Source organism: Apodemus sylvaticus, chromosome X (genome assembly GCF_947179515.1).
Source record: "Apodemus sylvaticus chromosome X, mApoSyl1.1, whole genome shotgun sequence".
Taxonomy (NCBI): domain Eukaryota; kingdom Metazoa; phylum Chordata; class Mammalia; order Rodentia; family Muridae; genus Apodemus; species Apodemus sylvaticus.
Genome location: NC_067495.1, coordinates 75,424,822 through 75,569,000, shown reverse-complemented (window position 1 = coordinate 75,569,000; position 144,179 = coordinate 75,424,822).

Sequence of the window (144,179 nt, the reverse complement as noted above, 5' to 3'; positions counted from 1 at the left end):
GAAAGGAAGAAGGAACTGTGGGGTGGGGTATGTGTCTTTTATCCAGGCTGTAACGATGTGACACATAGGAAAAGGCATGTGTCACAGGTGTCATGGCAACAGAAAAAGGAGTGGCTGTTGCCTAGTGATTATGTGTCTCATGACTGGGTCGGGGAGCTGGCTATAAAGAGCTTCTGGCTGTCCATAGATGTACCTGATGATAACATTCCTCTTTTTCTAATCATAAAAAAGGGATAGGGGGTGTGATGGTGATTCAGGAATAGGGGCAGCAGATCTCTTAAACAGCTTCCTGCTGTTTAGGGGTGTTGTCAATTTGTGGGCATGACTGACCCTCACCATCAGGCTCATTTGAAAATCATTCATAACAGGCTCCTCACAACAGGGATTGGTAGAGGCTCTTTTCTGTGGATTACTCTAATTCAGGGAAAAGGAACACTATTGTGCAAACTGCTGACCAGCTGGCAGGTAGATGATGATATTGTTGGTTTCTGTGCAAAATGTCTTGTCTGCTCACTGCGTGCCACAGGGATGCGGTGGAGACGTGGGCCACAATGAGATATACCAAGCCAAACAGTTACATGTGGGACTTTATTTAAGATAGGTAAGGGGTAGCGGACGGGAAGGAAGGAGAGAAAGAAAAGAAAAGAAAAGAGGACGGGGGAGAAATGCTGCCTGGTTATATACAGGTGATGATGTAGTTACAGATAAAAGTGGGCTATGGAATTGTGGGAAAATGGCGGCTGTTGCCTTGGCAACAGACCTATACATTGTCTTAATTGTTGCTTGTATGATGTCACAAGCCACGCAGGTCTCGGTACCTACCGATATACCTGAGTGCCAAGTATTGACATGTTCTGAACTGAAGGGCACTGTGTCAGAGATAAGGTATCAAGGGTTATGGTTTTGTTGCAGTCTAGGGAGCTTAGCATTGAAATAGTGTTTAATTATTTCTGCCATTTTTCAAATTTCCAGAGGTTAGACAATTGGGACATAGGGGCATCCTTCAATTCAGGATTGTAGTTCATTCCAGATAAAGTCAAGTTGATTACCAAGAATAGCCATTGCAGATTAAAAGAGATCACTTAGGAGAGCCCAGAGTGTAAAAAGAGCTGGAGGTAGGAGTTTTACTCAATCAAGGTGAAGTTCTGTGGCAATTTGACAACAGTGTTTTTTTTTTTAGGGAGTGGTTAGTTCATTTTATCTTTTCTTATGACTGGGGCTGATAGAGATTCTGAAAATGCCAAGGGATATACAGAGCTTTAGATATAGTCTGAGAAACTTGGGAGGTGACTTTAGGACTATTGCCTGGCTAGACTCCAAATCAGGAAATAATCTCTTGAAGGAGGAGGTCAGAGACTAAGACATTTTTTTTTTTTTGGGGGGGGGCTGGTCGGGAATGCCTCTACCCGCCCCAATAAGGTGTCCACCAAGACTAAGACATTTTTGACAGTGGGCATATGGGTAATGTCAAGTTATCAGTTGGTTTCAGGAGGGGAACCTACAGACTGGTGGGTGGGAATGGGGTGCTGCAATACTTGGAGTTGGAGTCTGACATTTGTCATATTTTGCAAGAGGCAGTGACAGATTTTAGGAAATGTAGGTTTTCAGGAGTAGGCTATAGATGGGTTTTTAACAAAATAAGGCAATGCTCAGTTGTTAGGATGAAAAGGCTGGTGAAGTATGGACAGAGTTTGACCAGTGTCAGTGGTTGAGAGAGGGGATATGGGTGCTGTGGTGGAACAGACAAGTCTATGCGCTTAAGTGTCACAGCTCTACCCACCTCGTTGGCTTGGCTGTTTCTTTTGGCAATAATAGAGTCATCTGTCTGTTGGGACCTGTAGTGGACAATTTCAATATCTATGGGGAAACAGAACACCTTTAGGATGGCTATTATTTGATTTGCATTGGTCACTCTTCCTCCTTTTGTTTTAAGTAACTGGTGCTCCTTCCATATAGTAGTTGTGGGACTGGAGGATATGGAAAGCATATTTGGAGTCTTTATAGATGTTTAGGGATTGTCGCTGTGCTGTTGAATGAGTAAGAGTTATTAACTCAGGCTGTGGATTGGTAGTATAGGTAGGGAGGTCCTGTATCTCAACATCCTCTGTCTGACACTATAGCATAGCCAGATTTTCTAGGCCCTTCATGTAAAAAGGAACTTCCATCTGTAAACCAGGTATAGATGGCCTGGGGGGAGGGGTAATCTGTTCTCCTATATGTATTACAGGTGTGGTAATATTTCCTCTGAGGTTTTAGCATAGAAATATGATAGGGAGTTGTTGGTATTTGGTTGAGGAATAAGATTGGAAATATTAAGAGGTGGGCATGATTGGAAAGTAAGTGTAGAGTCTTCTATTAGTGCTACCTGAAGGGAAAGAATTTCTATATCTGGAGGGAGGTAAAAATTGTAAGCCTTTGTAAATTGGAGTTATGACAGGTTATGAGAGTTTGGTGATAGGAAACCTAAAGGTTAGTTTTTTGGACTCTCAAATAAGCAGTTCACCAGCTGCTAAAGCTGCTAAAGGGTGCCCATCCCTGTATAGTTAACTATAGTTTTTTTTTTTTTTTTTGACAAGTATGCTATGGGTGGAAAAGAGGGTCTCATTTGGTGGCCTAAGACTCTAAGGACAAATCCCTCTTTTTTGTGGTTACCTAAAGGAAAAAGGGACAGGTCAGGTAAGGGAAGTATAAGGATGGGTCTTGAAGGAGAGCCTATTGCAACCTTTGAAAATGCTTGGTAACAGGTTTGAGAAGATGTTCATGGGTGGGGCCTAAGGCTGCCTTGCATAAGGTGTGGAAAGGAGGGAAGAGGAACCTAGGAACATTAAAAAAAAAAAACTAGCTACTCCTATGAATGATAAATTCTCTTCCTTTGCAGAGGGAACTGTTAGAGACTGAATTAGATTCTTTCCATCTAAGGAACTAGCCTTCTGGATTTTGGTAATTGTTAGTCCTAAACAGGTGACATGAGGCATGGACAGTTGGATTTTAGAAGGTAAGACTATATAGAACTGACTAGACCAGAAATTTAGAAGAGCAGAGGTGTCATCTTGGCTAATTTCTATAGAAGGACTGTAGAGAAGATTATCATCTATGCAATGGACAATCTTAGATTTATGGGTAGACAGAGTAAGTAAGTTGGAAGACAGGACCTGGCCAAATAGGTGTGGGCTGTCCCAGATTCCCTGATGTAGAATAGTCCAGATGAGTTGGGTAGAAAATGGGTGTACTGGTCAGTCCAGATAAAGGCAAAGATATTCTGTGACTAGGCATCTAGAGGAGTAGAGAAGAGTGCATCTTTAAGATCTAGGACTAAATGAAATGAGAAGCTCCCCAGGAGACAGTCGAAAGAAGTGTGTAAAGATTAACCATACCATGGTGGAGAACTGAAGCAGAGTTAAGGAGCCTGAAATCTTGAACCAGGTGATAGGTTCCATTAGGTTTCTTAATTGTTAGTATAGGTGTGCTAAAATTGGAAGAGAGTGGACTGAGTAGTACTTTCCTTGGGGAGTTAGAGGTGATAGGGTTAAGTCTTCCGAGGCTATAGAGAGAAAGAGAGTATTGAACTTGAGTGATGTAGGAGTACTGAGCTGGAGGTGATATAGGTGATAAGGTCCTGTAATTGGATGACAATAGGAGAATGTTAGAGGTCTATGTAAGAGTTCTGACAAAGGAAACATGATAGAGTTAGTAAGCTGGGTGGCTAAGAGGAGGAGGAGAGAGGATGCTGGCAAGTTTGAGTTTGGGTGAATGAAGGGAGCAAAAGAAACAGAAGGTACCCACTTAGCTAGAAGATCACTTTCCAATGAGGGGACAGGACACATTGGCAATACCAAAAAGGAATAGGCAAAAGGAACAACCCTAAAATTTCAACTAAGTCTGGTGAGGTTGGCAAGACTGTTCCCCTACTCTGACAATAGGGAAAGGAAAAGGAGAGTTGGGTAGCCAAAACTTCATCAGGACTAAGTAGTACCAGTGTCCATGAGGAAGTAGATGGGCTGTCCAGTTACCATGATGACTATGTGAATGCTTCCTGATGGTGATGGAAATGGTGAGTCATGGGAACTCAGGCCCCTTCAGTGGTCCACATCCAAGCCTAGGAGACCAGTTAGAGGGTGATCTGGGAATGATGTCCCTCTGTCCTGAGTAGGATAGGGGCAATCAACAGCCCAATGTTGCTGCTGATGGCATTTTGGGCATGGACTTGTTTGCTTATGAGTTTAGGGCAAGCCTTTACCCAATGACCATGTTGACCACATCTGTATCATGGACCTGGTGGTTCCACAGCATTAGAGGGTCAGAAAGCCCAGGCAGTGGTTGGGACTGGTCACACAGATTTTGCCAGCATATGGTATGTTTGTCTGTGGGATTTTTCATTTCACTGATGCTATACTTTAAAGGCCAACTCCAAGACTTCTACCTGTGTAGTTACTGGATCCCTCTCTAAGCATATAGGTTTGGCCTTAATGTTAGAGTAGGGTTGTGACTCCTATGGACTGGGTCCCTTGGCTTCCTGTAGCTAAACACCCACCTGGCAGGGTTGGGCAGGAGTTTCCCGTGGCACCCTACAACTTACAACAAAAGGATGGCTGTGCCATCAATGTGAGGCAGACCCTCAGCTAGAACACACACACATACACACACACACACACACAGAGAGAGAGAGAGAGAGAGAGAGAGAGAGAGAGAGACTAACAATGGACAGTGAGTGATGTGACCTAGTTCAAAAACTAAGTCTTCCTCTGATCTCTCTGTCTCTCTGTTTTTCTCTCCCCCCCCCCCCCGTGTCCCTCCCCCTCCCTCCCCATATCTCTCTTCTCTTTCTCTCTCCTTCTCTCTCTTTCTCTCTCTCTCTCTCTCTCTCTCTCTCTCTCTCTCTCTCTCTCTCTCTCTCTCTCTCTCTCTCTCTCCCTCTCTCTCTCTCTCTCCCCCTATCTCTCACTCCTTCCCCATATGTTCCTCCTGGCCAGCTTCTTCCCCAGTTACTAGCTCATGCACAGGTTCCTACTGAGGCAGAAAAGTTTGCAGACTCTGCCACTAACCTTCCCCCTTCCTTTCTCTCCACTCTGCACTGATCCCTGAGAGCCATCCCTGCTTTTACGACAATGCTTGCTCTAAATTCTCTGCTTCATCAGTCTGTCAGCCAGCATGCAGTTCCCTGAGCTTTGGCTAGCTCCTTTCCAAGAAAATACAAAGGAGGGAAAAACTGCAACCTTGTGGCTGCTGGTCCTTCCCCCATCCACCGAAACCCATGAAAGCTGCACCCGAGTGCTTTTCAACCCAAATTTTTCTTGCTTATTTATTTAACTGCTTATTTTTCTTCCTAGCATTCATGATACATGTCCAAAATTTTCAACTTGTTTAAAATCTCTTTTAAGGTTCAAAAGCAATCTAATAGGCTTCCATAGGACAAATTAACTATGCTGATTAACAACCAGTTTCCTTTTACAGACAATCTGTTTTTGCCTGTCACAGATACACAATTAACATGATATGTTCTTCCTCAGCCATCCAAAGCAGAGTTAAAGATGCCTTCCAGGACTAAATCCCCCAAACACTCTTACTTTTCTAGGATCCTAACAATGATCCATGTTGTGCTGCTCTCCCAAGCAAAATATTACAGGTTGAACATTCACCATCCACCCTATGCAGACATCCCCCTGCTGGGGTTCTTTTCCTCTCTTGTCATTACTCTGCAGGTTTATCCCCCCCACTTTGCCAGCTGCCACAGATCCAGCAGAGATAGCACTACCTCCTGGGACCTGCATGAGACAAAAGAGCTGTCTTCCTCCAGAGGCCTCATCTGACTGAAGATACCTGAGAAACAGGGAGATCCAGGGACATGTGCTAAACCCCACAGAGGACAGACCTTGGGCCTTCCAGCTACAGATAAACTCTCTTGCCAAAGCCAAATGGATGCTAAACTTGGGGGAAGTTACATGATAATAAGAAAAACATGATGTCTATCTAGATTGATTAATAATAGTTTAAAACTGATGTTATTACCCCCAAACCCATTGATTCAATCACCCCTTGCCTTCCCAACCCTCACCCTTAAGCCCCCTCACCACTCTGGCTTAATTGTGTTATTCCTCTGGCCTTTATGATATTTCCTCTGATATTTCCACAACACCCAAAATTTTCACTACAAATGACACAGTCACTCCAGTGATCCCTATCTTTTAGAAAAAAATGTAAAGGGAGGAGATGTCAGACTGTGAAAGACAGACTGTGTTCTGGATGAGCTAGGTTTAAACCCCAGCAACCCAGTGTACTTAATCCACAAGGGATGGAAGCCTCTTTGTCCATCGTCTCAGACACTAGGATGACACCATGACTCAACTCCATAATTCTGTGGCCATCAGTCACATAGGGCTACACCCCAGGCCCCTAGTATTCTGGCTGGACTCCACCCCAAAAGTCACCTGACTCCAGCCAAGTTTGCCCCCACCCCACAGTTACCTAGCAACAGCCCAGCCCACTATAAAAGGGGGTGCTTGGCCTATTCTCTCTCTTACTCACTCTTACTTTCTTGCTCTCCTATTTCTGACTCTTGCCCCTGCTCTCCACCTCTCCCCATTTACTTTGCCTCCTCTCCATATTGCCACAGCCAGCCTCTACTTCTCTAACTTCCCTCTCTCACTCTATCTCTTTACAATAAAGCTTTAAAACAACAGATTGCCTCCCAGTGTTTCCAGCCACCAGAACAGACCACTACTGTGTAGGAACTCACCTGCAGGGGAACAAGCCCAGCAGGCTTCCCTCACTGTCCCCTTTTCCCTTTGGTCCCCGAGGCTGACCAAGCTCCCCCCTGCACTCCCTTCTCAGCTTTTCCACTATGCAGCTATACCCCTGTGATGCTTGAGAGCTAGAGAACCCTCAGAGACTGTTTCCTCCCCACACCCACAGACTGGGTCCTATGGCTTCCTGCAGCCAGAGAAGTACCTCAGGCATGGGATGAGCAGCAGTTTCCCACACCTTCCCTGCCAGAGCCAGTGAGCTCTGCCAAGACAACAGTATTTTTCCCCTTCCCCTTTTCCCCATGCCATGTACCCAACAAGCTTCCATGGTGCTGTACATGCTACATGGTTTTTTGTTTATAAGGATATTTGCTTCTCTGAAGTCTACCTTCTTGAGCTCTTTGTATATATTGGATATTAGCATATGTTGGATTTAGGATTGGTAAAGATATTTTCCCAATTTCTAGGTTGCAGTTTTGTTCTATTGACAGTGTCCTTTGTGTTACAGAAGCTTTTCAATTTTATGAGGTCCCATTTGTTGATTGTTAATCTTAGAGCATAAGCCATTGGTGTTCTGTTAAGGAAACTTTCCTCTGCATCCATGTGTTTGAGGTTCTTCCCCACTTTCTCTATTACTTTCAGTGCATCTGGTTTTATGTGGAAGTCCTTGATCCACTTGGACTTGAGCCTTGTACAAGGAGATAAGTTTGGATCGATTTGCATTCATCTACATGCCGACCCCCAGTTGAACCAGCACCATTTTTAAAAAATGTTTCTTTTTTTCATTGGATGCTTTTAGGTCCTTTGCCAAATATCAAGTGACCACATATGTGTGGGTTCATTTCTGGGTCTTCAATTCTATTCCATTGCTCTACCTGCCTATCTCTGTAACAATACCATGTGGTTTCTATTACTCTTGCTCAGTAATACAGCTTGAGGTCAGGGATGGTGATTAACCTGGAAATTCTTTTATTATTGAGAATAGTTAGTATGGGTTTTTGGTTAATCCAAATAAATTTGCAAATTTCCCATTCTAACTCTAGGGTGAATTGAGTAGGAATTTCAAGGGGGATTACATTTAATCTGTAGATTGCTTTAGGCAAGATGGCCATTTTTTTTAATTTATCAGTCACGTTTATATTAGCAAATTATTAACCCACAAAATGTCTGCACAATGAACCACAAACTCAATTGATATAAACACATTATACACAACTAGATGGGGCAAACACACCCCACTTATTATTTAATCATCTATCTAAGAAACCCCAATACTTATGATTCACAGAGCTGTTTGGTTCTGGCTTCTCTTCTCCTATAGGTTCCATCTTATCACTTCCTCTCCTTTCCTCCTTCCCCAAATGGCCATTTTTATTACATTAGCCATGCCAATTCATGAGCATGGTTGATTTTTCCATTTTCTGTGTATCTTTTTTTTTTTTTTTTTTTTTTTTTTTTTTTTTTAGATCTTCTTCAATTGTTTCCTTCAGAGACTTGGAGTTCTTTTTATACAGACTTGCTTGGTTAGAGTAAAACCAAGCTATTTTATACTGTTCGTGACTATTATCAAGGGTGTTGTTTCCCTAATTTCTTTCTCAGCCTGTTTATCTTTTGAGTAGAGGAAGTAGATGTATTTGAGTTAAAATTTTATATCCAGACATTTTGCTGAAGTTGTTTATCAGGTTTAGGAGTTCTCTGGTGGAAATATTGGGGTCACTGAAATATACTATCATATCTTCTGCAAATAGTGATATTCTGATTTCTTCCCAATTTGTATCCAAAGATTTCCAATCTTTGATCTCCTTTTGTTGACTAATCACACTAATTATGATTCCAGTACTATGATGAATAGGTAGGAAGAGACTGGGCAGTCTTGTCTAGTCTTTGATCCACGAACACATCTGTCTTAGTCTGGGTTTCTATTCCTGCACAAACATCATGACCAAGAAGCAAGTTGGGGAGGGAAGGGTTTATTCAGCTTACACTTCTGCATTGCTGTTCATCACAAAAGGAAGTCAGGACTGGAACTCAAGCAGGTCAGGAAGCAGGAGCTGATGCAGAGGCCATGGAGGGATGTTTCTTACTGGCTTGCTTCCCCTGGCTTGCTCAGCCTGCTCTCTTATAGAACCCAAGAATACCAGCCCAAAGGTGGTACCGCCCACAAGGGGCCCTCCCCACTTGATCACTAATTGAGAAAATGCCTTACAGCTGGATCTCATGGAGGCACTTCCCCAACTGAAACTCTTTTCTCTGTGATGATTCCAGCCTGTGTCAAGTTGACACACAAAACAAGCCAGTACAACATCAATACAATCATCCACCATGACCAAGTAGGCTTCATCCCAGGGATGCAGAGATGGTTCAATATACGGAAATCCATCAATTTAATCCACTATATAAATAAATTTAAAGAAAAATACCACGTGATCATCTTATTAGATGCTGAGAAAGCATTTGACAAAGTCCAGCACTCCTTCATATACCCTCTCAATCGGCCCATATTTCTAGCTGGTCCTCTCCAAATTTATATTCTTACTTCACAACTGACTAACATCCACATGCAAGCAAATAAACACCATATTTGTTTTCTTACATCAGAATTAACTGATTTTTAATGCTTTTACCAGAGAATTTTATTTCTGTTATGAACCAAGAAATTGTCCATTGTGTGAATATACCATATTTTTCTTTATTTGTTCATCCATTGATGAAGAAATCAAAGATTCCAAGAGGATTATTCCATTTCCTCATGAAACTTGTATGTTGCCTTAAAGTGACAAATAAAATTAATTATAATCACAATGAAAAATTCAAAATTGAGATTTTGCACATATAATATTTCTATAAATTATAACCAGTTAACATTTTTAAAATGAACATTTGGCAGTGATTAAGCTTAATATGTTGACATCAAAGAAAATTTTATATGGGGATAAAATATTTATAAGTAGAATTTCATTGCAAAGAATGGGAATTTGAAATATGGTTCAGCCATTAAAAAGGGTTGCTATTCTTATATAGGACCTGGGTTCAATTCCCAGAATCTATAACAGGTGTCACACAAACTTCTGGTGACTCTTTTACTTCTGGATGATATAATATTATTGGATTACTGTGGGTACCTGTATATTAGTGGTGCACATAAATTCATACAGACACACATAAATTGTAATTATTAGTACCTGTGGAAAAATGAAGATCTAGAAATAGTAGCAATTAGCACAAAATAAAAAGATAATAACACATACAACTTAAAAAATATATGAAACTTTCATTGAGCAATTTAAATGTTTATGGTATGTAAATGTGTAATTGTCCCATTTAATTGTATATCAAGCTAAGATTCTCATTTCCTATTTCAGCTATTTGCTTCGAAAGTATAATATATTTCATTAATATATTATTAAAACTTTTTGATAATCCATTTTTACTAACAGTATAGGATTGAAACAGTGTTAATATTTCCTTTGGGTACCTTGAATAAGATTAAGCAGGATAAATGTGGTAGCTTATGTTGTAAAAACAAAGCTTTTGTTGCAAAGTTACATAATACTTCCATGCTTTGTGTTCATTTGCAGTAAATTTAGAAACAGGCTTCTGTTTCAAGTTAAGCAGTGGACCTCTGAAAATAAAACAAAGGCTTAGAAACTGAAGACATGTCATGATGGTTAATTACCATCTTGTCAAATTTGGAAATTTTCATGTTAATTATAATGTTTATAAATTATTCCATGTATTCCCAAATCTAAGAATGAGCATAATGTTTCCTATATAAACTCTACAAATTTCATTGTTTAAAGTATGTTTAATTACTGATCTGTAAAGTAATATACATAAGAAAGGATAATTCACTGAATCTATAAAGCAGGACATGACACTTTCCTAGACAGTCACTCTACTCTTAATCACACATTATTCACTGTCAAATTGAAGTCCCATATCAACAATTAACAGAGACATAAATATGCTTTCTATGACTGATTACTATTTACCACACAGTATCTTAAAACAATCTGCCTAATTCTACAGTTTATGAGTTCTTGCATGATATGACTCTGTGTGTCTTCTGCTCAGGTTCTGCCAGGCTAAAAATGATGTTTCTAAGGGCAAAAGTACAAAGCTCCAGTTTCTAGGACAGTGGTGGTGGTCTCATTTCATTTGATTTTGGCTCTTTCTTCCTATTGCTTTCTCAGTTTCCTGAGACAAATATACTCACAATACTGTCTCCACTACCAGCTCTTTAAACATTGCCACTGATTTTTTTTTTTTCAAAGACAGAGCACAGAAGTATGGGTTTGTCTTTGTTTACCCCTTGTAACCCATTGGGGAGGGGAGCTTTATGTAATTTAAACTTAATTGGAAGAGTAATGGCGTGTTCTCTTTGATAATAGACACAGAGAGAAAAGAACAAATCACACTCACAGGCACATCCCACATGCATACCCAGGGAATTCCACTTGTTTTATCCCCAGTGAGTAGAAGTTTGGCGAACATTTTAAATGCTGCTAGTCACGTGTTGAAATTACTATAATTTCAATTAATTCAAATTTGATTCATTACTTACTACATAATTATAGTTAATATATTACTGTTATATAGTATTTCTCAATTTTCTAGGGTATATCTTTTTATATAAATAAATGTTCGCTATACATACAATTAAAATGTTTTAAGCAAAAACTTCTGTAAGATTTCTGAAAAATAACACATTTTCCAACAATGTCCTGTACTTTTAATTTATTTCAATTGATGAAATTAGACTTCTTGACCCAACCTCTAAGTATTTGAAGGTAAGATTATGTGCTTTAGAATCATAAACAAGTAAAGTAGATCTATGTCTTCAACACTTAATACCCTTCCATACAAACTCCTTCATTATTACTAAGATACTTACCTTAACAAAAACAGGAAAAATATTTAAATTTTGGGTGTATTATTAGAAAAAAAAAAGAAATGAAGAGAAAAGAGACTAAGAGAAATAAAAACTGATATGACAGCTTTGGGTAAAGACAGTTATTTACCATAATGTAGACATTTAGCAGTGTAGCTCTTAATATTTTAATGGCCACCAGCTAGTAGTAGTTGTTGTTGAATGTGTTAAAATTCTATAAAAATAATTACTTCTCACTTAATAACCTTTACATAATGATTACACATGTCTTGATAGGATTTTAGTCTATAGTACTAATAATGTTAATTCTCTACATGTTTTAATTTGATTCTATGACAATGTCTATTATAAAATTCCTTAATAACTTCAAGGAAAGTAGCTGCCACATGTATTACAAAAGAAAAGAGCAAGGCTGTCTTCCATGTCCAAGTAAAATAATTATGACTTTTCCTATAAATTTGTTGCTATTAGCCAGGAATATTTGAAATAATAAAACTGTTTCACAGTAGGTCACTAAGAAAAGAGAATATGCCAAGAAAATGAATGGTTCTTTGTTCTGAATTATGAAATACTTTTAATAATGTAAAAGAATAAAGATGTTATCAATTTAATTTAACTTTTTGTTATCTAAAAGTTAAAATCTCATTCTGCTTTATCATTATATTCTATTTAGTATTCTGATAATCCCATAAGTTAAATTATTATCACTTATTAAATATCATTTTCAATTTCATTTCTTTTATGCTACAAAACTTCATAAGACTCAATTTGAGTATTCTTTTAGTCTAATTTTAGTATTTTTATGTCAGAGTAAGAATCTTGTCTTTTCAGAAACTAATTAATTTTCTCTTCCATAGCCATGTTTACATAGTATATTCAATAAAGTAAGATGATTCATTAGGCCTGACTCCTAATGGTTTCTCTAGTGATTATATAGATGTTAACCATTTCTCTTGGTTTTATTTTGAATGAACAAGAATAGAGATGTATTTTAATTTTTGATTTTCTGTAGCATTTCATTACCGATTTTATCTATATATTTTTATTTGCTTCTTTAGACATTTGTGTTTTCTGTTCATTCTATGTGTAAATTTCACACTTGGCATTGACATATACAAGAGAAAGATTAAAATGTAAAAATCAAGTTTTACATCTTTTTAATATCCTGTCCAAAATATTTATCATGTACTTTTGATCTAAAAATGTTTAGGTATTTTCTGGTTGGACACAATATGGTATCTTCACACTGTTCCCTTTAATACAAAGAGATAACCACAGTGTGCATATTGTTATTTTATGTTTTTGAAATATCTTAATAAATGGTCATATATGTCTTTTAAACCCATCTCTTTCTCAAAAGTCCTTGCTGTATATTTATATGTTTTTGTTTTGAAACTCAAAGGTTTTAACCAGGGATATCCATATGAAAGTAGGTCTATAACAACCATAGGAGTGTATTGGAGTTATCAGCATTTTTGGATCACTGATGGTGATGACTCAGCATGTCCAAAAATCTATTAGTTGCCTACTTCAGGAAGAATTAAGTGCAGGGTTCTGTGACTCCTTCCCATTCAATGTTGGCTATTAAAAGTCTATTCTCCTAAATGCTCTGTTTAGGCAAATATAATTGAGTTCTTGAGTAGAACAGGTATATGGCATTTCAGAGATTATTCTATATTCCTGCTCTTATGAGTCTAACCATCATTTTATTTTACTTATTATCTCATTTTCCTTATATGTTACTCTCTCTGTCTCACGAAATAATCTTTCTTCTACAATGTTTCCAGACAATAGTGTTTTGTTTATGGCTAAGCATTCCATCTTCACCTATTTTTAGGAATTTGAGCAGTTATGTGTCCTATATTCACCACCTTGTGCTGTTAATCTTCTCTGATTAAGGATTGAAAATCCTTTGTCTTTGTTTATAAACATATATATTTAGACAACTTTTAAATGCAATGTACATTTACCCCCATAATTATTTATTGCAGGATAAGTGATCACATTATGAACCCTGAAATTGTGTTATTCACTGAAAAGCACTGTTTCTAGTTGTGATGTGGCTCAGCCCTTATCACATACTGTTAATCTTTCTGGCTGGAATACAGACATGCCATTAATACATAACTTTTATACGATAAAATGACGGTATTTTTCTCCAATTAGTTTGTAGAAAAAAGCACCCATGTTTAAAAGGGAACTCTAATTGATTTCAGACAATGTAATAATCATAGAAAGATTTGACAGAATAGGATTAAGATATGTCCAGCTCTCAGTGAAGAGAGAAGAAAGGAAAGTTACTTAAGGGGCATTGCAAAGGGAGGAGGAGGCAGTTGTCCTGTGAGAGTTTTACAGTGATAAATTGAAGAGTGAACAAGCTAAACAGTCAGGTAAATATATGACCAGTCTGAGAATGGGAAACCAGAAGATTAGAACAGATTGGTAGTTAGTAAAAGCCAAGCAGAGCAATTCAGGAGACCATAGAGGAGCCAGATTGAATCAGTTACTGTCCGGAAAAGTTTTGAGTCAGAACATCTGAGTTGAACCAGTCAGTGAGAATTCTGAAATGGCTAGAAATGGGGCACTTATTCAGCAGTAAGTCTTAGAGGTTGAAAACAGTATAGGACTTGATTAGATTGCATGGAGGTGAGAAATTTCTTTTTTAAAAAATATTATTATTTTCTTTTTTTAAATATTTGTATTTTCTATATTCTTTGTTTATATTCCAAATGATTTGCCATTTCCCAGATACCCCCTCCCCATATGTCCCATAAAACTTCTTCTCTCCATCCATTCTCCAATCACCTCCCTCCTTTTTCTCTGTCCTTATATTCCCCTCCAATGCTAGATCAATCCTTTGCAGGATCAGGACCCTCTCCATACTTCTTCATGGGAGTCATTTCTTTTTTTTTTTATTCGATATAATTTATTTACATTTCAAATGATTTCCCTTTTCTAGCCCCCCCCCACTCCCCGAAAGTCCCGTAAGCCCCTTCTCTTCCCCTGTCCTCCCACCCACCCCTTCCCACTTTCCCGTTCTGGTTTTGCTGAATACTGTTTCACTGAGTCTTTCCAGAACCAGGGGCCACTCCTCCTTTCTTCTTGTACCTCATTTGATGTGTGGATTATGTTTTGGGTATTCCAGTTTTCTAGGTTAATATCCACTTATTAGTGAGTGCATACCATGATTCACCTTTTGAGTCTGGGTTACCTCACTTAGTATGATATTCTCTAGCTCCATCCATTTGCCTAAGAATTTCATGAATTCATTGTTTCTAATGGCTGAATAGTACTCCATTGTGTAGATATACCACATTTTTTGCATCCACTCTTCTGTTGAGGGATACCTGGGTTCTTTCCAGCATCTGGCAATTATAAATAGGGCTGCTATGAACATAGTAGAACATGTATCCTTATTACATGGTGGGGAGTCTTCTGGGTGTATGCCCAGGAGTGGTATAGCAGGATCTTCTGGACGTGAGGTGCCCAGTTTTCGGAGGAACCGCCAGACTGATTTCCAGAGTGGTTGTACCAATTTGCAACCCCACCAGCAGTGGAGGAGTGTTCCTCTTCCTCCACACCCTCTCCAACACCTGCTGTCTACTGAATTTTTAATCTTAGCCATTCTGACTGGTGTAAGATGAAATCTCAGGGTTGTTTTGATTTGCATTTCCCTAATGACTAATGAAGTTGAGCATTTTTTAAGATGCTTCTCCGCCATCTGAAGTTCTTCAGGTGAGAATTCTTTGTTTAACTCTGTACCCCATTTTTTAATAGGGTTGTTTGGTTTTCTGGAGTCTAACTTCTTGAGTTCTTTATATATATTGGATATTAGCCCTCTATCTGATGTAGGATTGGTGAAGATCTTTTCCCAATTTGTTGGTTGCCGATTTGTCCTTGATGGTGTCCTTTGCCTTACAGAAACTTTGTAATTTTATGAGGTCCCATTTGTCAATTCTTGATCTTAGAGCATACGCTATTGGTGTTCTGTTCAGAAATTTTCTCCCTGTACCAATGTCCTCAAGGGTCTTCCCCAGTTTCTTTTCTATTAGGAGGACAACACCAATACAAGGAGGGAAACTTCACCCTGGAAAAAGCAAGATAGTAACCTTTCATCAAACCCAAAAGAAGTTAAGCATTCAAATTTAAAAAATAACGTCAAAATGATAGGAAGTAACAATCACTATTCCTTAATATCTCTTAACATCAATGGACTTAATGCCCCAATAAAAAGACACAGACTAACTGAATGGATACGTAAACAGGACCCTACATTTTGCTGCTTACAGGAAACACACCTCAGGGTCAAAGACAAACACTACCTTAGAGTAAAAGGCTGGAAGACAATTTTACAAGCAAATGGTCTCAGGAAACAAGCTGGAGTAGCCATTTTAATATCACATAAAATTGACTTTCAACCCAAAGTCATCAAAAGAGACCCTGAGGGACACTTCTTGCTGGTCAAAGGAAAAATACAAAAAGAAGAACTGTCAATCCTGAACATCTATGCCCCAAATGCAAGGGCACCCTCTTTCGTAAAAGAAACTTTATTAAAATTAAAACCACACATTGCACCTAACACAATAATTGTGGGTGACTTCAACACTGCACTTTCCTCAATGGATCGATCAGGAAAACAGAAACTAAACAGGGACACAATGAAACTAATTGAAGCTTTGGACCAATTAGATTTAACAGATATATATAGAACATTCTATCCTAAAACAAAAGAATATACCTTTTTTTCAGCACCTCATGGTACCTTCTCCAAAATCGACCATATAATTGGTCACAAGACAGACCTCAACAAATATAAGAAGATAGAACTAATCCCATGCCTCCTATCTGATCACTATGGAGTAAAAGTGGTCTTCAATAGCAACAGAAACAACACGGGAGTCATTTCTTAATGTGATTTGTGCCTTGGGTATTCACAGCTTCTGGGCTAATTAATATCCAATTATCAGAGATTGCATTCCATGTGTATTCTTTTGTGATTGGGTTACCTCATTTAGGATGATATTTTCCAGATCAAACCATTTGCCTAAAAAATTTTGTGAATTCATTGTTTCTAATTGCTGAGTAGTATTCCAATGTGTAAATATACCACATTTTCTGTATCCATTCCTCCTTTGAGGGACATCTGGGTTCTTTCCAGCTTCTGGCTATTATAAGTAAGACTGCTATGAACATAATGGAGCATGTGTCTTTATTGCATGCCAGGGAATCCTCTGGGTATATGCCCAGGAGTGGTATAGCAGGGTCCACTGGAAGTGTAATGTCCAGTTTTCTGAGGAACCACCAGACTGATTTCCAAAGTGGTTGTAACATCATACAGCCCCAGGAGCAGTGGAGGAGTGTTCCTCTTTTTCCACATCCTCACCAACACTGGCTATCTCCTGAGTATTTGATCTTAGCCATTCTGACTGGTGTAAGGTGAAATCTCAGGGTTGATTTGATTTGCATTTCCCTAATGACTAATGATGTTGAGCACTTCTTAAGGTGCCAACAGCATTCTCGGCCATCTGAATTTCTTCAGGTGAAAATTTTTGTTTAGATCTGTACCCCATTTTTTAATAGGGTTATTTGGTTCCCTGGGGTCTAACTTCTTGAGTTCTTTGTATATATTGGATATTAGCCCTCTATCAGATGTGGGGTTGGTGAATATCCTTTCCCAATTTGATGGTTGCCGTTTTGTCCTTTTAACAGTGTCCTTTGCCTTACAGAACCTTTGTATTTTTATGAGGTCCCATTTGTCAGTTCTTGATCTTAGAGCATAAGCTTTTGGTGTTCTGTTCAGTAACTTTTCCCCTGTGCCCATGTCCTCAAGGGTCTTCCCCAGTTTCTTTTCAATTAGCTTCAGTGTCTGGTTTTACATGGAGGTCCTTGATCCACTTGGAGTGAAGTTTAGTACATGGAGATAAGAATGGATCAATTCGCATTCTTATGCATGCCAACCTCCAATTGATCCAGCACCATTTGTTGAAAAGGCTATCTTTTTTCCACTGGATGTTTTTGGCTCCTTTGTTGAAGATCAAGTGACCATAGGTGTGTGGGTTCATTTCTGGATCTTCAATTCTATTCCATTGGTCCACTTGTCTGTCACTATGCTAATACCATGCAGTTTTTAACACTATTGCTCTGTAGTATTGCTTGAAGTCAGGGATACTGATTCCCCAAGAATTTCTTTTGTTCTTGAGAATAGTTTTATGCCTAGGTTAGCTGGCAAAGGCAGTATGATTCAGAGATGACAATTAGCAATAAAATTATAAATGATAATTTTATAAGCAGAAGTGAATTCTCCCCTTTGCAAAAAACCTTAGACATTTTCATTCTAAGGTTTTGTACCAAACTCACTGTACTTGGCATGGATTTGATTTTGTATAGAGGAGACAAATTTCAATCTGATTTGATATTCCTATGAGACTTGTGTCACTATTTACCCAATAAGGATATCTTCCCTTGGGATTTGTATTTTAGCTGAAAGACTTTGTGTCCAAATATGACTATTGATGTTTTCTTCTTGCAGCAGCCTGCATGGCAACATAGGGTGCTAAAAAACATGATGAGTAGAAAGGAAGCTTTCAGCTCAGTTCTATTTTGATTTCCTTATTTCTTGTATTTAAGGCTTGTAGTGCCTTCAGCAGTAAGATATTATAAATTACTTTATTCTTGTGGAAATAATTCATGTGGAATGGCAGGATTCTATTGTGGTTTCTCTGTAATCAACAGTTCCTAAAGAAGTACACCAAAACATCTGGTATGATAATTTTGTTTAGTGGCACATTATTTATAGGATGGACATTGTGTGTCCTTATGGGTTGTCTGCCTTCAAAATCTGCTATATGTTTTTTTTTTTAATTGTGATACCAGCTTGTAAGTTTCAATGTGGCTCTTTCATAGTCTCTTCATTTTGATTATACCTTATTGAACCTTGTTTTTCCCCAATTCTCACCTGCTGCTACCTATTTAAATGTGCCTACTGTAATCATTCCCCCTCACCACTCATTTTTTGCCTACATGTTACTCATCCCTTAGAGCAACCTCCTCTCCAACTATCTGTATTCTAGCTTCCTGCCTTTCAGAAGCACCACAAGTTAAATACACAAAATTAAAATGTCAGGAGTATGATAGTAGATGAGAAAGAAAGAATTCAGTGTCTGTCTTTCTGGATATTAGTTATGTCAGTTTGTGTGTGTTTGTGTGTGTGTGTGTGTGTGTGTGTGTGTATGTATGTATTACTTTAATCCATTTACCTGTGAATTTTATTTTATTTTGTATTTATTTCTGGTTCTTTTATATTTTAAATTTTATACAGCATTTTTGATCATGTTCTTTACTGTCTCTCAGCATAGATATTACCCTCTACCCACCCAAATTCATGTTCTTTCACTCTCAAAAGGAAGACAAACAAAGCACAAAATACATGTAGTTCAATTTGTACTGAGAAATAATCTCTGGGCATGAGGCCTGATCTGGAGCGTGGTTGATATAATATCCATGGTCAATCCATTATTTATATTATATTCTCTCTCAGGAGGAGTACAAAGAGATTTTTAGCAAATTGTATGACTTTGTGCTCACTGCACCTTTTCTTGCTGATATTATGTTGGATTTGAACTTGTACAAATCTTGTTAATCTTAGCATAGCTTCTCTGTGTGTGTGTGTGTGTGTATGTGCATGTGTGTGTGTGTGTGTGTGTGTGTGTGTGAATTCATAAGTGTACCAGCCCAGTTATGTCTAGAAAATACAGTTTTCTTAGTGTTGTCCATAATTTTGGCTCTTTCAATCCTTTTGTCTACTCCTATGTTTAGATTTCTGGGCCTTAGGGGTATGGTTGTATTATAGACATGCTATTTAGGACTGAAAGTTCGAAAGTATCTTACTCTCTTTATGTTTTCTAATTGTAGGGCTTTAGTGGTATCATCATCAACTTTAAGAAGCTATATCAGGATCCTGTCATCGAGCACTGCTTGGCATTCACAATATTATCTGGGTTTAGTAACCATATATGGGATTTATTCCCAGGTGAGGAAGTCTCTAGGTGGCCTTTCCTGCAGTTTCTGCTCCACACTTTGTCTCTGTATCTCCTGCCATGGGTATTTTGTTCTCCCTTTTAAGAAAAACTAAAGTATACAGACTTTGATCTTCTTTCTTCTTTAACTTCATTTGATCTGTAAATTATATCTTGGGTATTCCAAGCTTTTGGGCTAATATTCACTTATCAGTGAGTACATACCATGTGTGTTCTTTTGTGGTTGTGTTTCTGTTCTTTTTTGCTTTCTCAATTTCTCCAGTTATAATATGTATATATACATATGTGTTGTCTCTTTCCTATAGTTATTAATCCAGATTCTTTACATATTCCTATTTTTTTCATCTCACTTATTGCTTTATTTCTTTTGATTAGGGAATTACAACCATTAACATTCTAAGATATCATTGAAAACTTTGTATTGTTATTGCAGTGTTTGCTTTTCTCTTCTTTTTATTTTACTTTTTGTATTTTTTAAAAATTAATTGATTATTTTATCTAATTACACTCTGATTTCCATTACGGTCTAAACCTCTACCTAGCCAGATCTGCAGGTCTGGCCTTCTCAATACCACATAGGCTATAGGTATTCCAGAACAGGGCCAACACATATCCCAGGAGATCTGCTGAAACTCAGGAACAAATGAAGGAAGCTCCAGACAGACATGCAGGTCAGCTAACACCAGAGATGACCAGATGGAGAAAGGCAAGCAGAAATCACAACCAACAGAACCAATATACTTTGACACCATTAGAACTCAGCTATCCCAACATAGAAAATCTTGGATAACCCAACACACCTGAAAAGCATGGTACTCACCTAAAATACCAGTTCATTGAGATAATAGAGACATATAAGGAAGATATAAATAACTCACTTAAAGAAAAACAGAATCTCATAGTTAAACAGGTAGAAAGCCTTAAAGAGGAAACAAATAAATCACACAAAAATACAGGAAAACACAACCCGGTGAAGGAATTGAGCACAGCATTCCAAGACCTAATAATGGAAATAGAAAAAAAATAAAAGAATCACAAATACAGTCCACCCTGGAAATGGAAAATCTTGGAAAGAAGTCAGACACTACATATGCCAGTATCACCAACACAATATAAGAGATAGAAATAAAATCACAGGCATAAAAGATACCATGGAAGATATTTATTTGCACAATGTTCAAAGAAAATACAAAGCATGAAAATTTTCTTAGCCCAATGCATCCAGGAATTCCAAGATACAATGAAAAAACCAAATCTAAGAATAATAGGAATAGAGGAAAAAGAAGATTCTGAGCTCAAAGGAACCAATAACATCTTCAAGTAAATCATGAAATAAAACTTCCCCAACCTAAAGCAAGATATGGCCATAAAAGTACAAGAAGCCTACAGAACACCAAATTGATTAGACCAAAAAAGAACTTCTTCCTGTTACATAATCAAAACACTAAATGCAAAGAACAAATAAATAATATTAAAAGTTGCAATTGAAAAGTTCCAAGTAACATAAAGGAAGACCTATGAGAATTACATCAGAGATCTCAAGAAACTCTGTACAGCAGAAGATCCTCGACAAATGTCATACAGTCCCTAAGAGATCACAACTGGCTACTCTACCCAGTAAAACACTCAATCATCATAGATGGAGAAACCAAAATTTTCCATGACAAAACCAAATGTAAACAATATACATTTACTAATCCAGCTGAACTGAGGATTCTAGAAGGAAAACTAGAAAACAAAGAGAGTATCTATACCACAGGGAAAAACAAAGCAAGAAATTAATCATCTCACAACAAACCCAAAATGACAGAATCACACACACATAATGCCACCTCCAACAACAAACATAATAGGAACTAAAAATAATCTTTCTTTAATATCTTTCAAAATCGACAGACTCAATTCCCCAATAAAAGAACATAAGCTAACAGATTAGATATGCAAGCAGGATCCAATATTTAGCTGCATACAAGAAACAGACCTCAAGTAAAAAGAAAGACACCACCTCAGAGTAAAAGGCTTGGAAAACAATCTTCCAAGCAAATGTCTCCAAGAAACAAGCAGGAATTGCCATTCTAATATCTGATAAAATATACTATCAACCAAAATTTATGAAAGGGGATGGAGAAGGACACTTCACATTCATCAAAGGAACATCCAACAAGATGAAGTCTCAATTCTGAACATCTATATCCCAAATGCAAGGGCACTCACATTCACAAAATTAACTTTACTAAAGCTCAAAGAACACATTGAAACTCACACAATAATACTTGGAGACTTCAACAGCCCACTATCATTAATGGACAAGTCATTGAAACAGAGACTAAACAGAGATACAATGAAACTAACAGAAGTTAATGACCAAATGGATTTAACAGATTTATACAGAGCATTTTATCCTAAAACAAAAGAATATACCTTATTCTCAGCACCTCACAGATTGTTTTCCTAAATTGGCCATAAAATACTCACAAAACAGGCCTCAAAATATATGATAACATTGAAATATGCCTAGAAATGGTATATCTGGGTCCTCAGGTAGTGCTATGTCAAATTTTCTGAGAAACCCCCAAACTGATTTCAAGACTGGCTTTACCAGTTTGCGATCCCACCAGCAGTGGAGGAGTGTTCTTCTTTCTCTTCTGGCTCAAGCTACATATGTAGCAGAAGATGATTATTACAGGCATCAGAGAGAGGAGAAGACATTCTTGTGAAGGCTTGATTCCCCAGAATATGATAATGTAAGCCAGGAAATTTAGTGGGGTGTGAGCAGGGTGAGGGTATAGGGGTTTTATGAAGGGGTAACATGGAAAGCAGAAACAATTTGACATGTAAATAAAGCAAATATCTAATAAAATGAATTAAATAATAAAAGAAAAAAGATTGAAATAACCCAATGCATCCTATCAGATCATCATGGACTAAGTCTGTGATGGTTTGTATATGCTAGGCCAAGGGAGTGACCCTATTAGGAGGTGTAGCTCTGTTGGAGTAGGTGTGTCACTCTGAGAATGGGATTTAAGACCCTCATGCTAGCTGCCTGGAAGCCAGTATTCTGCTAGCAATCTTCAGATAAGCATTTAGGATTCTTAGTTCCTTCTATACCATGCTAGCCTGGGTGATGCCATGTTCCCACCTTGATGATAATGCCCTGAAACTCTGAACCTATAAGTCAGTCCAAAGTAAATGTTGTCCTCCAAAGAGTTGCCTTATTCAAGGTGTCTGCTCACAGCAGTAAAACCCTAATTAAGACAAAGGCTAAACATCAATAATGAACAAAAACAACAGAAAGCCTACATACCCATAGAAACATAGCAACTGTATAGTTACTTAATTATTACTTGGTCAGGGAAGAAATGAAGAAAGAAATTAAAGACTTTCTAAAATTCAACAGAAAGGAAAGCACAGCATATTCAAACTTAAGGGATACAATTTTTTTTTGTTTAAAATTTTTTTCATTCGATATATTTTTATTTACATTTCAAATGATTTCCCCTTTTCTAGCCCCCCAACTCCCTGAAAGTCCCGTAAGCCCCCTTCTCTCCCCCTGTCCTCCCACCCAACCCTTCCCACTTCCCCGTTCTGTTTTTGCTAAATACTGCTTCACTGAGTCTTTCCAGAACAAGGGGCCACTCTTCCTTTCTTCTTGTACCTCATTTGATGTGTAGATTATGTTTTGGGTATTCCAGTTTTCTAGGTTAATATCCACTTATTAGTGAGTGCATACCATGATTCACCTTTTGAGTCTGGGTTACCTCACTTAGTATGATGTTCTCTAGCTCCACCCATTTGCCTAAGAATTTCATGAATTCATTGTTTCTAATGGCTGAATAGTACTCCATTGTGTAGATATACCACATTTTTTGCATCCACTCTTCTGTTGAGGGATACCTGGGTTCTTTCCAGCATCTGGCAATTATAAATAGGGCTGCTATGAACATAGTAGAGCATGTATCCTTATTACATGGTGGGGAATCCTCTGGGTATATGCCCAGGAGTGGTATAGCAGGATCTTCTGGAAGTGAGGTGCCCAGTTTTCTGAGGAAACGCCAGACTGATTTCCAGAGTGGTTGTACCAATTTACAACCCCACCAGCAGTGGAGGAGTGTTCCTCTTTCTCCACACCCTCTCCAACACCTGCTGTCTCCTGAATTTTTAATCTTAGCCATTCTGACTGGTGTAAGATGAAATCTCAGGGTTGTTTTGATTTGCATTTCCCTAATGACTAATGAAGTTGAGCATTTTTTAAGATGCTTCTCTGCCATCCAAAGTTCTTCAGGTGAGAATTCTTTGTTTAACTCTGTATCCCATTTTTTAATAGGGTTGTTTGGTTTTTTGGAATCTAACTTCTTGAGTTCTTTATATATATTGGATATTAGCCCTCTATCTGATGTAGGATTGGTGAAGATCTTTTCCCAATTTGTAGGTTGCCGATTTGTCTTCTTGATGGTGTCCTTTGCCTTACAGAAACTCTGTAATTTTATGAGGTCCCATTTGTCAATTCTTACTCTTAGAGCATACGCTATTGGTGTTCTGTTCAGAAAATTTCTCCCTGTACCGATGTCCTCAAGGGTCTTCCCCAGTTTCTTTTCTATTAGCTTCAGAGTGTCTGGCTTTATCAATTATAGCAGTGCTAAGGGAAAAATTCATAGTACTAAGTATCTTTATAAAGAAACCTGAGAGATTCCACACTAGCAAGTAAACAGCATACATGAAAGACCTGGGAAAAAATGAAGCAAACATACCCAAGAGTATATGGCATGAAAATATTCATGGAAAAAAGCAACCAATAGAACACCAATAGCTTATGCTCTAAGATCAAAAATTGACAAATGGGACCTCATAAAACTACAAAGTTTTTGTAAGGCAAAGGACACCGTCAAAAGGACAAAACGTCAACGAACAGACTGGGAAAGGATCTTCACCAACCCTAAAACTGAAAGAGGGCTAATATCTAATATATACAAAGAACTCAAGAAAGTAGAACACAGAGAACCAAATAACCCCATTAAAAAGTGGGGTAAGTAGCTAAACAAAGAATTTTCACATGAAGAACTTCGGAGAGCTGAGAGACACCTTAAGAAATGTTCAGCATCATTAATCATTAGGGAAATGCAAATCAAAACAACCCTGAGATTTCACCTCACACCAGTCAGAATGGCTAAGGTCAAAAACTCAGGAGACAGCAGGTGTTGGTGAGGATGTGGAGAAAGAGGAACACTCCTCCACTGCTGGTGGGTTTGCAAGATGGTGCAACCACCTTGGAAATCAGTCTGGTGGTTCCTCAGAAAACTGGGCATGTCACTTCCTGAGGACCCTGTTATACCACTACTGGGACTGGGTATATATCCATATATATATATATATATATATATTCTTCAGCATGCAATAAGGACACATGCTCCACTATGTTCATAGCAGCCCTATTTGTAGTAGCAAGAAGCTGGAAAGAACCTAGATGTCCTTCAACAGAGGAATGGATACAAAAAATGTGGTATATTTACACAATGGAGTACTATTTAGCCATTAGAAACAATGAATTCATGAAATTCTTAGACAAATGGATAGAGCTGAAGAACATCATACTAAGTGAGGTAACCCAGTCTCAAAAGATCAATCATGGTATGTACTCACTGATAAGTGGATATTAGCCTAGAAACTTTGAATACCCAGGACATAATCCACAAATTAAATGATGTCCAAAAAGAATGGAGAAGCATCTTAAAAAATGCTCAACTTCATTAGTCATTAGGGAAATGCAAATCAAAACAACCCTGAGATTTCACCTTTCACCAGTCAGAATGGCTAAGATTAAAAATTCAGGAGACAGCAGGTGTTGGAGAGGGTGTGGAGAAAGAGGAACACTCCTCCACTGCTGGTGGGGTTGCAAATTGGTACAACCACTCTGGAAATCAGTCTGGCGGTTCCTCAGAAAACTGGGCACCTCACTTCCAAAAGATCCTGCTATACCACTCCTGGGCATATACCCAGAGGATTCCCCACCATGTAATAAGGATACATGCTCTACTATGTTCATAGCAGCCCTATTTATAATTCCCAGATGCTGGAAAGAACCCAGGTATCCCTCAACAGAAGAGTGGATGCAAAAAATGTGGTATATCTACACAATGGAGTACTATTCAGCCATTAGAAACAATGAATTCATGAAATTCTTAGGCAAATGGATGGAGCTAGAGAACATCATACTAAGTGAGGTAACCCAGACTCAAAAGGTGAATCATGGTATGCACTCACTAATAAGTGGATATTAACCTAGAAAACTGGAATACCCAAAACATGATCCACACATCAAATGAGATACAAGAAGAAAGGAGGAGTGGCCCCTGGTTCTGGAAAGACTCAGTGAAGCAGTATTCGACAAAACCAGAACGGGGAAGTGGGAAGGGGTGGGTGGGAGTACAGGGGAAGAGAAGGGGGCTTACGGGACTTTCGGGGAGTGGGGGGGCTAGAAAAGGGGAAATCATTTGAAATGTAAATAAATTATATCGAATAAAAAAAATTAAAAAAAAAAAAGTCTTGGAAAGAACAGGAATTCAAGGCCCATATCTAAACATAGTAAAAGCAATATAGAGCAAACCGGTAGACAACATCAAACTAAATGGAGAGAAACTTGAAGCAATCCCACTAAAATCAGGGACTAGACAGGGCTGCCCCCTTTCTTCTTATCTTTTCAATATTGTACTTGAGGTACTAGCTCGGGCAATTAGACAACATAAGGAGGTCGAAGAGATACAAATTGGAAAGGAAGAAGAAAAACTATCATTATTTGCAGATGATATCATAGTCTACATAAGTGACCCAAAAAAGTCCACTAGAGAATTCCTACAGCTGATAAACAACTTCAGCAAAGTGGCAGGTTATAAAATCGACTCAAGCAAATCAGTAGCCTTCCTATACTCAAAGGGTAAACAGGCTGAGAAAGAAATTAGGGAAATGACACCCTTCACAATAGCCACAAACAGTATAAAGTACCTTGGGGTGACTCTTATCAACCATGTGAAAGATCTATATGACAAGAACTTCAAAACTCTGAAGAAGGAAATAGAGGAAGACCTCAAAAAATGGAAAAACCTCCCATGCTCATGGATCAGCAGGATTAATATAGTTAAAATGGCCATTTTGCCAAAAGCAATATACAGATTCAATGCAATATCCATCAAAATCCCAACTCAATTCTTCATAGAGTTAGAATGAGCAATTCTCAAATTCATCTGGAATAACAAAAAAAACCCCGGATAACTAAAACTATTCTAAACAACAAAAGAAATTCTGGGGAAATCAGTATCCCTGACCTCAAGCAATATTACCGAGCAATTCTGTTAAAAACTGCATGGTATTGGTACAGTGACAGGCAGGCAGATCAATGGAACAGGATTGAAGATACAGAAATGAACCTACACACCTATGGCCACTTGATCCTGGACAAAGGGGCTGAAAACATCCAATGGAAAAAAGATAGCCTTTTCAACAAATGGTGCTGGTTCAACTGGAGGTCAGCATGCAGAAGAATGCAAATTGATCCATCCTTGTCTCCTTGTACTAAGCTCAACTCCAAATGGATAAAGGACCTCCGCATAAAGCCAGATACTCTGAAGCTAATAGAAAAGAAACTGGGGAAGACCCTTGAGGACATCGGTACAGGGGGAAAGTTCCTGAACAGAACACCAATAGCTTATGGTCTAAGCTCAAGAATTGACAAATGGGACCTCATAAAATTACAAAGTTTCTGTAAAGCAAAGGACACCATCAAAAGGTCAAATTGACAACCAACAAATTGGGAAAAGATCTTCACCAACCCTACCTCAGATAGAGGGCTAATATCCAATATATACAAAGAATTCAAGAAGTTAGACCCCAGAAAACCAAATAACCCTATTAAAATGGGGTACAGAGTTAAACAAAGAATTCTCACCTGAAGAACTTCTGATGGCGGAGAAACATCTTAAAAAATGTTCAACTTCACTAGTCATCAGGGAAATGCAAATCAAAACAACCCTGAGATTTCACCTTACACCAGTCAGAATGGCTAAGATTAAAAACTCAGGAGACAGCAGATGTTGGCGAGGATGTGGAGAAAGAGGAACACTCCTCCACTGCTGGTGGGGTTGCAAATTAGAACAACCACTCTGGAAATCAGTCTGGCAGTCCCTCAGAATACTGGGCATGTCACTTCCAAAAGATCCTGCTATACCACTCCTGGGCATATATCCAGAGGATTCCCCCGCATGTAATAAGGATACATGTTCCACTATGTTCATAGCAGCCCTATTTATATGAGCCAGAAGCTGGAAAGAACACAGGTATCCCTCAACAGAAGAGTGGATGCAAAAAAATGTGGTATATATACACAATGGAGTACTATTCAGCCATTAGAAACAATGAATTCATGAAATTCTTAAGCAAATGAATGGAGCTGGAGAACATCATACTAAGTGAGGTAACCCAGTCTCAAAAGATCAATCATGGTATGCACTCACTAATAAGTGGTTATTAGCTTGGAAAACGAATATATGCAAAACAAAATCCACACTTCAAATGAGGTACAAGAAGAACGGAGGAGTGGCCCCTAGTTCTGGAAAGACCCAGTGTAGTAGTATAAGACAAAACCAGAACAGGGAAGTGGGAAGGGATGGGTGGGAGAACAGATGGGGGGAAGGGGGCTTATGTGACTTTCGGGGAGTGGGGAACCAGAAAAGGGGAAATCATTTGAAATGTAAATAAAAAATATATCGAATAAAATTAAAAATACAATGAATTCATGAAATTCGTATATAAATGGATGGAACTGGAAAATGTCTTTATGAGTGAGGTACCTCATGGTCTGGATTCAATAATAACTGTATAATAACCAAAATGTACAGAATATCTAATATACAACCCAAAGAATTTAAGAAGTTTAAAACCATAAATGCAAAGTGAGGACATTTTAGTCCGATTTAGTAGGGGAAGAAAATAATGAACAGAGGCAGAGAGAGGGAGAGAATTGGGTGGAAGAGGGGAGGGGTAGGGGAAAAGAGAAAGGGATCAAATATGGGGCAGGGGCAGGGGCAGGGGCAGGGGCAGGAGAGAAACTCATTGGCCCAGCAGAATAATTGAAAATATGCAGCCTCAGAAGGTAGGAGGTGAGGAGATCGTCTAGAAAGTGCAAGAGACCTAGGGGGTGAGAATTCTTGGAAGAGTTATGGGAGTGACCTGAGATGAAATGTCCAACAGTGGGGAAGAGGGTACATGAAGATTCTATCTCCAGTAGATAGATAGGACCTCAAGAGGTTGGCTGATTTTATTAACCTACAGTTAAATTTCTGACCCAGAAGTATTCCTGTCTAAAAGAACTGCAGGAACAAAAATGGAGAAGAGACTGAAGGAAAGGTAGTCCAGTGACCAGCCCCATTGATATCCACCTCATAGGACTCAGCCCAAGGGGATGCTCCAAGGCTCGATACTATTACTGATGCAATGATGTGCTTCCAGACAGGAGCATTTCAGTGCCAAAGGCAGATACTTATACCCAACAAATGGACTGAAGTCAGGAAACCCTTAGGTTGGCAGAAGAGGAGGAGACCCCACAGGAAGACCAGCAGTATCAACTAACCTGAACCCCTGGGAGATCCCAGAAAATGAGCCACTAACCAGGCAGCATACAAGAGATGGTCAGTCATTGGACACATACATAGCAGAGGACTGCATGGTCTGGCCACAGTGGGAGAAGATATGCTAAATCCTTGAGAGACTTGAGGCCCCATGGAAGAGGAAGGCCTGGTTTTAGAGTGTATCTTCTTGGAGACAGAGAAGGAGCAATAGAATGAGGAACTGTGGGTGGAGGGACTTGGGGGGTGCAATGGCTGGATTGTAAGTAAGTGTGTGTGTGTGTGTGTGTGTGTGTGTGTGTGTGTGTGTGTGTGTGTGAGAGAGAGAGAGAGAGAGAGAGAGAGAGAGAGAGAGAGAGAGAGAGAGAGAGTTACCAAATGTTGTCCACCTCTTGGTCCCCCCTCCCAGAAATCTTCTACCATCCCCTCTCACTTGGGCCTCTGATAGGGTATCCCCCACTACATCCTGCTTTCCTGGGGCATCGATTCTCTACATCCTTAGACATATCCTCTTCCACTGATGCTAGAAAAGGCAGTTCTCTTCTACATGTGTGACAGGGGCCTCAGACCAGCCCAAGACCACTTTTTGTTGGTTTAGTCTCTGGCAAGCTCCCAGGTGTACAGGATAATTGACACTGTTGGTCTTCCTAAGGAATTGACATCCCCTTCAGTTCCTTCTGACCTTCCCCTTCACAGTTCCATAGGGGTCCCTGACCTCAGTCCAATGGTTTATTGTAAATACCTGTACCTGTCTTAGTCAGCTATAGGTGGAGCTTCTCAGAGAAGAGCAATGGTAGGCTTCTATCTGCAAGGACAGCATAGCATCGGCCATAATGTCATGGTTTAGTCCATGGGATGGATTCCAGTTTCAGCTGCTCACTGGTCAGTCTTTTTTTTTTTTTTTTCAGTCTCTGCTCCATTTTTGCCCCTACATTTTTTTTAGACAGAAAAACTTTTGGCTCAAAAATTTTGAAGGTGGATTAGTGTCTCCATACCACCACTGGGGTTCTTGACTAACTACTGGTAGTTGTTTGTTTAGGATTCATCACCCCACTCTTAGGTATTTTGTCTAAGGTCACCCACATTGAGTCCTCTTACCATCCACATCCCAAGTCTCTCAGATGCTCTCTATATGTTTCCCCCATTCCGAGTAGCTGCATATCTCCATTCATTCTCCTGGCCCTCTGGACTTCTCTCTGACATTTTTGTTCATACCACCCTTTTCCCATCTCCTTCTCCTCTCCCACCCATGGCCCTCTCTTCCAGTGCATCTCATGATTGTTTTCTTCCTCTTTCTAAGTGGAATTGAAGTATTCTACCCCTTTGCCGAGCCTGCTTTTCAACTGTAGGGGTTCTCTGGTAAAATTTTGGTGGTCGCATAAGATACCTTGACTTCTTCATTTCCAATTCATATCCCTTTGATCTCCTTTTGTCTTGTTCTTGCTCTAGGTAGAACTTTAAGTACTATATTAAATAGATAGGGAGAGAGTGTGCAACCTTGTCTTGTCCCTAATTTCAGTGTAATTGTTTCAAGTTTCTATCTATTTAATTTGATATTGGACGTTGGCTTGCTATACATTGTTTAACAGTGTTTTGGTATGTGCCATGATTTACTGATTTCTCCAGTGGTATTGGATTTTTTCAAAGCTTCTCCAACATCTCATAAGATGATCATGGGATCTTACTTTTGTTTATATGGTGTATTACATTCATGCATTTTTTGTACATTAAACCATGCCTGCATCCCAGGGATTAAGCCTATTTGATCATAGGGCATGATGTCTTTGATGAGGTTTTAGATTTGGTTTGCAAGTATTTCATAATTATCTATAAGTTTGCTATTTGCCAATCTTTACAAATCAGAAAGTATGATAGAATTAGACCTATAACTTCTTAAATTTTATTTTAGATTTCTTATATCCATGTAATCCAAAGATATGTTTTTCTCTTTAACTTCCTTGTTTAACCCGAGACTGGAACTTTGCATAATATAAAGTAAGTACTTCATAATGTATGTATTTCTCATAGTAAAACTGAAAATGTATTAAAGCTTTAAGAGTCTAATTAAGGTCATATATATATATAATTTTAAAAGGCTGATTTTTTTCAAATCAAGGTTTTTTTAAAGACATGATCTGTTCTTTTGTTTATATATTTAAAATGAATATTCAAAAGCTGATAATATAGTATAATATTTTTATAAGTTCATCCCATAAAAAGTCCATATTATTGTCAGCTGACTTTAGCAACCACATTGAAATTCTGTACTTGATTATCTATTTTCACATTTTTGCTTAACAAAAACCCAAAACATAATCCACACATTAAATGAGGCACAAGAAGAAAGGAGGAGTGGCCCCTTGTTCTGGAAAGACTCAGTGAAGCAGAATTTGGCAAAACCAGAACGGGGAAGTAGAAAGGGGTGGGTGGGAGGACAGGGACAGAGAAGGGGGCTTATGGGTCTTTCAGGGAGTGGGGGGGCTAGAAAAGGGGAAATCATTTGAGATGTAAATAAAAAATATATCGAATAAAAAAAAGTTAAAATAAAAAAAAATGTATGTGAGGGACAAGTACGAATAAACTCAGGCAGTTCTAGCAAAAAAAACAAAAACCAAAAAAACAAAAACAAAACAAAACAAAAAAAAAACCAATGAATTCATGAAATTCTTAGGTAAATGGGTGGAAATGGAAAATATCAGCCTAACTGAGGTAACCCAATCACAAAAGAACACACATGGTATGCACTCACTGATAAGTGGATATTAGCCTAGAAGCTCAGAATACCTAAGATACAATTCATATATCCGGTGATATCCAAGAAGAAGGAAGGAGTGGCCTCTGGTTCTGGCAAGGCTCAGTGCAGCAGTATAGGGGAATACCAGAACAGGGAAGTGGGAAGGGGTGGATGGGGGAATACGGGGAGGGAAGAGGGCTTATGGGACTTATGGGGAGACAGAGACCAGGGAAGGGGAAATCATTTGAAATGTAAATAAAGAATATATTTAGGTTTTTTTTTTAAAGATAGACAGACAGAGAGAGAGAGAGAGAGAGAGAGAGAGAGAGAGAGAGAGAGAGAGAGAAGCTAGAAAAGTATAGTGTTGGCTTTTGAAACCTCTGAGCTAACCCTCTGACACCTATTCTAGCAAGTCTAAACCTCCTCATCATACCCAAACCATTACACCAACACAGAATTAAGTATTAACATATATGAACCTATGGGGATTATTCTCATTTAAACTATAACACTTGCAGAACTGATTGCAATTGTTGACATGCTACAAACTTGGGGAGATTCAACACTTTTCACCAATAGAAAATGTATTTTTATATACTCTGACAATATATAATTGGTGATAAGAATTTATCTAAGCTATGCTAATACTAAACAGACGATATTTATTTATTTTCTAATTTTTCATTGAGACATAATGTAAATTATTTTAAGTAAAAAAATAAACTGTGTTAAAAATTCTGATTTGTGTGGGTGGCCCCATCCCTCATCTGGGGGTCATGGTTATCTTCCAGATCTGGTCTCTACAGGTTGAATATGCCCTTTGTTGGGTATTTTTTAAGAACTAGGGAAAGGACTAAAAGAGATGAAGGGGATTTCAACCCTATAAGAACAACAGTATCATCTCACTGGACCACTTAGAGCTCCCAGGGACTAAACCACCAACCAAAGAATATACATGGAGGGACCCATGGCTCCAGATACATATTAGCAAAGGATGGCATAATCTGAAAGCAATCAGAAAGTAGGGAAGCTTGATGCCCCCAATATAGGGGGATGCTAGAGTGGTGAGACTAGAGTGGGTGAGTGGATGGAGGTGCACCATCATAGAGATAAAGGTAAAGGGAGAGAAGAAGGATGGGATGTGTGGGGTTGAGGAAGGGTGACCAGGATGGGGTGTATCATTTGAAATGTAAACAAATAAAATGATTAATAAAGTTTGTGATCTTGCAAAAGAAAACTCAGTATTGTTCATTACCAGTCCACTTCTCATCTTGAATTATGGAGTTAGTAGAATACCAATGGAATTATTATAAAGCTATATTTTATATATTATAAAAGTTACTCTAAATTTTATATGGAAATGTACAAGATCTATAATAGATGAAGCAATTCAAAGAATGAAAAAAATCGGAGCACCAACACACTTTAAATTTAAGTCTTTCTAGTAAAATGAAATTAGAGCCAAGAGAAACTTTCAGAGTCAATGAGTATATATTGGCACACCTGTAGATGAACACAACTTTGACCTGAATATATTCAGTAAACATTTGTAGTCCTCAGTTTATTTGTTGAAACACAATGGAGTGATTTACTAAAATAGTTGAATGTTTATATTTTCTCATATGATCATCAACCAAAGACTTAACCAGCAGCTGTATTTCAGACCTAGAAATATTTTTCTTATGTAATAAACCATCTGTATATCTACTTTCTCTTGGAAAAAATAAATTCTGGTGATAAAATGATATTTCACAAATAGAGAATTTTTATTGTCTAAGTAAGACACAGTAATAATATTGTGCTATTGTTAATGCAAACAAGGAGAACACAGAGAGTCTGAACCTGTGCTGATACTCTTTGTAAAACTGTAGACAGGAAACTGATTTTCTTACATATCAGCATCATATTCTAGGTTTTATGTTTTTCAAGTTGTGTATAATTGATGTTATTGTTTGAGACATCATTTCACCATGGATCCCAGCCTGCCCACAAACACAGTATTTTCTCCTCGGCATCTTGAGTACTTGGATCATAAGCATGTACCACCACTCCCAGATAAATTGCATATGATTTGATGATATAGCTATAAGCATTTTCCATCTTATTGGACTATTACTTCTGAACATTGGTTGATTGATAGTTACCAAACAAGTATTAAAAACAATTTTTAGAAGGGTCATGTTTCACAGATTGCAGGTTTCAGGTTGCAATATGCAGATGCCAGGATGCCAGATATACCTTGAAAAGACACACACACACACACACACACACACACACACACACACACACACACACACACACATACACACACACATGAAAGGATGATGTTAGAAACAATGAAAGGATGATGGTTAGAAAATATCAGATTTGCTGTTTGATATGATGCTACTAGCTAAAATTTATTAAAGGAGACAGTTTATTGAGACAGGTAATGATTTAATGTATGTGTCCAGAAAGATTGTTTGATGGTGAACATACATTAGTTATTACAATGTAAATTAGTTATTACAAAGTATAATACATACAAAGTATTTATGCAAGACAAATCATTGTTTGAAAGGCCTAAAATAATGTATATTTTTAGGAATAAAGTTGTAAATACAAAATGTCTTATTCAGGTGAAAAAGAATCACTACATAGTAGGTGGAGAAAAAGGGAAGAAAGATTGCATTTCTTTCTAGTTCATATATATTGGTCTTTTTTCAATTTTTGGTACATGTTTATATTTTATTTCATAGGGTACTTAAAGACATGTATAATGCTCGCTTTTTAGTGAGGATGCCTCAGTCCTACTTGGGAGGGAGAATTAAGCAATCACAAATGGGGAGGGAGGGAAGGAGATGGGAGGGAAAGTGGACAGGGAGGGGAGTAGGGGGAGAGGGTAACATGATCTGGTATTGGTTGAGGGAAAGGGACTGAATCCCTGAGAGCCAGCAGGAAAAAATAGAAACAGGCAGTCTTGGGAGGTAGGAGATTGTAGGTACTGACCCTCCAAAATGAGACTTGCAGGTAAGAGACTCTCATGTCTCAAAGGGATGCACCTTAGATAAAATGCCAGACAGTAGGGAAAGGAAACTTACAGAGGCCACCTCCAATAGGAATACAAGACATCAATTGATTTGGGGGGACAACCCACAGTTACAATTCTTATCCATAATTTTTCCTGTCTGAAAAAATTACAGAGATGGAAATGGAGAGGAGCATGAGGGAAAGAAGGTCCAGCGACAGACCCAAAGTGGAATCCAGTTCATGGGGAGGTCCCAAGGCCTTACACTACTACTGAGGCTTTCAAAAAGGGACCTAGCATGACCACACTCTAGAAGACCCACCAAGAAGCTGAAAGAGTCAGATGCAGCTAATTGCACCCAACCAATGGACAGAAGCAGCTGCCCCTGTTTTTTAATTAGGGAAGTCTAAAAGAAGCTAAGAAGGCAACCCTGTAGGAGGACTGTCAGTATCAATTAATCTGGAACCCCAAGATATCTCAAACACTGGACTACCAAAGGGACAGCATATATCAGCTGATATGATGCCTATAACATACATAGAGACATAGAACAAAGGACCGCCAGGTCTGTGTTCATTCAGAAATGATGCACCTAACCCTCAAGAGACTGGAGGCCACAGGGAGTTTAGAGGATAGATGAGGTGGGAAGTGGGGACATCCTCATGGAGACAAGGGTGTGGGGAGGAGGTATGGGATGTCAGAGGGTAGACAGAGTGGGGCTGTTATAAATTCTGAAGTGTAAAATAAATAAATTTTCAAAAAGTAATTTATAATGCTATGTTTTATAGGTTTCTGTTTTGCTTTATTTTATTTATATTGATGTGTATGTATGTGACAATTGTCACCTATTTAAATATTATGAGTTGGGTAGGTAGTGAATGACTTCAATCTACATTCCTTATGCATTTACATGGAAATTTGTTTATGTATCCCTATACAATAGTAAATAAATAAAACATGACAAAAATCTTATACTTTTTGATTGTATGTCACAGTGGTGATTGATAATATTTATGATTATGTCAGTAAACTCATCTGGTAGACTCATCTCTAGTCTACTTTTGAGAATAATCTGAGAAGGAACATAAAATAAGTTTAAAATGTATTTCATGAGGTTTTTCTCTAAATTTATTAAATGTACCCAATATATAAGCTTTTCTACAATGCAGTGATTTCATTTTCTAGTAATCTTTTTTATTTCCAATAATATCAAGACATATCAGTATAAACCATATATATATGGTTTAAATGTGAATATCCATATGTATATTAATGAATATTTAAGTGGAAGTATTTATTCAAAACTCAGATATATAAACATGGAAAACCTTTATATTATATATGATATCTAAGGGAATATTTCTTGAATGAATAATTTTATTATCCTCATGTATAAAATAAGTTAAATGCTTTTATGTATAATGTCATATCTACAAGTTATAAACTGCAAGTGAATATATATGCCATTTGCAGTACAGAAATAATATTAGGTCAGAACTTGATGGATGATTTCAGATTGATACCTACTGGAGACCATTTATTTTTATATTGACACTTGACAGAAATATCACTGGTTCACCTAGAGAAAATTTCTTTCCAATGTAACATTTGACCTTTTTTCATTTTACACATATTCTGTTATTTGCAACATCAATTTGAACCAACGTATTGAGTTCATATTATTTCCTAGGTGAACCAGAGATTTTGTTACAAGTAATTCACAATCTTTTCTTGAGGCAAAAATTTCTGAAGACATCATTTTACTTGATTTAATTCCTTTCAATATAACATTTCAATTTCAAGCGTAATATTAAACTAGTAAAATACCTGAAAGTCATTATTTTTATATCATTTTATAAGCTTTTTAGGACTTATACACCATTTATAAATGTGATGATGTGCCACAGTAATCATCTGTCAAATGGATTATACTTAATAAAAGAGACATTTATTCAAAGTATTACTTTCTGTTTCCTTTAGACAAAATGACTTAGTTACTTCTTAGTTTCTGTTCTAAATTGCCATGAGAAAGCAATGTAAAGGAATGAGAATTTATTTTGGCTCACAGTTCTAGGCACATTGTATTATAGATAGGAACTTAAAGCAGATGTTCAAAGTATGTCTAAAGTCAGAAAAAAGAGAGTATTGTATGTTTTTACTTAGCATTCTTTCTCCATTTTTTTAGTACAAGACACTGGTCAACAGGAGTGGTTCTGCCCAAATTTATGAGTGTTTTTTCCTCAATTAACATAATGAAGATAATTCTTCATGGGTCTGTACAGAAATTAATTTATGCTATGTAATCCATGAAAATGACCTAGGTGAGTTCAAATGTTCTTCATTTATCAAAAACTAACCATTATATCTACAATTATTGAAATTAGACAAATTATGAAGTTAGTGGAGACTGGAACAAGTACAGCTGAAACTTAACTGTATACAATTTAAAATAATCCCCAGCCCTGATTTTGATTTTTTTCTTCCTTCTATCCTTCTTCACTGTATTTTATTCTTGTCTTTTTCAAGAACTTTTAGTTGTAATTTTAAATTGGGGCATAAGAACTATAATCATTTCTCTTTTTTTTCTTTTTTTATTCGATATATTCTTTATTTACATTTCAAATGATTTCCCCTTTTCTGGCTCCCCACTCCCCGAAAGTCCCATAAGCCCTCTTCCCTCTCCCTGTTCCCCCATCTACCCCTTTCCACTTCTCTGTTCTGGTATTCCCCTATACTGCTGCACTGAGTCTTACCAGAACCAGGGGCCACTCCTCTGTTCTTCTTGGACATCATTTAATATGTAGATATGTCTTGGGTATTCAAAGTTTCAAGGCTAATATCCATTTATCAGTGAGTACATACTATAATTGATCTTTTGAGACATCTTTTGAGATATCACTTAGTATGATGTTCACCAGCTCCATCCATTTGTCTAAGAATTTCATGAATTTGATGTCTTTAATGGCTGGATAGTACTCCATTGTGTAAATATATCACATTTTTTGTATCCATTCCTCTGTTGAGAGACACCTGGGTTCTTTCCAGGTTCTGGCTACTACAAATTAGACTGATATGAACATAGTGGAGCGTGTGTCCTTATTGCATGCCAGGTAATCCTCTGAGTATATGCCCAGGAGTGGTATAGCAGGGTCCTCTGGAAGTGTCATGCCCAGATTTCTGAAGAACAGCCAGACTGATTTCAAAAGTGGTTGCACCATCTTACAATCCCACCAGCAGTGGAGGAGTGTTCCTCTTTCTCCACATCCTTGCCAACACCTGCTGTCTCCTGATTTTTTTTACCTTAGTCATTCTGACTGTTGTGAGGTGAGATCTTAGGGTTGTTTTGATTTGCATTTCCCTAATGATTAATAATGATGAACATTTCTTAAGGTTCTTCTCAGCCATCTGAAGTTCTTCATGTGAAAAATTCTTTGTTTAGCTCTGTACCGACTTTTAAATAGGGTTATTTGTTTCTCTGTGTTCTACCTTCTTGAGTTCTTTGTATATATTAGATATTAGCCCTCTGTCAGATTTAGGGTTGGTGAAGATCCTTTCCCAATCTATCGGTTGATGTTTTGTCCTTTTGACAGTGTCCTTTGCCTTACAGAAACTTGGTAGTTTTATGAGGTCCCATTTGTCAATTTTTGATCTTAGAGTGTAAACTATTGGTGTTCTGTTCAGGAACTTTTGCCCTGTGCCCATGTCCTCAAGGATCTTCTCCAGTTTCTTTTCTATTAGTTTCAGTGTGTCAGGTTTTATGTGGAGGTCCTTGATCCATTTGGAGTTGAGCTTAGTACAAGGAGATAAGAATGGATCGATTTGCATTCTTCTGCATTCTGACCTCCAGTTGAGCCAGCACCATTTGTTGAAAAGGTTATCTATTTTTCACTGGATGCTTTTAGCTCCTTTGTAGAAGATCAAGTGACCATAGGTGTGTAGGTTCATTTCTGGATCTTCAGTCCCATTCCTTTGATCTGCTTGCCTGACATTGTACCAATACCATGCAGTTTGTATCACTTTTGCTCTGTAGTAAAGTTTGAGGTCTGGGATTCTGAATCCCCCTGAAGTTCTTCTACTGTTGAGAATAGTTTTAGCTATCCTGGGTTTTTTGTTATTCCAGTTGAATTTGAGAATTGCTCTTTCTAGCTCTATGAAGAACTGGGTTGGGATTTTTATGGGGATAGTATTGAATCTGTAGATTGCCTTTGGCAAGATGGCCATTTTAACTATATTAATCCTGCCAATCCACGATCATGGAAGATTTTTCCATTTTCTGAGATATTCTTCGATTTCCTTCTTCAGAGATCTGAAGTTCTTGTCATATAGGTCTTCCACTTGTTTAGTTAGAGTCACCCGAAGATACTTTATGCTGTTTGTGGTTATTGTGAAGGGAGTCATTTCCCAAATTTCTTTCTCAGTCTGCTTATCCTTTGAGTATAGAAAGGCTACTGATTTGCTTGAGTCGATTTTGTAACCAGCCACTTTGTTGAAGTTGTTTATCAGTTGTAGGAGTTCTCTGGTAGAGTTTTTTGGGTCACTTAAGTATACTATCATATCATCTGCAAATAGTGATAGTTTGACTTTTCTTTCTTTCCAATTTGTATACCTTTGACCTCCTTATGTTGTCTAATTGCTCTAGCTAGGACATCAAGAACTATATTGAAAAGATATGGGGGGGGGTAGCCTTGTCTAATCCTTGATTGTAGTGGGATTGCTTCAAGCTTCTCTCCATTTAGTTTGATGTTGGCTACCAGTTTGCTGTATATTGCTTTTACTATGTTTAGATATAGGCCTTGAATTCCTGTCCTTTCCAAGACTTTTAGCATGAAAGGATGCTGAATTTTCTCAAATGCTTTTTCAGCATCTAATGAAATGATCTTGTGGGTTTTTTCTTTGAGTTTTTAAATATAGTGGATAGCATTGATGGATTTCCATATATTGAACCATCCCTGCATCCCAGGGATGAAGCGTACTTGATCATGGTGGATGATAATTTTATGTGTTCTTGGATTCGGTGGGCAAGAATTTTATTGTGTATTTTTGCATGGATATTCATAAGGCAAATTGGCCTGAAATTCTCTTTCTTAGTTGGATCTTTGTGTGGTTTTGGTATCAGCATAATTGTGGCTTCATAGAAGTAGTTGGGTAGTGTTCCTTCTGTTTCTATTTGGTGGAATAGTTTGAAAAGTATTGGTGTTAAGTCTTCTTTGAAGTTCTGATAGAATTCTGCACTAAAACCATCTGTTCCTGTGCTTTTTTGGGTTGGAAGGCTTTCTATGAACCCTTCTATTTCTTTAGGGGTTATGGGTCTGTTTAGATGATCTATTTGATCCTGATTTAATTTTGGTATTTGGTATCTGTCTAAGTAATTGTCCATTTCCTCCAGATTCTCCAGTTGTGTTGAGTATTGGCTTTTGTGGCGGGATCTGATGATTTTTTGGATTTCCTCAGTTTCTGTTGTTATTTCTCCCTTTCATTTCTAATTTTGTTAATTTGGATACTGTCTCTGTGCCCTTTGGTTAGTTTGGCTAAGGGTTTATCTATCTTGTTGATTTTTTCAAAGAACCAGCTCCTGGTTTCGTTGATTCTTTGTATAGTTCTCTTAGTTTCTACTTGATTGATTTTAGCCCTGAGTTTGATGATTTCCTGTCTTCTCCTCCTCCTGGGTGAATTAACTGCTTTTTGTTCCAGGGCTTTCAGTAATTTCATTAAGCTTCTAGTGTATGCTCTCTTCAATATCTTTATGAAGGCACTCAAAGCTATGAGTTTTCCTCTTAGCACTGCTTTCATTGTGTCCCATAGATTTGTGCATGTTGTGCCTTCATTTTCGTTAAATTCTAAAAAATATTTGATTTCTTTCTTTATTTCTTCCTTGACCAAGGTATCATTGAGTACAGTTTTGTTCAGTTTCCATGTGTATGTGGGCTTTCTGTTGTTTTTATTGTTATTAAAGACCACTTTTACTCCATAGAGATCTGATAGGAGGCATGGAATTATTTTAATCTTCTTATATTTGTTGAGTTCTGTCTTGTGACCAACTATATGATCGATTTTGGAGAAGGTACCATGAGATGCTGAGAAAACGGTATATTTTTTTGCTTTGGGATGAAAAGTTATATATATATATATATATATATATATATATATATATATATATATATATATATATATATATATATATATAATCCAATTTGTCCAAAGCTTTAATTAGTTTCACTGTCTCCATGTTTATTTTCCATTTTTCCGATTGGTGCATTGAGGAGAGTGGACTGTTGAAGTCATCCACAGTTATTGTGTTAGGTGCAATGTGTACTTTGAGCTTTAGTGAAGTTTCTTTTATGAATGAGAGTGCCCTTGCATTTGGAGCATAGATATTCAGGATTGAGAGTTCTTCTTGTTGGATTTTTCCTTTGACCAGCAAGAAGTGCCCTTTCATGTCTCTTTTGATGACATTAGGTTGAAAGTCAATTTTATCTGATATTAGAATGGCAACTCCAGCTTGTTTCCTGAGACCATTTGCTTATAGAATTCTCTTCCAGCCTTTTACTCTAAGGTAGTTTTTGTCTTTGACACTAAGGTGTGTTTTCCTATATGCAGCAAAATATAGGGTCCTTTTTACATATCCAGTCTGTTAGTCTATGTCTTTTTATTGGGGAATTGAGTCCATTGATGTTAAGAGATATTAAGGACTAGTGGTTATTGCTTCCTATCATTTTTGATGTTAATTTTATACTTGTGGGATTATCTTCTTTTGGGTGTGATGAAAGAAGTTTAATATCCTATTTTTTCCAGGGTATAGTTTCCCTCGTTGTAATGGTGTTTTCCCCTTATTTTCCTTTGTAGGGCTGGGATTGTGGAAAAATAATTGTTTAAATTTGGTTTTGTCATGGAATATCTTGGTTTCTCCATCTATAGAGATTGAGAGTTTTGCTGGGTATAGTAATCTTGGCTGGCATTTGTGTTCTCTTAGAGTCTGCATAAGCTCCGCCCAGGATCTTCTAACTTTCATGGTCTCTGGTGAGAAGTCTGGTGTAATTCTGATAGGTATTCCTTTATATGTTAGTTGCCCTTTTTCTCTTACTGCACTAAGTATTCTTTCTTTGTTTAGTACATTTGGGGTTTTGATTATTATGTGAACGGAAGTATTTCTTTTCTGGTCCATTCTGTTTGGAGTTCTGTAGGCTTCTTGTATATTCATGGGCATCTCTCTCTCTTTAGGTTAGGGTAGTTTTCTTCCATAATTTTGTTGAAAATATTTGCTGGCCCTATAAGTTGTAAATCCTCACTCTCATCAATTTCTATAATCCTTAGGTTTAGCTTTCTCATTGTGTCCTGGATTTACTGGATCTTTTGGGTTACAAGCTTTTTGCATTTTGCATTTTCTTTGACTGTTGAGTCCATGGTTTCTATGGTATCTTCGGCATCTGAGATTCTTTCTTCTATCTCTTGTATTCTGTTGTTGATATTTGCATCTATGGCCCCTGGTTTCTTCCCAAGGTTTTCTATCTCCAAAGTTGTCTCCCTTTGTGATTTCTTAGTTGTTTCTACTTCTCTTTTTAGATCCTGGATATTTTTTCTCAGTTCCTTCACTTGATTATGTTTTCCTGTAATTCTTTGAGAGATTTTTGTGTTTCCTCTTTCATGACTTCTGCCTGTTGATCAAAGTTCTCCTCTATTTCTTTAAGTGATTTTTGCATTTCCTCCTTATTGGCTACTAACTTATGACCCATATTCTCCTGAATTTATTTAAGTGATTTTTGTGTTTCTCTTGTAAGGACTTCTAGCTTTTGGTCACTGTTCTCCTCAATTCCTTTAAGAGATTTATTTATGTCCTTCATGTGTTCCTCTAACAGCATCATGACCAGTGATTTTAAATCCAACTCTTGTTTTTCTGGTGTGCTGGCGTATCCAGGACTAGCTGTTGATGGAGAATTGGGTTCAGATGCTGCCATAATGCCTTGGTTTCTGTTAGTAATGTTCCTATGTTTGCCTTTAGCCATCTGGTTCTCACTGGTGTTAGATGGTCTTATTGTCACTGGCTGGTGCTTTAACCTCCTGTGGATCTTTAAGGTCATTTCAGTGACACTGTGTGACTGGGTTTCCCCTGGCACAGACTGCTGATATGCTGCCTTCCTCTTTTGTGCCTTTGGAGTCCTGCTGAGTCTTGCATCAAGCAATGTTATTCTTGGCTTGTCTCAGTGAACCAGGCATTCCCCTACTGCTCTGTCATGGAGAGAAGATGGTGATGGAGAGTCACTCACTCTGTTGATCCTTACATAGGACACAGGCCCCACGACCGGCTGGCTGGCTGGCAGAAGAACTGCTATGTGATCAGGTTCTGGGTGCAGTCAGACCCCTGGTGGTTTGCACCCCCAGAGATCTTAAGCTCAGGATTATATAGTCATAATTATTTCTCTATGTAGGTACTTAGTGCTATATAGCTTCCTCAGCACTGCTTTTATTTTGTCTCATAAATGTGAGTATGTTGTACCTTCATTTTCATTGTATTCTAGAAAGTCTTTAATTTATTTCTTTATTTTTTCCCTGACCTAGATATCATTGAGTAGAGTGTTGTTCAATTTCCATTAGTGTGTAAGCTTTCTGAAGTCTCTCTTTTCTTATACTTGGGAGGCAGAGGCAGATAGATTTCTGAGTTTGAGGCCAGCCTGGTCTACAGAGTGAGGTCCAGGACAGCCAGGGCTATGGAGAGAAACCCTGTCTCAAGAAAAAAAAAAAAAGAAAAAAAAAAAGAAACAGAACAAAAAGAAAGGAAGAATACCTTTGATTACCTGATTAGATACAATCTGTTATCTCAGCTCTCTTAAATCTGTTAAGGCTTGTTTTTATCCAAATGTAATGAACTCTACAAGTTAATTACAAGTTTAAAACAATAAATCTTAGGTCTTATGATAGCACAGATTTGTCAAAAGGCAAATCATCTACCTAGTGTCTTATTAGTTTTGAAATTTTGAATAGATAAATCCAGTCAATATTGTAACTTTTGTCCTTGAACCTAACATAAATTGTTCATTCCTAGTTTATAACCATTAGTTATCAGGTAATGGTTTCACATCTCCCCTAGAAGGAATGTTTTCCCTTATCATAAATATGTTTCATGCTTTATATCTTAGTACAATTAGCTTGTGACACATGAAGGTTTATAGAGCCCTAATTACAGCCATCATACCATAGAATGCCCAAATTACTTGTATATATTTAGGAATTCTGAGTAATCATTATTAGTAAATAAGAAATCATTTCTTTATCTATATAGCATTACTACTAGAGAGTAAATTTTCATTGATGTATAGAAAGTTCATCCAATACAGTGAACAAATGCCCAAGAATAATTATACTAATCTAATAATGTAAGGACATACATATAAGTAACAAGAATTAATCCTGAGCTGGGATTTCTGAAAGCCTTTCAATACAGAATTTACCCATCACATTCCAAACAAAATCAGCTGGCCATCTCCAGGAAAGTCATCTCGTAGCCTTATCTTCTTCTAGATGGCTCCTGACAGCAGCTTTATTCATAGTATCCAGAAACTGGAAAAAACCTAGATGTCCCTTAGCTCAATAATGGAGAAAGAAAATATTGTACATCTATACAATCGAATACTATTTAGACATTAAAAACAAAGATATCGTGCATTTTGCAGGCAAGTGGATAGAAAATGAGAATATTATCCTGAGTAAGATAACCCAGACTAAAAAGTAAATGCATGTTATGTACTCACTGATAAGCAGATATTAGCCATAAAGTGAAGGATGCTACACTCCACAGAGCCAAAAAAGCAAGGCCCAAGTAAGAATGCAAGGATGCTTGAATCTCACTTAGAAGTTGGAATAAAACACTTATAGGAAAAAAAAAACACTTATTGGAGGCAGAATGAGGAAGGGAACTTGGTGGGGGGAGGAAGGGGAGTGGGCAACTTTGGGATCAAATATGGGGATGGACAGGAGAGAGGGCAAGAGGTCTAGCAGAATGAATGGAAACCTGCAGCTTGTGAGGGTAGTGGGGGTTAGGAGATTAAGGGACATCTCAAGGACATGTCAGAGACCTGGGATTGGGGAGACTCCCAGGAATCCATGGGGGTAACTCATAGAAGTAGGGATATAGATTCTGATGAGGATACCTCATGTAGTCATGAAGCAAGCATTGGAGCAATAGGGGCACCAACCCACCCACAAAATTTTGACCCAAAATTTGTCATGTCTACAAGAAATGCAGGGATAGGGGATTGAGCAGAGTCTAAGGGACTGGCCATTCAGTAACCAGCATAACTTGAGATCCATCCCACAAGTAAACACAAATCTCTAATGCTATTATTGATATATTGATATATTGATATATGATATTGTTATAGTTGCAGATAGGAACCTAGCATAACTGTTCTCTGTGAGACTCCATCCACCAACTGACTGAAACTGATAAACAGACCCACAGCTAAACACTGGATAAAGCTCAACTTATAGAAAAGTTCGAAGAGGAACTTAAGGCCGCCAAAGGGACAGGAACTCCACAGAAAGACTGTCAACTAAACTGGATCTGTGGGGGCTCTCCCAGACTTAAACACCAACCAAGGATCATACATGAGCTCACTTAGCACCATCCCCGCCCCCCCCCCCCCCACAAGTATATAACAGATGGGCAGCTCAGCCTTTATGTGGATCCTCCAACAACTGGATTGGTGACAACCCCTAAACTGTTACCTGTTTGTGGGATATCCTCAGAAGAGAAGGGGAGGAGGCAGTGGAGAGACTGTGTGAAGGTATGATGTGGACGGGGACAGTGATCAGGAAGTAAATTAAATTAAATTTTTCAAATGCATAAACTAATTAATTAATTAATAAAATAAGCCCCAAATAGTCAGGTGGTAAGAGATTATTTTCTTATATACAACATAGACTGGTGATTTTCCATGATGAACATGATAATGTTTTTTGTATTTTATTTTGTCTCTTATTTTTGAATTACAAAATTTCATAGAACAAAGCTAAAATTTCCTAATCACAAGTATGTATGTACTATATTGTGAAATACTGTCTTCTTATATTAAGAGGAAAGAGAAATTTGTATTTCCTTAGTAACTAAAAATGTAATTTTAAGATTACAATATGATGATATATATATTGATTTCAATGTTGATATTGTACAATCATTTTTCATGTCATTTTTGTGAATAACAAGACAAATGCCTCTGAAAATTTATAATTTAACTTGATTTTAGATTTGAGCCCTATAGCATATCCTTATATTTATATAACATGACATTTTGAACAGGTACTTGTTATACAAATATCACATGGGTTGATAATTATTTAAAATATTCCCCATAAAATAACAAAACATATTAATGTTGCATTCCTTGCCAATAACTTATTGGGTTGTTTAATATATAAGGTAGGGAAAATGTATGCATATGTAATAAAACAAGGAGGGCAACGTTAAAGTATATTACATATTTAACTCAGTGAATAAACCCAATCTGCGAATTTTATGTTGAAAAATATTGGATGTTCACTGCAGAATTTTAGATTAATTTTCTGTAAAAAATAATATTTGTGGTACATAGTTATTTAAATTATAATTATTAAGTTCTTATTAATTATGCAAGAACCAGAAAGTAAAGTTGTATGAGTGTGTGTGTTTTGGATTTTGTGTATGGGTGCTACCTGTTTGTTAAGGACAGAGCTCCATGTCATTTCTCTCCCTCCACTCCTTAACCCCTCTCTCTGTCCTTCCTTCTTTTATGTTTTTGAGACACAGTATTACACTGAACTTGTAGATTGCCATTTTAGTTAGAATGATTGACTGGAAAGCTCTTGGGTTCATCTGTATCTACTCCTTTCCCCAAATTAGGGTCACTGAGGTGCCTTATAATGCCTGACACTCATGAGGGCACTGGGCATCCAAACTTGAGTTGTATTGTTCCAGCCACATATGTAGCCAAGGATGGCTTTGCTGGTCATCAGTGGGAGGAGAGGCCCTTGGACTTGTGAAGGCTAGATAGATGCCCCAATGTAGGGGAATGTGAGGACAAGATAGCAGGAGTGGGTAGGTTGGTGAGCAAGGGAACAGGGGATGTGATAGAGTGTTTTCAGAGGGTAAATGAGGAAAGGGAATAACATTTGAAATGTAAATAAAGAAAATATCTAATAAAAAAAAATAAAACAAAACAAAACACCACTCTGCCCTAAAGCAACCTGGAGAAGAAAGGATTTACTTGACTTAACCTTCTAGTCTATAGTCCATCACAAAGAGGTCAGAGAAAGAACTCAAATAGTATTCCTAAAGGAAGAGGTTGCCCTTTAATTGACACTGAGCTACTTTTTATTATACATCCCAGAACTGCTTCTTAAGACAGAACCACAAATAACAAGCTGAGCCATACCACTTCAATATTAAAAAAAACAAAATCTCATAGATAAGGTTTCAAGGTAGTCTCTTCTGGGAAATTTAGCTTCCCAATTGGGATTTCATCATGTGTCTCTGCTATGTCACATGCTAATAGACTAAATAGCCTAAATAGACTAAGTGTCCATGCTTATAAAGCGAACATTTTACTTGCTGAGCTTATTTCTCAGCCACAAAGATGTCTTTATTTATTAAACAGGCACATATTATGTTTACTAGTTAAATAAAGTTTAGTGATTCAAGCATCTTTAAACATTGTTCATTCTTTATTGTGAATTTTGAGAAGCTAATTCATGGAGTCCTGTTTTTGAACTGTAAATTTCAAGGCAACTTAGAATTTTTTTAATCTTTCTATTTAAAATATTTTAATTTTTCATGATTTTTACATTATTACTCATCTAGTTTTAATGCCATCCTTATAATAATTTCTTATATTTATCCAAAATATATTTACTAAAATTCTAATTTTGTTAAAATTCTGTTCAACCAAATGAATCCTTATTTTTCATTTGTTCAGTATCATCCTTAAAAATTAATAGAAAATTTAAAAAAATGTGTGGACTCTAGATCCAGAAAAAAATGCATGGGTGTGCAGAATAAATAGTTAAGAAAATATTTTGTATTCAAAAAAGAGTAAATAAAAATGAACAACGTAAAGAAAGTTGTGGGGATTTGAGGATTTACCAGCTAATTTTTTTTATTAAGTTTTTTATTTTCTCCATATGAGACACTTTTATTATATAGTCTCTATTACCATGCTTTACCTTGCTCAGTCACTTCCTCTTTCAAATTGGTCTTTTACTTTCATGTCTACAAAAACATTGTACATTTGACATGGCAAAATGTTGTATTTCCCCTTCTGAGTTTATCCAGTTTTGATTTTCTTGAGTTCTTTTTTTTTTACTTTAACAGATTAAATGTTTTCGGAGTCCATCATTCCACTTTGCATATTTTTATAAAGATAATTGAATCCTGGTCATCAACCTCACCAGCTGCCTGGGTGGTCAGGTATCATGTATAAATAGAAGAGTAGTATGTCCCAAATCACTTAAAATATTTGCCAAAGAGAATTTACCCACAGTGCTCAAATGAATGTAATTTACCAAGTGAATTGCATAGAAATATCCCTTCACAGCTAGAAAGTATTAAGATCACTTTGTCTCTAAATTAACATTACAGTCTCAGGAGTTCTTGAAGACATAATTTGAACCATTCCTGTTTCCTTTAAATTGTTTATTTTTTGTATAATAAATCTTCACATCTGATTTGGCTTTGTCCAAATGTGGGGGGGGGGGGGAAGTATTCCAGAGTACTCTTATGTCTTAAAATGATTCTGAAACATGCTTGTAGGAAATCTCACACTTTCACTGCTAAAATAGCTTTATGTAAGGTTCAATATCTTTCTCACAAGATGTGTTTCTGACCATAAAAGATAGTTGTTGTGTATAGCTCCATATCCAAAGCAAATAAAAAAATACCTTTTTTTCTTTTCATCACTAAACATTCCAATTACTTGTGTGTTAATATTGATATACAAATATACTACTATCTTACTTTAGTATATGACACCTATTTTACCTCTACTAAAATGTTTTGAAAGCCAACTTTCTTCTCCTTTTTTGCCTACAGAATGCATGCCAGTTTTGAAAATATCCCTTTCCTTAAAGCACCCATTTCTTCAATTTCCTGAACAAATGGATATGCAGATTTGTTCTCACACTGTTTTATTGTTCATTTTGGAGTGCTAACCTATATCCACATTAATATAAACAGACAGATAGAAAGACAGACAGACAGACACACACACACACACACACTCAAACACGAATGTTTATTATGAAACAGACACCCACAGAAAGCAAACCTAAATTTCTCTTTTCCAGGTTTATTTAGGTTTTTGTTGCTACTATCCCTGGTGGCAGAATATGATTATCATGCTCCTTTATATTCAGTTCAGAATTTCTAAATCTTTGTCTTTGAAGGTCACATATACCTGTACTTTATATATTTTTAATTACATGCTATTTTACTGGGCATCATACAACACTAGTCTTTATTCCCCAGTGTTACCACAATTGAAGAAACACATTAAAGTTTGTGACTTATGATCATGAACAAATTTAATGAGGGTTCATTACATTTACATTCATATTCCCAAATTTTGAAAGGACACTAGTGCTAAACGTTATATAGGCAGTAACTTGGCAACTCAACAATGATAACAGAACAGTAAAGTTTCTTCTTTGAAACCAAAATATATCTAATTGCCTTATTTCTTTTTCAGTTTATTCTGTTTTGCTCAAGGGTTTTCATATATTTGAAATGGAGGGTTATAGAGAACCTGTACTGCTTGATTGTAAATTTTGTAAGTTGCTCTGGGTTTGTATCTGAAAAATAAATTGAGTCCTTGGAACTTTATAGATGAAAGTACAAAATGTCAGTGGTTTAGGTATCTGATTTATCAGAGGTAGCTTTAACAAAGCAATAAGTATCACTATTTCAGAATTCTGAAAGATGGAGTGCCATGTAATCATCAGGAATATGCAAAATTATGGAGTACATACATAATGCACTTATAGGATATGACTCATGTATTATTTCTTCAGTAATGGTTTCTATCAAGGAAAACATGTTAAGGAAAATACTTAAAAGTTTCCTATTCTTTGTTTCAAAATACATGCAACAATAATTACTGTAACCACTTGAGTAATCTATTAATTAATCAAAATTCCCAAACTTGAAATGTTTTTTGTTACCTTGATTGAATTAAACAATATCTATCAAGGTTGTCCAATCTTATTATGATGCACCATGCAATTGTTATTTACAGTTAATTCAGGCCCCACTTACAATTATAAGATATTTGTGTCTTCTGGACCTAGTTAAAAGAAATAGATCATAAGGGATGGGTTCTGGAAAACTGTATCTTGCTAAGGTCTTTTCCTATATTTTTCCTCCATTTCTTGACTTCTGAGAAGTGAAAAGCCAACTCTGCCGTATGTTCATAGTGTCATAATCCATTGTTTAAATGTATGGCTCTGAGAAAGAATAGTTAAAACATCTGTAAGCTAAATTTTCTTCCCTTGATTGATTTAGTCATATATATTTGTTATAGCAATTAATACCAGTAATTAATCTCACTAATATATACAATTTTATATTGCAACATTTAAATTAATTTGAATAAAAGAGCTTCCAAGATTTAAAAGTTTTCTAAGTCACATATATCATACTTTACTCAGATACCTTAAATGTTTATAGTCGCATTTGTATATGACTAAATGATATTTTCTAGAACACATAGTATTAGTGAGTATTGAAGCAAATTAGTTCTCCAAACTGTAAAGCTAAACATCAGGTTCAAATATAAATACAGGAATATAGTCTTTTTAGAACTTTTATATGTTTTATCACACTGATATCCATACTTTGTTTTATAGCTCAAATAAATATTTTCTTTATAATTTAATTTTAAAATAGAGAAATCTTGATATGCGAACATTGAATTTTGAAATAATGGTACAAATATACTGATCTGTGTATACCTTTATGTTCAAGAAACTAAAAGTTCATTGTATAGGGAAAACAATCATTAAGGCTCAGTACAAATATATAGCTAAAGCTGTGACAAATATGTAGTGCTATAAAACATTGATTCCGTTCTAAGATTATTTTGAGACAGAATAAGTCTGTATAGCCTTAGATGACCTGGAAATCTCTATGTAGACTTGGCTGACCTTGAACTTATAGATAGCCACTTACATCTCAAGTGCTTTGTGTAAAGTTTCACACCAGCAATTCTGGCTTCATTTTAAGAATAACTTTAATAATATAATTCCAAAACACATAGCAACTGTCAAACATTGTTTTTTTATAGTTTTAAGGGAATATCTATATTATCTGGTATTAACATGTCTTTCCGTTACTTAGCATTGTGAATCCTATGTGCTTCTGTTAGTTTCTGTCTTGAAATTAAACCTAGTCTAAGTAACATGTATCATACTTTACCAAGCAACCTTAAATTTCCCTCACTTTTATATTTCATAATGATAATATCTTTGCACAACACACATTTTCTTTTTTGTAAGCACTTTTATTACCCTTGATAATTTGCCTTATTGAGTACCATTCTCATGTTCTGTTATTCAGTTATGAAAGGAAGAAAGTAGTGTACTTGACAAAGATATGTATTTATGTACTACTGATTATTATATTCCATTTTTCTCTTAAGTGTTAAGTACTACACTGTAACTCACATCTATACTCTATGTCCACAACTTCAACAAGAAATACTTTTAAATTTTCTAGAGATATATGGGAGTCTACTTGAATGCCTTGGAGATGCTACTATGTAGAACCAGGTTGAGTAGAGTACATAGAGGTAACAATGTAAAGAGGAGAATGTAAAACTTCTTAAAGATTTTATGAACCCTCATTATTTCTTACTGCACTGTGTATATACTTGTAATAGCATTTGAGTATCTGCATGTCTGTATCAGTCTTAACTACAGTAACATTGATAAAAGATATATTCTGCACAATAACATCTAATGAATAATTAAAAATTGATGTAACATTTAATCATTATCTATCCTAGTCTTTACATTTCCTAAAGAATCTTAAAGCAAAAACGTTCTCTGTGATTTTTGCTGTAAAACTTCAAAAGTGCATTTAAAGTGAAATTATTTGGGATTAGATAGCTCAGTATATAAGAACATTTCCTGTTCTTCCAGAGGACTAGAGTTCTGTTCTGAGCACTCATTTCAAAACTGATTATAATTCAAGGGGCTTTGATACCCCATTCTCAGTAACATGAACATAAGTGCATGTATGTCATATACATAGAAACATAAATGCACACAAATAAAAACAAAACTGTATTTAAAATGGTAATCCATACCTGAGAAATAAGAAGAGGTTTCTTTAATGACTTGAGCTTTGAACTCAAATATGAATAACAAATACAAAGATTTTTACATCAGGGTAAAGATATGTGCTGAAGTATAATTTATATATATATAACATTTTATACCACTTCTCCATGAGGATTTTCAATGATATGATTGTACCATTGAGCTAGCTAGAAATGTAAGCAGTGTTCATTCTTGAAGAGTAGACAATTCATGTGATCTGTGCTTTATGTGGTAGTGACTAAATCCAGGATATTATGCATGCAATTTAAATGTTCTACAATCTAGAAATATTTCCAATTTTCTTTCTTTTCTTTTTTCTTTTTTTTTTTTTTTTTTTTTTTTGTTTTATGTTTTTTGCTTTTTTTTTTTTTTTCAAGACAGGGTTTCTCTCTGTAGCCCTGGCTGTCCTGGAACTCACTTTGTAGACCAGGCTGGCCTCAAACTCAGAAATCCACCTGACTCTGCCTCCCAAGTGCTGGGATTACAGGCGTGTGCCACCACCGCTTGGCTATTTCTAATTTTCTAGTTTTATTTCTGTTATTGTGATAAACGTAATAGCCAAAAGCAACATGAGGAGGAAGGAATTTAGTCATGTTGCAGGTTACCCACCATAGTCTAGGGGAGGCAAGACAGGAATTAAAGCAAATACTTATACCAGAAGTCATTGAAGAAAGTTACTTACTGGCTTTAATCCTCTGGCTTGTTTACCTACCTTTCTTTTACAATCTGAGCCCAACTCCACAAAGATGGCACCACCACATTGACTGGGCATTCTCAAATAATTTGAAAAATTGAGAAGATGAACCACAAGCCAACCTGATGGAGGCATTTCCTTAGATTAGATTCCTTCTTTCAGATATATTAAGTAACAAGATGAAGCTAACTATGATACCTAGCAGTATAATAAAAACAAAATTTGACTACATAGCTTAAGCTAGACTTGAACTGCTTAGGCAACACCTGATAATCCTAGTGCTTCAGGGCACATAGATTATAGGCACATAGATTATAGATTATGACAGTATGTCTAGATATATGCATATTTAATATTTTAATTCTTGTGCTAGTTACTTGTCTGTTGTTGCAAACACACTGCAGTTTGATAATTTTATCCATATAGATGCACACATTAGCAAAACATTCTCAATTATATAAGAATAAAAAAACTTCCTAAAGCTTATTGAAGATGTATAGTTTCTTCAAATTTCTATAATGTATACATCAGATATAAAACCATAATTTATTATTATATAATATAATTTGAGGAACATGACATCTAAAATATTAAGAATAGAATTAAAAACAAAGTTATTCATTTTTAATTCATTAAGGATATGTTATTGATTCTTAGATAGTTTGGAGTTAATAACAACTAAACTAGATGAAAAATGTCTGGAATAAAAGAATATGCAGTTAGCATAAGCATATATCTTTTTTTCTGCCATGTTCTCTGTTCAAAAGCAGCTTCTTAGCTTGATGAGAGCTACCACAACTCACTAAGAGATTAGAGATGTCTTTTAAGCCCTCTTATTAAAGAAAAAAGAGTATTATCTTGGATTTATCAGGTTGGCAGGAAAAACCTTAATATTAAAAATAGCCAATGGCTAAGAATTAAATGTCAGTCCTCTTAATCCTCAAATAAAAAATTCAATATTGATAGTTACTTGCACAATAAGAAGAACTTTAAGTCATTCTAATTCAAGAATTTCTAATTTATTAATACATCAATAATAGTAGAACACTTGGAAAATATCTTTTCAAAATAGATGTATTAGTAAGGCTGAGTTATATGTTATATAGTTAATATATATAAATTTCATTATTATTTCTGTAAAAATATAATGAAAATATCAACCAATAAGAGGATACAAATATGGAGAGGTTTAGGTTTTGTGCCGGCATACGCAATTGTGTCTTAGTGTTTGTGAGAGAACAGATAATGTTATTACATATATTTTTTATATTTTGACCTTTCTACTATATTTATCTGTTTGCCTCCCATAAAAACACTGGAGAGAAAATGTATAGCATATCTTTGTATAGTTTTTATAGATCATTAAAGAGTGAATTACTCTTTGGGAAGGGAGTAGAGAACATGTCATAACTTAAAATTGAAAGAAGCAGTAATTTTCAAAAAATCAGTGATAATGTACCTTCAGTACATTGCCAATGTCATCGCAATAGAAACTATACTGAAAATAAAAATTAAATTAATGAAATTTTGAAAACTAATGTACAAACATTGTATGAATAGACTGAAAGTGTAGCCTGTTCTCCATTTGACTCTAGAAACCTAATTCACAACCTTTTCAGGGAAATAGTAAACTGGTATCCTTTGATACCTGCATTTAGATGGGGTTACTTCTACTGTTTAGAATGTAATTTTAATTTCCAAACAGAAAGTCAGCAAAGCAAGGAACTTTATAGTAGTTTATACAACTATTTTGGCTGTTGTATCTTATAGAAGCAATTATGGCTGAAATTTGTTTCATGATAGTATGTTGTTATCATCCATTAATGAATGATACAACCTAGGAATGTTTGTAGTAAACATTTACAAATATTCTCTTTTTTTTCTTAGCAGCTCTGGTGATAAACAAAGAAAACTATCAAATAGCACTGAAAGATAATTTATACAAACTGGAGTTAATACTTGTTTTATGCTTTATTTTTAATTTGGTGTTAATACTTCATAACACATGTAAAAGTCTTGACAACAAACCTATTCTTTGTTTGTAATTAATCTTATTTTCATCTTAATTTGAATTTTCTTCTAATTTTCCAAGTTTGCTGATTGCTTCCAGGCATCAGGACAGGCATTTCTTCCCTGCAGATGCCCCCCCTTCTCTGAGGAGAAGAAGAGAAGAGGATGTGGGGAGGGATGTAAAGGTAGAACTGGAAGGAGAGGAGGGAGGGGGACTGTGATCAAGCTATAAATTGAATAAACAAAAAAATTAATGGATAAAAATGATACTGTGCCATAAAAACAATAACAATGATCAGCGATATCTCTCCTTTCTGGAACAAACTCTCTCTCTCTCTCTCTCTCTCTCTCTCTCTCTCTCTCTCTCTCTCTCTCTCTCTCTCACACACACACACACACACACACACACACACACAGAAAATGTCCATATTTTTGTACCTAATCATGATGATTAGCAGCATCATGATAAGTAGTCTCAAAGACACTATTCCATTGAATGGTAATACTCCCATGATTCACATGAACAAAAGTGAGTTTTCTTAATGAATTGTGGAGTAAAAAAATCGTTAAATATACTTTGAGTTTTCTTAGTAGAATTTGGATTATTATGTATGTTATCTACTGCTTTTAAAAGAAAATTTTGGCCCAGTACCCTTTGCCTGCCCCTACCCCCACACCCTTGAGATATTGGAATGCTTACTGCCCTCCATGGACCCCACAGCTAACCTGTTTCCTTGAAGGTCTGCCCTAACCATGGATGCAAGGCTTCTCTATACAGGAACCCAGGATGCCTACTCTAATCAAAGATAGCACTGCCTGCCTCCAAGGAGGCCTGTTCTAACCTAGGTCACAAAGCTCTACCTGCCCCCAAGGAGGCCTGCTGTAATCCAAGACAACAAGGGGAGTTAACACCAGAGATAACCAGATGGCAAAATCAAGTTTAATAACATAGGAAACAGAAGCCATTATAATTGGGCAATGTAAGAACTCAATTCTTTTACGACAGCAAGCCGTGGATATCCCAACATACCTGAAGAGTAAGATTCTGTCCTAGAATCCCATCTCATGAAAATGATAGAGGCCATTAAAGAGAAAATAAATAATTCCATTAAAGAAGTATAGGAAAACAGGTAAAAACACTTAAATAGAAACAAAAATAAATTCCTTAAAGAGATACAGGAAAATAAAATCAAACAGGTGAAGAAATTGAACAAAACATTGCATGACCTAAAATTTGAAATGTCAATTTCAAATGAAGAAATCAATGAAGAAATAACAATTGGAGCCAACTCTGGAGATGGGAACTTTAGGAAAGAGATCAAGAGCTACAAATGCAAGTCTCACCAATAGAATAAAAGAGATTGAATAAAAAATCTGGGGCATAGAAAAATACCATAGAAGATATTGACATATTGGTCAAAGAAAATACAAAGTTTAAAAAGTTCCTATCCCAAATCATCCTGAAAATTTGGGACACAATGAAAAGACTAAATCTAGGAATAACAGGAATTGAAGAGGGTGACAATTCCCAGGTCAAAGGTCCAAAAAACATCTTAACAAAATCACAGAAGAAAACTTCCTTAACCTAAAGAAAGAGATGGCCATGAATAAACAAAAAGCATATAGAACAGACAAAATAGATCGAAACAGAATGATAACAGCCATATACCAATCAAACACTAAACGTACTGAAGGTAGAAATAATATTAAAAACTGTAAGGGAAAAATTCCAAGTAACATATAAACGCAGGCCTATCAGAAATACACCAGATTTCTCAACAGAAATGCTAAAGCCAGAAGATCTTGAACAGATGTCATGCAGACCTTAAGATTCCAGAAATGCCAACCTAGAGAGCTATACCCAGCAAAATTATCACCATAGGTGGAAAAAACAAGACATTCCATGACAAAACCAAATATAAACAATATCCTGCTACTAATCCAGCTTTACAGAGTGTACTAGAAGGAAAACTCCAATAAAAGGAGAGTAACTATACCCAAGAAAACACAAGAAATTAATCATGTTTATTTTGAGTTTTTGAGCTAACTTCTGCTATTTAGTGAGTGCATACTATGCGTGATCTTTTGTGACTGGGTTGCCTCACTCAGGATGACACTTTCTAGTTCCATCCATTTGCCTAAGAATTTCATAAATTCATTGTTTTTAATAGCTGAGTAGCACTCCATTGTGTATATATACCACAGTTTCAGCATCCATTCCTCTGTTGAGGAACATCTGGCTTCTTTCCAGCTTCTGGCTATTATAAATAAGGCAGCAATGAACATAGTGGAACATGTATCCTTATTACATGTAGGAACATCTTCTGGGTATATGCCCAGGAGTGGTACAGTTGGGTCAGCAGGTAGTACTATGTCTAATTTTCTGAGGAATCGCCAACCTGATTTCCAGAGTGGTTTTTCTAGCCTGCAATCCTACGAGCACAGGAAGCTCAAGAAGTAGGAGAACTTAAGTAAGGATGATTTGGTTCCTCTAAGAAAGGGAGCAAAATACTCACAGGTGCAATAAGGGAGACAATGTGTGGAGCAGGGGCTGAAGTAAAGTCTACCCAGAGACTGCCCTACCTGGGGATTCATCCTATAAATAGTCAGCAAACCCCAAGACTACTAAGGATGACAAGAAGTGTGTACCAAAAAGAGCATGCCATGGTTGTCTCCTGAGGGGCCCTGACAGAGCTTACAAATAGAGAGGCAGATGCTAGCAACCAACTATTGGACTGGGCATGGGGTCCCCAATGGAGGAGCTGGAGGGTGGTCTGGAGGAGCTAAAGGGGTTTACAGTCCCATAGGAAAACAACGATTTCAGCCACCCAGATGCCCCAAGACTCCCAGGGACTGAACCATCAACCAAGGGGCACACATGATTCCAGCCAAAAATGTGGCATAGGAAGGCCTTGTTGGGCATCAGTGGGAAGAGTAGTTGTTGATCAGGTAAAGGCTCAACAGAGGCCCCAACAAAGGGAAACTGATGTGGGGAGGTGGGAGTATGTCTGGTGGAGGGGCATATAAAGGGGGAAGGAGGAGGGGTTGGGGTCTTTATGGAGGGGGAAAATTGGGAAAGGTTTTACCATGGCAATATAAATGAAGATGATATTCAATTAAAATCAAATAAATAAATAAATAAATGATTGGTTGAGGACAAAAAACCACTCATGCATGCACGCACACACACACACACACACACACACACAATGACAAATAAAATAAATCTTACAAATAACCTTAGCTTCTTAACATAGAATGAATGGAACATTGTAAGCATTAATTTTATTGAAAAATAAGGCTCATCTACAGCTTCTACTTAACATATGCATGTAAAAACTCATGAAAATCAGCCTGTGAACTTAAGTGTAAGCAAGGATGTGTGCTTTAGAGAGTTGTGTAGAAAATATGGGAGAGAATAAAATAATATATTGACCCAATAATCTCAAACTTTAAAAAACTAAAAAAAATTAAAAAAAGCAAAACCAATTTTCAGTAAAAGGAAGTTTAAATATCAAAAAAGAAATTAATCATATTACAGCAAAGCAAAAGGAATAGAACCACATGCACATAAAAATACCAACTAAACAACAAGAACAATAGGAAATAACAATTATTGGTCTTTAATATGTCTCAACATCAATGAACTAAATTCCCCAATATAAAGACACAACTGCCCTACCTGCGGATTCATCCTATAAACAGTCAACAAACCCTGACACTACTATGGATGACAAGAAGTGTATACCATAAGGAGCCTGTCATGGTTGTCTCCAGAACATTCCTGCCAGAGTCTTACAAAAACAGAGGCAGATGCTAGCAACCAACTATTGGACTGGGCATGGGGTCCTCAATGGAGGAGCTGGAGGATGTCCAGAGGAGTTGAAGGAGTTTACAGCCCCATGGAAAGAACAATGACTTAGGCTACCCAGATGCTCCAAGACTCCCAGGGACTGAACCATTGACCAAGGGGCACACATGGTTCGAGCCAAAAATGTGGCAGAGGAAGGCCTTGTTGGGCATCAGTGGGAGGAATGGTCCTTGGTCAGGTAAAGGCTCAACAGTGGCCCCAACAAAGGAACACCGGGATGGGGGAGAAAAGAATGTGTTGGGTAGTGAGGCACATACATGGAGGAAGGGGGAAGGAGGAGTGGGACGGATTGGGGGTCTTAGGAGAGTGGGGATATGGGTAAAGGCTTTACCATTGGCAATGTAAATGAAGATGATATTCCATAAAAAGTTAAAAATAATAATAATAAAATCAAATCCCAGAAAAAAAGACACAAGCTAACAGACTGTATTTTTAAATAGGATGTAGCATTTTGCTGCATACAAGAAGCACACCTCAACAGCAAAGACAGAGACAGCTACAGAATAAATGGCAGGAAACCCAAATACATTGACGCTAACATGGAAGAAAGTGGGAAATAGGTTCAAATGCATGGGACAGGGGGAAAGTTCCTGAACAGAACACCAATGGCTATAGGTTCAACAATGGATAAATGGGACTTCATGAAACTACAAAGCTTCTGTAAGACAAAAGAAACCATCAATAGGACAAATGGAAACCAACATACAGATTGGGAAAAGTTCTTCACTAACCCTACATCTGACAGAGGGCTAATATCCAAAATATATAATGAACTCAAGAAGGTAGAAACCAAAGGGGAAAGGGGTGCAAAGTTAAGCAGAGAATTCTCAACAGTATGGCCAAGAAGCACTTAAAGAATTGTTTAACATCCTTAGTCATCAGGAAAATGCAATTCAAAATGACTCTGAGATTCTACCTTACACCAATGAGAATGGATAAAATAAATAATTCAAGTGACAACTTGAAGAATCAGCTATATTGCTACTGAGCATATACCCAAGGGATATACCACAGGGACACATGCCCAACCCTGTTTCTAGCAACCTTATTTGTAACAGCCTGAAACGAGACACAAACTAGAATGTTTCTCCACTGAAGAATGGATATAGAAATTGTGATTCATTTATAAAATGGAATACAATTCAGCAATTAAAAACAAGGTCATGATTTTTACAGGCAAATGGTTATAACTATAAAATATTCTGCTTGAGGTAATTCATATCCAAAAGGACATGCCTGTTATGAATTCAATTATACTTGGATATCATCCCCAAAATATAGAATATCTACCTATGTTCCAACCCTTAGATCCTAAAACGTTTAATAAGAAGGAAGGCCCAAGTGAGGATGCTTCCATCCCACTTAGAATAGGGAAGAAAATAATCATGGGAGACAGAGGGAAGGAGGGACCTGGGTGAGAGAGGAGAGTGGAAGTGGTAAAATAGGGCAGAATCAGGTATGGATGTAGACAGGAGAGAAACTCAGAATGCCAGGAGAATGAATGGAAATATGCAGCTGCTTGGGGTAGATGGAGGTGGATGGGGGAACCTCTAGAATATCCCAAGCACCTGGGATATGAGAAACTGACAGAACTTAGCATAAATGCCAAACAGTGGGGAGATGGAACCTGAAGAGACCACCTCCAGGTGTTAGACAGGTCCTCCACTAGAGGTATGGAGATACAAACTCAGTTTCAAAAGCTTTGACCCAGAAGTTTTCTGATCTAGAAGAAAATGCACCCAAATACAGGCAAAAGGGAGGGAGTGAGGGCAGATATGGGATGAGGGGTTAGTGGAGATGTAACCAGGATGTGGGATATCATGGGATTGGGGTAACTGTCAAGGGGGTCAATTTGGAAGGGGGCTATAACTTAAGATGTAAACAAATGGAATGATTAATAATAACAAAAGGAAAAAAGAAATGAATTGACAAAAATGGAGCAGAAACTGAAGGAAAGGCATACACACATATATCATATATATTTAAAACAATTTAAGCTTTTATCAATCAGTCACATTGTTGGTAGCTTAGATCTCACATATTTTAATTCTTCTGTTTATAAAAGAGACAAAAAGAGCATAATAACTATAATTATAACAAAACCAGAAATTTGTATGGCTTAAGATATTATTTAAGGGATCATATATACTGACTCTGGAATTTCTTTAAATATTTCAGGTTCATTTACTTTTTCTGTATTTGATATATTTTTTATTTACATTTCAAATGATTTACCCTTTTCTAGACCTCCACTCCCCGAAAGTCCCATCAGCCCTCTTCCCTCCCCCTGTTTTCCCATCCAACCCTTCCCACTTTCCTGTTCTGGTTTTGCCCTATATTGCTTCACTGAGTCTTTCCAGAAACAGGGGCCACTCCTCCTTTCTTCTTGTACCTCATTTGATGTGTGGATTATGTTTTGGGTATTCCAGTTTTTGAGGTTAATGTCCACCTATTAGTGAGTGCATACCACGATTGATCTTTTGAGACTGGGTTACCTCACTTAGTATGATGTTCTCTAGCTCCATCCATTTGCCTAAGAATTTCATGAATTCATTGTTTCTAATGGCTGAATAGTACTCCATTGTGTATATATACAACATTTTTGGCATCCACTCTTCTGTTGAGGGATACCTGGGTTCTTTCCAGCTTCTGGCAATTATAAATAGGGTTGCTATGAACATAGTGGAACATGTATCCTTATTACAGGCTGGGGAAACTTCTGGGTATATGCCCAGGAGTGGTATAGCAGGATCTTCTGGAAGTGAGGTGCCCAGTTTTTGGAGGAACCACCAGACTGATTTCCAGAGTGGTTGTACCAATTTGCAACCCCCACCAGCAGTGGAGGAGTGTTCCTCTTTCTCCACATCCTTGCCAAGACCTGCTGTTTCCTGAGTTTTTAATCTTAGCCATTCTGACTGGTGTAAGGTGAAATCTCAGGGTTGTTTTGATTTGCATTTCCCTAATGACTAATGAAGTTTTAAAGATGCTTCTCCGCCATTGGAAGTTCTTAAGGTGAAAAATCTTTAACTCTGTACCCCATTTTTAATAGGGTTATTTGGTTTTCTGGAGTCTAACTTCTTGAGTTCTTTATATATATTGGATATTAGCCCTCTATCTGATGTAGGGTTGGTGAAGATCTTTTCCCAATTTGTTGGTAAAGACATGGTTGTGGTAAAATATGGTTTGAAAATCACCACATTAAAAAAGTAAAGTGTTCCTGATGGAGGACTTGGAAAAGGGACTGACTGAACTGAGGGGATTAGCAGCCCCATGGGGGGAGCAACAGTGTCAACAGGCCAGATCCCCTGGATTTACCTGGGACTGGACCATCAACCAAAAAGTACGCATGGAGGGATCCATGGCTCCATCCATGTATGTGGCAGAGGATGGCCTTATTGGACATAAATGGGAGGAGCAGCCCTTAGGCCTGTGAGTATTTGATGCCCCAGTGTAGGGGAATGCCAGGGCAAGAAGGCAGGAGTGGGTAGGTGGTAAATGAGCACACTCATAGAGGCAGGGGAAGGGGAAGTGGAATAGGGGGTTTCTACAGGGGAGACCTGGAAACATTTGAAATGTAAATAAAGAAAATATCCAATAAAAATGTAAAGAGCTTTTTATGTTTTTTTAAATTACACAAAAATATTGCTTTGATAAAGCAGCTAAAATCATACAATGGAAAAGAAAAAGCAACTTCAAGAAATGTTGCTGTTCTAACTAGATTACACATGTAGAAGAGTGCAAATAGATGGATATTTATCACCCTGCACAAAAACTCAGGTCCTAGTGGATCAAGAGCCTCAACATAATACCGGATACACTAAAGCTCATGGAAGAGAAAGTGGGAAAGAACCACAAATTCACTGTTACAAGGGGAACTTTTCTGAAAAGAATACCAGTGCCTCAGGCTCTAAGATCAACAATTGACAAATGGGACTTCATGAAACTGAAAAGCTTCTGCAAGGAAAAGGACACTGTCAATAGGACAACATGGCAGCCTACAGATTAGGAAATGATCTTTATTACCCCTACATCTGGCAGAGGGCTAATATTCAAAATTTACAATCAGCTCAAGAACTTAAAGACCAACAACCTCCCTCCCCCCAAAAAACAATTAAAAATGTGGCATAGAGCTAAACAGAGAATACTCAACAGAGGAATCTTAGGTGGTCAAGAAGCATTTGAAGAAATGTTCAAAGTCCTTAGTCATCAGGGAAATGCAAAACAAAACAACTCTGAGATTCAATTGTACATCAGTCAGTACCAGCTAAGATAAAAAATTTCAAGTGAGTGCACTTGCTGGCTAGGGAAACATTCTTCCACTGCTGGTGGGAGTGCAAATTTGTACAACTACTTTGGAAATCAATTTGGCAATTTTTCAGAAAATGGAGAATACCTCTACATCAAGACCTAGCTATACCACTCCTGGGCATATACTGAAAAGGTGCTTCACTATTCCATGAAGACACTTGCTCAACTGTGTTCATAACAGCATTATGGTTCATATACACAATAGAATACTATTCAGCTATTTAAAAGAAGACATCATGAATTTTGCATGCAAGTGGATAGATCTTAACACTATTATCCTGAGTGAGGTAACCTAGTTCCAAAAGGACATACTTGGCATGTACTCACTTTTAAGTGAATATTAGCCATAAATACAGGATACCCATGCTAAAACCCAAAGATTCAAAGATGGTAAACAAGAAAGAAGGCACAATTGAGGATGTTGGAGTCTCACTTAGAAGGGGGAATACAATAGTCATAAGAGACAGAGGGTCTCTTATGTAACTGGGTAGGAGATGGGGAGGAAAGTGGAGCAGTGGTGGTTCAGGATCAGGTGTTGGGAGGGACAGGAGGGATGACCACATAGTCATGAGAATGAATAGAATTCTGTAACTAATGGAGGTGAGTGGTTATTTCCTGGATGAGGCAGAGTCCTGGGATAAAAGAGGCACCTGAGAGTCAATGGAGGTATCCTTAGCAGTTACTCAGAGCATTGGAAAAATGGTAGTCAGGCATGAACTGAAATGGAGGGATAAGGACACCAATCCACCGAACAATCTTTTGACCCAAGTTCAGAGATGGAGGATGGAACAGAGACTGAGGGAATGTCCAGTCAATAACAGTCCCGTCATATGGGCAATCACCAATCCCTGATACTATTAATGATACTATATTATTTTTATAGACAGGAGTCTAACATGGCTGCTCTCTGAGAGTCTATACCCAGCAGTTTCCTCAGGCAGATGCAGACACCCACAGCCAAAGAGTAGATGGAGCTTGGGGAATCATATAGAAAAACTAGAAGAAAGATTTTAGCCTCAAAAGAGATGTGAAGTCCACAGGAAGATCAATAGAGTCAACTAACCTAGACCCTTGGGGCTACAAGAGCCTGAGCCACCAATCGAAAGACATATATGGGCAGGCACTAGGCCTCCTCATACACATAGCAAAAGTGAAGCTTGGCCTTCATGAGGGTCCAGAACTACTGTAAAGTGGTCTATCCCCAAATCTTTTGTCTGTCTGTGGGATATGTTCTTCGAGCTTGGCTGCTTATTTCTGGCCTCAGTGGAAAAGGATGCTTCTAGCCTCACAGAGACTTGATGTACCAGAGTTAAGGGATTAATTTATATGTAAAATAATTACAAATAAGTTACACACAGGACTGTTACATTCAATCAAGGAAATAATGGGAGAATTATGAACTGAAAGTCAGAAAACATTACTGAAATATATCAAGTAAGTCAAAAACTAATGGCAAAACACTGGGGGTATTAATTGTGGAATATGGTATGTCCCTTATACATACATACATACATACATACATACATACACACACACACACACACACACACACACACACACACACACACATATATATATAATGGGTAAGAGAACTTGCTGCTTGTCTTAGCTAACATTTCTATTTCTGTGATGAACACAATGACAAAAAGCCAGTTGGAAAGGAAATTATTTGCTTGTCTTACACTCTACATTGGTTACTTCTACATTGGTGTTCATCACTGAAGGAAGACAGGACAGGAACTCAAACAGGGAAGGATCATGGAGGCAAGAGCTAATATAGAGGCCATGGAGGGGTGCTGCTTGCTGTCATGCTTTGGTTGTCTTGGTCATTCTGATTTCTTATAGAATCTAGAAACACCAGAACAAGGATGGTACCACTCATAAAGAACTGGACCCCCACAATGATCACTAATTGAGAAAATGCCTTATAGCTAGATCTCATGGAGGTATTTCCTCAATCAAGGTTCCTTCTTTTCTGATATTGGCAGTTTGGCTCAAATTGACACAAAACCAGACAGTTCAATTGATCCTTTTTCAACTTGACACACAAAAACCATTGTTCTTTATCCACAACTCTTCCTTTCTTATTCATTCATAGGTTCTAACATTAAATTCATGAGAATCTTTAGTCTTTACAGATTCAAGCACATTCAAATTTCAGTCACTTTAAGATATCCAATCTCTCTTAAAATCCAAAATTACTTTTAAAAGTTCAAATTCTTTTAGCTGTCTGCTCCTGTAAAAATCAAAATTAAATTTAATACCTTATTCAAGAGGAAAGAATCAGGGCACAGTTAGAATATGAATAAAGTAAAACCAAACTTTAACAGGATAAGTATAATAACAAGTATATTAAATAAATTTATAAATATATTAAAAATATAATACATAAATGTAAATATCAATATCCAATTATATGGGATCAATTCATAATACTCTAAAGAATTTCAAAGGGCTTGTGTTACTTCTCTGACTCTTCTATCTGCAGCACATATACAATTTATCTTCTAGGCTCTGGAAGTTTTCGCTTTTCCTCTGCTGCTGCTGCCCTTGATGGTCATTCCATGGTAGTGGCATCTCCAAAATTCTACGATTTTCTGCTAAAACTCGGCTACACTTTCACCAACAGCCTATCATAGGCTCTCTTCCTGGTGCAAGCCTCAAATTCATTGACCCCTTTCAGTCCTGGGACTTCCAGCAGAAGTGAAAGAAACATTTGGCCTAGCGTGAGCATTGGAGACCTCAAAGCCCACCCTCTAAGAGACACACATCCTCAAAAAAAGTCCACATCTATAACAAGGCTATCCTTTCTAATCATGTCACTCCTGATGGGCCAAGCATTCAAACACATGGGTCTATGGAGACCATTCCTATTGAACCAACGACATTCCACTCCCTGGCCTGCACAGGCTTGTAGTCATAGCATAATGCAGAGACACATTCAGCCCTACTTCCAAAGTGGCCACAATCTATAACAGTCTCAACTGTGTTTAAATGTACAAAGGTCAAAATCTTTTCTGAGATTTATGTCATATCATTAGTGTAATCCCTTTAAATTATAATGAAAAAGCATATCAAATACTTCTAATATACAATGACCCAGTAAATACAATAACATTCAAAAAGTTAGGGAAAGGAGCATAGTGAGGAAAAAGTAGACCAAATCACAGCTGAAAATGAGCTGGGCAATCTACAAACCCATTACCCATCTCCATTACCCATGAGTACTGTCAAAGTCTTCAGATCTACTCCTTTCAGCTTTATTGACTCCTGCATACTTCTTTCTCTTAGGCTGGTTCTATACTCTGTTAGCAGCTTTCCTCAGCAAGTATCCCATTACTCTGCCATATCCAATATTTTGCGGACCCCAAGACTAGAGAGAATTCACCTTCATGGCTTTACACAATGGCCTGTCTGGACTTCCATGCAGAGATATCCATTACACATGCCTGGCCTCAGTAGCTTTCTTTAGAAGCAGAAGGAGATTACATAACTCCCCCCTTTTATATCCTTGACTCTAAAGCTAGAACCATGTGGCCGAAGCTGCCAAGTTCTGCTGCAGGCTTGGCCTGGAACATAGCCTCTTCATTCATTTGCATCTTCACTAACATTCTGTTTTCAATGGTTTTCTTTACTGCCTGATTTTGGCTGTCCTGGAACTTGCTCTGTAGTTGAGGATGGTCTCAAACTTAAAGATTTCTCCCTGTCTCCTAACTGTTGGGATTGAAGGAGCCATTTCCTCAGTTAAGGATTACTCTCTAATGACTCTAGCTTGCAAAAAATGGGCAGAAAACGAGCCAATATCCCACCCTTACAGTGAACAGCAGTTTAACTTCCAGCACCCATACCAGACAGTTCAAAACATGTGTAATGGTAAGTCTATGTGATTTGCTACTCCTCTCTTGCCTCCAAGGGCACTATTTTCATGTGCACATATCCACCCACAGCTACATATTCATACACATAATTTGAAAGGATTCTAAATTTGAAAAATGCTAAATGTTTGAACAGACTTATCTCTGAAGAGATACAAAAGACTAACCAACTGTTGAAAAGTTATAATTGCTAGCCATTTAGGAAATATAAGTCAATGCAATAATTAGAACCACACTTCTTCCTGTGAGTTTCAGAAGAAATTGGTTTTTCTCCTTTAATCCATGACACCTGGCTTTTATAATTATTCCTCTCACGTTATTTTCTGATCTGTAGGGTAGAGGATAAGATTGAGAAGTCCCATTTTTGGCTGAGCACTCCACAGACACTTGTTCTCTCCTATTACTGTCCACAGAAGAAATAAATTTTAATGATGAGATCTGAGATATGAACTAATTTACAGACAAGTATGGAGATACAAATTTAGAGGGAATAGTTTTATTCATTTTCTACTTAGGAAATTAAACCACAACATCTGTTATTGCCTGCACAAGACTTGTATAGGATTAAGACAATCAGCATTCTAAAATGGATTGGTGTGGTTCAAAACTTCAAATCATTGGCTGAGGAACTGTTGGCAGATGCTGGCATTGGGTCAAGGAAGGTCAGTTTTTTTTTTTTTTAATGTTATGGTCATTGATGGGTCATCTATGTTCCAGCAGATAACTCTAAATCCATGAATAGTAAACACAAATTAGACTAGGTGGGTTCCAGTTTCTACATACAGAGTACCTAAAGTTGGGAGTTGGATCTATGTAGAATCAGAAAGACAAATGGAAGGAGAAAATGGTCACTGCACATTTTATTCATGTATAGGCTTCTCAAAGAATTAACTAAAATATGTCTGATGATAATAATATTCCTCCACACATATTTGTGTGTCATTATTATCTAAACCTAGTAGATATCAGTGAGCACTGAGATTAACTGCAATTCTTGTGCATTTTTGGTGGCATGGTATAATATGATAGCTTGTACATGTAGTGATAAGCCTAGAATCAGAGCCATAGGTCCACATTATAAAGATGAATCCAGGCAGCAGTGTTGTTCTCAACTGTGTAAGAACAGGCAGCACAATACTTGCCATTCTCAAAATAGAATAAGATTCTTGCAATGAGCATCTATCTGAAATTTCCCAGATCCTTTTGTCAGTCATATTGATGTTTTTCTTACACCTTGAAATCTCAGAGATATGTCATTCATATACATTTGTGTAGTTCTCAACGTGGTTGGATAAATTACAAGATCTCTGACAAAAGCCTAAGATACAGGAAAAGTATAAAATATCTAATAAAGATGCCCATTGGCCCAATGATATAGATCTCTGCTCATTGAATGGAGCAACCACACAATTTTTATTTAATAACAGCTAGTGTTGTAGTGTAGCTGTAGTATTCTAGGGAGTGCCATATTTTTCACTAAGAAGAGCCATTAACAACTTAAAGCCAGGCCATTTGGGGGAGCCTCAATAAGCCAAGCTGCCATTAAAGCATCCACTTTTTTATTTTATTTTTCTTCCTTTTTATTAGCCATCTATTCTTTCTAATACAATATAATTGAAGTAGAGTTCCCCCTTCCCTATGCTTCCCCTAAGTCCTTCCCACTGCCTCTCCCATCTGGCCCTTTATGTCTATTACTGGAAAATAATAGGCTTCTGAAAGATAAGCAAATTAAACAAAATAAAAGATAAAATGTAAACCATAATACTGAATTTGCACAAAATAAGGCAGTAGAAAAATAGAATAGTCCCAAAAGAAGGCACAAGAATCAGAAACATTGATTTACATAGTTTATATAAAAATACAATCTAAAAACTGTCCTTTATATTTAGAGGGACTGGTGCAAACTCATGTAGGTCCGATAATTGCTGCTTCATTTTTTGGAAGTTCAAATAGCTTTGCTTAGTTGTTTTAAAGGGCCTTGTGCTCCTGGTGTCCTCTGTTTATCCCACTTCTTCTGCCTCTGATTTTGTGGGGTTCTTTGAATTCTTCTGTGAAGAAGTTAATGTAGACATAGCATTTAGTGCTCTGTGATCCAAAGGCTGTCTCTCTGTATAATATATCTCTGTGGATCTCTGCTGCAAGAGGAATCCTTTGTGATGTTGGCTGAATAAGACCTTGATCTATGAGTATAGCAGATTATCACTAAGAGTTCTGTTATTGTTTCTGTTTTTTAAGACTATTAGTATTTACCTGTATCCTAGCTCTCTGAGTTACCCAGGCTGTGTTTCAGGGTGATTCAAGCAGAATCAGGTATGGGTTTCATCGCATAGAGTTGAACTTAAGTCAAACCAGAAATTTTTTGGCTATGTCCACAAGGATTGTGCCCCTATTGCCCTAGTAGTTTTTTTCCCCAGGCAGAACAGAGAGTATATCAAAGGTTTTGTAGTTGTGTTGGAATTTTGTATATTGTTTTAGTAACCTGCAGATTACCTTTCCAATTCAAAGGCACTAAAACATGGTGGTGAAGGTTCTATCTAGGCACCAGTTCAACTTCTTCATTATCAGTGTGTGGCTGTTGTCTGCAGCAACAAATCCTTGCTGTCTGTCATTTTTTTTAAGAGATAGTTATTGTCTTGGCTACATCCTGAGTTGCTTGGTGATTTCCAGGGCACCCTTTTGATCATCAAGTCAATTGGATGAAATCCAGTTCTGCACTGGAGTTTTGTTTGGTTACAAGTGATGATTGGAAGGGTTTCTGCTTCCCTAATTATTTGGAGACTTCATTAAGATTGCCTTCATATATAGTAGTAAATTTCCACTGCATTTAGTGTCCATACTGACCCTCAAATACTTTTCAATTCCAACTATCTCTCCCCTCATTCCTTCCCTTAATTTTATCTCCCCTCTGCCTTCTATCCTGATATTTCCATTTTTTTCTCATCTACTCATCTCTACCCCACATGCAGTACAACCTCCCAAAATCTAATTTCTCAACTATTACTCTATTCTTAAGAATGCTTTTAATTTTCTTAACAAGTAATATCATTTTGATCCCACACATAAAATTCTCCTGCTGGAAGCTACTATAAATTTTACTTAATCTACAGTATGTTCTTTTGTTTGTTTTCTTAAAAGCTAACAAAATTATTTTAAAGCTTCTTATGAGTCTATTTCTAAATTATGTTACTGTTGAGTATTAAAAATCAAGAAAGGAATCTGTTTCCTCAGTAACATCACTACCATGCACAACTAAATACTGTATAATTTAAAAGCAAGATACATATTTAATTAACTGATAACTCATCAAATATATTGTAAAATATCTGGGTTGCTATATATGTGAACAGAATCTTACGTCAAAGTATCAGCACACATAATTTCCTTGGCTTGAAAGTACTCAACTGAGATATCCAATTACTGTCTTTCTCCTGTACTCACTCTCTGAGCAAAGACATCTTTCTCCAAGGCATCTTCCATAAGAGATTCTTTCTACAAACTGTCCAAAGGGAATGCTGTGTCATCTTTTCTTTTGGCTATTTATAATTACCTGATATTTTAATTTTGTAGCTCTACTTGTAATTATTATTGATTTCTTTAGCATTCATGCTTCATATATGCGCAAACACCTTTGTCAATTGTATTCTTAGTATCAGTAATACTATGACAAAGAGTGCTCCATATGTATTTGTGATATAAATGAAGTATTAGCATTCATGCAGAATTAATGATCACAGTGGTGCCTGAAGAACTACCACCAATTATGACTGTATAATAAGATTAGAAGCAAAGATTATTTGCAATTTATAAATTAAATTCCCAAGAAGGATATTAAAACAAATATGTCTAGTGTTTATATTAGCATCAATGAGCCTGAAATTGAATTGAATTATCCTTTAACAGTGAGGACTATATTTACATTTCAGGCAGTAATTTAGTTTCATCAAAGGCAGATGGATATGCACTATTAAAGTAATTTACACATTTAAATCACATAAATTATACTGTTTTGTCTCTATTTAGTTTGTGAATTATTTATCAATTTGTTATGTAAATATTTTAAACATAAATCTCTATTCCTTTTATTTTTTATTCTTAAATGACTACATATTAAAAACATTTCCAAACTAAATAGAGAGAAAAAAGAAAATATAAGTAAGTTCTATGGAGTGTAAAGAGTTATTATAAACATTTGGGTCACAGTGCAATAAATGTAGAAATTAATAGAGCCTGGACTCAAATAATTTTTAAAAATCTATGAAAAACATTTAGGACAAAAATGCAACATATTGTAAAAGATTGTTTAAATAGTGATAGTAGAATTGTAGGGTAGGAGAAGTGGCATCAGAATCCCAAAGATTGAAGGAAGAAAAGATAAAAAGGATCCATTAACTTAGAAGATGTCTAATCACAGGCAGGAGCTTAAGTTTTAAATAGTAAAAGAGGTGAGGCATGCAGTGAGAGGTGTGCATAATTAAGCCGGCTTCTTCAAAGTGAAGTGTGGTCTGGTTGATCATTACATTTGTACAAATTCTGCAAATTCTCTTAAAGATGTCTTTATTGCCTTAAGGGAGATATAACAAGATCTTATTTTACAGGGAAATTATTGATCATTCAATCAGTAGATTGTGACAAATCTAATTATGTCAGATCAAGAAACATGTTGAGAGGTCATGAGACTTCACTTTGATAAGGAATATTCATTTTTGGCCTAATGTTCTTTGCTGGTGTCATGTAAGGGCAGAAGAAAGTTATATGCATGAAGAACTGGCAATTCTTTCCTTATTGATTATATTCCAAAACCTTGACCTCTTGAACTATGGGTTGATGTTAATGCTGTTGATGTTGCTGCTGCTGCTGCTCCTTCTCTTCCTTTTTTCTTTTTCTTTCTCCTCTTCTACCTACTATTTTACTTCCCTTTTTCTTTCTCATTAATTTTATTGCTCTCCTAATTGAATACAATATTGCATGTTTTACTGCCTCAAGAAGAAACTTCTCTGATGATGGCTGAGTAAACCATTGATGTATAAGTATAATTGAACATCACTGGGAGTCCTTTTATTGTTATATTATTTGCATAGAACAATGGTATTTTGTTTTCTCCAAGTTCTCCGGCCTATCTAGTCTTGTGTTCTTTCTTATCCAAGCAGTTCCAGGTATGTGCCACCAATGCACTATAATATCTTCTAGAATGAACAATATTATAGATTTAAGGTTTGTACCTGGATTGGTGTTTATGTTTTTCCTTTGGTAACTTGCCGAATAACTTCTGGTAAAAAGAAAACTATGTCATAGAGCTGGTTTTCTAGGTCGGTATCAGGTTGACTTCTCTGTATTTGGTGAGTTGGGTATAGCTGTTTTCTTCAGCAATATGATCTTGCTATCAGGTTGTAGTGAGCAACCTATAAGTTTGGCAACATCCTGGGTTATTTGGGGATTCCTGTTTGGTTCCTTTGGCCAACAACTCAAATATATGTAATGCATTTGAGGTACTGGAAGGAGTAATTTTTTTTTTTAATCTTTACAGAGTTCCTAGAAAGTTCTAAGAAAACCTCGTATTATATATGCCTTCCTAAGGAGTCAAAAACTGGGGACATATCTCAGCAATTGCACTGGTACTTGCAGTGTTCTAGGAGAATTTGCTTTGGGTGGGTAGCCATAGCAAGATCATACAAGAACAAAGTCATAAAATCTTAAATAAAAATCTGAAGGAATTTCTATTAATTTGTCATTTACTAACTTTGGGTCCCTAAATGTTTAATGTATACTTTCTCAGCTCATGTACTGTCCATTTTTACGGGTAATCAGAGAGTAAAATGTGAATAAATAAAGTAGTAGAATTAGAATAATTCATAATGATCATAATGGACTGTTTCATTTTATAAGGAATTTGATGTGAAATGTCCTTCCAGAAATTGTATTAACCCCAAATTATTTTTCTGTCAAAAAACTCAAGTTCATGGGTTGACAACAAAAGACATGTGTGTGAGTTACTTGTGGAAAAACATAAGAAGCGTTCAGTGGATGAAACCCTATCCCATTATCATCTTTGTTCAAAATTATACAAAGTATACTAAGTGCTAAAAAGTACACAAATTCTACATGTATACAATTCATACAAATTGTGCACAATTACAAATTATAAAAATTATACAAATCATATGAAATTCAGAAAACTTCACAATGCACCAGTGTGTTGCACATTAGACATTTTTAGCCTGTTTGGTTTTCCACCTCTTCTAATTGCAAATGAGAGCATATATCCACAAAGAGGTATAACAACTTTCAAGGCCCATCAGCACTTAGGGATAGTTACCTACATCAAAGTTAAACATAGCAGAGTGGTGAAGGCTATAAATACAATAACTGAACACTGATGATCCAGAAATAGTTAATGATGATAAATTTGATGTCATTTTTTGACATCATCATGTCAAAATAATTGTGATTCCTACATTTTGGTTTAGAAGGATCCTGATCAATAAGGACTGTGCTGTTGCTGTTTCAGAATGAACAAACCTATCATATCCCTTGTTTTATACATATGTACATATATAGATATAGATATAGATATAGATATAGATATAGGTATAGGTATAGGTATAGATATAGGTATAGATATAGATATATAGATAGATATAGATACAGATACAGAAACAGAGACAGAGATAGAGATAGATAGAGATAGAGATAGATAGATATAGATATACTGTGAGTATGTATATATAATACAATTATTAGTCATGATCATAAAGTGATATTTTGAAATATAAAATATACAAAATGCTTTAGTTCTATCATTCATACATATTAAGTAGTTATAATTACATATTAAGTATAACTATTTTAAGGATGCTAGGTTGGTTCTGGCTCCCATTGTGACTTTCCTTTCTCTCTTCCATGATAGACTGCTTGATTAACATAATTACTGAAGTACTGTATCATGGGAAAGGCATTCTATGACATATATTTAGGGAAAATATATATAATGTAAAAATTTCTTTATTTATAATTATATACTTATTTTTTAATATTCTTTTTATTTATTTATTTATTTATATTTATTTTCTATATTCTTTGTTTACATTCTAAAAGCTTTCCCCTTTCCCAGTCCCCCATATATAATAATGAATAACTACATTTATTTATTTATTTATTTAATTTATTATTTTTCTTCAATTTATTATTTCCATACTTCATATCTAAATTTCATGCCTTCCCTCATCTCCTAGTCACCCTCTCACACTGCCCCTTTCCACATACTCTGTTCTTATATGTAATGTATAAATATTTGGAGAAATAAAATTGTGCTATATATTTAGGAATATATGTATTGTAAGAATATATAGTAAAATATAAATGGATATTTACTTATGGGAATAATGTATAATTATTTGTATGCAATATATAATTATTTAGAGCAGTATAGTTGTATATATATTTAGGAATATATGTATTATATGATTATATTCATAGTAATATAAATATATATTTTAGAAATATAAAGAATACTTGTTCCAATATTGTATATAAATATTTATGAAAATATAATTGTTATATATTAAGGAATATTTTTCTATAACTAAATATATATAAGAGTAATATATATTATAATTATAGTATACATGAATATTTATGGGAATATATACATGTATATATACATATAGTGTGTATATATATATATATATATATATATATATATATATATATATATATATATATATATATATAAAGTGTATGAGTTTGGTAAACAAAATAATGCATTTCTGCATAAGCAGATCCCACATAGAACTCTAATTTTTTGAGGGAAATGTGTGTTAGGCAATCACTGAAATAAAAGCAAATATTTATTAAAATGTGATAGAAACAATAATGCTGTTTATATATACATTGTTTATATGTTGGTTATATATTCTTTGCATATACTGTAAAATATATATAGAGTGAGATTAAAAGAAAATGAGGTCATGAATTTTGTGGAGAACTATGGTATGTATAGAAGGCTCTGGAGGGAGAAAAGGGAAGGAGGCAAATGATGTAATTATAGTATAGCCTCAAAAATTAAAAGAAAGTCAATATTTAAAAGGGAGCAATAATTTTTATACACTAGTGTTCTGTGATTAGGCAAGTTTACAAGAAAACTGTCAAAGTGATGTTCTGGAAAAACCATATTGCATCACTTAAGTAACTAGCTTGGAAATTTCCATTCAGAATATACTTTTATATGTTTTTTTATTGGATATTTTCTTTATTTACATTTCAAATGTTATCCCCTTTCCCAGTTTCTGCCCCTCCTGTAAATCCCCTATCCCATCCTCCCTCCCCCTGCTTCTATGAGGGTGTTCCTCTCCCCAGCCCACTCCAACCTCCCCTCTGTCAATTCCGTTACATTGGGGGAATAGAGCCATTATAGTACCAAGAACCTGTCCTCCCATTGACAGCTGATGAGGCAATCCTCTGCTACATATGAAGCTTGAGCCATGTGCATCTCTTGGTTTGTGGCTTAGTCCCTGGTAGCTCTGGGAGGTCTGGTTGATTCATATTGTTGTTTATCCAATGAGGTTGCATACCACTTCAGCTCCTTCAGTTCTTTCTCTAACTCTTCCATTGGGGACCACTTGCTTAGTCCAATGGTTGTCTATTAGCATCCACCTCTCTACTTGTAAGACTCTGGCAGGACATCTCAGGAGACAGCCTTTTTAGGCTCCTTTCAGCATGCATTTTTGGGCATCCACAATAGTGTCTTGGTTTGGTGAATGTATACGGGATGAATTCCCAGGTGGGACAATCTCACTATGGCCTTTCCTTCAGTCTCTGCTCTATACTTTATCTTCATATTTGCTCCTGTGTGCATTTTATTCCCCTTCTAAGAAGAACCGAAGCATCCATACTTTGGTTTTTGTTCTTCTTGAGCTTCATGTGGTCTGTGAATTTTATCTTGGGTATTCCAATCTTGTACACTAATATCCACTTATAAGTGAGTATATACCATGTGTGTTCTTTTGTGTCCTCATTCAGGACAATATTTTCTAGTTCCATCCATTTGCCTAAGAATTTCATGAATTCATGGTTTTTAATAGCTGAGTAAAGCTACACTGTGTAAATATACCATATTTTCTGTATCACTCATCTGTTGAAGGATATCTGGTTCTTTCCAGCTTCTGGCTATTATAAATAAGGCTGCTAAGAATGTAATGGAGCAAGTGTCTTTATTACATGTTGGAACATCTTATGGGTGTGTGTGCAGAAAGGATATAGCTGGATCTTAAGGTATGTCCAATTTTCTGAAGAGCCTCCAAACTGATTTCCAGAGTGGTTGTACCAGCTTGCAATCCCACCAGCAATGGAGAAGTGTTCCTCTTTCTCCACATCCTAACCAGCATCTGTTATCACCTGAGTTTTTGATTTTAGCCATTCTGACTGGTGTGAGGTGAAATCCCAGCATTATTTTGATTTACATATCCCTGATGATTAAGGATGGTGAACATTTCTTTGGGTGCTTCTTGGACATCACATATTCCTCAGTTCAAAATTCTTTGTTTAGCACTATGTACCATTTTTAATACAGTTATTTGATTCTCCAGAGTTTATCTTCTTGAGCTCCTTGTATATATTGAATATAAGCCCTCTATTGGATGTAGGAATGATGAAGGTCTATTCCCAATCTGTTGGATGCCATTTTGTCCTATTGGCACTGTCCTTTTCCTTATAGAAGTATTGCAGTTTTATGAGGTCCCATTTGAAGATTTTTGGTCTTAGAGCATAAGCCATTGGTGTTATGTTTGGGAAACTTCCCCTGTGACCATGTGCTCATGTCTCTTCCCTACTTTCTCCTATATAAATTTCAGTGCATCTGGTTTTATGTCGAAGTCTCTCATCCACTTGGACTTCACCTTTGCACAAGGAGATAAGAATGGATCAATTTGCATTTTTCTTCATTCTGACCTCCAGTTGAGCCAGTGCCATTTGGTAAAATGCTGTCTTTTTGCCACTGGATGGTTTTGGTTTCTTTGTGAAATATAAAGGGACCATAGGTTTGTGGGTTCATTTCTGGCTCTTCAATTCTATTCCAGCCTGTGTCTGTACCAGCACCATACAATTTTTTTTCACTATTGCTCTTTAATACAGCTTGAGGTCAGGGATAAGTGATTCCCCCAGAAGTTCTTTTATACTTGAGAACAGTTTTTGCTATCCTGGAATTTTTTTTTTTTTGTTATTCCAAATAAATTTGCAAATTGCTCTTCTAACTCTATGAAGAATTGATTTGGAATTTTGATAGAAATTAAATTGAATCAATATATTTCTATTGGCAAGATGGCAATTTTTACTGTATTAATCCTCTCAAAACATGAGCATAGGAAATCTTTCCATCTTCTGAGATCTTTGTTTTCCTTCTTCAGAGACTTGAAGTTCCTGTCATACAGATCTTTAACTTCCTTGGTTAGAGTCACACCAAAGTATTTTATATGTGACTATTGTGAAAGATATTGTTTCCCTCATTTCTTTCTCAACCTGTTTATCCTTTGAGTACTGGAAGGCTACTGATTTGTTTGAGTTAATTATATATTCAGAAACTTTGCTGATATTGTTTATTAGCTTGAGGAGTTGTCTGGTAGAATCTTGGGGTCACTTAAGTATATGATCATATCATCTGCACATAATGATATTTTGACTTCTTCTTTTCTAATTGTATTCCTTTGACATCCATTTGTACTCTAATTTCTCATGCTAGAACTTGCAGTTCTATATTGAATAGATAGTACAAGAGTGGGCAGCCTTGTCTAGCCCCTGTTTTAAGTTGGATTACTTCAAGTTTCTATGCATTAAGCTTGATGTTGGCTACTGGTTTGTTGCTTATTGCTTTTACCATTTTTAGGTATGGAGTTTAAATTCCTGATCTTTCCAGGACTTTTAACATGAAGGGATGCTGAATTTTGTCAAATGCTTTTTCAGCATCTAATGAAAGGATCATGTGTTTTTTTTTCTTTTGAGTTTGTTTATTTAGTGGTTTACATTGCAGTTTTTCTGTATATTGAACTGTCTCTGCATCCCTGGGATGAAGCCTACTTGATTGTGGTGGATGATTGTTTTGGTGTGTTCTTGGATTCACTTAGTAAGAATTTTATTGAGTATATTTGCATCAATGTTCATAAGGGAAATTAGTCTGAAGTTCTCATTCTTTGTTTGGTCTTTGTGTGATTCATGTATCAGAGTAATTATGGCTTTATAAAACAAATTGGTGTTTCTTCTCTTTCCATTTTGTTGAATAATTTGTAGAGTATTGGTATTAGCTCTCCTTTGAAGGTCTGTTAGAATTCTCCACTAAACACATCTGGGCATTTTTGGCCCTGGGGATAATTTGGTTGGAAGGCTATTAATGATGGCTTCAATTTCTTTAGTGGTTGTAGGATCATTTAGATGGTTTATCTGAACCTGTTTTAACTTTGACACCTAGTATGTATCTAGAAAACCACATGGTCATTTCATTGGATGCTGAAAAAGCATTTGACAAAATTCAGCATCCTTTCGTGCTTATTAAAGTCTTGGAAAGGACAGGAATTCAAGGCCCATACCTAAACATCGTTAAAGCAATATACAGCAAACCAGTCGCCAGCATCAAACTAAATGGAGAGAAACTTGAAGCAATCCCACTAAAATCAGGGACTAGACGGGGCTGCCCCCTTTCTCCTTATCTTTTCTTTTCTTTCTTTCTTTTTTTTTTTTTTGTGGCCTAGCCTGATCTTGAACTTCTGATCCTCCTGCTTATGTTTCCATGGGTGCACTTGGCATCTAACATTTGGTGTTGGGGTCACATGGATTATTCCAAGGGAGTATTTCTTTAGCCCAGGCTGGACCCGAGTCACTTCCTAGTAGACTTGGAATTGAGAATGGTAGAGAAAGGTCAGGTTCTTGTTGCAGAATAAGACCCCCTTGTGTGTGGTAAAAATTTCTTCTCTGTCATTATTGTGATTTGAATGGGACGTCCCCCAAACACCTGTTCATTCGAATATTTGAATACCCCCCCACCCTCCCAACCCCCCATCCTCCCACCCCCCACCTTCCCACCCACCCATTAGTGACTAGAGAAACCATGTCACTGGGGGAAAGGGGAGGTTGAGGTTTCAAAGACTCCTGGCATTCCCAGTATGCTCTTTGATTCCTGTTAGAGCTTTGAGATGTGAACGCTCAGATCTCTGGCTCCAATCAACATGCTTGCTGCCCTGCTTCCCACTGCCCCAAGATTATGAGCTCTTAGCTCTGTGTACTGTATGCCTTTAGTAAACCCTTCCTTTTTTTTATTATTCTTTTTTTTATTCGATATAATTTATTTACATTTCAAATGATTTCCCCTTTTCTAGCCCCCCCACTCCCCGAAAGTCCCATAAGCCCCCTTCTCTTCCCCTGTCCTCCCATCCACCCCTTCCCACTTCCCAGTTCTGGTTTTGCTGAATACCGTTTCATTGAGTCTTTCCAGAACCAGGGGCCACTCCTCCTTTCTTCTTGTACCTCATTCGATGTGTGGATTATGTTTTGGGTATTCCAGTTTTCTAGGTTAATATCCACTTATTAGTGAGTGCATACCATGATTTACCTTTTGAGTCTGGGTTACCTCACTTAGTATGATATTCTCTAGCTCCATCCATTTGCCTAAGAATTTCATGAATTCATTGTTTCTAATTGCTGAATAGTACTCCATTGTGTAGATATACCACATTTTTTGCATCCACTCTTCTGTTGAGGGATACCTGGGTTCTTTCCAGCATCTGGCAATTATAAATAGGGCTGCTATGAACAGAGTAGAACATGTATCCTTATTACATGGTGGGGAGTCTTCTGGGTATATGCCCAGGAGTGGTATAGCAGGATCTTCTGGAAGTGAGGTGCCCAGTTTTCGGAGGAACCACCAGACTGATTTCCAGAGTGGTTGTACCAATTTGCAACCCCACAAGCAGTGGAGGAGTGTTCCTCTTTCTCCACACCCTCTCCAACACCTGCTGTCTCCTGAATTTTTAATCTTAGCCATTCTGACTGGTGTAAGATGAAATCTTAGGGTTGTTTTGATTTGCATTTCCCTAATGACTCCCTCCCAACCCCCCATCCTCCCACCCCCCCACCTCCCTTATCTTTTCAATATTGTACTTGAGGTACTAGCTCGGGCAATTAGACAACATAAGGAGGTCAAAGGGATACAAATTGGAAAGGAAGAAGTCAAACTATCATTATTTGCAGATGACATGATAGTCTACCTAAGTGACCCAAAAAAACTCCACTAGAGAACTCCTACAGCTGATAAACAACTTCAGCAAAGTAGCAGGTTATAAAATCAACTCAAGCAAATCAGTGGCCTTCCTATACTCAAAGGATAAGCAGGCTGAGAAAGAAATTAGGGAAATGACGCCCTTCACAATAGCCACAAACAGTATAAAGTACCTTGGGGTGACTCTTACCAAACATGTGAAAGATCTGTATGACAAAAACTTCAAGACTCTGAAGAAGGAACTGGAAGAAGACCTCAAAAAATGGGAAAACCTCCCATGCTCTTGGATCGGCAGGATCAATATAGTTAAAATGGCCATTTTGCCAAAAGCAATATACAGATTCAATGCAATACCCATCAAAATCCCAACTCAATTTTTCACAGAGTTAGAAAGAGCAAATCTCAAATTCATCTGGAATAACAAAAAACCCAGGATAGCTAAAACTATTCTCAGCAACAAAAGAAATTCTGGGGGAATCAGTATCCCTGACCTCAAGCAATACTACAGAGCAATAGTGTTAAAAACTGCATGGTATTGGTACAGTGACCGGCAGGCAGATCAATGGAACAGGATTGAAGATCCAGAAATGAACCCACACACCTATGGCCACTTGATCCTCGACAAAGGGGCTGAAAACATCCAATGGAAAAAAGATAGCCTTTTCAACAAATGGTGCTGGTTCAACTGGAGGTCAGCATGCAGAAGAATGCGAATTGATCCATCCTTGTCTCCTTGTACTAAGCTCAACTCCAAATGGATCAAGGATCTCCACATAAAGCCAGACACACTCTGAAGCTAATAGAAAAGAACCTGGGGAAGACCCTTGAGGACATCTGTACAGGGAGAAAGTTTCTGAACAGAACACCAATAGCATATGCTCTAAGATCAAGAATTGACAAATGGGACCTCATAAAATTACAAAGTTTCTGTATGGCAACGGACACCATCAAGAGGACAAATTGGCAACCAACAAATTGGAAAAAGATCTTCACCAATCCTACATCAGATAGAGGGCTAATATCAAATATATATAAAGAACTCAAGAAGTTAGACTCCAGAAAACCAAACAACCCTATTAAAAAATGGGGTACAGAGTTAAACAAAGAATTCTCACCTGAAGAACTTCGGATGGCAGAGAAACACCTTAAAAAAATGCTCAACTTCATTAGTCATTAGGGAAATGCAAATCAAAAAAACCCTGAGATTTCACCTTACATCAGTCAGAATGGCTAAGATTAAAAATTCAGGAGACAGCAGGTGTTGGCGAGGATGTGGAGAAAGAGGAACACTCCTCTACTGCTGGTGGGATTACAAATTGGTACAACCACTCTGGAAATTAGTCTGGCAGTTCCTCAGAAAACCGGGCACCTCACTTCCAGAAGATCCTGCTATACCACTCCTGGGCATATACCCAAAAGATTCCCCAGCATGTAATAAGGATACATGTTCCACTATGTTCATAGCAGCCCTATTTATAATTTCCAGAAGTTGGAAAGAACCCAGATGTCCCTCAACAGAAGAGTGGATGCAAAAAATGTGGTATATATACACAATGGAGTACTATTCAGCCATGAGAAACAATGAATTCATGAAATTCTTAGGCAAATGGATGGAGCTGGAGAATATCATACTAAGTGAGGTAACCCAGACTCAAAAGATGAATCATGGTATGCAGTCACTAATAAGTGGATATTAACCTACAAAACTGGAATACCCAAAACATAATCCACACATCAAATGAGGTACAAGAACGGAGGAGTGGCCCCTTGTTCTGAAAAGACTCAGTGAAGCAGTATAGAGCAAAATCAGAACAGGGAAGTGGGAAGGGTTGGGTGGGAAAACAGGGGGAAGGAAGGGGACTGATGGGACTTTCGGGGAGTGGCGGTCCAGAAAAGGGGAAATCATTTGAAATGTAAATAAATATATCAATAAATTAAAAAAAAAAGACTAGTCTTATTCCATGGTAATCTGACAGGGTGCATGGGATTATTTCAATCTTGTGTCTGTTGAGGCCTAATTTGTGACCAATTATGTGGTCAGTTTTGGAGAAGGTACCATGAGGTGCTGAGAAGGTATATTCTTTTGCTTTAGGATGAAATGTTCAATAAATATCTGTTAGATCCATTTGGTTCGTAACTTCTATTAGTCTTACTGTGTCTCTGTTAAGTTTCTGTTTCCATGATCTGACCATTGCTGAGAGTGGAGGGTTGAAGTCTCCCACTATTTATTATGTGTGGTGTCATGTGTGCTTTGAGCCTATGTGAAGTTTCTTTTATGAATATGAGTGCCCTTGCATTTTGAACATAGATGTTCAGAATTGAGAATTTATCTTGATAGATTTTTCCTTTGACGAGTATGAAGTGTACCTCCTTACCTGTTTTGATATCTTTAGGTTGAAAGTTGACTTTTTTTCAATATTTGAATGGCTACTCCAGCATGTTTCTTGGGACCATTTACTTTGAAAATTTTTTCCAATCTTTTACTCCAAGGTAGGTTTTTTTTTTTTTTTTTTTTTTTTTTTTTTTTTTTTTTTTGGTGTCACTGAGGTCCATTTCCTTTATGCAGCAAAATCCTGGGTCTTGTTTATGTGTCCAGTCTGTTGCTCTATGTCTTTTTCTTGGGAAATTGAGTCCATTGATCTTAAGAGATATTAAAGAATAGTGATTGTTGCTTCCTTTTATTTTTGTTGTTAGACGTGGAATTATGTTTATGTGACTATCATCTTTTGGGTTTATTTAAATATTACCTTCTTGCTTTTCCTAGGGTGTAGTTTCCCCTCCTTGTGTTGGCATTTTCCATTTATTATCCTTTGTAGAACTAGATTTATGGAAAGATATTGTGTAAATTTGGTTTTCTCATGGGATATCTTGTCTTCTCCGTCTATGGTAATTGAAAGTTTTGTTGGGTATAGTAGTCTAGGGTGGTAATTATATTCTCTTAGGGTCTGTATGACATCTGTCCAGGATCTTCTAGCTTTCATAGTTTCTGGTGAGAAATCTGGTGTAATTCTGATAGTTCTGCCTGTATATATTACTTGACCTTTTCCCCTTACTGCTTTTAATATTCCTTCTTTGTTTAGTGCATTTGGCATTTTGATTACAGAACAGAAGGACTTTCTGTTCTGGGACAGTCTACTTGTAGTTCTGTAGACTTCTTGTATGTCCATGGGCATCTCTTTTTTCAGGTTAGGGATGTTTTCTTCTATAATTTTGTTGAAAATATTTACTTGCCCTTTAAGTTGGGAATCTTCACTCTCTTCTATATCTATTATCTGTAGGCTTGGTCTTCTCATCGTGCCCTGTATTTCTGGATGTTTTGGGTTAGGAGCTTTTTGCATTTTTCATTTTCTAGGACAACTGTGTTACTGTTTTCTGTGGTATCTCCTGCACCTGAGATTTTCTCTTCTATCCCTTGTATTCTGTTGGTGATGCTTGCATCTATTACTCCTGATCTCTTTCCTAGGTTTTCTAACTCCAGGGTTGTCTCCCTTTGTGATTTCTTCATTGTTTCTATTTCCATTTTTAGATCTTGGATGGTTTTGTTCATTTTTATTCACCCGTTTATTTGTGATTTCCTCTAATTTTTGCTGTGGTTGGAGAATTGATTTCTGATGATGCCAAGTTCCCATGTTTTCTGTTGCTTATGTTCTTATTCTTGCCTCCCACCATCTAACTATCTCTATGGCTACTTGCCCTTGCTATATCTGACTGGAACCTGTTCTTCCTGTGATCCTGGTTGTGTCAGGACGCCTCAGGTTCCAACTGTCTCTGTGGTTTTGGCATTCTCTGATCCTCTGATCCTGAGATTCTGGGTGTGTCAGAGCTTCTGGGAGTGAAGCTGTCTTTGGAGCCCTGAGGTTCAGGTGTGACCAACCTACTGGGATCCCGGGTGTGTTAGAGCGCCTATGTGCGGAGCTTTCTCTGGGTGTTATAGGACTGGCAGCAGAGTTCAAGCCCAAGGTAAACCAGCCCATATCGGAAGGTACCAGTGCCACTGGTTGGACTATGTTATTGTGTTCCTGGACCCTGCTGTTTCCAGTTATGACCGGTGGTATTGGGACAGATGTTATGTACTCCTTACCTCTGATCCTATGATCCTGGGCATCTTAGAGCACGTGGAAGTTGAGCTTCCTCTGGGTGTTTCGGGAACTGGCTACAGAGTTTTATTCCAAGGTAAAGCAGACCAGGCTGGCTAGAATATACTTTATGGTATAAACTTATATTCTAGTAGTAATATATTACAGTTGTTTAAATAAAAACAGAAATTAACCCTTTCACTCTGTCTCTTAATGAGGCTCAAACATTTCAGTACAATATGCTTTATGTATGAACCTGTTTTTTCTCCTGAATTCCTTTAGGGAACATACTGTGGAAATTTCAGATATTTTACTCTACATTTTAAATAAATATTAATACACATTTTAAACAATTTTTCATGAGAATCTTTGTGTATTATTATTTGAAATTATAATTTCACCATTCCCCTGAGATTTTGTCCTTTTTATTTTAGTTTCCCCTCATCAGTGACAAAACTCACAAAGTTTGTACAAACTTCATCGTAATCTCAACTACCCATTTGTATAGTAATCAAGAGCCCCGGGGAATTGAATCTATGTTGTAGACAGAATTAAAATGAGAATCTAGGTAACTGAGGATTCCCAGTTCACAACTACAGGCACCACCATCCCATACAATAATTTCTATAAAAACGCATGAGAGTAATACACAGTGTCATGGATCTTAGAATTTAGATTTTATTAACCGTGTGCTCAGCTCCCTTCTAAAAAGACCTGCTGAGCTATATAAACTTTCTGGAAAGGATGCAAAGAGGTGCATGTGTGTTTCTCAGGGGCAGCTCAGTGCAATGTTTGATAATGACATCCATGGTAAGTTATGAAGCCTCCTAATGGAGATCTCTTGTGTCTTATTTACCTCATGATGAAGATAAGAAACCCATACTGACTAATAATGAAATATGTAAAAATTTGGCAAATGGTAGAGGCATTGAATGCGAGTTTTCAATTTACTTGGTTTCTTTTTAACTTAGTGTTTCATTAAAATCCATTAGAGATACTACATAACTGCAATGATTTCATTTGGTTATTTTTTTCTCCCTTAAGTGTTATTCACAATACCTGCTCTCCTTAAGGATATCCTTTAGGTAATTAAAGACACAATACATATTCACAAGTCTTCCTTAGTACTTGTATTATTTCCTTTTGTGTGTGTGTGTTGCTCTGACATAATATTCTTGCAGATAGAACACGGGTGTGATGGTTCGTATATGATTGGCCCAGGGAGTGAACCTATAAGGAGGTTTGGCCTTGTTGGAGTAGGTGTGTCACTGTGGGTATGGGCTTAAGACCCTCACTCTAGTTGCCTGGAAGTTAGTCTTCTACTAGCAGCCTTCAGACAAAGATGTAAAACTCTCAGATGCTGCTATGTTTCTGCCTTGATTATAATGGACTGAACCTCTGAGCCTGTAAGTCAACCCCAATTAAATGTTGTCTTTTATAAAACTTGCATTGGTCATGGTGTCTGTTCATAGCACTAAAACCCTAACTAAGACAATGGGCAAGAAAGCAAACTTTTGCTCACAAATTTGGTATGCTTCCCATCACACAGGGAAATCATGATTCCATGTTTTTGTTGTTGTTTTGTTTTGTTTTGAGTCAACTTGACACAAGATATCATCATCTGGCAAGAGGGAACTGAGACAATGCATCTATCAGATTGGTCTGTGGTCAGGGTTTCAGTACATATTCTTAGTTAATGGTTGATGATCATTGAAAACACTTGCATACCCTGTCATTAGTGGGTGTTGCTATTCCTGGGCAAAAGGTCAAGAGTGTTGTATAAAAGCAGGCTGAAGATAATTGAGCAAGTGTCCTTGTGCTATAGTGGAGCATCTTTGGGGTATATTATCAGGAGTGGTATAACAGGGTCTTGAGGTATAACTGTTCTTAATTTTGTGAGAAACCACCAAATTTATTTCCAGAGTAGTTGTACAAGTTTGCATTCCTATGATCAATGGAGGAGTGTTCCCTTGCTATACATCTTCACTATCATGCACTGGCTGTCACTTAAGCTTTTGATCTTGGCCATTCTGATGGGTATAAGACAGAATCCCAGTGTTGTTTTGGTTTGCATTTCCCTGACGACTAAGGAGCTTGAACATTTCTCAAAGTGCTTCCCTGTCAAAACAAGGACCAAGTATAGATGGGGTCCACAGTGATTTCAGACCCAGGAGATCAGCATCTGTGTGCCAATCTAACAATGATTGTTTAGTACAAAACTTATATACAACTTTTCAGTCAATAAAGATGTAGTTATGTAATTAAGGATTAAAGTAGGAGAGGGGCTTATGCTCTCGGTCCTGATGAATCTAATTAGCTTAACTTTGACACTGTAGGGGAGGGGGTCAATCGCCCAGGTGGATTTTCATGAAGATAGAGGAAGTAGCCATCTCCCTGGACTCTGGTCCTTTGTTCTGTCACATCAGTTTTCTTATAGCCACTTCAGATCTTGGGTTGTGTACAGTCCAACCACAATTCCTCCAGCATATGCAGGAGATCATGTTTCCAGTTCTTTATCCCATTTCTTTCTCTGCTAAGTTCACGCTCATATCTGCCCCCCCCCCAACACATACACATATACTTTAGAGCCATTTCAGATTCCTCAGGTGAATCCTCTCTTTAACTCTGTACCCCATATTTTAATTGGGTCATTTGCTTTGTGTCTAACTTTTTGAGTTCTTTATATATTTTGGATATTAGGTCTCAATCTGATATAGGGTTAATGAAGATCTGTTCCCAATCTGTAGGCTGCTGTTTTGTCCTATTGATCGCATTCTTCACCTTATAGATGCTTTTAAATTTTATGAGTCCCCATTTATGAATTGTGGGTCTGAGTGTCTGAGTCATTAGTGTTCTGTTCAGGAAGTTGACTCCTGTACAAATGAGTTCAAGGGTATTCTCCAATTTATCTTCTATTAGAGTTAATGTATTTGGTTTAACTTTAAGGTATTTGATCAAGTTGGACTTGAGTTTTGTGCAGGGTGATAAATAAGGGTCTATTTCCATTCTTCTACATGCAGACATCTAGTAAGACCACCACCATTTGTTGAAGATGCTTTATTTTTTCCATTATAGGGTTCTGGTAACATTATTCATAATAACCTGAAACTGAAAACAATCATCATGTCCCTCAACTGAACAATAGATAAAGAATATGTGGTATATCCACATAATGGGATATTATTCAGCTATTAAAAACCAAGGAATCATGAAATTTGCAGGCAAATGGATAGTACTTGAGAATATCATCCTGAGTGAAATAAAGCAAATCCAGAGAGACACAAATGGTATGTTCTCAATCATAATAGGAAATTACCATAAAGAGAAAGGTAACCATACTACCATCTACAGAACCAAAGAATCATAATTAGGTATCAAGGAGGAACTAAGTTGGATATGTGAATTTCATTCAAAAGGGAAAACAAAATAGTCATTAGAAGTAAATATATCCATTGTTTATTGGACTTGAAACATAAATTTAATAAGACCCATTTATTAAATTTTACAAAGTAACTGGGAATGAACATGTAGCTCTACCATCTTGGTTCTATAAAGGTTGGGAAATATGAGTTGTCAGTGTTGCTGTGTTTGAGACATTTAATGCTAGCTGTGCTCTCTCATGAATATAGTATCCATAAACCAGCTTGTCATGACCACTACTTAATCTCATTCATTGGTCTCCTTCACATTCTTTCAAGATTGTGAGTAATTCAGGCACAATATGCTCCACTGAAATCTAATTCAATTTGTTAAAATAAAACAATACTAGACACTTTCAAATACTTTCATGCAGTCAGATTATCTGGAAATAGAAACAAACCAAGCCAAATCAAAACAAAAAGTACTAGAAATAAACAAACAAACAAAACATGACAAGTGACACCAACAGCATCAGTGACGGTGGGCTTATTACATGACAAGCAGACTGACAGAAGCTTTGTGTGCATCTTCAGTCTATCATTTCACTGACTCTTCTCTCTTGCTTGAGGAGAAAGAGAAGATTCTTGAAGATGAAGGTCATTCTGTTAGCTACTAACTTGTTTGGTCTGCTTAATGACACAATACCTTCCATTTGCAAGAATGAGCTTTGAAAAGCTCATTCTTTAGAGGGAAAGTGGTGGTGGTAAGTTCATCACTTTTTGACATGTAATATAGTATGTCTCTTAAGATATTTGTTTTGTTTTTAAGAGTATGATATATTTATTTACTTTATTTGAACTATCCATATTGCCTAATTGCATTTTTCTTGTGTAAAAGGGGTGAAAAATAACTTGTTTTGAATGCACTGATTTTTTTTCTTAATTTATTTTACAATTTAGTATAATTCATTTTGTTTCCACAGTAGAAACTTAATGCACAGTTGTATAGACTATTTTATTGTCTTACAAGTATCAGGAATGCATTTTAATAAATATAACAGAAAGTTAGTGTCAACGTAATGTTTGTATGACAAACATTTTGTGTCATGTATTTTTAGTATGGATCACACAATGTTTATAGACATCCTATTTTAATCAATGCCTGAGATAATATTGATGTGAATTATAATCTAATCATGTCTCCAATCCAATAAGGAGACATGGCAATTTTTTTGATGTTTGCATATGTGTGTTTGTGTGCCAGGAGCCAAACTGACCTTACTTTATGTTTAGAGTTAATTTTAAAGATAGACTTGGGTTTTGACTTCTCCTCAGCTTCAGACCTTGGAGAGATCAGGTGGTCAATGGTCACTGTGTCCTCCCAGAAGAAGAAAACATCTTAAAGCTACCAGAGATTTACCTTGGCAGAATGCCGGGGCTACATGGAAAATCCCACTTGCCTTACTCCTTCCCTTGCCTGTATAAATTCCCCGAGAAAATACAGTTTTGGGAGCCTTGAACAAAGTTGGTCTTGGCCTTGTTTTTTGCATGCCCTGTCTCTATTTCTCTGTCTTTCTCTCCCAGGGTCCCCTGTCAAAACCCCTGCAGGCTGAGGCGTGTGTGTGTGTGTGTGTGTGTGTGTGTGTGTGTGTGTGTGTGTGCACACTAGGGTGTATAAGTGTGTGGGTGTGTATGTGTGCATCTGAGTTCATGACCACTGGTTCATAAACATTCAATCAAAAATGTAGAAATCAAAGAAAAGCCAGCTGCCCAACAGGTACAATTTAAAGTTTTTCTCTCTCCTACCAGAATGATTTCTCTGGAGGTAATCATTCTGTAGGCTGCATTGCCAGGGTCAGAAGAGTGATAATCTATGTGAGGCAAGAAGGAAATCTGGTTCAACATGGCTCAGCAGAAGATTTTGTTTCAATATTCTAGACCCTAGAATCAAGGGTCTGACCCAGGAAGTTGATTTTAAGCATACTTAAGTACAGTAAAATTTTGAAAAAATTTCCTGGTATAATGCAATCCACTGTGCTCAAGGAGGCATGTTTCATTAAAACACTTTAAATGTACATGTCACTTCTTCCATGAAGATGGGTTATAGAGATAGGATTTATGTATTGTCTTAGGAACCTATGTGTTGTGTGTGGTCTTGGACATGTATACAGCTCAGGGGTCATTTGGACTATTAACTACCACTAGCTAGTCTTGGTTGCTGGAGCATTGGAGAGCTTGGCTTTACAGATAATGCATAGGTCACCTAAACTATTAACCAACTCTATTTCCAGATTTCACTACCAGAAAACAGGTTATATATCTTTTCCTTTGAAAAGAAAACTCAGAGTGTTTAGCACTCATTTCCCTTATCTTTGCTTATAGTGTGTATTCATCTGTGAATGCAAGGACCTTTGTCTTCCCAACATCCAATCTAATACTTTGGCATACAAAGATGTTCTACTATCAAAAAAATATTTAATCTGCTTTATATTTACTTTTAATGTATTAAAAACATGATTTTAATAAATGATTTATATGTGTTGATGCTATTTCATAATAGCAACCTAACATATATACATTTTCATTTTTGTCAATTATATTATGCATGATACAAAACTATTATTATTTATTAAATAAATGTATATATGCTTTCAAATATGATGTCAGGCAATTTTAATGTATAAACAAGCATAATAATGTTGTCATCACTTTATATAGTGATATGGAAATTCTATTGTTTGGTAAAAAACTATATATTTTTTTACTTTTTCTAACTATTTTTTATTTTATTTTTTACTACTTTTATTTTGTTTTGTTATCTTACATGTGGGTGTTTTGCCCACATGTATATAAATATATTATATACATGGAGTACCCTCAAAGGCCATACAAATAAATCATACCACCAGAATTGGAGTTATAGGAGAATGAATCAATAGGTGGGTGCTGGGACAAAAACCTAGCTCTTATGACTAGTGGACCTAACTCATATTATATTTTGGTTTTAGGAAATTATAGCACCAGCTACTTTGCATATATTCATATGAATAAAATTATACAATTGTGAGTAAATATCCGTATTTTCTTCTTCCCTATCCTTTTCCCTCATCTTACCTCATTCCTTCCACTACCAACCCCACACATTCCCAGTCCTCGTTTGAAATCTATTCTATTTCTCCTTCCCACATACATTCGTATATGCATTGTCAATTTCTCCTTGTTATTTAGCCTTTCTGGGTCTCATAGTTGTCTTTTATTTACAGATAATATCTACTTATAAGTACATACATACCATGTTTGTCTTTCTGGGTCTGGGTTACCTCAGTCAGGATGATTTTTTTTCTAGTTCATCCATTTGCCTGCAAATTTCATGATGTCTTTGTTTTAATAGCCTAGTAGTATTTTATTGTGTAAATGTACCACATTATTTTATTTTATCCATTATTTGATTAAGGGAGATCTAGGTTGTTCACACTTTCTGTTTATACTGGGAAAATTGACTAAAACTAGGAAAATATTGTGGGGGCAAAGTGGAAACCCACTAAGTAGTGGATTGTTCTTGTGGGATTCCTTGAGCAGTAGAAGCTAAGCTGTCCCTATTTTGTCTAGATGTGGAACCCTCTCTCTTTTATTGGTTACCTTGTCCAGCTTTGATGTATTAATATGTGCCTAGTCTTATTATAGCTTTTTATGCCTTGTTTGGTTGATGTCCCTGTATGGTCTGCTCCATTTTGAAGAGAAATGGAGGGGAGGTGGATCTGGGAGAGACAGAAATTAGAAGGAAGTATTCCGGGGGAATGAGGGATGGGAAATTGCTACCTGGCTATAATATGAGAGAAGAATTAAAAAGTGTATATATATATATATATATATATATATATATATATATATATATATATATATATATATATATATATATGAATAAATAAAAGATAGACGTAAGTAACAATGTATGGACAAAATGAATTTTATTTATGAAGAAATATACCTTTTTATAAATTATTATTGTATTTATAATAATAATTTTATAATATATAAGTGTTTACATAATATATACAATACAATGTATATATAATATAGACATACTTATGTATAGTATATAGTATTGTTTATAAATTATTTTAAATTATATAAATGATATTGTACATAATACTAATCTTTATGTATATAATTCAATGAATAATGCAATTAATATAAGCTTGTAATGATAATTAGTGACAAAAGGCTATAAATGTGAAGGGGGTATGAAGGGGTATACAGGAGGATTTGTATGGAGAAAAGAGAAGTAGGGAAAGGATGTAACTATATTGAAATCTCAAAAAGAAAACAATAAAAAATAAATAGCAGATACTCTCTAATTAAGGAAAATTTATTTCTTTCCAGAGACAAGTATATTTTATGTTTTACTAGAATTGCTTTCCAATACTACCATGCTATTTGGAGGCCACATTCTGAATGCTTTGAAGAAAGCACAGAGACTGACAGTAACAGCATTTACATTAATCCTCCTTTTTTTTCTATTTGTTAAATTGAAACTTAGCTGTGCCTGTGAATTTCAGTGCTAAAATGCACTGCTGCAGAAAAAAACAAGTTCTCTTGCATGGTTTTAAACTTAGTGATGACTCGGTGAAAATCTAGAAGAATTGTACAGGATAATAATTTTAATCTTAAATAACACAATTTTTTTATTATTTATTTTCTTATATATATTTTTGTTGAAAAGGGAAGTAAAAACACTATGATAATATTAAAGATGGACATGGAAAATATTACAGATAAACACGTTAAAATTGACAATTTCATGGAAAATTAAAGAGTAAAAGTGGTAAACATGTAAAACATTGCTAAATTAATTGAAATATGGAATAGAAACACTTTATGATAGAATTGAAGATTTACATGGAAAATATTTCTGATAAAATTGTAGAAAATGTAGATAAACATGTTAGAATTGAAGATTTTCATGGAAAATTTTATATAGATATAATAATGGTAGGCTGAATAGTACTCCATTGTGTAGATATACCACATTTTTGGCATCCACTCTTCTGTTGAGGGATATCTGGGTTCTAGAACCATACAAAAAAATCAACAAAACCAGGAGCTGGTTCTTTGAGAAAATGAACAAGATAGATAAAGCCTTAATCAGACTGACTAAAGGGCACAGAGAAAGTATCCAAATTAACAAACTTAGAAATGAAAAGGGGGATATAACAACAGAAACTGATGAAATCCAAAAAACCTTCAGATCCTACTACAAGAGCCTATACTCAACACAACTAAAGAATCTGGAGGAAATGGACAATTTACTTGACAGATACCAAATACCAAAATTAAATCAGGACCAAATGGATCATCTAAACAGTCCCATAACCCCTAAATAAATAGAAGGTGTCATATAAAGTCTTCCAACCAAAAAATGCACAGGACCAGATGGTTTCAGTGCAGAATTCAATCAGACCTTCAAAGAAGACCTAACACCAATACTCTTCAAACTATTCCACAAAATAGAAACAGAAGGAACATTACGCAATTCCTTCTACGAAGCCAAAATTAAGCTGACACCAAAACCACACAAAGATCCAACAAAGAAAGAGAACTTCAGACCAATTTCCCTTATGAACATCGATGCAAAAACACTCAATAAAATTCTTGCCAACCGAATCCAAGAACACATCAAAATGATCATCCACCATGATCAAGTAGGCTTTATCCCAGGGATGCAGGGTTGGTTCAATATACAGAAATCCATCAATGCAATCCACTACATAAACAAACTCAAAGAAAAAAACCACATGGTCATTTCATTGGATGCTGAAAAAGCATTTGACAAAATTCAGTATCCTTTCATGCTTAAAGTCTTGGAAAGAACAGGAATTCAAGGCCCATACTTAAACATAGTATAAGCAATATACAGCAAACCAGTAGCCAGCATCAAACTAAATGGAGAGAAACTTGAAGAAATCCCACTAAAATCAGGGACTAGACAGGGCTGCTCCCTTTCTCCTATCATTATTTGCAGATGACATAATAGTCTACCTAAGTGACCCACAAAACTCCACTGGAGAACTCCTACAGCTGATAAACAACTTCAGCAAAGTGGCAGGTTATAAAATCAACTCAAGCAAATCAGTGGCCTTCCTATACTCAAAGGATAAGCAGGCTGAGAAAGAAATTAGGGAAATGACCCCCTTCACAATAGCCACAAACAGAATAAAGTATCTTGGGGTGACTCTTACCAAACATGTGAAAGATCTGTATGACAAGAACTTCAAGACTCTGAGGAAGAAAATGGAAGAAGATCTCAAAAAATCGGAAAACCTCCCATGCTCATGGATCAGCAAGATCAATATAGTTAAAATGGCCATTTTGCCAAAAGCAATATACAGATTCAATGCAATACCCACCAAAAACCCAACTCAATTCTTCACAGAGTTAGAAAGAGCAAATCTCAAATTTATCTGGAATAACAAAAAAACCCAGAATAGCTAAAACTATTCTCAGCAACAAAAGAAATTCTGGGGGAATCAGTATCCCTGACCTCAAGCAAGACTACCGAGTAATAGTGTTAAAAACTGCATGGTATTGGTTCAGTGACAGGCAGGCAGATCAATGGAACAGGATTGAAGATCCAGAAATGAACCCACACACCTATGGCCACTTGATCCTCGACAAAGAGGCTGAAAACATCCAATGGAAAAAAGATAGCCTTTTCAACAAATGGTGCTGGTTCAACTGGAGGTCAGCATGCAGAAGAATACGAAGTGATCCATCCTTGTCTCCTTGTACTCCAGATGTATCAAGGACCTACACATAAAGCCAGACACTCTGAAGCTAATAGAAAAGAAACTGGGGAAGACCGTTGAGGACATCTGTACAGGGAGAAAGTTTCTGAACAGAACACCAATAGCCTATGCTCTAAGATCAAGAAATGACAAATGGGACCTCATAAAATTACAAAGTTTCTGTAAGGCAAAGGACACCATCAAAAGGACAAATCGGCAACCAACAAATTGGGAAAAGATCTTCACGAATCCTACATCAGATAGAGGGCTAATATCCAATATATTTAAAGAACTCAAGAAGTTAGACTCCAGAAAACCAAACAACCTTATTAAAAATGGGGTACAGAGTTAAACAAAGAATTCTCACGTGAAGAACTTCGGATGGCTCAACTTCATTAGTCATTAGGGAAATGCAAATCAAAACAACCCTGAGATTTCACCTTACATCAGTCAGAATGTCTAAGATTAAAAATTCAGGAGACAGCGGGTGTTGGAGAGGGTGTGGAGAAAGAGGAACACTCCTCCACTGTTGGTGGGGTTGCAAATTGGTACAACCACTCTGGAAATCAATCTGGCAGTTCCTCTGAAAACTGGGCACCTCACTTCCAGAAGATCCTGCTATACCACTCCTGGGCATATACCCAGAAGATTCCCCAGCATGTAATAAGGATACATGCTCCACTATGTTCATAGCAGCCCTATTTATAATTGCCAGAAGCTGGAAAGAACCCAGGTATCCCTCAACAGAAGAGTGGATGCAAAAAATCTGGTATATATACATAATGGAGTACTATTCAGCCATTAGAAACAATGAATTCATGAAATTCTTAGGCAAATGGATGGAGCTGAAGAACATCATACTAAGTGAGGTAACACAGATTCAAAAGATGAATCATGGTATGCACTCACTAATAAGTGGATAATAACCTAGAAACCTGGAATAACCAAAACATAATCCACACATCAAATGAGGTACAAGAAGAACGAAGGAGTGGCCCCTTGTTCTGGAAAGACTCAGTGAAGTAGTATAGGGCAAAACCAGAACGGCGAAGTGGGAAGGGGTGGGTGGGAGGACAGGGGGAGAGAAGGGGGCTTATGGGACTTTCGGGAAGTGGGGGGCTAGAAAAGGGGAAATCATTTGAAATGTAAATAAAAAAATATATCGAATAAAAAAAATAAGAAATGTGTGAAAAATTCATGAAGGTGATGTATGTACCATTACAAAATCTCTACTGAAAATATTGAAAATGTCTACAAAGCAGAAAAATTGACCTAAAATTTGAGCAAATCATGATTCTTGGTTTTTCTCCCAGCAATGAAAAACCCATATAAAAGTTATAAATGCAGCCCAATTATATTTGAAATTTTTGTCCTTAATTGTTGTACCTCACAGATATATACCCTAAGTGGGAGTCTTGATTCATGAGCAGAAACTTGCTATTAATCACTGTTCTTAAGTCACTGAAAATAATTATTGAGGTCAGTCAAATCACACAAAATATTCCCAATTGTTACTTGGGATTTTATGTACAACTTCCTGTTATTAAAAATCATTAATAGCTTTATATATTATTGAATTCATTGATTTCCTATTTTGCACAACTGTTTTGTATAAAGTACCTGATATGCATTATGCTGTAGATTCTGTCAGGAGCTAAAACTGTGGCCACCTTCCTCACCCTGACACAAATGGGAATAATTCGTGACTTTCAAAACTTAGCATCTGGAATTGTATACAGCTCCTAAGTAAATCAGGAAAAGAGATGTGCTGTTGTTCATGGTATTTCAATCTCTCTCTCTCTCTCTCTCTCTCTCTCTCTCTCTCTCTCTCTCTCTGTGTGTGTGTGTGTGTGTGTATGTGTGTGTGTGTGTGTGTGTGTGTGTAAGAGAGAGAGAGAGAGAGGGAGAGAGAGTTGAAAGCAGAATCTTCTCCTTGTTGGAATTTCCATGCCTCCTGCTCAAAAGCCCAGACTAGAAAAAATCTGTCAGGAGGCTGCATTGTTTACATAACTGTGTTCTGTTTGGCACTGCAGATTCTGGTTGCCATGGTGATGTTTGCTAAGGAGACTAGTGTGACATGGCTGGAGTCGAAGTTTACTGAGGCAGGAACAAAAGTAACTTTTTCTTAAGAACACAGCCATTGCTATAGGTTGCTCATGGCCAGGTGGTTGAGACCCCACACATGGATACATATAGGAAACACTAATTGGATTTAGTGGGTGAGAAAAATAAAAACAATGAAGTTGAGAGTTCGATGGAAGATATTTGAGGGAGATACATGTGAAGCTGGAGGAAGAGGAGAAAGGGAGATATGACCAAGATACACTATATAGCTGTATAAAAATTTTAAAATATATATAATCCCTCCTCCATAAAATAGACATTACTGAGTAGAAATTTGAAAATTCATCATAGACTTTAATTTATTCTGATGAGATTTTCAAATTGGTTCTTAGTTATCTTTTTGATGTCCACAGGCTGTCTGTCACTATTCTATCTCTGTGAGATGACAGCATGACCAAGGCAACTATTATAAGAGCATGTGTTTAATTAATAATTTTCTTATAGTTTCAGATGTTTAGTCCCTCATCATGGTGCGGAGCAGGGCAGCAGGCACGGCACTAAAGCAATTGCTGAGAGGTACATCCTAATCCACAGTCAGAGAGAGTGTGTGGAATGCTGGAAGAGATGGAAAGAGAAAAGGAGGAAAAGAGGGATAGAAGGAAGGAAAGAAAAAAGGCAAATATAACCTGTGCAATATCCTACATCAACCCAGGACAGTCCCTGGTTTGCTAGAACATGCTGAGTTTAGCACGTGATTATTTACTGGTAAGATGAGTATTAAATTATGGTGATAATACTCCTCCCAACCAGTCATAGATTAAGAAAAATTTTACTGCCAAACATGAGGCACTCTAAGATTTTGTTCAGAGGAACCATATATACACTTTTAAACAATGTAGACTATTGATGAATTGATGCTGTGATTGGTTGTCTCCCTAAAATTAAAAGTCATGCTCCTGTTAAAAGTACTGTGTATACAAGACTTGGAGGCACAGAGATGGAACTGATCTAGAACATCTTACTCTAAGGACCAAATCCCTTAGCATCTTATGAAAGTAGTGTGAAAGCATTCAAGGGAGGAAAAACAGTAAATAGTCCTACCCAGCTGTTAAGCCAGTAAGTCACCACAATGGCCAGAATGACAAGATGTTCCGAAAGATGAAATAGTGCCACTTATATTGTAGGGAAACCAATAGCTTTTTAACTAGATTTAGGATCAACTTAATAGGAATTTCATGTTATTAGTGTATTTACATGATTCTGACCCCTGCCTTCATTCCAAATCCTCCTTTGTCTCTCCACTCCCTATGAAAATCATTGCCTCTTTTTAAATTGTTATTCTCTCTCTCTTCCCTCTCCATCTCCTTCCCCTTTCCTCTTTCCTCTCCCCTCCCTTTCTACCCCCCCCCCCCCCCACACACACACACTTCCCGTAGCTGTCTTTCCCTATATAATCTTACCTTTGGTTATGCCAGTCCTTTTTTCTCTACCTTTCCTTTTCTTTCTTTGTTTTCTCTTTGCTTTCCTTTTCTTCTCTTTGCTTTTTTTACTTTTTGCTTTCTTACTTTTTTTCTTTCCTTCCGATTTCTTGGCCACCTGGCCTCTTGGTCTCCTATCCTTCCTTCCTTCCTCACATGGCCTGTTCCAATTTGGCCAGCATATCCACTTTGGACTCTCCCAGATGTTCCCCTGTCTGTCCTTTCTGTGCTCTGACTCATATCTACAATAAACCTTCCTCGCCATCATACCTAGAAGTAGTTATGCCATCCTTATTTCTTTTTTTTTTATATTAACTGGCATGTGCCCATTCTGTATCATCTCAATTGTTTCAGTGAGTACGATTTTTTTTTTACTGTGAAATTTCATTGAAAAACAATAGGTAAGAACTTTCAGAGTTGTTTTAAATTTTAATTCAATTAAATTTTAATTTAGTTTTCAGTTTTTATTTGTGCCAGATGTTCATATGAGACATGAATATATATAAACTGTTCTCTGAAAGATGAAGGTAGGTTTCTATTCATGCATTCCAAAGAAATTCACCTGATAGTCATTTAAAAGAATGTTAAATGTGGCAAAGATAGCCTAACACAATTTGACTATTTTGATGTTCAACACATCATTTGCAATCATCTGTTGCAGAATATTTAGTATAGGTGCTGCATATTTCTGTGAAATTTAGTTAACAAATCTCAGTTCAACATTGGTAGCTACTGTATTTTATCTTATACATCTTTGTGTGGGGCAGGTACATCACGATCTTTCTGCCAGCATCTGTGTCCTCTACCCCTCTGGTAAACTTCAATTCCACAAAGGTAGGCTTAAAAACAGAGAAATATTTCTGATGGGATAGGCAGAAAGTATTCTGATCTGCTCTGAAGATAATGAACATTGCATACTGTGGTTTCCTTGTTTAGGAGCAAATCAACTGGAATATTTGTAGTGATGGACAAGTTATGAAATTTCAAAGGCTACAGTCATTGCTTTACTTCTTCCAAAAATGCATTTCTATTTCAGATAAGGTTTATATGTGATATAATTTTGATTGGCATTTCCAAGGAAGTCCTGGCATTGAGCTTCATCCATCTCCAGACAGCAACACCTACTAGGAAACAAATGGCCGAATATCGGAGTTTGTAGAAACATTTATGCCATCACATTTCCTGGATATTAAAAGAGGAGCTACAAATGCTCTGTTGTTCAGCTGTCATTCATTATTATTATGGTAAGCAGCTATACACAAGACAGAGAATAATATTTGTCAACTGCTGTGAATAAAATAATTTAGAATGCAGTTTGGTGCTCTGTCAATCTACATGAAATACTGCATTTCCCTTTGGGACCTACAATTTTCTCACCCATGGAATGTTCCATGTGTTTATGAAATCACACCTAAATTACTATTGTGGAGTAGACCTCAGTATCTACCAGAGAATATTTGGTTGACCCCATAATACTTGTTCCTTTATTGTACCAATGTGCACATCTCAACAGGAAATTTGGTATTGTATTTTATAGATATTTTAGGAAAGGTAATATCCTTTATGTCCTTTGCTGAAGCCCATATTGTTTTGGGTATTTTGTGAAATCTGCCCCACAGAGAAGATTCCGCATGTGAATGTCCAGAATTTTTCAGTTTGGTTATACTTTGCACCATTGCCAGTGACTCCATCTTCTTTGTTCTTTCTCCTTTCTATATAAGGGAGGTCAGTTCAAGAAACCAATCAGAGCTTTGTGAGACTTCCCTCACCCTTGCTGTTGTGCCAACTGATGCCAATGTAAAATCTTGATTAGGCAACTACATTGTTGAAATTTTGTGGCTACAACTTCTTGTTGTAGATAGAGGACACTATTCCTATAAGTCACATATTGATAAGATTCTTTTTTCCCCTTTTAGGTATTACTTGTCATGAAAATAATTAAGCCATTGTATACTATAAGACCACAATTGAACATTCTCCACATAGCCTGTTTAATGTCAACTGCTGAAATTGAAATTGCAATATTTACAGCTGAGATCAGTTTGAAGAGAAACGAAGCTGAAGACTGACCTTTTCTAGTTAATACAAATATCAAACTTCAAAGGTTTGTCTCAGGAATATTTGGTTACACTTTGGCTCCATTAGTGGAATGGAGAGTAACGATCACAATGATATCTGCAATACTTCTAAGATCCTGATTCTGTTTATAGGTACTTGCTTCCTGCAATGAGATACACTACAGTCCTCATTTAGTATATAGTTAGTGAATGCTCAGAATAATCTTGTTTCTCTTAATCTATGAACACTTTCAGAGTAGATATATCTTAGTTAAAGTATGTACCTAGAATTTAGGTGGCTCTGAAAATTGACATATTCTGGAGTAAAAATTCACAAACACAGCCTGGAAATGTTATGCAATATTCTGTTTGTAATTCATGACCACAGAAGAGCAGAAAGGTTTGAAGTACCACCCTTTCACTTCAAGTCTCTGCAAGTCTAGGCTAATCCTCTCCCACTGAGGCCAAACAAGGAAGCCCATGCTAGAAGAACATATCCCATGGGCAGGCAACAGCTTTTTGATTATCTCCTGTTCCAGTTGTTTGGTACCCACATGAAGACCAATCTGCATACTGAATATGTGCAGGGAAGCCAAGGTCCAGCTCCTGTATGTCCTTTGGTTGATGGATCAGTCTCAGAGAGCCCCAATGGTCCAGGTTAGTTGACTCTGTTGGTCTTCTTGTGGGGTTCCAGCCTGCTCTGGGGCCTGCTATCTTTCCTCTTATTCCTCCATAAGACTCTCCAAGCTCCATGCACTGTTTGGCTATATGTTTCTGCATCTGCCTGATTCAGCTGCTTTGTGGAGACTTTCAAAGGAAAGCCATGTTAGACTGCTATCTGTAAGCATAACAGAATATCATGTGGTGCTTGCACATGGCATGGGTCTCAGGTTGGGCCAGTTATTGGTTGGCCATTCTCTCAGTGTCTGCTCCATCAATCCCCTATTCCTGCATTCCTTATAAATAGGATACATTTTGGGTAGAAACATTTGTGAGTGTGTTGATATCCCTAATGCTCCATTGGGGTTCCTGCATGGATACAGGAGGTGGCTTCTTCAGTTTCCAAAGCCCCAAATCAGAATCACAGCTATAGATACCCCCATTGATTCTTGGACACCTCCCTTATCCCTCTGATAAGTGGGTCTCTGTCTAGTCCTGGTTCCCATTCCGCCTCTCCTTTGCATCTGAGAGTGCCCCCTACATGCATACCCTGCCAGGGGCATCAAATCTCTTCAATATTACGCTCATTGTCTCCGACTGAAGTCAGACAAGGCAATCCTCTTCTATGTTCCAGGGGCATCAGACAAACCTGTGTATGTTCTTTTGTTGGTGATTCAGTTTCTGGAAGCTTCCAGATTACTTGGCACTGCTATTCTTCCTATGTGTTTTGCTATCCCCTTCAATTCCTTCAATATGTTCCTTAACTCTTACATAAGGGGTCCCTGACCTCAGTCCAATGCTTGTCTGTGAATATCTGCATCTGTCTCAGTCAGCTGCTGCTACAACCTCTCCAGGACAGCCAGGCTATGCTCCGTTCTGAAACCAGTATTAGCAGGACTAGGAGAGACCTAGGGTAACCATAATAGATGCAGTGAAGGAGGGAAAACATAACCTACCTGTGTTCCAGACAACTGAGGCTGTGGGATATCTGGCAGGAAGCCACGAAGATTTATTTTTATCACTATTTGTGGACTTCTCTGGCTGGCATTCAAACTTGAGGGTTTTAATGATTTGATTAATCTTGCCTTTGATGGTAAGAACTCATGTATTGCTTCATCATTTTAGTATCTTCTCATTCTGACATTTGACAGTAGATTTTCAGCTGCCTTTAATTGTAATCTACCAAATAGTGTAGCTGGAGTTTTGGAAAACATTCAACTTCTCAGAACTTTCTTTATATTTGTCTTATGACTTTATGTTATTATTAGTATTGATGTTCTTACATAATAAATATATGCTAACATGTCCACCATCTCTTAGGTTCTTCTCTCCATAGTATGTCCTAATTATTGTAAGGCATTACTTTTTTGCTTCCAAATTTCAAGGAAATATGCAAAGAGTATTTATGAATAACTTCAGTGCATTTACAAGGAAATTTAAGCTTGATTCATAGACATCTGTAATGTTAAAACAAATGCATTAATACTTTTTAACTTTGCCTAGTACTTTGAATGAAAGTACTTGGAGAGAAGCCCTGGCTTTTCTCTGAATCATCTGCAGGGCTGATTAACTGATTTGAACTTCAAAGATTGTGGAAAGTATATAATATTTTAGGTCTAGGGCCTAATTAAAATTTATCATAAGCTATCTTTAGCACTCTTATTATTCATTCCTTTGCTGTCTCTGTATCTGATTTAATATCCATTTGACTATCAGGAGAAACTTTTTGAAGTGTATTAACTTAGCAAAGCCTAGTTTCTACTAACCAACAAGCTAAGAGAGCTATCATGTAGCACCTGAGGCTTATCTCTAATAGTTCCCAGCTTTGCTCTAACTCACTACCTAATGTACTTACCAATGTATTTGAAAACTGGCTGTATTTGTGACTTTCTTACTCTGATACAATAGAAATGTCATCAAATTTTTACAGTGTTTTAACATGGAACTGAGGAAAGCCAAAGTCTCAGAACACAGATACATATTTTTTCTCCAAAATGAACTATCTCTCATATCCTCAGGATCAGAGGATATCAGAGGGTATGAGAGATAGATATGAGATGAGATTATACAATCTTCCATTTTGTAATTTTAACTGATCTTTAAAAAAACATTTTTAATTTTATAAATTTTATTTATTTATTTATTTATTTATTTATTTATTTATTTATTTTAGTTTTTTGGATTTTTTTTTTTTGAGACAGGGTTTCTGTGTAAAGCCCTGGCTGTCCTGGAGCTCACTCTGTAGACCAGGCTGGCCTCAAACTCAGATATCCACCTGCCTCTGCCCTAGAGGGCTGGGATTACAGGCATGTACCACAGCCACCTGGCATTTTTTTATTTTTATTATGAAGAAATATAATAATTTGTTCATTGAATGTTTAAATTTTAATACATTTTTATCTTGTCATTTTATCTTCTTACTTAAGAACACAGGAGACTGAACTTGAATAGGAAGTGAAGGGACTGCAAAGTATCCCTTCTGAGATTGCCCTTGATGGAAACTAGGAATATTACTAAAGAGTCAACTTCATGCTGTTTCTGATAATTGAGAACCTCTGTTTTGAAGTTACATCTGAGAGTGTGATTAAAAACTAAACAAAACTCCAGTACAAACACTAATCCATTTTGGATAACAAAGTTGTCTTTTGACATCTGTATTTTGGTGGTCAACATATGGTGTATCTAAGCCCAAATTATGATTCATCTCCTAAAATGATTCAATGAACCCCTGACTGAGTAAATGTGCAATAGAAAACTAGACGTAACTAAGTATTTCTTTTTTGAATTCTCGTTATGAACTATTGTACAAGGCAATGGAATAATGTATACATTGCTTTGTGTTTAAGTGAGAATATTATTAAGACAAGGAGATATCATTCCTTGTCAGCTTCTCAGATGAGTCTATTGTTTTCAAGACTTACATTCATTTTAATTCTAATCACTTAGCTGATAATCTAATGAGAATACTTTGGAATATTCAGATACTTTCATTTGTTTATGATCATAAGGGATACATTGCTTTAATAGTGCTTGGGTGTGTTACTCTTGTATCAACCCCAATCAGTAAGATATTGGGGGTGATAGTGATTCCTAGATATATTCCTAGATACATATATATCCCTAGATGTTGGGGTCCATAGCTGCCTGCAACTATTACGAAGTGAGTTTCTGGAACAGAAGCTGAGGGATGGATAGGGAAGGGGTGAAAAGAAAAATGGCCAGGACAATGTTTCACTGATCGAGGCTGGGAACTTTAATGGCACCAGACCTTTTAACGGTTTGGGCACACCCTTCCCCCCCAGACTCCGGGCTATGTTCTGGTGGAAGTTGTCTAGCTTCTCTTGGAGGTCCTCGTCTTGACTTCTCCAGCAGCTGGGTGGGTCACATGCTTAATTCAGTAATTCCTAGACCTGGAGGAACAATGAACTTAACCTTCACTGAGCTTCTCCACCCTAGGATAAAAATTCATGCTTTAACCTACTTCCCTATTACGTCCTAACAATAGATTCCTGCCTGAAGCCAGGGATTGTCCTTGACCAAAGTCAAACTCAAACCTTGTGCATGACTGCCCCAATATGGCTCTGTACACCTAGATTCCCTAGAATATTCCTTAGAGATAGACATAGAGATGTGGCTCCAGGTAATTTTAATCCAACTGAGGTTATAATGAAGATTAACAATAACATAGTTCCATCCAATTGCCTGAAAATATCATTTTCTTACTTTATTCTTTATTGTTTTATACATTGATTTTGAGGTTTTTATCTTATTTTTTAATATATTCATTAACACCTAGGTTGGTTATAATTACTGGTTATTGTGAACTGTATAGCAATAAACATGTTTGTAGAAATATTTCTGTAGTGTGCCCACCTAGAGTTCTTTGGCTATACAGAGATGTATACATCAATTTTATACTTCCATCTTTGCTTTTATGAGGTATCACCATACTAAGTTTGCTAGTGGTTATATCAAATTTGTATAGGATTTTTCTTGTACAGTGTTTTTTTTTTGTATTATTTATTTTTAATGATAGCATTTATGATTAAGATGTGGTGAAAGCTCAAGGTAATTTTAATTTTCATTTCTCTGGTGACTAAAGGTATTGAAAATGTTTTCAAATACTTTTAACATTTAAACATTTTTAGGTGTGTATTATTTAGTTCTATGACCCATTGAGTAGATGGCTTTTGACTTTCTGGTATTTAGTTTTTGCAATTATTTACACATTCTACATATTAATCCCTTATGGTTCTTTCATTCTCTGTTCTATTAACTATCTCTTCTTTGTAATTATTGGATTCATTTGCTATTCAGAAGCTCTTTAATTCTATTAAAATTGTCAGTTTTGGTATAATTTTCCATTCAGTTCCAAAACTTGTTCAAAATTCTTTGCTTGTGTCTACATTTGAAAGCATTTTATGTATGATTTCTTCTAGCTGTTTCAAATTTTCAAACATAAATTTTAAATATTTGATTAGTTTTGAATTGACCATTGTGTGTGTTTAAAAATGTGGATCTAGTTTCATTGATCTTGAAGTAGATATTCAGTTCTACCAACATGACAACTTTTCTACAAAGCTCTTCTTTAGATGAAGAGCTATAGACAATTGCTGGTTGCTTACAAAGGGAGAAATATTCTTCTCAGGGTATATTCAATACCAAGTTGTCAGTCCTAAATATATAACACGCAACAATACAAAGTGTAAAATATTAATAGAAGGAGTTACTATGTATATCTTCCTTAAGAGTACAAGAGTACATCATTCCTATGACATCTTATAGTCTTTTCTTTACATTTTTTCTTTTCTTTACATTTTCTTTCTCTTCTTTTCTTTTCCTCTCTCTCTTTTTCTTCCTTCCTTCCTTCCTTTCTCTCTTTAATTTTTTTTTCTTCTTACTTATTCAATTTATATCGAACTCACTCACTTCCCGGTCACCCCTTCCCACAATTCTTTACCCATACTTCCTCCCTAACTTTTCTGAGTGAATGTGGGCCCCTGTGGGTATCCCCTACCATGGCACTTTAAGTCTCTGCAAAGCTAGGCTCTTCCTCTCCTGCTATGGCCAGAAAAGGTAGACAAGGTAGAACATACTGCACATACAGGTAACCTCTTTTTTAAATATCACCCATTCTAGTTGTTAGGGACCCACATGAAGACCAAGCTGCACATCTACTCACGGCATATGTTCTGTGAGGTGTAGGTCTGGCATATGTATGTTCTTTGGTTGGTGCTTCAGTCTCTGAGAACCCCAATGGTTCAGGTTAGTTGACACTATGTATATTTTTGTGGAATTCCTATCTACTACTGGGCTGGCAATACTACCTCCTGTTCTTCCATAAGACTCACCAAACTCCCCCCCCACACACACTATTTGCCTGTGTCTGCATCACTCTGAGTCAACTTCTGGGTGGAGCCTCTCAAAGGACAGCTTTGCTAGTGTCCTGTCTACAAACATTGAGTATCATTAACAGTGTCAGAGATTGGTTCTTGGGCATTGAAGTGATGCATATTCTTGATTGCTATGTTTTTTATTAAGCCATGATTAAGGTATAGGTTTCAATAGATAAAAGAAAAATAGGTATACTGATACCCTATATTTGGTTAGTTCAAACAAACTCCTTCACAAACATATTTAATAGCATAAATCAAATTAATGATGAAGGTCTTAGTTAATTATTCTGCCAATAAAGTAATCCATTCTTGCCCTGTGCCAATGCTATGAACCACTAATAACAGCTGCCAGGTGGTGGTGGTACATGCCTTTAATCCCAGCACTTGGGAGGCAGAGGCAGGTGGATGTCTGAGTTCTAGGCTGGCCTGGTCTACAGAGTTAGTTCCAAGACAGTCAGAGCTACACAGAGAAACCCTGTATCGAAACACACATACACACACACACACACACACACACACACACACACAACTAAGTGGCTGCTAGAATTTTAATTTTATTAGAACACACACAGTTCCCTCCTGTTTTGAAGGATGAGCAGATATTCTAGCAGAGATATATCAATGCTTCCTCATGTCAAAGATTCCATTTTTTAGCAACAATCTCATTTAAACTTTTGAAAGGCAATTCTTGTTTACATTAAGGTTTGTTTGCTGTGATGAAATAGTATAATCATGAGTAATTTTGGAAGGAAAAGGATTATTTCACTTATAATTGAACATCACAGTGAATCCTCAAAGAAAATCAGGGAAGGATCTTGGAGGTAGGACTGATGCATAGGCAATGGAGGAACACTACTTACTTGTTAGCTTTCCACAGATTGTTCTTCTGCTTTATAATTTGTCCCAGGGTTGGCACCACACCAAGGCCAGGAACCTACCAAAGTAATCACTAATTAGTAAAAATACCCAATAGACTTGCCTGCAGAACAAGCTTATGGATGTGTTTTTTTAATTGTGGATCATTCTTAATTAGATAACTTGTGTCAAGTGAACAAGAAGAAATTTCTGTGTCAGGGGTTAATAGGTAATCAATTGGACATTCAGTAATATCAAAAGGTAAAGGGAGTTCATGACATTTGCTCTGTTGATACCTTTCACCACTACCACGACCAGCACCAGCACCACCAGCACTGCCAGTACCACAAAATGGTATTTATTATTATAGACATTTAATAGATAGCTGACTTCTGTTCAACAATCATCCTATACACTTGGTTGTGCAGTCTGTCCTTTACACCTGATGCTTTCTTTCAAGAAATGATATCTCTGCCCACACTGTGAGCTCTTCTATCGATCCATAGGTATCATATTTGCTCTCTCATATTTCTTTATCTTAAGTGACCCAAAAAACTCCACCAGAGAACTCCTACAGCTGATAAAAAACTTCAGCAAAGTGGCAGGTTATAAAATCAACTCAAGTAAATCAGTATCCTTCCTATACTGAAAGGATAAGCAGGCTGAGAAAGAAATTAAGGAAATAACACCCTTCACAATAGACACAAATATTATAAAGTACCTTGGTGACTCTGACCAAACAAATTAAAGATCTCTATGACAAGAACTTAAAGTCTCTGAAGAAGGAAATGGAAGAAGACTTCAGAAAATGGAAAAATCTTCCATGCTCATGGGATGGTAGGATTAATATAGTTAAAATGACCATCTTGCCAATAGCAAAATACAGATTCAATGCAATGCCCATCAAAATTTCAACTCAGTTTTTCATAGACTTAGAAAGAGTAATTCTCAAATTCAGCTGGAATAACAAAAAAACCAGGATAGCTAAAACTATTCTCAATAACAAAAGAAATTCTGGGGGAAAACAGTATCCCTAACTTCAAGCAATACTACAGAACAATAGTGTTAAAAACTTCATGGTATTGGTACAGTAACAGACAGGCAGAAAAATGGAATAGGATTGAAGATCCAGAAATGAACCCACACACCTATGGCTACTTGATCTTCAACAAAGGAGCTGAAAACATCCAGTGGAAAAAAAGATTGCATTTTCAACAAGTGGTGCTGGTTCAACTGAAGATCAGCATGCAGAAGAATGCGAATTGATCCATCCTTGTCTCCTTGTACTAAGCTCAACTCCAAATGGATCAAGGACCTCCACATAAAACCAGACACACTGAAACTAATAGAAAAGAAACTTGGAAAGACCCTTGAGGACATAGGCACAGATGAAAATTTCATGAATAGAATACCAATAGCTTATGCTCTAAGATCAAGAATTGACAAATGGGACTTCATAAAATTACAAAGTCTCTGTAAGGCAAAGGACACCATCAGAAGGCCAAATCGGCATCCAACAAACTGGGAAAAGGTCTTCACCAACCCTACATCTGACAGAGGACTAATATCCAATATATACAAAGAACTCAAGAAGGTAGAACCCAAAAAATACAAATAACCCTATTAAAAATGGGGTATAGAGCCAAACAAAGAATTTTCACCTGAAGAACTTCAGATGGCTGAGAAGCATCTTAAAAAAATGTTCAACATCATTAGTCCTTAGGGAAATGCAAATCAAAACAACCCTGTGATTTCACCTCCCACCAGCCAGAATGGCCAAGATCAAAAACTCAGAAGAAAACAGGTGCTCCTGAGGATGTGGAGAAAGAGAAACACTCCCACTGCTGGTGGAGTTGCAAATTGGTACAACTACTCTGGAAATCAGTCTGGTGGTTCTTCAGAAAACTGGGATAGTCCCTTCCAGAGGACCCTGCTATATCACTCCTGAGCATATACCCAGAGGATTCTCCAGCATGTAATAAGGATACATGTGCCACTATGTTCATCACAGCCCTATTTATACTAGCAAGAAGCTGGAAAGAACCCAGGTTCCCTCAATGTAGGAATGGATACAAAAAATGTGATATATATACACAATGGACTACTATTCAGACATTAGAAACAATTCATGAAATTCTTAGACAAATGGATGGAGCTAGAGAACATCATACTAAGTGAGGTAACCCAGTCATGCACTCACTGATAAGTGGATATTAGCCTAGAAACTTGGATTGCCCAAGTCGTAATCCACATATCAAATGATGTCCAAGAAGAAAGGAGGAGTGGCCCCTGGTTCTGGAAAGGCACAGTGTAGATGTATAGGGCAATACCAGAACATGGAAGTGGGAAGGGTTGGATGGGAGAACAGGGTGAGGGAAGAAGGCTTATGGGACTTTCGGGGAGTGGGGAGCCAGGAAAGGGGGAATCATTTGAAATGTAATTAAAAAACATATCGAATAAAAAAAATAGCAGCCAGCTTTAAATGCTCCCTGTATTCTTAGGTTTCTTTATCAAAATACTTTAAATCATTTCTATCATTACATAGTGTAAACTTGGGGGAAAAGCATGCTTAGTTTTTGACAGATCTGGTAATTCTGGGCTCAGCAAATAAGACCAAATTTTATCATGTACCATATTTGGCATTCAGAATATCACATATTTGATAGCTCAACCAGAAACACACTTGGCTTTTCAAGTATAAGAAAGACCTAGATTTGGTCCTTAGAACCCATGTAAAAATTGTTATGAATTATTAATTGTGCTTATAATTTCAACACTGGGGAGGTAGGGGCAGTTGAATCACTAAAACTCACTGACAAGTCACTCTAGACAAATTAGTGAATGCTGGCCAAAATAGATCTGTCTCAATGGAAATGGATGATATTTGAAATTTTCCTCTGGCCTCCATAAATGTACATATATGTGCATAGCCTACTATCTCTGAAGATCAGTGCACAGTTACATATATGCGTATGTTTATATGTGTGTGTATGTGTGTGTGTATGTGTGTGTGTGTGTGTGTGTGCCTGTATGTGTGTATATGAAAAAGTTACTTACATAGGCTAATTTCTTGGAAGCAAGAAAAATGCTCCAAATTGGAGTACATAAATATATATTTCAACAAATAAAGACCTGTAACAATTGTTATACTCTCACACTTAATCAATTGTGTCTCAGCATCATACCTGTTGTCTTCTTTCCATAATTAATATAATGCTGTGTGTAAATGGTTCTTACAATTTTTCTTTGTACCCAATTCATTTTATGTTTTTCTCAATGTTTCTGAGTATTTTAAATTCCATCATGTCCGTCAAGGAAAACAGAAAGTAAACCTTCTAAAATAAGTGCCTATCTCAGCACACATTTCCTCAGATTTATGTCTAAGGAAATTATTTGCCTAGAATACACATTTGTTATTAGCTGATCTCAGACAGCCATGCTTTGCTACAAATTTTCATGAAATCTCCAATTTTGATTAAATATATCCTAAGTCATATGCTTAAAATGTGGGACAGATGTGCTGTAGAAATACAGCAAATATGGGTATCATAATATATTATGTAAACAGACAATAATGTGTTAAAAACATCTGCTGTGCAAAAGAAAAACAACAAAAATAAAATGCAACATGTTGAGCAAGAATTTAATTCAACACGAAAGTTCCCAAAATGATCATTTAGGAAGTTATTTTTGATGTTATTTTCATATCGTGGCCTAATGAGATCCTTCTCCTATTATTGTACTTTATATTATACCCACAACACTATCTCATGCAAATTAAGGTTTACATTTTATAATATGAATTTATAATTAAGATATTACACAAAATTAGACGTAGCAGTTATAAGTACTTTAGTATCATACTATAGGTATAGTTTAGAATAAATTCATTAAAAAGAAACACTTTGGGATGGAGATGTCCTTACGTTGCTAGAGTGCTCGCCTAGCATGCATAAAATCCTGCATTTGATATGAAGCAACCCATAAAACTGAGGAGGCATAGTACAGGCCTGTAATCCCATGTTTTGGGGAGTTGAAGCTTAATGATCATAACTGTATAGTCTTCATCTGCATAGTAATTTAAGGACACACTGAGGCATATGAGAACCAGTATCTAAAAAACCTATAAAAATAAAAATAAATAGATAGATTAATAGATAAATTGGAACCATTTCAATTTCTCCTCTTGTACATCTACCCTGATTTTGTAATATCTTTGACTAATGATTAATGCTTGAGCAACCATGTCACTGTGGGTAGTGCTGCTCTTTGGCAGGTGGTCCTGGTTTGGATATAAATATAAGGCAGAAGAAGTCATAGTAGCAAGCCCATGAGCAGCACTCCAGGCTCTTGCCCTGAATCCCTCCCCTGATTACTCTTCATGAAGCTGTAAGCTGAAATAAACACTTTCCCCTACAAGGTGTATTTGGTTATGCTGCTTTATCGTTGCAGCAATGGAAATCTAACTAACATGTTATCTTAAAATCAATTGTACTTTCCCCTTGTCATTACTCTAGTAATAACAATCCCAAACATATGAAAGAACCTGGGGAGAACAGCTCCAGTGGATAGGCATGGCCTCTGGTCAAGAGATGGGGTCATGCACCCACCTCAAAAAATTTTAACCCAGAAATGTCCCTGTGTAAAGGAAGAACAGGGACAAAAAATGGAACAGAGACATAAAGAAGGGCCAAACAAGAATGGCCCCACCTGGGAATGCATCATGTCTGCAGACACCAAACCCACCAGTGTTGCTGTGGTCAAGAGTCACTCACATAAGGACAGGAATCAAGTGTGGCAGTTCCTCAGGAGGTCTGATCAGCAAATGAACAATGCAGATATCTTCAGCTAGTTTTAGCCTTGTGAAACAGCCATTCTTTGGCTTACTCTATATCTGAACTAATATGTTGTGATTATAATTAGAATCCTTTTGGAATTCATTGACTTAGCAGATCACTACCTTCCATCAATCCAAAAGTTAAGAAAGACATCAGATAGTCTCTTACACTTAGAGAATGACTCCTCTTATATACTTCTATCTAACTTTCTGATGTACCCACGAATGTATTTTAAACTGCCCTTGATTTTCATCCACAGTCTCAAATTAGGATGTTAACATATTTTTCTTTACCTCAAAAGTAATTATAAGACAAATCTCTTTGAAAATTAATCATTTTGTCAATTGGTAATCACTGCAACAAAATTGTCTTCAGTATTTCTTATGGCATATTATATTTACTTCAAGAGGAATAATTTTTGTTTTAATAATAAATATGATTAATTGATGGTAGATATCATTCTACTTTTTCTTTTTTTTTGCTTTTATTTTTTTATTTGATATATTTTTTATTTACATTTCAAATGATTTCCCGTTTTCTGGCCCCCCCACTTCCCGAAAGTCACATAAGCCCCCTTTCCCCCCCCTGTTCTCCCACCCACCCCTTCCCACTTCCCTGTTCTGGTTTTGCCCTATACTGCTACACTGAGTCTTTCCAGAACCAGGGGCCACTCCTCCGTTCTTCTTGTACCTCATTTGATGTATGGATTATGTTTTGGGTATTCCAGTTTTCCAGGCTAATATCCACTTATTAGCGAGTGCATACCATGATTGACCTTTTGAGACTGGGTTACCTCACTTAGTATGATGTTCTCCAGCTCTGTAGGGTATTTTCATTAATGATTAATGGATGCAGGCCTAGTACATTGTTGGCCCTGGCCACCCAGTGAAAGTAGTCTCTGACATGTATAAAATTTTTAAGTAAGCCATAAGTAGCAAGACATTTAGACAGCATACCACTAGATCCTCTGCATCTGCTCCTAACCACAATGAGATAGGAGTGTGGCAGAATGTGAGTAGAAATTTATAAGATGAAGTAATACCTTTTCTCATCAAGTTGCTTTTAGTTATAGTATTTTATCACATCAATGGAAATCCCAACCAAGACAGAAATATATATCAGATTCATCTCATATTTTTGTGAAAGACCTGACCATACTTTAAGAAGAATTATGGAAGGACTTTGGAAATTGAGTCTAGGAAGGTAATTTGGTGCTTTGAGGTTAATGACTGTTCTGGCCAGTTTAAAAGATAAGTATATTGAAACAATGAAGACAACGGAGTCCTAGCTTGTGAAATCGGAGGGAAGTAAAGACTCAAGTCTATTTTTTTTTTTTTGTATTTTGTGTTATGACTCTGGTTCTGATCAACTGGGGGTGGAGAATCTGCTGTAATTAAAACAAAATCAACATTACTGAGAGTAAAGGGGATTCACACTGGCTTGCAGGCAAGTCTATAGGGCATTTTCTGGAATAATTATTGATGTGAGAACACACAGTTTACCATGGACATGCCACTCCTAAGCAAATAGTCCTTGATAGTATGAGAAAGCAAAAAGGGAAAGCATTGTGAGTAAGTCAGTAAACAAAATTCCTCCATGGTCTCTGAATCGTAAGTTCTAGCTTTGAATTTCTCTCCTGACTTTAAGGACAAATCAAATAAACACTTCCCTCCCCAAGCTGATTTTGATCATAGTGTTTTTCATAGCAATAGAAACCTAAAATAAGATAAAATATTTAAATTATTATATCTTGTGACTTCCTCCTGCCCACTGTTCTCAAGAATAGCAGCCAGCAACCTGACCACCCGCCTCCTGAAGAACAAGAAGAACCTGTTTCTAGCCTTCAGGGGAGGGGCTTGGCCTGCCTTGCTATCTTGGGAGAGAGGGATTAAAGATGGAGACTTGAACCAGAAGCCACGTGTTTTTGTGTCTCTCCATGTGTTTTCTCTTGCCCCTGTTCCTATACCCATCTCTCCTTCTAGAGAACCAGCTGTTAGAATGTAAGAGCTGGACTCTACAATATCTAACCAAGAAATTGAAAGACTTATATAATGAAAACTTTAAGGCTCTTAAAAAATATGTTAACAAAGATACCAGAAAATAAAAAGAAATCTCTGGCCCATAGAGTCTTAGGATTAATATTACTATTATCCCACAAATAGCAATTTAAATTTTCAACTCGATTTCCATCAAATTCCAGAGCAATTGTCCATAAAACTTAAAGAAAAATCTCAAATTCCACATGGGAATGGAAAAGACACAGCATAATATTAAATAATAACTAACAAAATGGGAACTCGGCGGCGGTGGCAGCAGCGGTGGCAGTGCAGCAACGGCGGGTCCAGCTGAAGGGCCATCAGCAGTGGAATCAAGGCGACACAGGGTCCAGTTAGGCCCTGCGCCCACGACCACTGACCTTTGCTGACCAGCCGGGCTACAAGCAGCTGCGGTTTTGAGGCGCCTTTCGCTACACGGAAGCCACTTCAGAACTCGGCCTCCCACCAGTCAGGAGAGGCTCACCTCCATCTTGGTTTCAGACTCCAGACAGATCGGACAGACTGAGGTACACAAACATAATCCGAGTCCAACACCACGGGGGTCTGAGCCCGACAGGCGTTGGCCTGCACCCAGGCCCTGGGCTATTTGAGGGGCCATCGGGGTGCCAACCCAGCCAGGAGTTTTTTTTGCCCTGGCCTGCGCGCGTGCCGCCATTTTGCCTACAGGACCCAGAGTGCTCAGGAGGGCAGAGACGGCTAACAAGCATAGCCTGAGGCTAACAAAGTGGGGGTCTAGGCCCCAACAGGCCCTGGACTGACCCAAGAACTGGGCGGCTTGGTGGGCCATTTGTGTGTCAAACAGCCCAGGAGGATGTAGGCACAGCAGACTCTCCCTGTGTTTTCCAGGAGCGCGAGCACTCACGCCTGCCATCCTGGTCACCTGGCAGATGCAATTAACAGTCATAGCCCTAGGGGAACTTTGCTCAGACATTGACCTCCCAGGCTTTTGCCTGGGCTCAGGGCCTGGGCGGCCAGGCTAACCTTGTGTGCGCCAGCCCGGTTGGGGGATCAGCTGCCCAGCAGAGTGATCAGAACACAGGGGAGGTTCCTGCAGCATACAACATTGGCGTTCCCTGGGGGTGCACACGGGCTCTACCTGGTCCACAGACACAATCTGGGGCAAGGCCTCAGGCAGGAGCCCTCAGCTCAACTCTCTCCGCTTCCGGATCCAGATCAGCCTGGGCAGTGGCACCACATCCCCAGGTCCTACAAGAGGCTAGAAGGGCTTCAGGGCGGCCAGCTGGAAGAAGTCAGCATGCTCCAGTGAACCCAGTGGGCCCCAGCAGAAGCCTTCGTGTGCCTGCTTCGGGATCTGAACAGCCTGGGCAGCAGCAACCTGTCTACAGGCAGTGCAGGAGGTAAGCTGTGCACCAGAGGCCAACTGGGAAGGGGCAGCTTGCTCTGGTGAGTCCAGCACTGACAAGACAAACTAACACCAGTGAGAACTAGATGGCAAAAGGCAAACGCAGGAACGTCACTAACAGAAATCAAGGCAATATGGCAACATTTGAACCCAATTCTCCTCTACCAACATGTCCTGGATACCCCATCACACCAGTAAAACAAGATTTGGATTTAAAATCACTGGTCATGATGCTGGTACAAGAACACATGAAGGACATATTTAAGAAATTCAGGAGAAAATGGATCAAAAGTTAGAAGCCCTTGCAAGGGAAACACAAAAATCATTGAAAGAAATCCAGGAGAATACAAAAGCCAACAATGAGGAAATGCAAAAAACACTTAAAGAAATACAGGAGAACTTTGGTCAACAGGCTGAGGTCATGAAAGAGGAAACACAAAAATCTCTTGAAGAATTACAGGAAAGCACAAACAAGCAAGTGAAGGAGCTAAGCAAAACCATCCAGGATCTAAAATCAGAAGTAGAAACAACTAAGAAAACTCAAATGGAGACAACTTTGGAGATAGAAAGCCTTGGGAAGAAATCAGGGGACAGAGACGCAAATATCAACAACAGAATACAAGATATAGAAGAAAGAATCGCAGATGCTGAAGATTCCATAGAAACCATGGACTCATCAGTTAAAGAAAATGCAAAATGCAAAAAGCTTGTAACCCAAAATATCCAGGAAATCCAGGACACAATGAGAAGACCAAACCTAAGGATTATAGGCATAGATGAGAGTGAAGATTTACAACTTAAAGGGCCAGCAAATATCTTCAATAAAATTATGGAATTAAACTTCCCTAACCTAAAGAGAGAGATGCCCATGAATATACAAGAAGCCTACAGAACTCAAAACAGACTGGACCAGAACAGAAATACTTCCCGTCACATAATAATCAAAACACCAAATGTTCTAAACAATGAAAGAATATTAAAGGCAATAAAAGAAAAAGGCCAAGTAACATATAAAGGAAGACCTATCAGAATCACAGTAAACTTTTCACCTGAGACTATGAAGGCTAGAAGGTCCTGGGCAGATCTCATGCAGACTCTAAAAGAACACAAATGCCAAACAAAACTACTATATCCAGCAAAACTCTCAATCACCGTAGACGGAGAAACTAAGATATTTCATGACAAAACCAAGTTTACCCAATATCTATCCACAAACCCAGCCCTACAAAGGATAATAGGAGGAAAACACCAATACAAGGAGGGAAACTTCACGCTGGAAAAAGGAAGATAGTAACCTTTCACCAAACCCAAAAGAAGTTACGCAATCAAACTTAAAAAATAACGTCAAAAATGATAGGAAGTAACAATCACTATTCCTTAATATCTCTTAACATCAATGGACTTAATGCCCCAATAAAAAGATACAGACTAACTGATTGGATACATAAACAGGACCCTACATTTTTCTGCTTACAGCAAACACATCTCAGGTTCAAAGACAAACATTACCTTAGAGTAAAAGGCTGGAAGACAATTTTACAAGCAAATGGTCTCAGGAAACAAGCTGGAGTAGCCATTTTAATATCAGATAAAATTGACTTTCAACCCAAAGTCATCAAAAGAGACTCTGAGGGACACTTCTTGCTGGTCAAAGGAAAAATACAACAAGAAGAACTCTCAATCCTGAACATATATGCTCCAAATGCAAGGGCACCCTCTTTTGTAAAAGAAACTTTATTAAAACTCAAAGCACACATTGCACCTAAAACAATAATTGTAGGTAACTTCAACACTGCACTTTCCTCAATGGACCGATCAGGAAAACAGAAACTAAACAGGGACACAATGAAACTAATTGAAGCTTTGGACCAATTAGATTTAACAGATATATATGGAACATTCTATCCTAAAACAAAAGAATATACCTTTTTCTCAGCACCTCATGGTACCTTCTCCAAAATCAACCATATAATTGGTCACAAGAGAGACCTCAACAAATATAAGAAGATCGAACTAAGCCCATGCCTCCTATCTGATCACTATGGAGTAAAAGTGGTCTTCAATAGCAACAAAAACAACATAAAACCCACATACATGTGGAAACTGAACAATATTCTACTCAATGATACCTTGGTCAAGGAAGAAATAAAGAAATTAAAGACTTTTTAGAACACAATGAAAATGAAAACACAACATACCCAAATCTATGGGACACAATGAAAGCAGTGCTAAGAGGAAAACTCATAGCCCTGAGTGCCTCCAAAAAGAAAATGGAGAGAGCATACATTACCAGCTTAATGACACACCTGAAAGCCCTGGAACAAAAAGAAGCTATTTCACCCAGGAGGAGTAGAAGGCAGGAAATCATCAAACTCAGGGCCGAAATCAATCAAGTAGAAACAAAGAGAACCATACAAAAAATCAACAAAACCAGGAGCTGGTTCTTTGAGAAAATCAACAAGATAGATAAACCCTTAGCCAGACTGACCAAAGGGCACAGAGAAAGTATCCAAATTAACAAACTTAGAAATGAAAAGGGAGATATAACAACGGAAACTGAGGAAATCCAAAAAACATCAGATCCTACTACAAGAGACTGTACTCAACACAACTGGAGAATCTGGAGGAAATGGACAATTTCCCTGACAGATACCAAATACCAAAATTAAATCAGGACCAACTAGACCATCTAAACAGTCCCATAATGCCTAAAGAAATAGAAGGTGTCATAGAAAGTCTTCCAACCAAAAAAATCACAGGACCAGATGGCTTCAGTGCAGAATTCTATCAGAACTTCAAAGAAGAGTTAACACCAATACTCTTCAAACTATTCCACAAAATAGAAACAGAAGGAACACTACCCAATTCCTTCTACGAAGCCACAATTACGCTGATACCAAAGCCACACAAAGATCCAACAAAGAAAGAGTACTTCAGACCAATTTCCCTTATGAACATCGATGCAAAAATACTCAATAAAATTCTTGCCAACCGAATCCAAGAACACATCAAAATGATCATCCACCATGATCAAGTAGGCTTTATCCCAGGAATGCAGGGTTGGTTCAATATACGGAAATCCATCAATGCAAACCACTACATAAACAAAATCAAAGAACAAAACGACATGGTCATTTCATTGGATGCTGAAAAAGCATTTGACAAAATTCAGCATCCTTTCATGCTTAAAGTCTTGGAGAGAACAGGAATTCAAGGCCCATACCTAAACATAGTAAAAGCAATATACAGCAAACCAGTAGCAAGCATCAAATTAAATGGAGAGAAACTTGAAGCAATCCCACTGAAATCAGGGACCAGACAAGACTGCCCCCTTTCTCCTTATCTTTTCAATATTGTACTTGAGGTACTAGCTCGGGCAATTCGACAACATAAGGAGGTCAAAGGGATACAAATTGGAAAGGAAGAAGTCAAACTATCATTATTTGCAGACGACATCATAGTCTAACTAAGTGAACCAAAAATTCCACTAGAGAGTTCCTACAGCTGATAAACAACTTCAGCAAAGTGGCAGGTTATAAAATCAACACAAGCAAATCAGTGGCCTTCCTTTACTCAAAGGATAAGCAGGCTGAGAAAGAAATTAGGGAAATGACCCCCTTCACAATATCCACAAACAGTATAAACTATCTTGGGGTGACTCTTACCAAACATGTGAAAGATCTGTATGACAAGAACTTCAAGACTCTGAAGAAGGAAATGGAAGAAGACCTCAAAAAATAGGAAAACCTCCCATGCTCATGGATCGGTAGAATCAATATAGTTAAAATGACCATTTTGCCAAAAGCAATATACAGATTCAATGCAATACCCATCAAAATCCCGACTCAATTCTTCACAGAGTTAGAAAGAGCAATTTTCAAATTCATCTGGAATAACAAAAAACCCAGGATAGCTAAAACTATTCTCAGCAACAAAAGAAATCTGGGGGAATCAGTATCCCTGACCTCAAGCAAGACTACAGAGCAATAGTGCTAAAAACTGCATGGTATTGGTACAGTGACAGGCAGGAGGATCAATGGTACAGGATCGAAGATCCAGAAAGGAACCCACACACCTATGGCTACTTGATCCTCGACAAAGAGGCTGAAAACATCCAATGGAAAAAAGATAGCCTTTTCAACAAATGGTGCTGGTTCAACTGGAGTTCAGCAAGCAGAAGAGTGCGAATTGATCCATCCTTGTCTCCTTGTACTAAGCTCAAATCCAAATGGATCAAGGACCTCCACATAAAGCCAGACACTCTGAAGCTAATAGAAAAGAAACTGGGGAAGACCCTTGAGGACATCTGTACAGCGAGAAAGTTTCTGAACAGAACACCAATAGCATATGCTCTAAGAGCAAGAATTGACAAATGGGACCTCATAAAATTACAAAGTTTCTGTAAGGCTAAGGACACCATCAAGAGGACAAATCGGCAACCAACAAATTGGGAAAAGATCTTCACCAATCCTACATCAGATAAAGGGCTAATATCCAATATATATAATGAACTCAAGAAGTTAGACTCCAGAAAACCCAACAACCCTATTAAAAAATGGGGTACGGAGTTAAACAAAGAATTCTCACCTGAAGAACTTCGGATGGCAGAGAAGCATCTTAAAAAATGCTCAACTTCATTAGTCATTAGGGAAATGCAAATCAAAATAATCCTGAGATTTCATCTTACACCAGTCAGAATGGCTAAGATTAAAAATTCAGGAGACAGTAGGTGTTGGAGAGGGTGTGGAGAAAGAGGAACACTCCTCCACTGCTGGTGGGGTTGCAAATTGGTACAAACACTCTGGAAATCAGTCTGGTGGTTCCTCAGAAAACTGGGCACCTCACTTCCAGAAGATCCTGCTATACCACTCCTGGGCATATACCCAGAGGATTCCCCAGCATGTAATAAGGATACATGCTCTACTATGTTCATAACAGCCCTATTTATAATTGCCAGATGCTGGAAAGAACCCAGGTATCCCTCAACAGAAGAGTGGATGCAAAAAATGTGGTATATCTACACAATGGAGTACCATTAGAAACAATGAATTCATGAAATTCTTAGGCAAATGGATGGAGCTAGAGAACGTCATACTAAGTGAGGTAACCCAGACTCAAAAGGTGAATCATGGTTTGTACTCACTAATAAGTGGATATTAACCTGGAAAACTGGAATACCCAAAACATAATCCACACATCAAATGAGGTACAAGAAGAAAGGAGGAGTGGCCCCTGGTTCTGGAAAGACTCAGTGAAGCAGTATTCGGCAAAACCAGAATGGGGAAGTGGGATGGGGTGGGTGGGAGGACAGGGGAAGAGAAGGGGGCTTACGGGACTTTCGGAGAGTGGGGGGCTTGAAAAGGGGAAATCATTTGAAATGTAAATCAATTGTATTGAATAAAAAAAATTAAAAAAAAACTAACAAAATAATCTTAAATAATTGAAGTAGTATAGAGGTATCACCATCCCAGATTTCCTTTTTTATTTTTTAAATATTTTTTATTCATTGAAAAGGGAAGTAAATGGAAATAAAAACACTTTATGATAAAATTAAAGATTTACATGGAAAATATTTCAGATAAACATGTTAAGATTGACATTTTTCATGGAAAATTAGAGTAAAGCAGTAGACATGTGGAACATTGCTAAATTAATTGAAATATGGTATAGAAACATTTTATGATAGTGATTTGAAGATTTACATAGAAAATATTTCTGATAAAATTGTAGAAAAATGTAGAAAAACATGTTAGAATTGAAGATTATCATGGAAAATTTTGTATAGATATTATAATGGTAGGCCAAAAAGTGGAAAAGTGGAATTATAAACATTTTCTGATAAATTTGAAGATTTACATGGAAAATATTTCTGATAAAATTGCCCAGTAAATGTCTTCAACAAAATTGTAGAAGAAACATCCCTAATCTAGAGAAAGAGATGCCCATGAACATACAAGTAATCTTCAGAACTCCAAATAGTCTGGGCCAGAACAGAAAGTCCTCCTGGCACATAATAATCAAAACACGAAATTCACTAAACAAAGAAAAATTATTAAAAGCAGTAAGGGAAAAAGGTCAAATAACATATAAAGGCAGACCTATCAGAATTACACCAGACTTCTCACCAGAGATGGTGAAAGCAAGAAGATCCTAGGCAGACCTCATAAGAGAACACAAATGTCAGCCCAGGCTACTATACCCAGATTTCAATTTATAGTGCAGAGCTGTATTAATACACACAGCATGGTACTGTCATACAGACACCTTGACTGTGGAATCAAACTGGGGAACCATATATAAGTCCAGATTACTATAGCCATCTAGAATTTAAACAAAGATGCCAAAACACATAGGAAAAAAGAAGCATCTTAAATAAATATATCTGCTCAAACTGAATACCTACTGGTAGAAGATGAAACTAGATCCTTTGTTCTCAACTGGCACAAACTCATTTTCAAGTAAATAATGAGATTCAACATAACTAATCTGATAGCCTTGATCTGGATAGAGGATGTAGAAGAAGGTCTGATTTGAGGAATTTCTGAGTGAATGTATATTTTTGACATGGTTACATCAAAGACCCTAATGAATCAGCCATATTGAATGACAAATTATTTCCTCTGTGAATCTCAGAATGATGACAAAGCCCTCCTTAGTGTCTGAGTATGTACATTGATCAATATGTCCAAAATCTAGCAACTGCAGCTTTCTCCTCTCAAAAGTTTATAGCTTGAGCCTGCTCACATGCAGCCACAAAGATTCAGGCTTATGGTGGTAATTGATATTTTATTTTATCACATTTAGAATGGCTAAGACTTTAAAAAAAAACTGACTACAAATAATAACATGGCTCTTGGGAAAGCATAACACTGACTTATATTTAGTGGTAGTTCAAACTGGTAGAGTCACTATACAAATCAGAGTGGAGTTTCTTCAAAAAGCTACAAATGCAGCTATACCACTCTTAGAAGCAAGCATAAAAATACTGTATTTATTACAAAGATACCAGTATTTTCATGGTATTTGCTATTCTCTTCAAAATATTCAGAAAGTAGGAACAGCTAAGGTTTCCACAAATTGATGAATGGATAATGAAAATGTGCTATGTTTATATATTGGAAATATTACCCATCTATTAAGAAAAATGAAATTGCAAAATCTGCAGGTACAATGATAAAACCAGAAAAACAAAAATCATCCTCAGTGAGTTAATCCAGGTCAAGATAGACAAGTAGCACATGTTACCTCAGGATATTGAGATCTGATCCCAGTATTCCATGTAGAACACTCACAGAAGCCATGAAATTAGTAATGAGCCATGGTGGGAAGGTCAGGTGCCCAAGGAGTGGTAGATAGAATGTAGTGATGTACAAAGGGAATGGAAGGAATGTAATAGGAATTGTTAAATGTAGTGGGAGACAGAAGGGCACAATATAGGAGGGAATATGGAGATGGAGAGCCAACACTAAAACATTTTGAAAAATCATTTGCAAAACTACTACTTCAGAAACTTTCTATAATATAAAACATATGAAAAAATTAAATGGAGTTACTCTATAATGGGTCAATAATAATTTCTAATAGACAACATAGGCTATTAAATAAGAAATCCAATGATAGAATAGAATTTCTCTATTGCACTTGTTGACTAATGCAATAACAGAGACTCCCAAAATAACAAACTACTGCCATTGTTCTTGGTTGTGTTTTAGAACTTTTTTTTATATTTATTTTCTAAATTCTTTGTTTATATTCCAAATGTTTTCCCCTTTCATGGTTACCCCCTCCCCATAAGTCTCATAGACCCTCTTGTCTCCACCCATTCTTCAATCACCCCCCTCCCTTTTCTCAGTCCTGGTACTCCCCTACAATGCTGGCTCAAGTCTATCCAGGATCTGGGCCCTCTTCATAATTCTTCATGGGAGTCATTTGATATGTTAACTGTGTCTTGGGTATTCAGGGCTTCTGGGCTAATTAATATCCACTTATCAGTGAATGCATTCTATGTGTATTCTTTTGTGATTGGCTTACCTCACTTAGTACAATGTTCTCTGGATCCATCCATTTGCTTAAGAATTTCATGAATTCATTGTTTCTAATTGCTGAGTAGTATTCCATTGTGTAAATATACCACATTTTCTGTATCTATTCCTCCATTGAGGGACATCTGGGTTCTTTCCAGCTTCTGGCTATTATAAATAAAGCTGCAATGAACATAGTGGAGCATGTGTCCTTATTGCATGCAGGGGAATCCTCTGGGTATAAGCCCAGGAGTGGTATAGCTGGATCCTCCATAAGTGTCATGGCCAGTTTTCTGAGGAACCTCCAGACTGATTTCCAGAGTGGTTGTACCATCTTACAGCCCCACCAGCAGTGGAGCAGTGTTCCTCTTTCCCCACATCCTCACCAACACCTGCTGTCTCCTGAGTTTTTAACCTTAGCCATTCTGATTAGTGTGAGGTGAATCTCAGGGTTATTTTGATTTGCATTTCCCTAATGACTAATGATGTTGAGCATTTCTTAAGGTGCCTCTCGGCCATCTGAATTTCTTCAAGTGAAAATTCTTTGTTTAGCTCTGTACCCAATTTTTAATAGGGTTATTTGGTTCCTTGGGGTCTAATTTCTTGAGTTCTTTGTATATATTGGATATTAGCCCTCTGTCAGATGTAGGGTTGGTGAAGACTTTTTCCCCAATTTGTTGGTTGCCGTTTTGTCCTTTTGACAGTGTCCTTTGCCTTACAGAAACTTTTTAATTTTAAGAGCTCCCATTTGTCAATTATTGATCTTAGAGCATAAGCTATTGGTGTTCTGTTCAGGAACTTTTCCCATGTGCCCATGTCCTCAAGGGTTTTCCCCAGTTTCTTTTCTATTAGTTCAATGTTTCTGGTTTTATGTGGAGGTCCTTGATCCACTTGGAGTTGAGCTCAGTTCTAGGAGATAAGAATAGGTCAATTCGCATTCTTCTGCATGCTGACTTCCAGTTGGACCAGTACCATTTGTTGAAAAGGCTATCTTTTTTCCACTGGATGTTTTCAGCTCCTTTGTCAAAGTTCAAGTGGCCATAGGTGTGTGGATGCATTTCTGGGTCTTCAATTCTATTCCATTGGTCCACTTTCCTATCAATATGCCAACACCATGCAGTTTTTAACACTGTTGCTCTGTAGTATTGCTTGAGGTCTGGGATATTGAATCCTCCAGACGTTCTTTTATTGTTGAGAATAGTTTTAGCTATCCGAGATTTTTTGTTATTCCAGACGAATTTGAGGATTGCTTTTTCTAACTCTATGAAGAACTGAGTTAGGATTTTGATGGGGATTGCATTGATTCTGTATATTGCTTTTGGCAAGATGTTAATCCTTCCAATCCAGGAGGATGGAAGATTTTTCCATTTTCTGAGGTCTTCTTTGATTTCCTTCTTCAGAGACCTAAAGTTCTTCTCATACAGATCTTTTATTTGTTTGGTTAGAGTCACACCAAGATACTTTATATTGTTTGTGGCTATTGTGAAGGGTGTCATTTTTCTAACTTCTTTCTCAGCCTGCTTATCCTTTGAGTATAGGAAGGCAACTTATTTGCTTGAGTATATTTTATAACCAGCCACTTTGCTGAAGTTGTTTATCAGCTGTAGATGTTCTCTGGTGGAGTTTTTTGGGGTCACTTAAGCAGACTATCATATCTTCTGCAAATAGTGATAGTTTGACTTGCTTTCCAATTTGTATCTCTTTGACCTCCTTATGTTGTCTACTTGCTCTAGCTAGAATTTCAAGTGCTGTATTGAAAAGATATGGAGAAAGAGGGCAACCTTGTCTTGTCCCTGATTTTAGTGGGATTGCTTCAAGTTTCTCTCCATTTAGTTTGATGTTGGCTACCTGATTGATTTATATTGCTTTAACTATGTTTAGGTATGGGCCTTGAATTCCTCTTCTTTCAAAGACTTTTAGAATGAAAGGATGTTGAATTTTGTCAAATGCTTTTTCTGCATCTAATGAGATGATCATGTGTTTTTTTTTTCTTTGAGTTTGTTTATATAGGGGATAGCATTTATGGATTTCCTTATATTGAACCATTCCTGTATCCCTGGGATGAAACCTACTTGATCATGGTGGATAATCATTTTGATGTGTTCTTGGATTCGGTTGGCAAGAATTTTATTTAGTATTTTTGCATCGTCTTTCAGAACTTGACGGTAGGATGCTATTCCTAAAGATTCCATATGCTTTAGTCACAGAACATGGACAAATCAAGGTGGTACTCACCTGGAAGCTTCATAACTATTGGCCAGCTTTGAAATTGTTGGAAGTTGCCATGTGTTATACTGGGGTAATAAATAGTAATCATTACTCTTACCCTGATGTGAACAACATGGGATACAATAATGATTATGTTGGCAAAATATGCCTAATGGCACAACTGTTGCACAATTGCCATGAGAGTAATATAGTATTTTCTGACTGTATTTATATTCTGCTCTACAGGATAAAACCCATGCCTGACACCATTTTGGGGGCTAAAATCCATGAATAAAAAAGTCACAATCCCCAGAGAATAATCTCCCATCATTATTTTGATAAAATGATATAGTATTAAACCGACTACTAATGTCTTATCATTCCCACAAATTCTTGCATTTTTTGTACCTTGTCAGAATAGCAATTTTTTGGTCTCAGTGAACTAAGATTAACACAGTGACTTGTAACTGGAAAAGGTGCTGAGAAAAAGACCCCTTCTTGCAAATGCCCAGGGTTTAAAGGAGAAACAGGATAGAAAGAATACAAAACCCAGAGGTATTGCATGATTACAAAGAGACAATGATTTCTGAACACATCAAGGATGCTGTATATATGAACTTAGTGGCTGTGACAGTTTGCATAAGATATGTGTTAAGCCCAAACTAGAACATATCTAAACATAAAGATGTGAGGTGTGCATGAGATTTTTCTTCCATCAGGGGAAGCTATTGGTCATTGATAGATGCTGTTCGGTGACAAAGAACATTTTCTCTAAGCATGTGACTTCTGTAATGTCAACCACCCAAGAGAATATGGGCAACACAATTTAGACTTAGTGGAATTAAAAACAAGTACACAAAGTTGCATGGAGCAGAAGAGATAGGTGAATATGAAAAAAAAACTATAATGCATTAAAATTTTAAAGAATTAATAATAATAAACCAAAAAGTACAGAATACCCAAGATATAGTCCACAGAACTCAAGAAAGGTCAACAATCTGAAGTACCCAAGTGAGGGCACCTCCGTTCCACTTCGGAAGGAGAAAAAAGAAATCACAAGTGGGGAGGGATGGAGGGACATGGGAGAGAAAGCAAGGGGGAGGGAGAGAGAGGAACCTGATATGGTATTGCGTGAAGGAAAAGGACTGAAGCCCTGAGGGCCAGCAGAATAAACAGAAACAGGCAAATACAGGAATTAGGAAGTTAGGGGGGCATTCATAGTGCACCAGAGACCTGGGAGGTGAGAGACTCTCAGGACTCAAAGGAAGGGACCTTAGATGAAATGCCCTACAGTAGGGAGAGGGAACTTGTAGAGCTGACATCCATCAGGAAGACAGGGCATCAAGTGAGGGAGTGTCACACAGTCAAAATTCTGACACAGAATTGTTCCTCTCTGAAAAGACTGCAGGGATGGAAATGGAGAAGAGACTGAGGAAAAGAAGGTCCAGTGACAGGCCCAAAGTGGATCTAGCTCAAGGGGAGGTCCTAAGGCCTGATATTATTACTGAGGCTATGAAGTGCTCACAAAAAGGGATCTAGCATGATCACAACCCAGAAGACCCATCAAGCAGCTAAAAGAGTCAGATGTAGATATTTGCACCCAACCAATGGACAGAAACAGGTATCTCCTGTTGTTGAATTAGGGAAGGCTGGAAGAAGCTGAAGAGGAGGGCAACCCTGTAGGAGGATCAGCAGTTTCAAGTAACCTGGACCCCCCCCCCCCCGACATCCCTCAGTCACTCGATTACCAACCAGGCAGCATACACCAGCTAACATGAGGCCACCAACACACATACAGCAGAGGACCTCCGGATCTGGTTTCAGTCAGAGAAGATGCACCTTACCCTTAAGAGACTAGATGCCCCAAGGAGTTTAGAGGTCTGGTTGGGTGGTTGGTGAGTGGTAGGGACATCCTCGTGGAGACAGAGCCATGGGGAAGAGGTATGGGATGTGGTACAGTCAGAGGATAGACTAGAGCGTAAAAATAAAATAAAATAAAATATAATTAATTAAATAAATAAACGACAAAGATTATAAACCACAGTAAGAACTTACAAATATTTTCTCATTTATAATATATAAAATATTTACATTGTAAAAAAGAGAAAAATATGAATAAAATGTGAACTGTGTTTCTGTCATCTGCTATTGCATACAGTTTAAGATTTAGTTAAATATTAATACATAAAATATGCAACAAAAGGAAAAAAGAAATAAATTATATAAATAAGTAAAAAATATTTAAGTCTCTACATGAAGTAGATTAAACAGTAGTTCATTTTCAGGAAGTTTTCTTATTTGAAAATAAATATTAGAGTTACAGGAAGATATAGCCATCTTAGAAGACATTGATTAGCTGTCATTTCATAAAACTAAACATTAAAGATTTGTAAAAGTTGGCAAGGTGGATGAATGGGTAAAGCTGCTTTACCCATTCCTGAATTCCTTCTATGACTTTCATGGTGGAAGGAAAGAAGGGACTCCTAAATGTTGTCTTCTGACCTCAATTTACACACTGAGATATGCATGCATATATACACACAAACACACACACACATATACACACACAGCACACATTCTTACACTACTATAATTGAAAATATAAAACACGTGAACTTTATAATCACAAGGAGTTCATTGTAGTTTATTCTCTGAGGATTGTAAATATTTGTAATTAGTGGTAAACAATGTTATAATTATTTAAGATGTGTAACATTACATTATTTAGTTGAGTGTTTAAAGCCCGTAATTCCCATTTACTTTTACCTATGCTATGTATATAGGTCATGATTATGCAAAACAAAAACCCTAGAAATTATTTCAAAGTATCATTTTTTAAACTAATCTCACCTGTATATCACAATATACAGCATTCTCCTAGGTAACAAACTAATCCAAGTGTGAGGCATTTCTCTTGTGCAATTATACCAGTCTTCAAAAACTCCTCTATTGTCTATGAGACAAAATAAAATGTTATCTAATAAGTCTACCCTTATTGTTGAACCCATTCTTATTAATTGATGCTGTTTTCATTATAGAGTGTTTCACATTACATGGATAAACTTGTAATAAACTAAGGAGCCATAGAATTGAGTACTCAGAGCGTAGGCATAGGAATTACAAGTTTATGACCTGTCTGGACTGCAGAAGGACTTGAACATCATTTGGCACAAGTTAGGTATACTCTTTCCAAAAATAAAATACCATGAATAAGCTATGGGTATAGTGTGGTAGTTAGGCACTTTGCCTAATATCAGTATCTAGCATTGAAAATATTAATTAAAAACTACAATAATAATGATTGGATAAGGAAATCAAATAGTCATAATCACTTTCTTTTCTGTAGTAGGAGAAATTTCAGGCAGTCCCCTTATGGGGATCTATGAAACAGGAAAAAGAGGTCCTAAGATGAGTTGGAAATAAGAGTAATAATGAAGGCAATACAATGATAAAATACAGGTGACAGAAAAAAGAAATAGAATGGAGACTTTTGGAGTAAATGGAAGACTTTTGGAGTAAATGGGAATGAACTGGGAATGGGAATGAGGAAGGCTTATCAGTGATCTACCTACCTATGCCTCACCAGTAATGGGATTTCACCTACATGTTGCCTGTGCCTGCCTTAAAAACCAACAAACCAAAATTTGTTTCTGGCTTCTTCTGGAATCAAACTTGGACATCCATGCTTACATGACAGGTATTTTACGATTTGATCCATTTCTTGTGCCTATAATTGTACAAATGTTGTGATCCCTTCTTAAGTGTGGAGTGCATTTCAATTGTTACATTTCACTTTTTACTGATAACTTGTTCTCTTGAATAGTTAATTATTTGTCATTAAATCAGTGTCATTGTTACTAGGTTTATCAAATTGTCAAAACACATTAAGTTTTATAACCTGAAATTGGAAAAAAGATAAAACAAACAAAAGGAAATTAAATCTTAAACAAGTTTACAGATGTTTTTCCTGTTGTAAGATAGGAAGATTTTTCTTAGAAATTCAGCAAGTGTAATTTAACATTGTAATAGTATTCACAGACTTAGAGGAAAATGATTTAATTTTTTGATGACCACAAATAAAATTTTTCTTGTTTTTATCATTATACAATTTAGGGTTGAATCTTAAAGTTCCCCACCATATACGTGTGCATTCACATGTGCGTTAATGTGCACATACATAACATGTGCACACACACACACACACATACACACACACATGTACACACTCACATATACACACACTTAATTACATTTATCCAAATGATAGCATTGTTTTGTAGCCAGTGAAACTTTTAGGACCTGGGGGTAGACAACCAGAGGGGATAGGGTCTTTGAATGTTATTCTAGCGCTGCTTCTAGTTCTGCTAATTGCTTTGTGGTCTAGAAAGTATTCTTAACTTCCAGGAAGCCATTCTGCCTTACCTTCTTTGCTATGACAAACTATCATACCTCCTAAAATAAGGAAAATAATCCTTCCTTCCACCCATTTGCTTCTATCTAGTGTTCTCTTACAGCAATTAGAGAAGTAACTAGTACAATTTTTATTAGAGCAGTTGTTTAGGTAACTAATCAGTATCAACAAATTACCATCATTTCTAACTAAAGGTCAGAAAATTATGCAAAAATTTGCCAATTTCCTTTTTTATCCACTAAGATAATTCATTCCTATGTTGCCAGATGACTCAAGCACTTGAAATATGTTTATTAAAAATCATGATCAAATTGGCATGTAAATTAAATGTAAGTCTCTTAATGGCTAGTAAATAAATAAGCCCAGAAAAGAAAAGCCCCCTCTAGGCATGCTTCTTAACTTTGCATAGCATGAGTCACAGGAGGCAATGTTATTTGTGAAATGAGGATTTATTTCTTTCAAGTGCTATATATTGGATTCATCTGTGTCCTTGTGATATTTCCCAGCTATTGATTGCAAAGAAAGAAACCAGAGACTTCTGTATTCTATTTCAGTGTCCTTCCATTTATTTGTACTGTGCAAAGAGTCCTTGGAGAGAACTTTCAGGTTGCAATAAGGAAATTGCATTTTCTGGGTATAGATAAAATGGATCCACTGAAGCACTTCTGTGAACTCTTGTGGTTGTGATAGTCCTTGAATATGATTATCCAGATTCCAATGAGATATGTACGGCCTGTGGAGGTGACCTACTCACTAAAAGGAGACAAGATTATGATCTTAAAAGGACATAAAATACACTAAAAATAGAATTGAATTCAGCATAGGAATACACTATTTTAGAAATTGCCATAGCTGTGCCAAATATATGATTCAAAAGCCAAAGTCTTAGGAAATAATTTTCCTTGTTTATATTTCACCTGGCATACTATATTTAGAATTTTATGCTTAAAATATACTAAAGTTACTCAAATTAATTTTATGTTCATAGTATTTTAAAAAAATATTTGTAATTTCATCTTATATCTGTCAGAATGGTTAATATCAATAACACAAGTGTCAACTCATGGTGCCAAGCATGCAGAACAAAGGAATATTCCTCCATTGCTTGTGGAAGTACAAACTTGTACAGCCAACAAGAAAATCAGTGTGGCAGTTCCTAAGAAATCTGTGAACCAATCTTCTTCAAGATGCAGCTATACCACTCTTGGAGCTATAGTGAAAGAATATTCCATCATACCATAAGGAAACTTGTTCAACTATGTTCAGGCTTTATTCATAGTAGTTAGAATCTGGAAATAACCTAGATTTTCCTTCAGAAAAGAATGGATAAAGAAAATGTGGTACATTTACAAAATAGTGTATTACTGAGGTGCTACAAAATGATGTCATGAAATTTGCAAGCAAATGGATACAACTAGAAAAATTCATCCTCATGTAACCCAGACCACTTATAAGTGCACATTATTTATTAAGTAAATGATAACCAAGCTACTATCCATAGACCCAAAAATGTTAAAGAAAAGGAGTTTAAGGGGGAAAACATGGATCTCCCTTTGAATGGGGAACAGAATAGTTTTTATGGGTAGACTGGGAGTAGAAAGACATGAAACAGCAGGAGGGGAGTGTGGGGAGATGGGATGAAGGTAGATTGTGTGGGAAAAGATGACTGGAACTGGGATCACATTTTGGGCATGGATGTGAGAAACTAATGCAGTGGAATCATCCTAGAATTTATTGATGCTAATGAGAAATCCCAGATATGGGGAATACATAGTCCAAACTGGCCAACTCTTGGACATTTTTACAATATTAATCCTGCCAATCCACGAGCATGAGGGATGTTTCCATCTTCTAAGTCTTTGATTTCTTTCTTCAGAGACTTGAAGTTCTTGTCATACAGATCTTTCACTTGTTTGGTTAGAATCACACCAAGATATTTTATATTGTTTGTGACTATTGTGAAGGGTGTTGTTTCCCTAATTTATTTTCCAGCCTGTTTATCCTTTGAGTAGAGGAAGGCTACTGATTTGTTTGAATGAATTTTACATTCAGCCACTGTGCTGATGTTTAACAGGTGTAAAAGTTCTGTTGGAATTTTGTGGGTTGTTTAAGTTGCTATCATATCATCTGCAAATAGTATCTTTACTTCTTCCTTTCCGATTTGTATTAATTTGCCCTTGTTTCATTGTCTAATTGCTCTGGCTAGAATTTTGATTACAATATTGAATCAATAGGAAGAGAGTAGGCTTGTCCCTGCTTTAGTGGGATTTATTCAAGTTTCTCTCCATTTAGTTTGATGTTGACTATTGGTTTGCTATGTATTGTTTTTATTGTTTAGGTGTGGGCCTTGAATTCCTGCTCTTTCCAAGACTTTTAACATGAGGGTTATTGCATTTTGTCAAAGGCATTTTCAGCATCTAATGAGATGATCATTTTTTTTCTTTAAGTTTATTTATATAGTGGATTGCCTTGATGGATTTCCATATGTTGAAGCATTGTTGTATCCCAGGGCTGAAGCCTACTTGATCACGGTGAATGATCATTTGATGAGTTCTTTGATTCAGTTTTTGAGAAATTTATTGAGTATATTTGCATCAATATTCATAATCAAGATTTGTCTGAAGTTCTCTTTCCTTGTTGGGTCTTTGTGTGTTTTAGGTATCAGAGTAACTGTGGCTTCATAGACTGAATTAGGTAGTGTTCTTTCTGTTTCTATTTTGTGGAATAGTTTGAAAAATATTGGTCATACATGTTCTTGGAAGTTCTGATAGAATTCCACACCATAACCATATGGTCCTGGGCTTTTATTTTTGGTTGGGGGACTTTGATTGACTGATTCTATTTCTTTAAGGATTGTGGGACATTTTAGATGGTTTATCTGATCCTGATTTAAGTTTGGTACCTGGTCTCTGTCTAGAAAATCATTCATTTCATCTAAACTTTTCAGTTTTGTTGAGTAGAGTCTTTTGTAGTAGGATCTGATGATGTTTTATTTACCCCATGTTAAGTTGTTATGTCTCCCTTTTCCATCCTGACGTTTTTATTTGGATACTGTCTTTGTGCCCTCTAGTTACTTTGGCTAAAAGTATACCTAGCTTGTTGATTTTCTTTAAAAAAAAAAAAAAAAAAAAAAAAAAAAAAAAAAAAAAACGGTTTGCTTAGAGAGCCTTATTGAGGTGTCATGCCACTTTGCAGGAACTTAACATCGACCAATGTGAAGTTCCTCTCCCAGAATTTGAGTGGGAACTCCTGTATTAGCCACCTAAGGTGGAGTGCTCAGAAAAAAGTGAAGCCTATTCTTCAAAGACCTGCAGTTTCCTGAGAAACACTAGCCACCTGCAGAGCAACTGAACTGATTCTGCTGAGAAGCTTCCAGCCTTTTCCCCCTTGGGGAACTTGGGAGTTCTTCATTAAACTTTGAGACCTTGAATAACAGGTGTTATCTTGTTCAACAGGTGTTATCATGTTCAGGAGGTGTTATCTTGTTCTCAGTCTCTTTCTTGCCACCTTCCCATACATCCCCAGCTTCCCTTCCAGGTAACCCGTTTGATGTAACTGCGGGCAGTTACAGGCTTGTAGATTTTAAAAAAATTTTTTTTTATTATTTTATTTATATATATTTCAAATGTGACCCCCTTCCTGGTTTCTACTCCACTAACCCCCTATGTCATCTTCCCTCAACCCTGTTTCTATGATGGTGCTCCCCCACCCAGTTTTGCTGATCCTTTGTACAGTTCACTTTGTTTCTAATTGGTTGATTTCAGCCCTGAGTTTGATTATTTCTTGCCATCTACTATTCTTTGGTGTGTTTGCTTCTTTTTGTTCTAGAACATTCAAATGTGCTGTGAAGCTGCTAGTGTAGGCTCTTTGCAATTTCTTCATGGAGGCACTTAGAGCACAATGAGTTTTCCTCATAGTACTACTTTTATTGTGTCCCATAAGTTTAATTATGTTCTGCCTTTATTTTTTAAATTATAAAAGTCTTTAATTTTTATCTTTATTTTTTCACTGACCCAGGTTATCATTGAGTAGAGATTTGTTTAGCTTCCACATGTATGAAGGATATCTGGTTTTTTGTTTGTTTGGTTGGTTTTTGGTTTTTGGTTTTTGGTTTTGTTGTTGTTGTTGTTGTTGTTGTTGTTGTTGTTGTTGTTGAAGACCAGCCTTAGTCTGCAGTAATATGATAGGATGCATGTGATTATATCAATCTTCTTGTATCAATTGAGGCTTATAATTTTTGTTAGTTTCACTGTGTATCTGATTAGTTTATGTTTCCATTAGCTTCCCATTGGTGAGGATGGGGTATTGAAGTCTCCCACTATTATTGTATGCGTTTCAATGTGTGTTTTGAGCTTTAGTTACATTTCTTTTACAAACGTGGGCACCCTTTCATTTGGGGTGTAGATGTTCAGAATTTGACGGGTTGTTTGTTAAATTTTTTTCTTTGATATACATGAAGTGTCCTTCCCCAATCTTTTTTGATAACTTCTGATTTGAAGTCTATTTTAAAAGATTTTAGAATTGCTACTCCAACTTTTTTCCTGGAATCATTCGTTTTGAACGTTTTTATTCCAGCTCTGTTCTCAAAGGTAGTGTCTGTATTTGTCACTGTGGTGTGTTTTCTGTATGAAGCAAAATGCTGGGTCCTGTTTATGTACCCAGTCTTTCAGCTTATGTCTTTTTGTTGGGGAATTGATTATGTTGAGAAATATTAAAGATAAGATTTTAAGTCCTGTTATCTTTATTGATGGAGTTGGAATTATGTGCTTTTTATTCTGTTCTTTTGGATTCATTGTTAGAAGTTTACTTTCTTGCATTTTCTTGGGTGTAGTTACCTTCTTTGAGTTGGGGATCTTTTTCTAGTATCCTCTGTAGGTCTGGATTAGTTGAAAAATAGTGTTGAATTTGGTTTTGTCGTGGGATATCTTGGTTTCATCTTCTATAATAATTGAGAGTTTTGCTGAGTATGCTAGCCTGGGCTAGCATTTGTGTTCTCTTAATATCTATAGAACATCAGCCCAAGATCTTCTAGCTTTTAATCTCTGTTGAAAAGTCTGGTGTAATTCTGTTAGGCCTGCCTTTCTATGTTATTTGATCTTTTTCTCCTATGCCATTTAAAAGTCTTTATTTTGTGCATTTGGTGTTTTCATTATTGTATCATGAGAGGAATTTCTTTCTTGGTCCAATATATTTGGTGTACTGTAGGCTTCTTGTAAGTTATTGGCATCTATTTCTTTAGGTTAGGGAACTGTTTTTTTTTTTTCTATAATTTTGTTGAATTTTTACTGACCCTTTGAGTACGGAATCTTCACTCTCTTTTATACCTATTATTCTTAGGTTTGGTCTTTTCATTGTTTCCTGAATTTCTTGGATGTTTGTGGTTAGGACCTTTTTGCATTTTACATTTTCTTTGACTGTTGTGTCAATGTTTTCTATGGTATCTTCTACACCTAAGATGTTCTCTTCTATCTCTTCTATTCTGTAGGTGATGCTTGTATCCATGACTCCTGACTTTTTGCTACTACCCATCTATAGGGTGTTTTCCCTTTGTGATTTATTAAATGTTTCTATTTCCAGTTTTAGATCCTGAATGCTGTTGTTCAATTCCTTCACCTGTTTGGTTGTCTTTTTCTGTTTTACTTTTAGGGATTTGTGTGTTTCCTCATTAAGCACTTCTACCTGTTCATCTGTATCCTGTATTTATTTAAATGAGTTATTTATGTCCTTCTTTAGGTCCTATATCATAATTATGTGATCAGATTTTATATCTGAATCTTGCTTTTCAGGTGTATTTGTATATTAAGGGGCTACTATGGTTGGAGACCTGAGTTCTGATGATGCCATTTACCACTGCTTTCTGTTGCCAATGTTCATGTGTTTTCCTCTTGCCATCTGGTTATCTCTGATGTTAGTTGGCCTTGCTGTCTCTAACTGGAATCTGTCCCTAATGTGACCCAGTGAGCCTGTGTGTGTCATAACTACTGAGGATCAAGCTATCTCTGGGTATGATTGGGTTGAGAAAGACAGTAGCATGGGTTCTGCTCCTAGGCAGAAATGGAAACTAGATGGATCATGTGGTGGACTCAACTGTGAGGCCAGTTGTGTCAGAACTTCTGGAGGTCAATGTAGCACAGGGTCTGCTTCCAGGCACAGATGCAAACAAAAAGCCTTTGCTACATTCTTTCATCATTACCTTATCCAATTTTTATCAGTGCTTTTTTCTAGCAGTAGGTAGGAACAGATGCAAAGAAGCAAAACCAGACTTTATGTAGAGAGAAAGTCTAAATTGGTGGTCTCCATCATATTTCTCCCCTCATACCTGGAGGAATCCTTCAGAAGAGGAGCCTCTGAATCACCTAAGCAAGGGGCATATGATCTCAAAGAGACTGTGGCAGCAGGCACAGGGACTACATGGTGTACATCATGTTCTATGCATATATTATATATTTATTAGCTTAGTATTATTATGGGTCTTCTGACCATAAGAACAAGTACCTATTAGGAATGGGGGGGGAATTGTAATTCAGATGTATTGTGTGATTAAGGAATCTATTTTCAATAATAATAACAATAATGATTTTTGTAATAATTAATTATGGATAGCTGTTTTATGGAGAATGAGAACTGAAATGAAATGTATTTTTGTTGACTATTTAAAAGAACAAATAAAATAAATATAGAAATACTGTATTATTTCATTATTTGTCATCTATTTAAAATTTACAAATATTTTTAAGAATATTTATATGGAAACGAATACTGCTGGCACCTTGGAAAATCTCTGAAATTAGATAACATTTACATTTGTAAAACATTGAATAATTCTACATAGCTATTTTGACCTAGATACATTTAATATAACCTTATAACATATGTTAGAGCCTAGAGATGAAGATAAATTCTATACTTTTCAGTAAATATCCACATCCCTTAACCTGCTTGGCCATTGGGCTATATCTCCGAGTCAGTCAGTAGAAGCTGTTACCTCACACCAATCAGAATGGCTAAGATCAAAAACTCAGGGTATAACAGATTCTGGAGAGAATGTGGAGAAAGAGGAACACTCCTCCATTGCTGGTGGGATTGCAAGCTTGTAAAACCACTCTGGAAATCAGTATGGCAGTTCCTCAGAAAATTGGACATAGTACTACCTGAGGATCCAGCTATACCACTCCTTAGCATATACCCAGAAGATGATCTAACAGGTAATAAAAACACATGTTCCACGATGTTTATAGCAGCCTTATTTATAATTGTCATAAGCTGGAACGTACCAGATGTCCTTCAATAGAGGAATGGATACAGAAAATATTGTACATTTACACAGTGGAGTATTACTCAGTTATTAGAAGCAATGAATTCATGAAATTCTTCAGCAAATCAATGGAACTATAAAATATCATCCTAAGTGAGGTAACCAAATCACAAAAGAACACACATGATATTCACTCACTGAAAAGTGATATTAGCCCAAAAGTTCAGAATACCCAAGATACAATTCACAGACCATATAAAGCTCATGAAGAAGGAAGACCAAAGAGTGGATACTTTGGTCCTTCTTAGAAGGGGGAGTTCCCAATGGAGGAGCTACAGAAAGGATACAAGGAGCTGAAGAGGTTTGCAGCTATGCAGGAGGAACAATAATATGTATCAACCAGTACCCCCAGAGCTCCCAGGGACTAAACCACCAAACCAAAGAGTACACATTGAGGGACCCATGGCTCCACCTACATATGTAGCAGAGGATGGCCTTGTCAGACATCAATGGGAGGAGAGGTCATTGATCCTGTGAAAGATGCTCCAGTGTAGGGGAATGCCAGGTCAGGAATGTGGGAAGGTGTTGGTAACCAGAGGGAGGGGGATGGGACAGGGGTTTTGGAGGGATAACAGAAAGGGGATAACAATTGAAATTTAAATAAAGCAAATATCTAATAAAAAAGAAATATTTTGCATATTTCCCATATAACTCTAAGCATATAAATACAATAATTTATAATCATTCCAGAACAGTATATGTCAATTTCCTTAGTTTTTTTTAAAACTCCTTACCCTCAACCTGCCTTTGAAAGGTACTAGCTGTTACCTGAGTGGTACTTTAATTGAAGAGGGTGGAATGCTTTGAGATAGGGCCTAACAATAGTCCAAGCAACTCCCAAACTCAGGATCATTCTAATTCAGACTCCTTGTACTAGGATTACAGGTATGTGCCACTATGCCCAGCATTAATTTAAATTACTGAATACTTGTTTATGCTATTCACATAATAAGCTGGAAATCACACAAACACCAAAGCAGGCATGAGTTGTAAAACACAGCAGAGAGTGCTTTGCTCATTGAAAACTTACTGCCTAGTGTGATATATTGTAAAATGCTTAGTCTAGTCTCTGTCTTCTAAAGTCTGTGGTCTCACAACAAGTTTAGGGGCTGGGTCCTACTACTTCTCTACAGCCTTGCTGTTCCAGCACTTGTACTATGGCTTTAATGATGCTACATTTCTTTCACATAATTATCTTCCATCTATGAATGTTCAAATACTTGTGTATTTGTATCTGGTTGTATATTATCTAAATTAAAGATACCACAAAGATATTAATAAAAAAGAAGCTGTTAATTGTTTGCATTCCTCAACCTTGAATTATTTAGGCCTGCTTTGTCTTATTCCATGCCAAGGTATTATTGCACTCATCACATAAGAGATCATTATCTTCATATAATGTGAACCCTTGCAAGAATCACCAAAGATGTTCACTATGTAAAATGAAAAATTAGATTTCTCCTCACTTTCAAGTTATATATGATTCTATCCCTAGCCTAGAAAATTTAGCCATCATTTATTCTTGGTTTTGATTTATAATCCTCATGAAAATATTTCTGTAAATGCATTCTTATGAGAAGTTCATCAATATAGACTAGTCTTAGTTACTAGAATAATATTGTGTCTTATTGGTAGAACTTTGTATTTAAGATAATAGAACTTATATGTGGATTTATTTATATTCCATTTACATAAATGATTGTGTTTTATTTGGGAATGTATGTAGTCGTTCATTTTAAAGTGAAAAGCTCAAAATATGAATAATATGTACATAATATGCTTTTAGAATCCAAGGATAAGCACTTCTGTATTATACATTTCTTAGCCATACCTACCTTCAAAAATCTCAGATACAAAATTGTTATAATAGGTTTCTAATTGTGAGATCATAAAAATTAATTTTATATTTCTACTCAGTGGATTTTTAAGTATATTCAAATACTTCCTTATTTTCAATGATATTTTTTGAGAACATAAGAATTTCTGACTATTATGCCCTTTCTTAAAATTCCTGAAATATTACTATTGGCACATAAGTTTTTATTTGAAATTAATGATATTAAAATTAAGTCATAATTTGAAAATGTTCATATAACCATACCATATTGATATTTTAAATTACCTTATAATGCTGGGATTCATATTAATCTGTGTTTGAATTTCTCTTTAATTTTTAATTAATTTCTCTTTTTCAGCTTATATTCTTATCTTACCTGTATCTGAGATATTTTACAATGTCTTTTTTTGTTTTGAATACTTTTATATATATATATATATTTATGGGTCAGTTTAACTTATACTGAAGTGCAAAGAATTGGCACATTACTTTATCTCTAAACCTATTATGTTTTTATTCTATTAATATATTTTTAAAAGAAAATTTTTCATGATTCTGAAGCATTCATTGAAGCCACAAGTTATCCTTTTGTTTTATGTATAGACAGGACATCTGTGTAAACCAGGCAGAGCATACATTCTTACTCAATATTTTACCCTAGCACTGTATTTGTTGACAGTAAAGGATGAAACTTGGGGAGAAATCATCAGTTTCAGTTTTTTGTGTGTTAAATAATCTCAGTAGTTAAAATTCTGTCTATAAATGTTTACATCGTTTAGACATATTTTGTAGTGTCATAAAATTAAATCATGTGAGTGTGTGAGAGAGAAAAGAAAGAAAGAAAAAATGATTTTGATTTGTCAGATAATTCAAAAATGAATAAGATATGAATTAGTAAAAGTTTACAATAGCTAGTGCAAATCTTACTTTTGAGAAATTAGCATTCATAGCTTTGTTCTTAAAGCTTTCAGCTTATCATTTTACTTACTATGCAGTGTTCAGTTCTCACTGTGAACCAACCTACCAATATTTTTCTATGCTTATTTTAGCCTTCTAGAGCATGTGGCATCACTGTGAATAACAATTGTTATTTGGGAGAGAGGTTGAGTAATGAACTAATAGAATCACAGTTTTAGATAGTAGTTATCTGAATATTTGATATGCCCTTACTCATCAACATAGATCTTTACCATAATGGGGATGTACCAACAAATACTTATGGTTTCTGATCAAAAGCACTATTTTTCAAATTGTTAGTTTCATTGTTTATGACACCCTAATCATTTTCTAAACCTTGTAAAGACAATAGATTACTGATATGGTTCTTAGTAGTACATTCTAATCTAGGATGCCAACCATGTGGGAATTATTTGATGGAAATTGCCCAATGAGTAAATAAGATTAAACAGTATGCTTTAGCAACTTAAAAATGTCTTTCCTTCAGAAGTTCTTAGAGCTCTACCAATGCATATGCATTGTAGTTAAATAAAAGCTGGAGAATCAATACTGTCCTGTGTCAGATGTAGAATGAACTTGGCTAATGGTTTATTCCTTCTTAAAGGGCATGATTCGTACTTATCTAAAATGTGGTAGGTAGGGATCATAGTTTAAGAAGTTAGTGCCATCATTTAGATTATAAAATATATTCACAAATTTAAAACATAAATAGCATTAATCCTCAATAATAAAGATGTCTCATAATTCAGTCGGACAATAGCAATACACACCTAAGTACTGACTTGTTTAGAAATAAATGTTTTACAGGTGTCTTATTGAATAAATAAATTCAATTTGAAAAATTCTTTACTGGATATGTAATTTCTATACTATTAAAATAAACCATTATTATTTCTTTAAAAAATAGGATACATGATGTTAGTAGGAACTATTCAATATATTATTTATGCATATATTAATTTGACATTTTTCATTACTATCATGCTCTGAATTTAAAATATCAAGTTAAAATCTGTCTCTTCAACCATTATGTACCTATTTTTATAGATATAAAAGTGGTACAATAATAGTATCTTCTATATAAGGATTTTGGCATATTTTATGAAATAGGTTATGAAAAGTAGCAATCACAGAGGTATATACCTTTGCATCTATGCTATTATGGACATCAGATATCCATTTTGTATTTTGGGAGTTACAGGGATGATGAATCATATTTATTGACTTTCTTCTGTCTATTAAGATGTGGGATACAAAGTTCAGCTCAATACAGTTCCTGAACTTCTGTCACTTGTAACCACATGCAAAATCAAAACTGTATTTTTGACAAAGCTTTTCTTGAAAGTCAACAAGTAATAAAAAAATGGAAAATGTCACATGGGTAGTAAGAGGAAAAGTTCTGTACTAATTAAAAAAAACACATTTTGGACTAATTAGCTAATAGCTTAATTGAAAATGGGGTAGTGCATGGACATTGTATATTGTAGGATTGTGTTTTGTGGGATATATATTTAAAAGAATGTGAAGGCTGGTCAAGGGTCAGCAAATCATTTCACACAGGTGAAAAGAAAAGCTATTTTAAAACCATTGCTTTGATAAAATATAAGAAGTTGCAAAACTAGAATTTGTCTATAGGTCTTTTGGTCTATTAAGGACATTGTGTTCTTACTCTAAGTTGTGTGCTATTGTAACCATATTTTCTAAAATAATTTATTGGAAAGAAAATAAGCCTAAAAATGTAAGGTTTTAATTCTAGCAAAGCATTTCTCTTAAATTATATTCCCTTACTCTCTTACCTATGGCTTCCAACCACATGTGTACATACATATACTTCATATACCTGTACATATGTACTCACGCAGGAATTCCCATGCACATACTATTATTTCTAACATTCAATACCACCCCAGCACAAATTGAGTTTTTACTTTCAGAATAAACCCACAGTTACATCAGACAGGTTACCTAGAAGCTGGGGATGTATGGGAAGGTGGCAAAAAAGAGATGGAGACCAAGATAACACCTGCTATTCAATGTCTCAAAGTTTAATGAAGAACTCCCAATATATATAGGCAGGGGAAAAGGCTGGAAGCTTCTCAGCAGAATCAGTTCAGTTGCTCAGCAGGTGGCTAGTGTTTCTCAGGAAACTGCAGGTCCTTGAAGAATAGGCTTCACCTTTGCCTGAGTATTCCACCCTAGGTGGAGGGGATTATGGCTGAAACAGGAGTTCAGAATCAAAGGCTGGGAGAGGAACTTCACATTGGTCAATAAAGTTCTTGCCAGGTGGCATGGCACCTCAATAAGGCTCTCTACATCTCCTCCCTTTTTATTAATTTTAAGATGAGAAGATTACCAAGTGGATAGTCATCCGTCAAAGGATGGTGGGCATCAAACACGGTGGGGTGAAGTAGTGATCTGGTCCTCCTAAATTCTTTATGGTGTCTTTTTATTGAGTAGAGGGCTAAGGCTTCCTTGTCATTTGTTTGTCTAAGGAATGCCTTTAAACACCAACCTCTATGCCACCAGCTGTGCTTCACAGGGGACTCAGAAAAAGAAAACATGGTCCTCCCCTTGCAGTACTTTGCCTTACACCTCCCACTGGTGCCCATGTCTCCTCATAAGCAAACACATAGATCTGAGTTCTATGTAGATCTTGTAAGAGGTCCACTTGTATAGGTTTTGATGTCAGGGAGTCGATTTTTTGCCAAACACCCTGCCAATTTTAACAGACATTACGATTTTCAATCCAGGTGCCCTGAGTAGAGACAACCAATCTGCTTAAAATACAAGGTAAAGAGTTAGACACAAACCAAATTACCTTGTCTGCAGATATCCCAAGGTATCCAATTCAGTTGTAAATTACAACTTTCAACTGTACCACACCTGTTTTTAATTCTTTTATCACTTTGAACTCCAAGGTCTTGTATTGTCTAACTCTATTCTGCTGGGCTATGATCTCAATGACAGGGAAAGCCAGCAGGTCAGATATATCCTGTCCTTCCCTTTGAGACTGATGCACAGCTCTTTCTAGCGGTGATTGGTGCATCTCAGGATCACTTCCGTTACTTGATACCCTTTTTAGCTCCTGTAGCTCATTAATCAATTTCTGCAACTTAATTTCAGACTCCAATTCAAGTAGTTGTATATTCATCTGAGTATCATCTTATACAATAAAGGCCAAAGCTGGAGCAGAAGGTGCAATAGGAGGCCAATCCTCACCATAATATTTGCCAGCTCCTTCATCTCAATGAGCTTTCTCCTCTAATGTTAATTCATCAGTAGTATCTCTATATCTTTCTAATTTAGGGTTGAGAGGAGCCTTTTCTGAGAAAGTCCTCTCTGGCAGGCTTCCTTCCTGAGACTCAAATTCTCCCTGTGTCCTATCTGATGCCTGTGAGTTCTCTTCATTGATAACACCTTTTTAAGCATCCAGGGGCAGAGGGTAGTATTATCTGCCTTGGTGGCTCTTAACACTTTCCCATTTTTTCCCAGGAAATTTAAAATCTAAAGTTCTTTTTTCTTGGAACCATCGGCAACACGAATCTATCTGATCTAAAAAACCTTCTAACCATTGTTTTTTAAACCCTTCTCCTTTTGCCTGAAGCAGATCTTGAAAGCTGTGGACAAATGCCTATAAAGTTCCTATCCCATTTTCCACTGTCAACCCCTAAGCAAGTTCAGCGCTGGGTCAACACTGTCCCCCTTATCCTGTATCCTTTTGCACCTACAACAACAGCTTAAAAGGATGAAATTTTCAACTAGCACTAGTATTTAACTCCTGTTGTTGCTCACCATGCAGGATACCATCTTTTTCTGTTTTCAGTGATGCTTCACCAAGACAGGGTCACCTCAGGAGACCTTCCCTTATCCAGCCACACGTTCTGGCACCAATCTGTAACTGCCCACAGTTACATCAAATGGGTTACCTGGAAGGGAAGCTGGGGATGTATGGGAAGGAGGCAAAAAGGAGATGAAGACCAAGATAACACCTATTCAAGGTCTCAAAGTTTAATGAAGAACTCCCAATATATACAGGCGGGGGGAAAAGGCTGGAAGCTTCTTTGCAGAATAAG